This window comes from Trachurus japonicus, chromosome 14, assembly GCF_045865225.1.
Source record: "Trachurus japonicus isolate A0001 chromosome 14, Traja_1.0".
Classification (NCBI taxonomy): Eukaryota; Metazoa; Chordata; class Actinopteri; order Carangiformes; family Carangidae; genus Trachurus; species Trachurus japonicus.
Window position 1 is genome coordinate 1,000,600 of NC_140920.1, and position 144,179 is coordinate 1,144,778.

The window sequence follows — 144,179 nt, forward strand, 5'->3', positions numbered from 1 at the left end:
TTCTTTGTAATATGTAAAAACCTTAAATAAATATATAGGTAGGAAAGAAGGAAGAAGGGAAGGAAAGAAGAACGGAAGGAGGAAAGAAGGAAGAGAGGAAGGAAGAAAGGAAGGAAGAAGGGGGAAAGGAAAAAGGGGAGAAAGAAAGAAAGAAATGAAGGAAAGAAGGAAGGAAAGAAGAACGGAAGGAAAGAAGGGAAGGAAAGAAGAACGGAAGGAGGAAGGAAGGAAGGAAGAAGGGGGGGAAGGAAAAAGGGAAGAAAGAAAGAAAGAAAGAAAGAAATGAAGGAAGGAAGGAAGGAAGGAAGGAAAGAAGGAAGAAGGGAAGGAAAGAAGAAAGGAAGGAAGGAAGAATGGAAGGAAGAAGGGGGAAAGAAAGAAAGAAAGAAAGAAATGAAAGAAGGAAAAAAAGAAGGAAAAAAAAAGAAATGAAGGAAAGAAGGTGGGAAAGAAAGAAAGAAAGAAAAAAAGAAAGAAATGAAGGAAAGAAGGTGGGAAAGAAAGAAATAAAGAAGAATTCTTTCTTTTGTAACCCTGGTTAGATTTACAGCAATCAGAAATACCGGTTTCCTTGAATGCATCGTAGTAGTTTTCCCGTAGGCTACTATTGTTGTTTTCTCGTCTGGTAGGCTAGTTGAATTTCCGGAGCTAGCCCTGAACGCATCATCACCTGCAGCCTCGGTGTGATTGAAGGTGCACGACGACAGAGGAAAAAACAGGAGGAAAAGAGAGGCAGAAAAACTCCATGCTGCCGTGAAGCAGCTGTTTTCCAGTTAGCACATGAAAAGAGAGTTTTCCATGAACCTTGGTGAGAGATTAGCAGTTAGCGGTGAACCACGAGTGTTTTCCCCAACTTTCTGAACTGGTGAGTTAGCGTAACTGTTAGCTCAATTAGCACTAGCTATCATTGCTGCTCAACATGTGAAAAAAATGAATAACCAGTCAGAATAGTGGTAAATGTTGTTTAATGATGCTTGAGATATGTTTTCATAGTATTATGACGATGTGACGGTTTTATATTGATTGTTATGATGAGTGTAGGCTAAGTGGCTATGTGCAGCTCACATACAATTGCTGTAACTCCAACTGCCAGTGATGCAGAGTAGGCTAATGTCATTTAATGTATTTACCTTCAATGTGTTACAAAATGCTGTGTATTTCTCATGTTCACTGCAAAAACTCAAAATCTTACCAAGAATATTTGTCTTATTTCTAGTCAAAATGTCATTTCTAGTCAAAACAAATCTAATTCTACGACTCATCACATTAAAAGTAGCTTGTTTTTAGGCACTTTTTTTTTACTTCTTTCAAGCAGATTTTCACTTGAAATAAGTAGAAAAATCTGATAGTGGAGCAAGTTTTTCTTTCTTATTACAAACACAAAGAACTTGCTTTCACTGGCAGATTTTTCTACTTAACTCAATTGAAATTTTGTTTGAAACAAGTGAAAATGATCGAATGATGGAAAGAGCTTAGTTTTGACTAGAAATTAGACATTTTGACGAGAAATAAGACAAATATTCTTGGAAAGATGTAGAGTTTTTGCAGCTTAAAATTCATATGTTTAAAGCTAACACATGTTAATTCATCTGTTAAAAAAAGGGAATTATTTAGGCTAATTCATGTATGGGCTAACTAGTTAAAATGCAGATTTATTTTTTATTTTAAAACCAAGGACACTAGGGATAAAGACATTTAAGAAGTGTGAAAGTCTAACGCTTCTGTATTCTTGTGTGCAGGCTGTTTGTTTTTTTGAGGGACGATTCTGGCTGTGCCATGTGAGGAGCTGCTCCATCGTGGTCCAGGACTTCGTTGCTGTTCGTTGCTGCCGTCTGCGTGTCAGGACGTCGACATGTGGATGTTTGCTGCACCAGGAGGCCGGTAGGAACAAAAAACTAAAGGAAATCCACCTGAGAGCCACCTTATTAATTATTTTTCTACGCCCAAGATACACAAATAACTGAACTGACATAAAAAACTGAAGGTTGAAAACCAAGATAAACTGATAACTGAATAAAACTGACATCATAAGGAAACTGAAGGTCGACAACCAGTAAACACTGAAGTGGTACCACATTTCTTTTCTTTTTTTTCCTAAAATCTTTGGGGTATTGAAATATTTTATTTTTAAATATTTTTTTTTTTTAATTTTACATCCATTTTGGGTTGTTTAAATTATTTTTGTGGTATATTTGAGTTATTTATTTTTCTTAAAGATATTCCTACTTGAAACTGAACAAGCTATTTACATAAAAGATAGCCTGCTACTGCCAATCTCCAAACCTGTGATAATCCTGAACTGAACGGTCCTAGGTCTTAAGATTTTGTAGGTTTCAGATATTGTAGACATTATACTTAGGATCAGAGAGAGGGAAGAGAGAGGGACACACCTCCAGGTTACACTTTCTTCCTTATTAAAGATATTTGAAGAAAGAAAAAAGAAAGAAATTAAGAAAAAAGAAAAAGAATGAAAGAAAAAATGAAGAAAAATGAAATAAAGAAGAAAGAAAAAAAGAAAGAAGAAAGAAAGAAACTCTGAGTGAGTACATTTACATATTAATCTGATTAAGCCACTACCATATGAACAGTAGCCATTTTTCCATCCAAAGTGATTTGCATTACTGGGCAATATTGCGCATTAAAAGAAGTTCGAATCACGTGTGTTTCCATCAAAAGAACGGACTTTGGTGAAAAGTACAAACTCGCGCGAGTTTTCTAAGTAACGCGAGATTTTCCGCGGGTTGGCATGGCAACCAGCCTGTAAACATTCCGTCGTCTTCCTGCCGGTGTTTTGATGTGGTGTTTGGATGTTTTACAATGGAGAGAGGACTTCAGTCATTAATTACACTCGCTCAACTGGTGCTCGATCTTGCGGCGCAGTTGGTCCTGGCCATTAGAGGGGCTGTCAGGAGGAGAAGACAGCAAGCTGCCTTAATTAATGCCCTGGCCCAGCGAGAGAACCGTCTCCGCCGCCGACGGCCCTATGAGTGGGAAAGGAGGCGTCAGAGGGACTTTTGGAGTGTGGTGGTGGGCCAGCATTTCACACCTAACCTTTGGCTGTCACACTTTCGCATGTCCCGTGCCACCTTTGAGACGCTGTGCAGTAGAATTGGTCCTTTAGTTGCCCCCATCCCATGGCCAGGACGGCGTCCTATCCCAACAGATAAACGAATACCGAGTGGTGGGTGAGGTATAGAGGGATTATCTGTTTACCAACAAATCAGGATGCGTGCGCAACCTGACTGCAGAAAGAACCGGTTGTCATGGTTACCTCTATGGATCTAGTGTAGTCAAAGCGGTGTTAGCTAGCGATGTTGTCAGCCTACTACAACAGTTTATCACCCACTGATGTAGTGTGTGTTTTATACATAGACGGTTTTATAGTTTTATAACGGCAGGAAAAAAAAAAAAAACGTCAGGACGGAGGATCGAGTTTGTACCGCGGCAACGGCAACTCAGCCACGGGACAAGACACAGACACTCAGAGCACGGCGTCGGTCAGCGGTAAAAACAGCACTGTCACTGTGCATCCCTAACGTTACCTACAGTTATTTAACAGACAATAATGTTCAGGAAAATACTCACGATTACAAAACTCTGTGGCTGTGAGGACTGAGGTGCTGCTGGTCAGAGAGGGAAGAGGACGGACCTGTCTAACGTCTGGAACAACTGCATAACGTAACTGTAACGTTACCTGCATGACTGAGTATGTACCGGTAATGTAAAACAATATAGTTTAACGTTAATTCATCTCAGCTGGCTTTCCATTAGTATGTGACCTCGTCTTCAGTCACTGTCGTAGTAAACATTTCACAACTCATTCTCTGCAGTTCTCCAGCTGTGCCTGTGGGCATATCCAGCTTTATCACCATTCAAACCAACGTATCTAACATGTTATATTGCTCGAAATTAATCGCCAATGTACTATTTTCTCTCTTGTTTGCCTTGAAAGGGGTGCGAGTTGACACTATTCTGTAAATTTTGCGCGTTTTGTTATTTTTATCAAAACAATTAGTGCAACTAACAGCACAAAAAGACATGATCACGGCTCTTGCTGCTCTCTTTCTGCAGGCGACATGCGCAGTGGAACGTCAGTGACGTAGGCTGATAATCCCTCTATTCGGTGTAAGTAAGACCAGCGTCCATCGGTCCCTCTATGCCGGGCCATACAAGCCGAAAATGATGAAGGAGTTCATCAGACTCCCAGATGTGGCCGAGGCACAGCAAATTGCGCAGCGCAACGCGACAAGGCACCTTGTGCCACAAGTGTACGCATCGGTTGATGGCACCCATATCCCTGTACTCCCTCCATCCGACGGATACCGGGACTACGTAAACCGAAAGGGGTGGCCCTCCATAATCCTACAGGCGGTCGTGGATGATCGGTATCAGATCAGGGACATCTGCGTTGGAGCACCCGGCAGTGCGCACGACGCAGCTGTGCTCACCACGTCAGATTTGTACAGGTAGGGCTATTTCTATTTCTATCTATTTATTTATTTATTTATTTATTTAAAGAGGGACAGTATATCAATGAACATTTACATGTAAAAATGCTAGATCTTTCCATCTGTAGTCTGTTGGCAGGTTGATGTTTACATTAGGTATTTAAAACACAGTAAAATAGAATAAGAGAAAAGAAAAAAGGAACAAGATACAGTGGTCTGATCGATGGGGGGGGGGGGGGCTGCGCGCAAGACCGGATCGTCGACTAGTCGCTGATGACGTCATTCATATTTTTCCCAAAATCTCTCTCCGCGCCGGTCAAACATCGACCCGTCTGTAGGCTACTCGGTTTTCCACACACACAGGTCTGTCTCTAGCCTGTATGTAGCCTATGGATGTGTCTTGTGTGCAGACGCAACTGACAAATATTTATAGACGGACAAACTTAATCATCATTTATTTTATTTTGAAAATTGACCGGATTCTCTCGCCTTTTCTGTGCCCGACTTCCTGTCTGGTACGACCTCGTTCTATCCAGCTTGACGGCGCTCGTATTTTTTTTCATTCAGCCACTCAGCTGTTGTTTCAAGCCGCTACTCTTGTAGCCTACTGTTACATGATCCCTGCTTTACATTGTTTTAACATTAAAATAAAAAAAATAAAATAAAAAAATCATCATTCTGAAGGTGTGGCGGCTTTTATTTTGCCGTAGCGGTGCGCCACGATCAATTACATGTAGCGGAAACCCTGAGATATACACAACACAATTACACAGATCAGGCGACCATCTAGCTTCTGTGCAAAAGAGAAAAGCGCTTATTAAAGTGCTGGTGCATATAGATAAAATATAAATTGCACACATTTTAAAGTGCTAGTACATATTAGATAAAGTGCAGTAAATTCTACAAGTACTAAATGAAGATTGCACGTTGCTCTACTACTGCTGCATTGCTGATGAGACTGGGCTATGATCTCAAAGAAAGTTACTTTTGTAGAAGCCTAATCAAAATATCAAATAAATTTAAGTTACATTTAACTGTCTGTATTCGAATTAATGTAGAGCTAATATTCACTATTTCTGTTAAGTAGACTTTTTTGTTTTTGCAGTTTAATGAGAGCCAGCAACCAACATTTAATTTCACATTGTGCCTGTCTGATTGTGACTTTATTCAACAGATTCCCTGAAAGACATCCCCAAGCCAGTGCCGAGGTAGAGGGGGTCCAGGTGCCTCTGCTTATAGCCGGAGACCCGGCCTATCCATTGCTCCCTTGGCTGGTGAAAGGATTCTCTGGTCCCAACCTAACAGGGGAGCAAGAGGCCTTTAATATTCAGCTCAGTGCTATTCGTGTTAAGGTATGTGTTTACACCTAGGAACAGGAAATATCAAAAAGTTTTTCTCAGTTGCTTTTGGTGCATTTCTCTGATCCGATTTAAAATTCTCATAACAGTTCAAATTTTAGCTATTTGTGCACCGTAGCAATTTCTCATTCCTTCCAACAAATTGCAAATGCTTTTGGACATGAATCGATTGCTTTCATACAATTATCTGTTGTTTTATAACATTATCATTTGTTTGTCAGTCAAGATGAACTACACTTATGAATGATGAATAGTCATTCTCTATAGAACTAATAGTCCTTATTTCATTGCTTGAGTCATCATTACGTACAAAATTGTTTAACCAAAATCTGTCAAGCAATTTTTATTTTTTCCTCAAAATGTCTCCTTATGTATTATGTTATTAGGTTGAACACAGCTTTGGGCATTTGAAGAGCAGATTTCGCATCCTTTCCAAGCGGTCAGATGTTCACCACACCTTCATGCCCACAGTTGTGGTCGCATGTTGTGTGTCGCACAATCTGTGTGAGAGGGAGAAGCAGCAGCGTCCTCCTGACCAAGAGCCCCCTGGAAACCTCTTCCCTCAGCCACATAACCAGCACCACAATGTTCAGCCCCCCAGAGAAGCCCAGGAAATCAGGGATGCCCTCGTAGGTCATGTGGCGAATCTTCGCTAGGCAGCTTCCTAAAGCTGAAGACAAGGACAGATGACTCCTGTTGCATTGAGAATTTAAAAAAGAAGAATACAAAATGATTCTTTTTTTAAAGTGTGCTTTATTGTGGCTGCAAAACGCATAACCAACATACATAGGCTTGAACAGTACTTTAACCATTTCATGGCTCAGTTCAGCATAAAAAACTATAGTGCAACTGAACATTTTTTGTTTTTGTTCAACAGTGTAATAAACATTCTTTGTAAACATATGTACTGGAAAAAAGTTGTACATTTTTTCAAAACAAGTTTAAAAGGTAAAGCATGCAAACGTTGCATCAGGTCATGTGGCAGCGGCACCTAGCTGCGGCATCTCTGGTGGTGAGAGGGAGAGAAGAGGATTCTCTCTCTCTTCTCTCTCTCACACTCACGCACACACACACCCACGGATAGTGCAATCTTAAACATAACTGTCAACTACAATAAAATACTGTCAACTACAATAAAATACAACCATACCTTAAATTGGTAAGTAACAATTAAATGTGACCGAAGCCCTGAAAAAAAATAGCACAGAACTGGCTATGTGTTGAAAAAGTTATTTAAAAGGACACATCTTTGACTGGCAGCTCATTTCTACTCCTCTAATAATGATGAGAATGACAGCTCCCGAGTGTTGATGTATGAGCTGGGTGGATGTTGGTTGTAGGCAGAGTGCGAAATACGGGGGGTTTTGGGGGGGTCGGACCCCCCCGATTAACCCCTTGAGACCCCCTGAAAGACTCAAAAGCAAAATCTGAGGGGGGTCTCAATCTTGTCAAAAAATAAATAATATAATATAATATAATAATTTTATTGTGGTCAATGAAATGTGTTTAAGATCACCATGTCCAGTATTCATAATTCAAAACATTTATTCGTTTAACATTAAGCTGAACCGTGTCACCTGCGCATTATGCAAATTAGCCATGTGCGCCAGCCCAGCGCAGGAGTCGAGCCCACTCGCTATCAGAACAGAGGATCCCGTTCCTCTCCCACCCTCTGCCGAAGAAAGTGAAGTTGAGGCCGAGTGCTCTGAAGACGTAGCCGCAGCCCCTGCTGCTAGCACTGGTGATTGGCCGCTTTTCTTTTCTTTTTTTTTTACACCTAAGCAGGTGGGGTAATGGAAATACCGCAACCCTTGGCTTGACATTAAGGCAGGAAAATAACTTGAGGTAAGAGGCTAGCCTGCTTCAGCATACTATGGCCTGAACCCCCAGTGGTGTTGTTTGGCCAGGCGCCTGTTGTGAGCTATTTGTCTGTGCTTTTTCAATTTTCATGATGGCCCGTTATACGAATGTGATTTGTGGATGTGTTCAATGCTGCGTTTAAACGTATTTGCCAGATGGATGGTTAGATAAGGCTACATGATCGGTCATAGTTGCAGGCTGAGGATCTCGTGCACATAATTGCACGTCAGTCTCCGATCTCCAGATTTATACAGTTGGTTGTTATTTGAGTGCACGAGTTTGGTGTCTTTCATTCATTTTAATTGTTGTATTTTATTTATTGTCTATTCGTTTCTGCATTGCCCTGATCGCGCGCCAGTCTCCTATACCTGGCATTTATTCATTGTTCAAGTGCGCCAGTGTGGTGCCAATTATTGTCTTTTATTTATTTGAATTATCGTCTATTTATTGTCAATTACTTTCTGCATTGTAATGCACAACTTTGCCTCTTCTTTTTAGGCTGTAGGCTAATTTTCTTGGCTTATTGTAATGTTATAGTCCTACTTTATAAAAAGAAAAAAAAAAAACGGTATTGCGCAACAATCGCGAGTTAGGGACCCCCCCGAATATTGATGGGTATTTCGCACACTGGTTGTAGGGGGGGGTTTGTTGACTGTTGGAGGTAGACCAATGTGGGTAAGTGACAGATGGTGTGGCAAACAGGTGTGTATGATGGTTATTGCCTTGATGCCCTGAAAAGGCCATATGTTCAACAGCACGTGCCTGCCTTTCTGCAGCATCTGCACAACGCTGGAAGCATTGCATAGCCTGACCAAGAACAGTTGAAATTGAGCGAATGCTCTCTTGGTCCTTTTCTGCTTGTTCCTGCTGCTGCTGCAGAAGAGCTTCAAAGTAGGGCCCCATCTCCCTCTGTCTTGCAGTCGTTCTTGTGGACGAACGGGACCACGTTCTCCCACGTCTTGAATGGTGCTGGCCCCTCAAGATGGGATTCGTCACCGTCTGCTGCCGTTTCAGTCCTGTCTGGTGACTCTAAAATGTAATATGACAAAGTGGTATCAATAGCCTATATTTCTCTGGACTTTTCTCTACCGTCATCCCCAAGACAGATTTAAATAGAAAAGAATTAGCTCTTATTAGTCTCCCTTAAAAGAAATTTGTTCTGGGTTGGCAAGAGCTGTGGCATGTACAAGACAAAGTACTGTAGTGTGTATATAATGCAAGACATTCACTACACATGTTACATACACACGTACAGATCATCAAAAAAAAGTAGAATATCGTGGAAAAGTTAAACATATTTTGTTAGATATTTCTGGAAGTCTAAAATAAATAAAATATATACAAATGTTTTCAGACACCATGGAAAATAGTTATATATTTGTATTTGTCGTTTCACTTTCTGAAATAGGCTATCTAACAAAAAATATTGCACTTTCCCACGATATTCTGTTTTTTTTAGATGCACCTGTACATCAATACATAGCATACATTAATACATCACCTACATACACCCATCTATCCATCACATCCTTATTATAACAGCCTATAACTGGAACTCACATTTATAAACAGAGTGTTTTTCCGCAACAGAGCGTTACCTTCATTCCCATTGCTCTCCTCCTCGGCACTGCTATCTCGGTCTTCATTAGTCACTATTGACACACACAAATGGGAAATTCAGAATGAGAAGATGTTTGTGGTTTAACTAGGATAACCTGGATATAAAATAAAATAAAATAAATTACACATATCTGAGTAACGTTAACGCTAGTTTCATTTCTGATGGAAACGTTTGGTGGTCATTTAAAAAGTTAACTTAAATTGAATCATTTACAAAATCTGACGGTGCTTAATTGATGGGTTTTCCTCATAACGTTAACCTTACAGAAAAGCCAAGGGTAACGTGAAATGACCCACACAACTAGCTGGTGTTGGCTGAAGTAATGTTAGCAAGCTAACTAACCGTTGTTTAACGTTACACGTTAGCTAAACAGGGTAGCCTAAACCAGCGCCGTAACGTAACCGTGCGGGGCCCCCCCGCGGCCGTTCGCCGCGGATGACGGCAGTGACGGCGGTGACGGCGGCGGGGGGGGTGGGGGGGGGGTGGGGGGGTGCGGCGGCGAGGCGATGGCCGCGATGACGGGGGGGCGGGCCGGGGGTTGACGGCGGCGACAACACAGCAGAACAATCCTGCCTAGGAGCTGTCCATGGTTACTTAACCAAAAGTCTCTTGAAATATCAAACAAAGAAGAGAACTATGGACTGTGGAAGCTTGAATGGCCAAAATACAGAAGTTATCATGACGTGAACCATATGTTGTGGTGTAAAAAAAAAAAAAAAAAGAAGGACCGTTGATTCGGTGGAAACTCGGCTTAACGGGCGGGGGCGGGGCCCCCACGGCATGCGGGGCCCCCCCGCCTCGCGGGGGCTGCGGGGGTATACTTTACGGCCCAGGCCTAAACGTTAGCAGACCTTTAACTTACTGACCTTCGCTGCTGCCGTTTATCAACGTCGACAGAGATGTAACACTCGGCCTCTGCCCAAGGATGTCGTCCATCTCTTTGAAATATTTAAATTTTGTTTTCGACCCCGAGCCACTTCGGCTCAGCATCCGTTTTTCTGTCATGTACTTTTTTTTTAGGCTTTTCCACTTGTTTCTGCAGGCCGTCCATGGTTTATCGAACCCCAATTGAAGCATTTCCCCACACAGTTCTTGATATATGGTGGCGTTTCTTTGGTGTTTGCTGTCCAGGATCGCTATGATGTTTTTTTCTTTTACCAGTCTTAACAAACTTATAACCTCATCCTCCGTCCACAGAAATCTTAAACTGTCCGCCATGTTGTTGTCTTCTGAGTGACCCGCAAACACCGGAAGCAGTCGGGGTGAAAGTGCGCTACGTCACACTTGATTCGCATACAGCTGTTTCCATCCCATTCGAATCAACCAAAACCCGGCCATAGCGAGCGAATTTCATTTTGTGCGAATCAGGGAATTTTAATGCAAATCACGGTGTTTCCATCATCATTTTCCGATGCGATACATCTAGATGCATCTAAACAGCTGATGGAAACGCACCTAATGACTTCTTTGTTCCCACCTACTTCATAAAGAGCCACATGGATGTTCAGTAGTTAAAATGGATGTTTAGTAGTTCCATGCACCTTTTCAAAATTACTTTGTGTGAGTGTTTATTTTGCACAACTATGCGATACTAGTCCTATTTAATTTAATGCACTAGTGCAACATGAATGTTTAGTTTTGGCCCCTGAGCCTCCAGCTTGATTCACTGGCTCTTCACTGACAAGAACCTGGGCCTCCTGCTCTGTAACATGTAACAACAGGAACATGAAATATCCTAAAAGCAGAATATTGTGTTGTTCAGAATGAGGTCAGTCGTCAGATTCCTGCTGTTGCTCCATGTGAACACAGTCAGAGCTGCAGATTCCCTTAAAACAAACCGTCCTGGTCTCAGATCTGTTGTGTCTCTGCATAAAGAACATTAGAGTCTGGAACAGACAGGAAGTGACATCACTGTCTCCAGATGATTCAACACAAACACAGGGGCTGTCCCATTCCTCCACACTTGGCTCAGTGCGCTTGGTTACGCACACACTTTGGTGACGTTTTGCCGGTGGAACGTATATTTACATATAGTGTGCAGCATGGATTAAGTGGCCAAGCGTGTGGGGGGAGATTTAAAAGCAATCGGGACACACTTGACAAGTGCAGCCTGTGCCATTGCGCACACTAGCACAACTACGACACACACACACACACACACACACACACACAGCAACAGTTTTAATAACCAGTGCTGCTGGATCACAGTCTCATCTACTCCAAAAGTGTCTCTATGCGCAAGATTCAGATCATAAATGTGTAAGCCCAACTCTGTAAGTAAATAAAACAAACAAGAAAAACGAAAAAATAAAACCATGAACAGAGCATGATGAATATAAAATATGACATTAAAAAGTCATAATTATGAGATAGAAAGTTAATTTCATTTTATTGAGATTAATTCAATCGCATTTCCTAAACGTGGCTTGTGGCTGCCGGTGACGGCGGACTTCACCGTGGTGCATTGTGGGATTTATACTTGGCCAAACACCGCTCGGATGCGGTCTTACCATAAGTGTGGGTAAATTGCAAATCAAGCGGCTGCACTTTCTGTCGTTGGAGAAACGGGACACACTGAACACTGACACTAAGAACATGAACGCACACGCCAAGTCCCTAAGTGTGTAAGTGTGATCGAGTGTGCACATTGGGACAGGCCCAGTGACTGTGACTTCATCGCTCCTCCTCTTCCTCCTCCTCCTCCTTCTTGAGACACTTGAGTCTCCACCTTTTCCCGCTCATGATGATGAAGAGCTCGGCTCCTCGGTCCTGCTGCTGTTTGTTTGTCTGTTCTGCTCCTCTGAGACTGAGACTGAGAGTCGCTCCTCTTCGTTTCCCTCGGGACGACGGCAGAAATAGTCCCAGCACAATAAAAAATAAAGTGAGTTTCACCTTCTTTCTGCTCCTCTCCTCTCCTATTTCCTCTCCTCTCCTCTCCTATTTCCTCTCCTCTCCTCCCCTCTCCTCCCCTCTCCTCTCCTCCTCTCCTCTCCTCTCCTCCCCTCCCCTCTCCTCTCCCCACTCCTCTCCTCCTCTCCTCCTCTTCCTCTCTACAACCACAGAAAAAGATCTTTATGCTGTTCTTTTTTTCTCTAAAGCTCCTCTCTTCTCCTCCGGCTGCTCTCAAACCTCTGGGACAGAAAAATAAATAAAAATAGTAATCAAACATGCACGTGCTCCTCTAAACACAAAACGACTGCAATAATGAACATGCACTGATGCAGGAGGAGGAGGAGGAAGAGGAGGGGGGGTGTATCTGCAGATTGTTGGAGGCATAAACAAACTGGGAGCGTTGTTATCTCACTGCCACGCGCACCGGGCCGAGACGCAACAGCAGCAGCAGATTAGAAAAGATTCAGAGAGGAGCGGCCGACATCCATCACCCCTGATGATACCTGAGATCGAGGTTCGATTCCAATTTAAACGACCGTTAACAGCTACAGTTTCCATTTAGGTTTGAATCTGGGGCTCAATGAGCCGTGTCCTGCTGCACGCCGGCCGCTAAAGCTGCTTCATCTCCACCACAGTAAAAAAAAAAAAAAAAAGCAACTACAGAAACTAAACTAATATTTCAAGTTTCGATCTGCAGTTTGAGATGAAGACGTCGAGCTGCACTTCTCTGTTGTGTTGTGCAACAGGAGCTCATCCTGCAGATTAGCCTATATATATATATATTTGTGAGATAATGGAGATTAGATTAGATTAGAAAACTTTATTGATCCCCAAGGGGACTCCCCAATAAAAACACATACAGTACATCCACTTAACAAACAATACAAACATTTCCATACCATTGCACAAAACTTATCAACATGATTGGATACTTCATACGACAGAGTAGGCTGCTCAAAGCAAGTGATTTAAATTGATATTAATATAGGCAAGGATAAATAAATAAATATACACCTCCAGAAGATAAAAAAACAACAACAACAGACAACCGCTATTTGTGGTTAAAATATCTGACTGCTGCAGGAACAAAGGAGCGTCTAAGTCGTTCAGTAGAACACTGAGGCATCACTAACCGCTCACTAAAGGAGCTTTTAAGATCCTTAAATACATTGTGGAGTGGGTGGTTATCATAGAGAAGGACTGTTTTCAACTTGGTCCTTGTTCTCTTCTCCACCATCCACTCCACTGCCTGGAGGTTTGTGTGTAAGGAACTGTCTTGTTGCCCTGTCCAGTCACTCACCTCACCTTCCCATCGTGATCACCAACGAGTCTGACCAGAAAATCACACTTCAGCCACTGAGCACCATTGCTGAACTCTCTGCATCACTTCAGATTCTGACTCACAATGTCTCCACTACCAATGCACAGAACACAGAAGGAAGCCATCTGGAATTTGATTTTGGAAATTCCCCAATTCCCCCAGATTGGAAGGAACGAGTCATCTCCAAGCTCATGAGGATCCCAGAGGTATTTTCACACCATGATCTCGACTTTGGACGTACCGACCGTGTAAGGCATCACATTCGCCTCCAAGATGGGACGCCATTTAAACATCGGGCTTGGCCCAATCATCCTTGCGACATTGAGGCAGTACGAGACCATCTGCGGGACCTGTTGGAGACAGGAGTGATAAGAGAATCCGAGTAACCTTTCTCTTCTCCCATTGTAGTCGTACGAAAGAAGAATGGAGACGTGAGGCTGTGCATTGATTACCACAAGTTACACCTCAATACTGTTAAAGATAACTACACTGAAGCACTAGCACTTACGAATTTGGAAGAGTCATTCACGGCACTTAACGGTTCGCGCTGGTTTAGCGTTCTCGACCTCAAATCTGGGTATTACCAAATTGAGATGGCAGAAGTTGACAAACCCAAGACTGCATTTGTAACTCCACTGGGCTTCTGGGAGTTGGATGCTGCAAGGCGTAACCAATGCGCCGAGCACCTTCCAGCGCCTGATGGAAAGGTGCATGGGTGACTTGCATCTCAAAGGAGGTTTTGGTTTTCCTGGATGACCTAATCATTTTTTCTGTTACCCTTGAAGAACACGAAAGTCGACTGTTGAGAGTACTCCACCGGTTCAAAGACTATGGCCTCAAGCTTTCACCCGAGAAGTGCAAGTTCTTCCAAGCATCTGTGCGTTATCTCGGGACATATTGTCTCGGAGCAAGGGGTGGAGACCGATCCAGAGAAAATAAGTGCCTTGAAGTCCTGGCTGGTTCCCAAGATACTAAAAGAGCTGAGGTCCTTCTTGGGATTTGCGGGATACTATCGCAGGTTTATTAAGGGATATGCTGCAATTGCAAAGCCGTTGAATGACCTGACGAAAGGATACACTCCCGGCCGTTCCAGGGGCCGCAAAGGAACATCCACTTCGGACCCTGAGGCCAGGCAGCTTTTTACTACTTTTAACTTTCACCTCAAAACAGTTTAATCTGTGCTCAAAACTGAACTATGTTGTCAAATCGTGATCATCGACTTCCGGAGGTCACAACACGTGCATGCCCCCTCTGCATCAACAACTCAACAGTAGAGAGGGTGGAAAACATCAAGTTCCTGGGAGTCCAGATCTGGCAGGACCTGAGGTGGAGCAAGAACACCTCTGGGATTGTGCTGAGGGGCCAGTGGAGACTGCACTTCCTGAAGAGGCTGAAACAAGCCTCCCTCCCCACCAACATCCTCAGGATCTTCTACAGAGGCGTGGTGGAGAGCGTACTGACCTACTGCATCTCAACTTGGTTCCCCAGCTGCAGTGTGTCAGACCAAAAAGCCCTACAGAGGATAGTCAGGGGAGCAGAGAGGGTCATCGGAGCTTCCCTCCCCTCTGTCCAGGAACTCTTCTACAGCCAGTGCAGGAGCAGAGCCCTGTCACTTGTCATGGACACCTCACACCCTCTACACAAGCACTTTGAGCTGCTGCCTTCAGGCAAACGGTTCAGAAGCATCAAGTGCAGAACCACCAGGTTGTCCAACAGCTTCCTACCACGAGCATTTATTTGCACTTAACTGTTTTCTCTTTTTTTTCCTCTTCTATTTATTTATCCAGATTCTTATTCTATTTTTATAGAATCTTTACTCTACATTTTACAAGTGAGTGGGTATGTGTGGGGGAAATGGAGGTGGGAGGGGGTGTGTGTTGTATTTCGAGTCTCTGAGAAACGACATCTCATTTTGTCTACACTACACTGTAATGTAGCAAACTGATAAATTAATGACCTTTGACCTTAAAAGGGCCCAAGACCATTAAGACATTTAGATAGATAGATAGATAGATAGATAGATAGATAGATAGATAGATAGATAGATAGATAGATAGATAGATAGATAACAAAAACAGGTTTGCAAGAAAGAGCTAAGACACAAACTTAGAAGAAGAAAATAATCATATCAATACAAGTTTCATAATTTTTAATCTGTCTTTTTTGCATAAGATCATACATGTTTCATATAAATGTGCATTTGTACACTACAATATGTTAGAAAATACCTGCAATGCTCCAAAAGCCATAGTACTAAAAAACGAGTACCAAATGATTATTACATTAAGTCGAGATCAGTCCTCTCTCTCTCTGGTCTGTAGAGAAGAAGCAGAAGTTTTAGGGAGGTGATGAGTCACAAACCCATTCAGTGATGTCATATATGATGTCATATCTTAACAGGTTCACCTGTTCACAAACATTTTCTCTTCACTGCTGCACTTTACATTTTATTTTACTTCCACAATCATCAGCTGTGGAAACAGCAACAGATCAAATTCACCACAGAGTCTCCAGTCGAAAGTCTGGACTCTTCACAAGGTCACGAAGCTGCTGCAGAGCTGAAGAGCTCAGGTCGTTTCCACCCAGGTTCAGGAGTCTCAGGTGGGAGGGGTTGGACTTCAGAGCTGAGACCAGAGAAGAACAGCTGGTCTCTGACAACCTGCAGTAGCTCAATCTGAATAAAGAATAAAATAAAATCAGATGTGTCCTGATCAATGATCAGTGAATAAAATGAGCAGACGGACTTTGTCCTTCTGCTGCCACATGAAGATGATCCTGTTGGTCTAAAACACCAACTACAACACTGAGATTCAGGACTTGATCAAAGTTTAAAGGTCCAGTCTTGGTCCTGGTCTCAGGAAACCGCACACACACACACACACACACACACACACACACACACACACACACACACACACACACCTGAAGTGATCAGACTATTGATTATCAATGAGGACTAAAGTGAAATGAGCGGAAAGTATCATTCTCAGTGTGAGAGAAGAACAAGTGGAAACATGAGACAACAACTATTTCGTCCTTCATCCATTAAATCAAAGTCAATAATCAAAGTTCTGAGTGAAGATCAATCAGGTTAAGTTGTGGATCAAAGATCTCAGATCTACAACAGTAACAGTCAGTGAACTCACTCCAGAGTCTCCAGTCTACAGTCTGGACTCTCCAGAAAACCACTCAGACCCTTCACTCCTGAATCCTGCAGGTAGTTGTAGCTCAGGTTCAGTTCTCTCAGGTGGGAGGGGTTGGACTTCAGAGCTGAGCCCAGAGAAGACCAGCTGATCTTTGACAACCTGCAGCCCATCAATCTGGAGAAAGAATAAAAGCAGTGAGTTGAGGACCTCAAGTGGCCTCCATCATTGATACATGGAGGCAGTTTAGGTCAGTTAGGGCCACTCTGCCATATAGGCCAGATTGGTGGAGGCTGCAGCAATGGTTAATCTTCTGAAACTTCTCCACTCTCCACACAGGATCTCTGAGCTCAGCCAGAGTGATATGTGGGTTCTTGGTCACTTCTCTGACCAAAGCTCTTCTCTGACAAATAGGATAATAGGTTACTACAATAACAAATGCTTTTATTTTGAAATAAGAATTACCACGTTTACATGATGTTTTTTAATTCTGAATTAATTATTCTGAATTAAAATATTCTCCTTAGAGTTTACATGGAAATAATAATTCCGAATTGGGGTTTACATGGAAAACACATTAAATCGCCTTTATTTAATTCCGCTCAACGTCTGGGGGTCGGGAAGGCTTCTGATTGGACAGGGGGTACACGTGTTTACGTATTTACGTCTACCGGAAGAAAACAAACTCCATTCTCAGTGTGTGAAGTGAGCAGAGCTGCTGCTAAGCGTAACAACTCAATAGAAGCAGAAAGTTTCTCCTCTGAACTGCCAGGATCGCCTTCCCTGGGTGTGTGAGCCAGGCCTGCTGCTCCGGCAGGGAAGGCGATCCTGGCAGTGAGCTTCACCTTCCTCGCCGGAGCAGCAGCGGCGGCCGGGCACCGGGGTCTGTGGAGCGGGTTCATGAAACCTGGTTGTCCCGACATGATTCACTCACAACACTGCGGCTGTAACGTTATGTTGTGTGTGTTGTAACCTACTTTTCACGGTTAAATTATCACCGCGACACACACACAGAGCGGCGAGTCAGTTAATACGCATGCGCAGAACGACTGGAATTATTTTTAAAAAGAATAAACGTTGATAGAGGAATTAATTAATTCCGCTTTAAAATAGGAATAAACCACCCACTTAATTCGGAATTAAGTTTAATTCCGAATTAAATTTTCACTCGGAATTAAGTGTTTACATGATCTTTTTAAAGCGGAAATTAACTTTAATTCAGTATTAAATGATTTTAATTCGGAATTAAAGCTCTCATGTAAACAGGGCAATTTAGAGGTTAGTTGCTACAAAAGAATGTTATTGTTGCTAAGTAACGGATCTGCTGTTTCCTCCTAGTACTTTTATGTCGCCGACGCCGTTGTTTGTTTTCCATGCCTTGTAACAGTGTTTCCATATTTAAATCAGTAAATCTGATCGGCTTGAATGAGAAACGGCAGTGATCGTCATTTTTTAAGAAGCTCCAACACTTTTGAAACAACACCCCCAACTGTTCAGTTTGGCTGGACGGCTGCAGCTCTAAGAAGAGTAGCCTACCTACTGGTTGACCTAAACTTCCTCCATGTAAGAATGATGGAGGCCACTTTGCTCTTCGAAACAATAAGTGCAGCAGATTTTTTAAGCCTTGTCCAGATCTACATTACCACAGTTCTGTCTCTGAGCTTTTGGGGCAGTTCCTTTGACCTCATGGATCTCATTTTGCTCAGATGCAAATGAGCCACAAGTTCTTATTTAGACAGGTGTGTACCTTTCCAAATCATGTCCAAACTATTTAACTCAACATAGCTAGGCTCAAATGTAGGTGCAGAACCACCTCAAAGAGGAATAAAAGAAATTGACAGCAGCTGAATGACCTACAGGAGTATCATATGGAGCTAAAACACTGCCGTCAAGCAAAACTGAAATAAAAAATGTTGAAAGCTTGAAACCCCGTGTTTGAAAGTGTACAAAAGATTTGAAAGGTTGAAATAAAAATTCAAATATCTGAAACCATTATTTTGTATTTGAATTTTCATTTCAAATCTCTGCAGCGTTTCTTTGTTTTTTTTCTTTCACTTCTTTACAACTAGCTACAGCACTGTTTTTACAGTGTTTCAACAACCCACTTTCAGGGTTCAAAATTTGGCACTATTCTCCCACAGTAGTTTTGAAACCTTGTAAATGGAGATCTGAAAACTGGTGAATATATTTAGAAAAAAGTGTTGACATGTTGAAACCTGAGTTTTGAAAAAGCGAATCTCTGATTTGAAAATTTTGAAGGCGTAAATAGTGTTTTGAAAGGCTGAAATAAAAATTCAAATCTCTGAGAACATTATTTTGTATTTGAATGTCCATTTTAAATCTCTGCGGCGTTTCTTTGTTTTTCTTTCTTTCATTTCTTTACAACTACAGCACTGTTTTTACAGTGTTTCAACAACACACTTTCAGAGTCCAAAAGTTGGCACTATTCTCCCACATTATAATTTTGTTATCCAGTTTTGAAACCTTGTAAATGTAGATTTGAAAACTGGTGTGAATATATTTAGAAAAAAGTGTTGACATGTTGAAACCTGAGTTTTGAAAGGGCGAATCTCTGATTTGAAAATTTTGAAGGTGTAAATAGTGTTTTGAAAGGCTGAAATAAAAATTCAAATCTCTCAAAGAATTATTTTGTATTTGAAAATTCATTCCAGATCTTTGTCTTTTTCTTTTACTTCTGTCGATCGGCCACACTGTCTTGTATATCAGCCCACTGTACATTAGTACATTAGCCGGCCGGCTAATAGTGTGTCCGTGTCCGTGTCCGCCACAGAGAAGCCCCCCTCTGTAGCGGGAAGAAGAAGAAAACAGACGTCACCATGACGACCTTCAGTGTGGATCAGTATAATCAGCCTCATGTCTGCAGCTCAGTGTCAACACAACTTTCACATCACATTCATCTGAATACTAGGGGTGTCACGATTCTCCAAATCCTCGATTCGATTTGATTTTCGATTTTAAGGTCACGATTCGATTCGATTCTCGATTTTTTTTCTTTTTCTTACAGCACAGACGCCTATGCTATTTTCAGACTAGTCTAGTCTACGATCATTGGTTTTATTCATCAAATTTTGTACAGTAAATCTTATTTCAAAAGATGGGATACATATAGGCTATGTGATGCAATTTCCATAATGTATCACATTAGGCACTAATGGTCACATTTAAATCATTTATTTACAATATAAAGGTAACATGCCCCCAAAAATCATGATCCAGGGGCCAAAATTGCCCCCAAGGTTTTGAAACAAATATATTTATATCTGTACATTATCATAATTTTATTTTCATTAATTTACCGTCTTGTCTCATTATTCTCCTGATGTCGGCTTAATGTAATGTAAACGAGATTGCGCTGATACGCGAGAGTCATGTGACAGTCAGCGGGGCAGAGCTGCAGCTGCTGTGCTGCCATGGACCTGATGATCAGGTCCTGATCAGACTGGCGGTGGCCCACAGTCAATCAGTCCCAGATCCTCCACCGTCACAGATCCCCCGAAAGCCCCCGCAAATAATACATCGACAAAAAGTGGCAAGTTGCACCTTTTCGTCGGCGGGTTTTTTAAAATGTTTTATTATCTTATAACGTATCTGCAACATGCGGCTCTCAGTGCTTGTCGGTGTTGTGTAGTTAGAGCTGTGTCTCCCTCCTGTTTCCCAGGTAGGAGGGGGACAATAGCCCACCAGGGCTGGGTGATAAAACGCTATAAATTGTGAAATAACTTTTCTTCGATAGAAATATGAGACGTGGTCGATAGTTTTCATTCATCCATGTTTTGGCAAATAGCCAATGATATTGAGAGTCGCGCTGCGCCGAACCAATCATGTGGCTGGAATAGAGCCAGTCAACATGTGCATTTGTTTGGGTTGCTGCAGACGTGCACATCTGACAAAAAAAAAAAAAAAAAAGAGAGAGCGGGAGAGAGAGAGAAAGAGAGAGAGAATGAGTGAGTGTTGTCTCGAAATAAAAGTAAAGGAAAACTCGGACCAGTGTAGCGGGGGGGGGGCGTCGATCCTCTCTTTGACTTCGATGCTCGAGATTGTGACGTAATTTCGATCGATTTCGATAAAAAATCAAAATCGTGACACCCCTACTGAACACAGAAATAAAACAGAGTCTGACCTCAGAGTCTCCAGTCTACAGTCTGGACTCTCCAGAAAACCACTCAGATCCTTCACTCCTGAATCCTGCAGGTTGTTGAAGCTCAGGTCCAGGTGTCTCAGGTGGGAGGGGTTGGACTTCAGAGCTGAGACTGGAGAAGAACAGCTGATCTCTGACAACCTGCAGTTGTACAATCTGAATAAAGAATAAAAGCAGTGAGTTGAGGACAAAGCTCCTTGTTGACAGCGTTCAGTGTCTCATCATCTGTTCAGAGCTCAAGAAGCTTCAGAAAGAACAAGTTTAGAAAGTGAAAGTCCAACAGCTGAAGAAACAGGAAGCAGGTTAAACAGTCACATACAACTTTTAATCCTGAATACCTAAGATTCAGCCACAATCCAGCTATGGTGGGTCACATGTTTTGGTTGTGCAGGGCTCTGAACAACTTCTGGACAGAAATCTTTGAAGCTCACATACATGGTGTCAATGTAGACCCTGATCCTGTATGTGGCAAGGTGAAGAGGGCCTGAGCGGGGATTGAACCCACACCTCCCGGGTAAGAGTCATGCGCGCTTGCCAGTCACCCAAAGGGACATCCCCTTGGCCAAGTAGCCAGGGCACATGATCAATTGGAGGCATAGTGACAGGAACCTCAACTGTCACATGTAGTTGCCATCTTTGCAACAACAACCTCAGAAGAACAATTTACTGTGTGTGTGTGTGTGTGTGTGTGTGTATGAGTTGGAGATGTTTTTATTTAGGGTATATCTATATATGTGAGTGTATAGATCTTTTTTCTATTTTCATTATTTTATTTATTTAATTATTTTCTGTCTTGTGAGGGGGGGTTGGGCATGGTTGATTTGCTGTAAAATGTTAGTTGTTCTGTAAAAAAGGCTATAACTAAAGTGCTTAAAAAACAAAACAGCCACATACAGAGAGAAAACAGCTCATTAATATTCATGAGAAGCTGCTGCTGCTTCAACGCAGACGTAGTGACTCCGCCTCTTAAACTCTGCCAGCTCCACCTGTAAGGACAAAGTGGAGACAAAAGTCCAACAGGTCCAGTCAGTGAACTGACCTCAGAGTCTCCAGTCTACAGTTTGGACTCTTCAGTCCAGTACACAGAGCCTTCACTGCTGAATCATCCAGGTCGTTCTCACTCAGGTCCAGTTGTGTCAGGTGGGAGGGGCTGGACTTCAGAGCTGAGGCCACGACTTCACAGTGACTCTCTGAGAGTTGACAACCAACAAGACTGTGAAGAGAGAAAATAAAATGTGTCAGAATTAAATCAGCTTTAGACTGTACAGTTGATGTATCTGATGACAGGATGTGATAAACATCTGAGGTTCAGGTCATCTTCTCTGTCTGAGTTTGACATGAAACATGGCTGGCATGTTCAGACCAAAACCCCCAAAATAGTTGGTTTTGGTGTGATATCAATAGTGGACTTGTCATATTCAAGGCTGTGAAGATGAGCAGGAAGGTGGAGAAGACAGCGACTGACAACATGGAGAAACATAATTTACAAACGAAATGTTTGGTGGTGATCTGGGCATCTACAGAATTTCAAGAAAAGCTAGAAAGCAGCTGCTTAAATCAGTTTCTGGAAAGTCAAAATAAAAGAACAAAATACAGTGGCAGGCAGCCCTGGTCAAAATTTCTGTTAATGTGAATGTAACCCAGGGTTTTTAGTGAGAAGTGAAATGTTGAATGTTATTAAATAATGATGATGTTGCATTGTATGGCCGCAATATATATATTTTTTGATGGGTTTATTATGGATGCAGCATGACTTGCGTGGGCGTAGGTCATGTGACAGAGGGGGACCAATGGGAGCAGCTGCAAAGTGCTCATGTGGGTATAATCAGGAAGTGAGACAGAGTGCGGCCAGGTGAATGAGGGGAAGCCGGGAGCGGAGCTGTTGCAGGTCGGTGGAAATTACAGTGTTGGTGTTTTTAAATCGTCTAAGTCTTTTTTGTTGGATTTATCATGTAAGTGCGTTGACTTGTGAACTTGCAGAGAGCCGCCGTACGGGCGTCACCTTTGAATGCTTGAGATTGGATAAGAATGTAATCTGTTAATCTAATCTAATCTGTTACGGTTGGGTGGTCGCTTTATTGGAATGAATGCCAGATTGTGCATGGACAAATTTCAGTGTTAATTTTCTCGGCTATTTTTCAATTTAGTTTTAGTCTTAGTCTTGTGTCAAATGCCCTTATAAGTTTTAGTCATATTTAGTCAGCTTGTATTCTTTTTTGTTTAGTCACATTTTAGTCGACGAAAAGTCTTGGCATTTTAGTCTAGTTTTAGTCAAAGACAATCCAAAGTATTTTAGTCTAGTTTTAGTCGACTAAAATCCAAAGCATTTTAGTGTAGTTTAAGTCATTAGTCTTTTTTTAGTCTTTGAAAGCAGATTGACAGTAATGTTAATCACAACTAATCTACTCAAACCAATAGATTCATTTTAGTCTTTTTCTCACTCATCTCACAAGATTTATGTCATTATTGACAGCTGTCAGATGAGCCAACTTTCCAGCTTGTGTGTGCGTTTATGTAGGCTATTTCTCAGTATCTTAACTCTTTGACTGCCAGCCATTCTCACAGCAGCTTCCTCCAGCTTGCCAGGCATTTTCCAGCTTTTTGACTGATTTTCATAGACCCACCATATATTATGTACTGTTACTACATACACATTCAACCCATCAAAGGAAAGATGAGGGTCTCTAGTTTCCAGCAAAAAAAACTGTTTGTTTCTATCTTGTTCCAGTCTTGTGGAATTGGCGGTTGAATATAGGTTACTTTAGCCCAAAATGCCATTTTGGCACCAAAATCTTGAGAAAAAGAGGTTTTTGTGTCAGCTGTCATTTTCAGGTGAACCAGTACAATTGGCTCCATTATATTTTGATTTAGTGACGCCTCAGCATCTGTACAGTTGTTCTCTTGTAAACAACAACTAAATCAACACTGACAAATGACTTTTGATGACAAAAGACAAGACATTTAGCTACTGACACACACTACTGCAGCCTTTTTTCTTTCTTTTCTTTGAGTTACAACTTTTTCTTTCCTTTTTTTAGTGTGTGTGCGTGACGTGTGCGTGTGCATGTACGTGTGTCTGTGCGTGCGCGTGCGTGTCTGTGTGTGTGTGTGCGTGTCTTCGGATCAGTTTGACAGGTTTTTGTAGCCGAAACACGGCACTTTAGATCAGATCCAGCTTCCTCTGGTCAGCAGGCAGCGGTCTCACTCACTCTCTGTCTCACACACACATCTACACACACATCTACACACACACATCTACACACAGCCTACAGCTCTGGCTGACGTGCCCCCTGAACCCACAGCCACAGACAGTACGCTGACGCTCACAACAGACACTCCCACCATCTTTAGCTCTCTCCTCGTCACGTTCGCCGGCGCCGTCCGCTCCTCATCCACACTAGATCGCAGGATTTTCAAGCTGCTATCTGAGTGATTTCTCGCAAAATCTGGCGACTTTCCAAACGCTCTTGACGACTAACGACGACCGATCAACGGGGTTGTTGTTACTAACGTTTGTGCTTTGTATCACGGAGCTTCAACGAGCTGCCGAGCCGCCATGAGCCCCGCCGCCGCCCCCTGAGCTCTCACCGGCGGCCAGAGTGTCACGGAGCGGCGCCGCTGCAGTCAGACACCCGCACCGCTCCGTGAGGGAGGAAAAACACGCTATATTTTTTATATCTCTCAATCCAAATGTGTTTTTCTGCACTTTATTTTGATGATACAAGTCTGATCTTCACAGAGGAGTAGGGCAAGACATTCAACATGGCGTTGCAATTAAAAAAACGCTACAACAAGTTATCTCGTCTTTGGCAGACTACGCTTGGATTCGCTAAGACGAGATAACTCGTCTTTGGCAGTGAAAGAGTTAACAGAGATGAACACACATACAGCGCAGAAGCGCTTGTTGACCGACCAGCGCAGAGACGTGTCTACGCCAGGGACACACCAGCCGCAGAAGCGCCGCCAGTAGCCGCGAAGCGCCAAGAAGCGGAGTTACAATAGTGTCGTTCACACCATATCCAGCCATATCGCTCTGGTTCACAGCAGTAGCGCCACAGCGCAGCCGCGTGTGTAACGGATGTGCACTCACTCCACCCATAAAAGACGTGCTAACCAACCTGCCAAGTGGTTGCCAACCTCTTGGCGAAGAGGTTAGCATCGTCGCCTCCGGTGTGGGAGGTCGTGGGATCGAACCCCACCTAGGACAGGCTGTGAGAAACACAACGCAGAGGGCCAGATTTGACATTGGCTACACGTGCAATCCTGTCAAGCTGGGCAGGAAGTCGCACAAAGAAACAGCGAGAGAATCCGGTTAATTTTCAAAAGAAAACACAGCGATTGACAAATGCAGTGATGTGAACAGGAGGGCTCCAGCTCGCACAGGATTTCCGTTGCCCGGAGCTTCGCAGAGATTCCGCTGCCGGTTTACAGCGCCCGCACAATGGCCATGCACCCCCCCCGCCCCCCCCTAGCCAGTTTGTAGCCTACTCGCCGCACTTAGCACAGACAGCACCGGTGTGTGTGTGTGCTCCTCACTCAGGCACACACACACACACACACACACCCCTGGCAGCAGCGCAGGAGGAGAAAAAACCTGACATGCATCCAGTGAAGGCACTTTTTGGATTGTAATTTTGTAATTTTTAAGTCTGTGACAAAAAAAGAAAAAGACATTTTAATACGTTTTTATTTGATTAAGTAGATTTCGGAGGATTTCTGGACTCATATTCGGAGCAGGCGTCATCGGGCCGCCACCGCGGTAGGCCACACTGCAGCCAAACCTCCACCCTCATTCACCTCTTTTCCCTCGGCCCTCACACACACACACACACTCTCCAGCACATTTTATTGACTGACGTAAAAGATGAAAAAAAATGATATGGTTTAAAACGTAAATGTGTCATCTATAACTTCATGTCTTTTGGAGATCATTTCATCTTCCACTTGCTCAACTGTTCAGATTAACAGATATTTTGACCAGGGATGCCCAAACTTTTGCATGACACTGTAACTGTTATGGTGATTAAACAGCAACAATCACAACCAGCTGAAGAATCAACATGTTGGAGCAAAGTTTTTCTTGTTCGTCTGTAAACTTGACATAGTTTCCAGAAATATCTGTGTACACACGGATCCACTGAAAATGACTAAAAACGCTGTAATACATCCACCAGGCCCGTGTGGAGCGTATGTGTCGCTGTAACTGCCACACATAAACACTTATAACAGAGAAGAAGAAGGAAAGCTTCTCCGCTCCATCTCCAAACACTATAAGTAGATTAATTAATTATGATTTTAAAATGATTAATTGAACAGGCCTCGTCTGGACTCACCGAGCCTTTCTGCAGTTCCTCACAGCGGGGATCAGTCTCAGTTGTCCCTGAGCTGATGTGTTGTACTTCTCCAGGTCCAACTCGTCAAGAACCTGCTCTGACATCTGCAGCATGTAGGCCAGAGCTGAACACTGGATCTCAGAGAGTTTCTTCTCTGATCTGTTCTCTGACTCCAGGAACTGTTGGATCTCCTGATGAACTGACTGGTCCTTCATCTCCGTCAGACAGTGGAAGATGTTGATGCTTCTGTCAGGAGAGATGTAATCAGTCTTCATCTCCTTGAGGTTGTTGATGGTTCTCTGGATGGTTTCTGGACTGTTGTCTGTCTGACCCATCAGACCTCCTAACAGCCTCTGGTTGGACTCCAGAGAGAGGCCATGAAGGAAGCGAACAAACAGGTCCAGGTGACCGTTTCTACTGCAGAGGGATTTCTGCATGGCTCTCTGCAGGAAGTCATCCAGGGTTAAACCATGATGCATCCACAGGAACTTCTTGAGGACCTGTGTGTTGCTCTTGGTGAAACAGTGGAACATGTAGACTGCAGCCAGAAACTCCTGAACACTCAGATGAACAAAGCAGTAGACTGTTTTCTGGAAGATCACACTCTCTCTTTTGAAGATCTCAGTACAGAGTCCTGAGTTGACCAAGGCCTCTGTGACATCCAGACCACACTGCTCCAGGTCTTCTTGGTAGAACATGATGTTTCCTTCCTCCAGCTGTTCCAACGCCAGCCTCCCCAGCTTCAGAAGAACTTCCCTGTCGGCCTCCGTCAGCTCCTGTGGACTCGTCTCTTGTCCTTCACTGTACTTGTTCTTCTTCCTCTTGGTCTGGACCAGCAGGAAGTGTGAGAACAGGTTCGTCGTGGTCTTGGGCAGCTCTCCTCTCTGGTCTGTGGTCAACATGTGCTCCAGAACTGTAGCACTGATCCAGCAGAAGACTGGGACTTGACACATGATGTGGAGGGTCCTGGACGTCTTGATGTGTGAGATGATTCTTCTGGACAGCTTTTTCTTACAGGACCTCCTCCTGAAGTACTCCTCCATCTGATCGTCAGTGAAGCCTCGGACCTCTGTTACCCTGTCAACACATGTAGGAGGGATCTGATTGGCTGCTGCAGGTCTGGAGGTGATCCAGACCAGAGCCGAGGGAAGCAGATTCCCCTGGATGAGGTTTGTCAGCAGCACGTTGACTGATGACGTCTGTGTGACGTCAGACACAACCTCCCTGTTGTTGAAGTCCAGTGACAGTCGGCTTTCATCCAGGCCGTCAAAGATGAAGAGAAGTTTACAGCCAGCCAGCTGCTCTGCTGTGACCTTCTGTAATGTTGGATGGAAAACATGGAGCAGCCTGAGAAGACTCAACCGCTGATCTCTGATCAGGTTCAGCTCCCTGAACGAAAGCAGAACCAGCAGACTGACATCTTGGTTCTCCAAGCCCTCGGCCCAGTCCAGAGTGAACTTCTGCACCGAGAAGGTTTTTCCAACGCCAGCGACGCCGTTGGTCAGAACCACTCTGATGGGTCTCTGTTGGACAGGTGAGACCGTAGAGACGTCCTCTCCCTGTTGGACAGGTGAGACCGTAGAGACGTCCTCTCCCTGTTGGACAGGTGAGACCGTAGAGACGTCCTCTCTCTGTTGGACAGGTGAGACCGTAGAGACGTCCTCTCTCTGTTGGACAGGTGAGACCGTAGAGACGTCCTCTCCCTGTTGGACAGGTGAGACCGTAGAGACATCCTCTCTCTGTTGGACAGGTGAGACCGTAGAGACGTCCTCTCTCTGTTGGACAGGTAAGTCTTTAAAGATGTCGTTGCACTTGATTGGAGTGTCATGGAGGGTCTTCTTCTTGGACGTTGTCTCCAGCTGTCTCACCTCATGTTGGGTATTAACCTCTTCACTCTGTCCCTCTGTGATGTAGAGCTCAGTGTAGATGCTGTTGAGGAGGGTTTCACTTCCTGTTCCCTCAGTTCCTTCAGTCACTCGTTCACATCTGCTCCTCAGACTGATCTTATGTTGATCTAAAACCTCCTGCAGACCACCATCTGCTGAGAGAGAAGAGACAGAGTCAGACTGAAGACATTTCATTACACACTGATGACTGATCTCTCATTCTATCCCTCACTCACATCCAGGATATTAATCTACAAATCTCAGCCTTCACCTAGACGCATGAAATTTGATGGGCTTATAGAACATGCCAACACACACAAAAAATCCTCTTAACGACATGACTTGTGTCCCAATTCAACGGCTGCAGCCTTCGGAGGCGACATTTGAAGGCCACTTACGTCACAGCGTCGCGACTAGGCCTGTCCCAATTCAATTTAATTTGAAGGCTCCTCCAAATGCGGCCGATGAATGCAGCCTTCCTTTGCCTGTTCTAGGAGGACGCACTGCACCTATCCTTCGTGGCCTCCAGTATCCCAAGATTCTTTACGCGCCGTTGTTGTTTTTAGCAACGTAGCATGCTATCGAACGTCAGTGGCTCTCCGCCGTTCCCCCCGCTCTGCAGCCGGCTTGGAGGAGTGCTCGCCTGCTGAGCCAGGCTCCGCTGGCCGCACAGGTGAGGAGCGGAGGAACGGACGAGCCGTTGCAAGTGCCACTTTTATGGCAAGCCGTTTGAGCATTTATTCCATATCCTTGATATCAGGCTTCAGTGTCATTCACTAGTTTGACTACTATCAGCACTAGTTGGATACCTGGCCACACTAGTTAGACATTTTGTCCAACTAGTTGAACAAAGAGTCTTACTAGTCACTCTTTTTCAGCAACTAGTGACACTTTTGTCAAGCTAGTAACAACATAAGCCTTACTAGTGAAGCCAGAAGCCACACTAGTGGCACCAAAATACAAACTATACAGCATTTTGACAGACTTGTGGCCCTCTGGGCTCAACTAGCAATGCTCAAAGTCTTACTAGTGAACTAGTGAGCTGCAAAAGTGCTGACTAGCTAACTAGTAGCGACAATTCACCTCACTAGTTTGCTAGTAAGCTCAAGTTATTTACACAAGTTACACTCGTAAGAGCTAAAATCATCACTAGTGTGACTAGATAGCGATTTGCCCCTTACTAGTTAAACTAGGAAAAGTCTCCTTGACCATACTAGTTAACTAGTGGGGCTTAAAATGTTTACTAGTTGAACTAGAGGAAGCTGAAATGCTCACTAGTTCAACTAGTAACACCTTATTGAGCTCACTAGTTAACTAGTGGGGCTTAAATGTTTACTAGTTGAACTAGTGACACTGACATGCGCACTAGTCACACATGTAACACATCTTTTGACCTCACTAGTTAACTAGCAGAGCTAGACTTATTTCTAGTTGAACTAGTGGAAGCAAAAATGTCAACTAGTCACACTAGTAACACCAAATGGTAATTAGGGGGCGGAATATGATTATAAATGGTTGAATCTTACTGGTTCTCCAACATGAATGCCACCTAGGGGAGCTTAACCCTTTAAAGCCTGAGGAACTTTTAATCCTCTGGTCCTGTTGCATATCTCCTGCTCCAGTTTTTAGCCGCAATTTTTAACATCACACCATGTCAAATTAAAAACAGGTATAATAGTTTTTTTTCTCTGTTACGTAGGGTTAGGTGTCTTCCAATGAATGATGTGTAATTGCATCAATATTTTTATTATCAAACCCTTTCATGGCCTATTTTAGTAAGGGGCTGCTATCTGTCATAAAAAATGTTGAAAAACGGCTTTCAATCAAAAAATGTAAAAATAATTAAATAAATAGTGTCATTTTTTCCAACTATCATGAAAAAAGGCATGTCTGCCTTTGAACAGTGCTGACATTGATTTGTTTGCTTATAGTTTGCTGGAGCATTTCTTTTCCATTTCATATGGCCATATAGCTACCGTTCCGTTTCTTGTGACATGTTGGTTAAAAGGCATGATCATGTGACTTTGTGCACAAAAACATGACATCATGATACATATGGCTAGAGAAGAGTTGAAAGACCATCATATGTTTTACCGGACCTCAATTGACCAAGGGAAAGTGGTAGACTAATCTGATATTTTAGTTGGAGTTTTGAAAAAAGCCAGGTAAACTAGTGTTACTAGTGCTACTAGTGGCACTAGTAACACTTGCAACTGCTAGACTACTGTTACTAGTGCTACTAGTGGCACTAGTAACACTTGCAACTAGTAAACTAGTGTTACTAGTGCTACTAGTGGCACTAGTAACACTTGCAACTAGTAAACTAGTGTTACTAGTGCTACTAGTGGCACTAGTAACATTTGCAACTAGTAAACTAGTGTTACTAGTGCTACTAGTGGCACTAGTAACACTTGCAACTGCTAGACTACTGTTACTAGTGCTACTAGTGGCACTAGTAACACTTGCAACTGCTAGACTACTGTTACTAGTGCTACTAGTGGCACTAGTAACATTTGCAACTAGTAAACTAGTGTTACTAGTGGCACTAGTAACACTTGCAACTGCTAGACTACTGTTACTAGTGCTACTAGTGGCACTAGTAACACTTGCAACTGCTAGACTACTGTTACTAGTGGCACTAGTAACACTTGCAACTGCTAAACTACTGTTACTAGTGCTACTAGTGGCACTAGTAACACTTGCAACTGCTAGACTACTGTTACTAGTGCTACTAGTGGCACTAGTAACACTTGCAACTGCTAAACTACTGTTACTAGTGCTACTAGTGGCACTAGTAACATTTGCAACTAGTAAACTAGTGTTACTAGTGCTACTAGTGGCACTAGTAACATTTGCAACTAGTAAACTAGTGTCTCTAGTGCTACTAGTGGCACTAGTAACACTTGCAACTGCTAGACTACTGTTACTAGTGCTACTAGTGGCACGAGTAACACTTGCAACTGCTAGACTACTGTTACTAGTGCTACTAGTGGCACTAGTAACACTTGCAACTGCTAGACTACTGTTACTAGTGCTACTAGTGGCACTAGTAACATTTGCAACTAGTAAACTAGTGTTACTAGTGCTACTAGTGGCACTAGTAACACTTGAAACTGCTAGACTACTGTTACTAGTGCTACTAGTGGCACTAGTAACACTTGCAACTGCTAGACTACTGTTACTAGTGCTACTAGTGGCACTAGTAACACTTGCAACTGCTAAACTAGTGTTACTAGTGCTACTAGTGGCACTAGTAACACTTGCAACTGCTAGACTAGTGTTACTAGTGCTACTAGTGGCACTAGTAACACTTGCAACTGCTAAACTACTGTTACTAGTGCTACTAGTGGCACTAGTAACATTTGCAACTAGTAAACTAGTGTTACTAGTGCTACTAGTGGCACTAGTAACATTTGCAACTAGTAAACTAGTGTCTCTAGTGCTACTAGTGGCACTAGTAACACTTGCAACTGCTAGACTACTGTTACTAGTGCTACTAGTGGCACTAGTAACACTTGCAACTGCTAGACTACTGTTACTAGTGCTACTAGTGGCACTAGTAACACTTGCAACTGCTAGACTACTGTTACTAGTGCTACTAGTGGCACTAGTAACACTTGCAACTGCTAAACTACTGTTACTAGTGCTACTAGTGGCACTAGTAACATTTGCAACTAGTAAACTAGTGTTACTAGTGCTACTAGTGGCACTAGTAACACTTGAAACTGCTAGACTACTGTTACTAGTGCTACTAGTGGCACTAGTAACACAACTGCTAGACTACTGTTACTAGTGCTACTAGTGGCACTAGTAACACTTGCAACTGCTAAACTACTGTTACTAGTGCTACTAGTGGCACTAGTAACACTTGCAACTGCTAAACTACTGTTACTAGTGCTACTAGTGGCACTAGTAACACTTGCAACTGCTAGACTACTGTTACTAGTGCTACTAGTGGCACTAGTAACACTTGCAACTGCTAAACTACTGTTACTAGTGCTACTAGTGGCACTAGTAACATTTGCAACTAGTAAACTAGTGTTACTAGTGCTACTAGTGGCACTAGTAACACTTGCAACTGCTAGACTACTGTTACTAGTGCTACTAGTGGCACTAGTAACACTTGCAACTGCTAGACTACTGTTACTAGTGCTACTAGTGGCACTAGTAACACTTGCAACTGCTAAACTACTGTTACTAGTGCTACTAGTGGCACTAGTAACATTTGCAACTAGTAAACTAGTGTTACTAGTGCTACTAGTGGCACTAGTAACACTTGCAACTGCTAGACTACTGTTACTAGTGCTACTAGTGGCACTAGTAACACTTGCAACTGCTAGACTACTGTTACTAGTGCTACTAGTGGCACTAGTAACACTTGCAACTGCTAAACTACTGTTACTAGTGCTACTAGTGGCACTAGTAACACTTGCAACTGCTAAACTACTGTTACTAGTGCTACTAGTGGCACTAGTAACATTTGCAACTAGTAAACTAGTGCTACTAGTGGCACTAGTAACATTTGCAACTAGTAAACTAGTGTCTCTAGTGCTACTAGTGGCACTAGTAACACTTGCAACTGCTAAACTACTGTTACTAGTGCTACTAGTGGCACTAGTAACATTTGCAACTAGTAAACTAGTGCTACTAGTGGCACTAGTAACACTTGCAACTGCTAAACTACTGTTACTAGTGCTACTAGTGGCACTAGTAACACTTGCAACTGCTAAACTACTGTTACTAGTGCTACTAGTGGCACTAGTAACATTTGCAACTAGTAAACTAGTGCTACTAGTGGCACTAGTAACATTTGCAACTAGTAAACTAGTGCTACTAGTGGCACTAGTAACATTTGCAACTAGTAAACTAGTGTCTCTAGTGCTACTAGTGGCACTAGTAACACTTGCAACTGCTAAACTACTGTTACTAGTGCTACTAGTGGCACTAGTAACATTTGCAACTAGTAAACTAGTGCTACTAGTGGCACTAGTAACACTTGCAACTGCTAAACTACTGTTACTAGTGCTACTAGTGGCACCAGTAACACTTGCAACTGCTAAACTACTGTTACTAGTGCTACTAGTGGCACTAGTAACATTTGCAACTAGTAAACTAGTGCTACTAGTGGCACTAGTAACATTTGCAACTAGTAAACTAGTGTCTCTAGTGCTACTAGTGGCACTAGTAACACTTGCAACTGCTAGACTACTGTTACTAGTGCTACTAGTGGCACTAGTAACACTTGCAACTGCTAGACTACTGTTACTAGTGCTACTAGTGGCACTAGTAACACTTGCAACTGCTAAACTACTGTTACTAGTGCTACTAGTGGCACTAGTAACATTTGCAACTAGTAAACTAGTGTCTCTAGTGCTACTAGTGGCACTAGTAACACTTGCAACTGCTAAACTACTGTTACTAGTGCTACTAGTGGCACTAGTAACACTTGCAACTGCTAGACTACTGTTACTAGTGCTACTAGTGGCACTAGTAACACTTGCAACTGCTAGACTACTGTTACTACTGCTACTAGTGGCACTAGTAACACTTGCAACTGCTAAACTACTGTTATAGTGCTACTAGTGGCACTAGTAACATTTGCAACTAGTAAACTACTGTTACTAGTGCTACTAGTGGCACTAGTAACATTTGCAACTAGCAAACTATTGTCACTAGTGCTACTAGTGGCACTAGTAACACTTGCAACTGGTAAACTACTGTTACTAGTGCTACTAGTTGACCATTTGCAGTAATACGACTAGTGTCACCTCTAGTCGTAGGGGTCGTAGGTCTATGCCTGGAAACCTGAAAAGGCGGCACCTGTGCTGTTATTCTACTGAAGTCAAGCCAGCCCACACTTTGAAATCTTTGGTCAAGCCAGCCCACACGTTGTTCTACGGCACATTACGGCAAAAGCTAGAAAGTGTCCGTGAAATAAAAGCGATGACCCCGGCCCGCAACGACTGACGTCGTATTTCATAATAAAATCCAGCCTTTCAAAATAAAAGCCTTAAACAATGCATTTGTGTAGCCTACATTTAGACTACAGTATCATTTCGAAGAAAAAAAAACTGCTAGTTATTACTGTACCATTCCACTTCAGATTGATACTGCTCGACCTAAAGATGACATCCAAAAAAAATCAGACAAATCTGATGTGGAATTTCAGAATAAAAGCCCTCTGAAATATCATATTTTTGAAGTTTGTGTATATTTACAGTATTGTTCTAAAAAAAATGCTAGTTATTACTGTACCATTCCACTTCAGACTGATACTACTCGACCTGAAGAAGGCATCAATAAAAAATCAGACCAATTATATGTGGATTTCAGAATAAAAGCACTCTGAAATGTCATATTTTTGAAGTTTTTGTGTATAGTAGCATTGAAAAAAACTGCTAGTAATTACTGCACCATTCCACTTCAGACTGATACTACTCGACCTAAAGATGGCATCCTGAAAGAATCAGACCAGTCTGATGTGGAATTTCAGAATAAAATCTCTTTTAAATGGTCAATTTTTGAAGTGCTTTGTGTACATTTACACTAGTATTTAAAAAGAACTGCTACTTATTCTGAAATTCGGTAACCCTTTAATTTCCAGGCCGTTAATTACGTCATAATATCAAGAAATTACCCAGAAATAATGATTAATTGCGTAGTAATGTCAAGAAATAGCCTAGAAATAACAGTCAATTTCATAGTAATAATGAGAAATATAGCCAGGAAATAACTTTTAATTGTGTAGAAATAGCCCAGTAATAATGGTCAATTGTGTAGTAATGTTGAGAAATATAGCCCAGAAATAACAATTAATTGCATGGTAATGTCAAGAAATATAGCAAAGAAATGACACTCTAGACAAGTTGTAGTAGTAGAATTGCAGTGAATTACTGCTAAGTATTGGGTAATTACAGAGTAAATAGCCTGTCGTTTCCATGATACAGTCAAGTAGGTACTTTCAGTGTGATTAACCTGATGTAATTGTAATTTCCACAGTCTTACCTTATGGTTAGCTGCAATATCTGTTTCCCAAAAGCAAATGGTAGATCTGGCAACTGCTGGAAATGTCACCATAGTTAACCCATAATTACCTTTCTGCTGCCTGCAAAGTGTAGTGGACTTTGTTCCTTAGAAACGTATGGGTAGTTTCAGCATAACTAACATGGTTATGAGAACTTCCACTATAATAGTCTTGCCCAGTGGAAATGTCACCGTAGTTAACCCATAATTACCTTTCCACTGCCTGTAAAGTGTAGTGAGCTTTGTTCCTTAGAAACGTATGGGTAGTTTCAACATAACTAACATGGTTATGAGAACTTCCACTGTAATAGTCTTGCCCATAACCCATTTGGATGAAAGATGGTAGATGTGGCAACTGCTGGAAATGTCACCGTAGTTAACCCATAATTACCTTTCTGCTGCCTGCAAACTGTAGTGGGCTTTGTTCCTTAGAAACGTATGGGTAGTTTCAACATAACTAACACAGTAATAAGATCTTACACTGTAATAGTCTTTCCCAGTAACCCATTTGGATCAAATGTATAAATATTTTCCAACAAAGATAAGCTACGTACCATGAAATGTCACATGAACTCTTTTTAGGAACATAGAAGCCATTTCCAAATAATGGAGGAGATAATTACCTTCACATTTTATATCAAGTGTACAATATTCCTGCTATAACCTATCCACCTTTTTCTGAACTTCATAGAAGAGTAGATTAGAGTACATGAATGGATTGTTGTCCTGTTAAATCTCAAAACTCATATTCACATGTTCCCATGAAGAAAATACAATGAAGCTGTTTTCAGTTGTTTTTTAATAATTTCCCTGCTTATGTCAGCGTATTGGAACATTCCCAGTAGAGTTATTCCCTTATCCATAGATACCAGTATTGGAAATGCCTCCGATACCACCAAAAATGTTGGCATCGGTATCAGCAGTCGGCTACTGGAGTCCAGGTGTAGCCGGGACGGTCTGCAGGCCCCGACTACTGCGTTGTGTTCTGTGCACAATAACACGGGACGCAGGGCTGGGTTCACACTCAGGTTTATTCCTGTATGATGGCAACATAAAACAAAAAGGATGTGAATTAAATGGTCATCTTCTCCATAAAAGTCCTCTCTCAGTCAGGAACAGTGCAGACTGACAAATGCAGCACTATTTCTCCCAAAAAACTATCACATTTCTTCACATGGTAAAACACACAAGTAAACATCTCTAACATAACAATGGAGGCTGAGCAACCACACACATACCTGTATGATGGCGACATAAAACTAAATGGATGTGAATGAAATGGTCATCTTCTCCATAAAAGTCCTACCACACAAAAAATAAAATACATTTAGCATGTAGGCTAGTACATGGAGGACGCATTGACACACGCACACACGCACACACACACTCACTCACTCACGCACACACAGGAAGAAATCGCGGCAAAATAACTGTCTCTCTCTTGCTCAAAACAGCTCTTAAAACACACTACACGACAGAAAACACCATTCCAAACAGTTTTAGATTAACATTAAATTGGCAACAAAACTCAACAAATATAATTTTTCAGTCCCGGAGCCTCAACTACATACCTCTCTCAGTCAGGAACAGAGACTGACGAGAGAGAAGGAAGCGACGTGCGTCATATCCGCAGACTTTCAAAATAAAAGATCGGTTTTGTAAAAATGAAAGAAATACAAAAATAAAACCACAAAAATTTAATTATATTAACAATAATCCATATTTAAAGTAAAAAAGAACTTAAAACACATCATCAGATGGATTTTGGTGAAATTAATAACAATAAAATGTGTCGTTTCCTTTTTCTATCTGTTATAGGCACCGATCCGATACCACGTGTGTTTATCTGTGGGTTATAAATACAACATGCAGCTAGAATAGAATAATAATTATTATAATAATAATTAAAATGATGTTGTGGGCCACAGATAAACAGAAAAAGGAAACTACTACACATTTTGGTGTTTATTTTATTGTTATTAATTTCACCAAAATCCATCAGATGATGTGTTTTGGTTTCTTTTTACTTCAAATATGGATTATTGTTATTGTTAATACTGTATAATTCAAAATGTTGTGGTTTTATTTTTGTATTTCTTTCATCTTTACAAACCCGATCTTTTATTTTGAAAGTCTGCGGATATGACGCACGTCGCTTCCTTCTCTCTCGTCAGTCTGCGCTGTTCCTGACTGAGAGAGGTATGTAGTTGAGGCTCCAGGACCTAAAAGTTACATTTGTTGAGTTTTATTGCCAATTTAATGAACAAATGTTAATCTAAAACTGTTTGGAATGGTGTTTTCTGTCGTGTAGTGTGTTTTAAGAGCTGTTTTGAGCAAGAGAGAGAAAGTTATTTTGCCGCGATTTCTCCCTGTGTGTGTGCGTGTGTAGTGTGCGTGCGTGTGTGTGCGTGTGTGGTGTGCATGTGTCAATGCGTCCTCCATGTACTAGCCTACATGCTAAATGTATTTTATTTTTTGTGTGGTAGGACTTTTATGGAGAAGATGACCATTTCATTCACATCCATTTAGTTTTATGTCGCCATCATACAGGTATGTGTGTGGTTGCTCAGCCTCCATTGTTATGTTAGAGATGTTTACTTGTGTGTTTTACCATGTGAAGAAATGTGATAGTTTTTTGGGAGAAATAGTGCTGCATTTGTCAGTCTGCACTGTTCCTGACTGAGAGAGGACTTTTATGGAGAAGATGACCATTTAATTCACATCCTTTTTGTTTTATGTTGCCATCATACAGGAATAAACCTGAGTGTGAACCCAGCCCTGCGTCCCGTGTTATTGTGCACAGAACACAACGCAGTAGTCGGGGCCTGCAGACCGTCCCGGCTACACCTGGACTCCAGTAGCCGACTGCTGATACCGATGCCAACATTTTTGGTGGTATCGGAGGCATTTCCAATACTGGTATCTATGGATAAGGGAATAACTCTACTGGGAATGTTCCAATACGCTGACATAAGCAGGGAAATTATTAAAAAACAACTGAAAACAGCTTCATTGTATTTTCTTCATGGGAACATGTGAATATGAGTTTTGAGATTTAACAGGACAACAATCCATTCATGTACTCTAATCTACTCTTCTATGAAGTTCAGAAAAAGGTGGATAGGTTATAGCAGGAATATTGTACACTTGATATAAAATGTGAAGGTAATTATCTCCTCCATTATTTGGAAATGGCTTCTATGTTCCTAAAAAGAGTTCATGTGACATTTCATGGTACGTAGCTTATCTTTGTTGGAAAATATTTATACATTTGATCCAAATGGGTTACTGGGAAAGACTATTACAGTGTAAGATCTTATTACTGTGTTAGTTATGTTGAAACTACCCATACGTTTCTAAGGAACAAAGCCCACTACAGTTTGCAGGCAGCAGAAAGGTAATTATGGGTTAACTACGGTGACATTTCCAGCAGTTGCCACATCTACCATCTTTCATCCAAATGGGTTATGGGCAAGACTATTACAGTGGAAGTTCTCATAACCATGTTAGTTATGTTGAAACTACCCATACGTTTCTAAGGAACAAAGCTCACTACACTTTACAGGCAGTGGAAAGGTAATTATGGGTTAACTACGGTGACATTTCCACTGGGCAAGACTATTACAGTGGAAGTTCTCATAACCATGTTAGTTATGCTGAAACTACCCATACGTTTCTAAGGAACAAAGTCCACTACACTTTGCAGGCAGCAGAAAGGTAATTATGGGTTAACTATGGTGACATTTCCAGCAGTTGCCAGATCTACCATTTTTTTTTGGGAAACAGATATTGCAGCTAACCGTAAGGTAAGACTGTGGAAATTACAATTACATCAGGTTAATCACACTGAAAGTACCTACTTGACTGTATCATGGAAACGACAGGCTATTTACTCTGTAATTACCCAATACTTAGCAGTAATTCACTGCAATTCTACTACTACAACTTGTCTATATTACTAGAGTGTCATTTCTTTGCTATATTTCTTGACATTACCATGCAATTAATTGTTATTTCTGGGCTATATTTCTCAACATTACTACACAATTGACCATTATTACTGGGCTATTTCTACACAATTAAAAGTTATTTCCTGGCTATATTTCTCATTATTACTATGAAATTGACCATTATTTCTAGGCTATTTCTTGACATTACTACGCAATTAATCATTCTTTCTGAGTAATTTCTTGATATTATGACATAATTAACGGCCTGGAAATTAAAGGGTTACCGAATCGAATCGTACAGTAATAACTAGCAGTTTTTAAGATTTTAACATTTTTAACAATTTTAGCAGTAGCAGGCTGCCCTCTTGTGGACAAAAAATTAAACAGCAATCATTAAACAAAGTGATTTGCTACACATACATAACAGTATACTGACAAACACCAACTCAATCCACATCATATTTAGTAGGACAAGCTGCCAGAGAACTGGATGTAAGAAAGATGGCAAAACCTCTGTAACTCAATAGTTAATGTAATTTAATCATGTTAATCAGTTAATCATGAATGTTAATCATGAGATCACCTACACAAGCCCATTAAAGCCTGAACTAACGGAGGGCCATCTACTGATGGAAGTTGGAACAGTGGCTGGGGAGTTTCAACTTGAGGAAACAGGTGAGAGCCACAGGGTATGTTGAGGTGACAGCCTCAACTACAAGTTTTTTCATCAGCTGCTCCCACCTGCGCTAGTGACACTACTTTACCAGTTGCAGTAGTTCTACTAGTGTCACTAGTGCCACTAGTAGCGCTAGTGACACTAGTTTACCAGTTGCAGTAGTTCTACTAGTGTCACTAGTGCCACTAGTAGCGCTAGTGACACTAGTTTACCAGTTGCAGTAGTTCTACTAGTGTCACTAGTGCCACTAGCGCTAGTGACACTAGTTTACCAGTTGCAATAGTTCTACTAGTGTCACTAGTGCCACTAGTAGCGCTAGTGACACTAGTTTACCAGTTGCAGTAGTTCTACTAGTGTCACTAGTGCCACTAGTAGCGCTAGTGACACTAGTTTACCAGTTGCAGTAGTTCTACTAGTGTCACTAGTAGCGCTAGTGACACTAGTTTACCAGTTGCAATAGTTCTACTAGTGTCACTAGTAGCGCTAGTGACACTACCAGTTGCAATAGTTCTACTAGTGTCACTAGTGCCACTAGTAGCGCTAGTGACACTAGTTTACCAGTTGCAATAGTTCTACTAGTGTCACTAGTAGCGCTAGTGACACTAGTTTACCAGTTGCAGTAGTTCTACTAGTGTCACTAGTGCCACTAGTAGCGCTAGTGACACTAGTTTACCAGTTGCAATAGTTCTACTAGTGTCACTAGTGCCACTAGTAGCGCTAGTGACACTAGTTTACCAGTTGCAGTAGTTCTACTAGTGTCACTAGTGCCACTAGTAGCGCTAGTGACACTAGTTTACCAGTTGCAATAGTTCTACTAGTGTCACTAGTAGCGCTAGTGACACTAGTTTACCAGTTGCAGTAGTACTAGTGTCACTAGTAGCGCTAGTGACACTAGTTTACCAGTTGCAGTAGTTCTACTAGTGTCACTAGTGCCACTAGTAGCGCTAGTGACACTAGTTTACCAGTTGCAGTAGTTCTACTAGTGTCACTAGTGCCACTAGTAGCGCTAGTGACACTAGTTTACCAGTTGCAATAGTTCTACTAGTGTCACTAGTAGCGCTAGTGACACTAGTGTCACTAGTAGCGCTAGTGACACTAGTTTACCAGTTGCAGTAGTTCTACTAGTGTCACTAGTAGCGCTAGTGACACTAGTTTACCAGTTGCAATAGTTCTACTAGTGTCACTAGTGCCACTAGTAGCGCTAGTGACACTAGTTTACCAGTTGCAATAGTCCTACTAGTGTCACTAGTGTCACTAGTAGCGCTAGTGACACTAGTTTACCAGTTGCAGTAGTTCTACTAGTGTCACTAGTAGCGCTAGTGACACTAGTTTACCAGTTGCAGTAGTTCTACTAGTGTCACTAGTAGCGCTAGTGACACTAGTTTACCAGTTGCAGTAGTTCTACTAGTGTCACTAGTGTCACTAGTAGCGCTAGTGACACTAGTTTACCAGTTGCAATAGTTCTACTAGTGTCACTAGTGTCACTAGTAGCGCTAGTGACACTAGTTTACCAGTTGCAGTAGTTCTACTAGTGTCACTAGTAGCGCTAGTGACACTAGTTTACCAGTTGCAGTAGTTCTACTAGTGTCACTAGTGCCACTAGTAGCGCTAGTGACACTAGTTTACCAGTTGCAATAGTCCTACTAGTGTCACTAGTGTCACTAGTAGCGCTAGTGACACTAGTTTACCAGTTGCAGTAGTTCTACTAGTGTCACTAGTAGCGCTAGTGACACTAGTTTACCAGTTGCAGTAGTTCTACTAGTGTCACTAGTGCCACTAGTAGCGCTAGTGACACTAGTTTACCAGTTGCAGTAGTACTACTAGTGTCACTAGTGCTACTAGCATAAACCATTATGAACTTATGGACCAAAGTTATTTTACATTGAATTTTACAGTTTTTTGTTTAGAAAAAGGTAAAAATGCAACTTTGAGGCATAATCTCTCCAAAATGATACCAGAAATTTGCTTAATAATGACTGAGGAAGTAGTCTGGGTGGTCCTGAGGTTAATTGTAGCCTACCATTGTCTGAATTTATGGGCCAAAGTGATGTTACAATAGTATTAGAGCTTTTCTGGTTCAAAACAAACCAAAACAAGACAACTTCGAGGCTTAATTTCTCCAAAATGTATTTTGAAAATTGATTTATTTTGAAAACTGACTGTATTCTCTCGACTCGTGTTTCTTTGTGTGACTTCTTGTCAGGATTGAAGTGATCGCTCGCGGCTGTCAATGTTCTCATAGTGCAACACCTGCTTGGATTTATTTTTTAATCTCCACTATCGCTATGACTTTGAAGTTTATCATGATTGAAAACAGACCATATGCAGTGCACAGTAACTGAAGAAACCTAATAGTACCAGTTTAATAAATACTCATGGTATGTTAAATGATATCAGCTGCATATTAATGTTTTTCTTTTTTGATGTGTAATTTATTTATTTTAAATCAAACTGTTAGAGATCTGTTTGATTTTCATGTGCACTACATTTACAGCATGCCCTCTAAATTAATTGCATTGCAATTGCATTTTATAATAATAAAAAAAAACATCTCCTGCAACCGCTGCCGCTCAAAGTCAATATCCAGAGCTGTCACTTTAAGGCTTTTCAGCACTCATTTGAACACTGACCAATAAAAATCTTTATCCCGCCCATTCATTTGCATGCTGTTTACTAGTGGAACATGTTGCCTTCTAAGTGGCACTTGCAACTCTACTGGCTGTGTGTCTCATCTAGCATGTTAACTAGTGATGGGCACCAACTACAAGTAAGAGTCATGACAACATTTTTAACTTCACCTGCAAACTAGTAGGGTTCAAGAAGTTCCTCCAGTTAACTTGTAAGAGACATAATGTGTACTAGTTATACTAGTATGTGTTTTTTTCCTAACTTGTCAACTAGTGAGTTTCAAAACCTGCCACTAGTCGACTAGTAAGACCCAAATTGGCCACTAGTAACACTAGTTGTTGTCTTTTTGACGTTACTAGTCAACTAGTTACACATGTTCTCTTACTAGTTAACAAGTTAGGTCCAAAAAGATTCACTAGTTGACTAGTGACACTCTTTCCGTGGCTCACTAGTTAACTAGGCAATGCTATTTGTTGTCACTAGTCAGATTCTGCACTGAGCATGTAAAGACTTTGACCAAACCTGTTGTAAGTTTGTCTTACATGTAAAGCTATTCTTTGAACTAGTAAGGACTTGCTCAGCACTATTGGGCAACTGTGCACAGCAAGTGAGACATTTCTTTTGCATGTAGGACTTTTTGTTGCACTAGTTGACATCTTCACCAAACAAGTAGATATCCTCATCTTACTAGTACAACAAAGCTGCTTACTAGTCATCAAGTTCATCCTACTAGTACAACTAGTACTGTGATAAAATACCACTTGTTTAACATGTATGTCAGTAGCAGCATTCACTAGTTAACTAGTGACGTGCTAATGTTAACTACTAAGCAGCTTTGTTGTACTAGTAAGATGAGGATATCTTCTTGTTTGGTGAAGATGTCAACTAGTGCAACAAAAAGTCCTACATGCAAAAGAAATGTCTCACTTGCTGTGCACAGTTGCCCAATAGTGCTGAGCAAGTCCTTACTAGTTCAAAGAATAGCTTTACATGTAAGACAAACTTACAACAGGTTTGGTCAAAGTCTTTACATGCTCAGTTGGATTTAGTGAGCATTTCAGCTTCCTCTAGTTCAACTAGTAAACATTTTAAGCCCCACTAGTTAACTAGTATGGTCAAGGAGACTTTTCCTAGTTTAACTAGTAAGGGGCAAATCGCTATCTAGTCACACTAGTGATGATTTTGGCTCTTACAAGTGTAACTTGTGTAAATAACTTGAGCTTACTAGCAAACTAGTGAGGTGAATTGTCGCTACTAGTTAGCTAGTCAGCACTTTTGCAGCTCACTAGTTCACTAGTAAGACTTTGAGCATTGCTAGTTGAGCCCAGAGGGCCACAAGTCTGTCAAAATGCTGTATAGTTTGTATTTTGGTGCCACTAGTGTGGCTTCTGGCTTCACTAGTAAGGCTTATGTTGTTACTAGCTTGACAAAAGTGTCACTAGTTGCTGAAAAAGAGTGACTAGTAAGACTCTTTGTTCAACTAGTTGGACAAAATGTCTAACTAGTGTGGCCAGGTATCCAACTAGTGCTGATCGTAGTCAAACTAGTGAATGACACTGAAGCCTGATATCAAGGATATGGAATAAATGCTCAAACGGCTTGCCATACACTTTCAAATGTTTAACGTTAGGACGTTGTTTACATTCAGACGCAATCAGGAAAGACCATCTCATTTACCGAAGGTTGACTCAGCCTTCGAAGGAGCCTCCGAAGCCGTTGCCTCTGGAGACCACGTAGGCTGGGTCCTCCGAAGGCTGCAGCCGCTGAATTGAGACACAGCTATGGTGAAATCACAACAGTAAGTCGGCCATTTTGATTTGAACTTTTTACCTTTTTGAACGAACTCGAAAACAAAGTTTTGCCTGATTTACTTCAAATTCGCTACAGACCATCTAGATGCAACTCTGAAAAGTTATTAAAAGAATGTCTGTAGGTCAAAGGGCGTGGTTTCTAGGGCCTTACGGATTTTGGCGACCTTTGTTTGCTCACCATTTCACTTCGAACAGTTCTAACGCCCACATACTTTATCCGATCAACTTCAAACTTGCTGGACATGATGATGGCTCCGCCCTGAACGTCGTAACATATTATTATTATTATTTATTTATTATTTTCCTATAGTGCCCCCCTGGTGGTGACAGGAAGTGGCCACGTTTTCCTTTAATGTGTACTGATGGCTCAGGGTTTTTTTTAGGAGTTGGAACATGAAAATTGGTACACATGTGTAAGTTGTCACATAAAAGTCTCTTGCACCACTGGTCTACTCCAAACATTTTTAACTCGCCATTTTGGCGTGATTTCCACATGTTGTGTTTTAACGAACTTGTCCTAGGGATTTTGTCCAATTGACTTCAAATTGATCACAGATCATTGAGAGACCATGCTGATTAAAAGTTATTAAAAACTTTTCTCTGCGTCAAGGGGCGTGGCCGCTATGACGTCGCCATTTTTGATCCATCACCATGCATATTCAAGCAGCTCTCTCTCCTACATACTTCATCCAAATTGCTTCAAACTTTCTGTACATGATCAGAGCCCCGCCCTCAACGTCTCCATGTGCTCGTAGGCAATCTCACTCATGTTGTCCCCTTGTGGGAACAGGAAATGCCGTATTGTACATCAACATTGTCCGATCTGCTCGAAACTTCACATGTGTGATGTGGGTCACCCCCTGAACGCACGGCCCATGTTTTGTTACGCTCCTACTGCCCCCTGGTGGATGAACCATCAACTTGTCATAACTCGTTCATGCATTGTCCGATTTGCTCTAAGGTCCGCTTTTGAGCTCATCTGCCCACACCTGGTGAATGAATGAAACATTGCGTTTTTTCGCTCCTGCCAGGTTTTTTCTCGCCTGCCACAGTCCCGAGATGCCTCAGGTCCGCGGTGGCATGGGGTCATGAGGGCCCGATCATCACCGCTTGTGGCTTTAATTTTTCCATTGTATACTTTTGTATGCCTGTTGGGAAGCACAGTCTGCCTTGTACATGAAATGCGCTTTATAAATAAAGTTTGAACTGAATTGAATTGAAGACAGAGAGTCTGCCAATCTGATCTGATTATTTTCATCAGCTAAATTGCAACAAAGAGAAAGATTGAATGTTGTGCTGTTGATCATCATCAGTGCTCTGTGATGGAACAATAGGTGTGTTTCCATTGCAGGAACTTCGGGGTAATTTTACGGGGCCAGCCCCGTTGGTGCGTGTTTCCACTGCAGGAACCTCCCCCACAGGGCCATTTACAGGAACTTTTACAGTGGCCAACGGAGTACCTACTCCAGGGTAGGTACTCCGTTCGGCCCTGAAAAGCTCCTGGGTGGGGCTCGAGGTTAACCCGGCACTGATTGGCTAAAGCTAGAGCAGGCTCTGACGCTACCAGAAAGCACCAAAACAACTGGCATTTTTAAAAGGGGGAGCAGAAGGGGAGCATTAGCCTAGCAGACACCGCTGTAAACAACAAGAAAACAGCAGGAAGATGTACACAAATGGGCCGACGATGAGGTGCAGACATTGATGCAGTCTACGGGACCGAGGAGATTCAGAGGGGGTTTGAGTCATCGCGGCGAAATGAAAATATCAGCGCACCTCGACACACTGGGGATCCATCACGCCGTGAAACAATGCTGTGAAAAGTAAAAAAAAAATCTCAAGCAGGTTTACAATCAACCGCCATGTGCACAAACACACACACCAGAAACGCGCCTACCGCCTCAGCTCCTTCCGTCCTTCTTCGTTGTTGTTATGATTTTTGTGCATGTGCTTGTGACCTGCCTGGGTGACGTCACGGTCGAAACAGTCGCACAACGATTAAGCGGCGATGGAAACTCATGACCAGGGTTTGAAATTAACTTTTTGACCTACTAGCCCAAAAAAGTTACTCGCCAGACAGATTTTTTACTAGCCAAAACCAACAAGTTGCTTCACTATTGTATTTCGACGTCACTAGTTATATAGCAGTCATAGTAGTACCATATAACAGTCATCCTGTTCTTCTCAATCAATTGTGCTCTGTAGACGATGACCTTTCAACTTTTCTGGAATAACAGTAGTTTATGTGTGGCGGCCTGCCACAGGCTCTCACAGAAAAAAAAAAAGAAAAAAAAGAAAATATATATATATATATATATATATTTTTTTTGATGACTTTCTTTAATGGAAGCAATTTCACAGGTAGCAACATGACAGTACAACGTGACAGAGAAGACTTCCATTCTTCCGTTTTTTCCTCAGTTTTTTATCCCTCCCACAATCCCACCCCACTCAAAGAAGAACAGTATAATAATAATTTTTAAACAGCGCTTCACCAACTCTCATCTCTGCCAGTCAGTCCACCTGCCGTATCTCTCTCTCGCGCGCACGCACATACACACACACACACGCACGCGCACACGCACATACACACACAGACACGGGCGCATGGACAGTTGGCACTTTGCCGCTCGTAAATGCGCTATATCGCGCTGATTGTACAGTGTTCAAATACCACCCCCCACCACCCCGTCCGTCCGTCGGATAGTCCGACCACCGACCCCGGCGTGCTAACAGCTAACAGCTAACCGCTGTGCTACAGCAGCTGACTGAGCCTTTTGGAGCCGCGGCTCGGCTCACGTTAACCGGGCTCGGTGCGTTCCTCTCGGTCAGCTGTGAAGCAGCAGCGGTCTGATGAGCATGATGTCCGTCACGTGTCCCGTTATGCGCGACTAAATTGTGACGTTGTCAGGTGACTATAAGTTTATAATACACTGGGGGAAACCCTGGAAACAGATTGGGAGTCTCTTTTTTTCTAGTTCGCCAAGTGGCGAGACAGTTAAAAATCTGTCTCGCCACAGAGGAATCTGGGTCGCAAATGGCGCGTGGCGACCGCTAATTTCAAGCCCTGCTCATGACGTCGCCGCGGGGTCCGACTCTGCAGTGGAGACACGGCTGCTGAGAGGGCCGAGTGAGAGGACGGTTCCTGTAGAAGTTCCTACCCCGTCCCTTTACCAGGAACTCCTGCAGTGGAAACACGGCTCATGACTCTCTGAGATCAGATCCTGGTTTTAGAAATGACCACATCAGCAGACAGATGTTCGGTCTCCCTTTGTCCACAGCTGCTCTGATTGGCTGTCTGCAGCTCACCTCTGGTTCTGGGTCTTTTTCCACACTGGGGACAGGAGGGGGGTCCTGAAGAACCAGACTGGTCCCAGTCTGAGGTGAAGCATTGTCTGCAGAACCAGTGTCCACAGCTGGTGGAGACTGGATCCTTCAGGACGTCCTGACAGAGACCACAGCAGGACAGCTGCTGGTCCACAGAGACACTACTCCTCTTCCTCCTGTCAAGACATTTCTGTGTCACTAACATGTCATAGTCACAGCTCCACATCTGTGCTCTGATTGGTTAACCACCTTAAAGAGGGTGGGGTCAGTAAGCAGAGGGAAAACAAGAAAAGAGTGGAGAGAGGGCTGTACAATGTGTGCTTGCTCTGTCCTCGTAGTGGAATGATTTTTTTTATTGTCCCTAATAAGAGACAATAAAAGTCTAATGTCTAAAGATAACAGATTCATATGATACTGATAAAGAGGGAACTCTGGGTCACTTATGCCAGTGATTTTCAACCACTGTGCCGCGGCACACTAGTGTGCCGTGAGCTTTCGCCAGGTGTGCCGTGGAAAATTACCAAATTTACTTAATTGATCCAAACTAGCGATGCACATTTTGATTTTTTTTTTTCAGACCGATAACCGACGCTCATAGGCGGTTATAACCGTTAATGAGCACTCCACTGAGCCGACCGGCCAGTCTCATTTTGTTTGTTTTTTATATTAATAACACACGCGCGCTGCTCCCGCTGTGCTGCGTCTCATCCACGCCAGAACAGCAGAGCGCTCCTCTGCTCGTCTGTGCAGCTGCAGGTGAGTGACGGGGTAGCCGGCTGAGAGCCCCTCCTTTTTATTTTAGGGGCACCGTCCTTATTCGTATTCACTCGGTTTTCCACACACACACACACACACGTAAACATGTGTCTCGTGTGCATACGCAACGGTCAAATAGCCTATGTATAGATGGACGCGCAACAACTTATTAATCATCATTTAATTATTTTATTTTGAAAATTGACCGGATTCTCTCGCCTTTTCTGTGCCAGACTTCCTGTCTGGTACGACCTGGTCTACCCAGCTTGACGGCGCTCTCGCATGAAGAATAGAACTGAACCGATCTGAAGCGCTGCAGCTGCGCACACTGCGCTCCAGAGCGCGAGATGTGCGACCAGGCAGAGTTGCAGGTTGCACTCAGAGTTTGTTCTGACTTTCTATCACAGGGAGTGCACAACATAAGTTTAAGTCATCTCATGTTTGCTGTGAAATATGGCTGAAGGCACGAGTGGAAGTGTGCACGTGTTGACAAGCTCGCATGAGTTGATTGACAGCTAGAAAAAAAAAGGCTTTGTTGAGCATCTGTGTCTGCAATAGTGACTGTCTGGCAGAGTTGGCTAATAAAATAGGACTTTTTTTTAATGTCAATGAGTGTAGTGGCAGAAGCCTGCACAGTGACCATTACTGAGTCAGAACAAACTAACTACACTGTAAGAGACAAAATTTGTATTATATTTACTGTATTAGGCTGCACTGTGTCATTTTCTAACATTTTTGGTTAGTGGTGTGCCGCGGGATTTTTTTAATGAACAAAGTGTGCCGTGGCTCAAAAAAGGTTGAAAAACACTGACTTATGCATTGATCCTGTCAGTCATATTGTTCCACACCGCCTCTATTACCTTGTTCATGGCAGCAGTTTATCTTTTTCTAATTGTAAGTTCCTTATATACATCATAAATCTCCATAAGGAGTGCTTCTTGGTTTCTCCATTTCAATTCTCTCCGTTTCCTTCACATGAATCTAATGACTGAATCATCTTCAGCTCAGAAACGGTCTCTTACTCTGAAGGTCCAGGTTCATGTCCGAGGTCTGGAGGATATTCTCTAGACCAGTGACTCTTCACAGACAAACCGATGGATCCTGGAGACTCAGCTCTGTGATCCTCATCTCTGCAAAAACAACAAACTTTTTTTTTCAAATCAAAAACAAAATTGAGTAATGGACATGATTTGTTCATTTTGTGGATGTTAATTGAATCCGTATGTCATCACTGTGTCTAAATACTATCCCCTGAATTACATTGTTGTTGTTGTTGCAGTAACATTATCGTGCTTGTTGACTTCATTTGTGATTAGCAACTAAAACATATAGCCTTTTTGTTGCAGTGTAAATAGCACTTGACTCGAACATGGTCTAATATATTTACATTTTCAATAATAACTATAGTATGTCATTATTTCAATATTTGTATGTTCTACCATGTAAAAATAAGCTCATTGGCTCCTACTGAAGACGTGAATCTGTGAAAACTGTTATTTCCTGTTCTAGTCATGTTGACTGCAGCAGCTGCAGAGACAGTTTGGACGTTCATAGGTGTGTAGCAGCTCTCTTACTGTGACTCTGAGGGTCCAGGTTCATGTCCGAGGTCTGGAGGATCATCTTCGGAGCAGTGACTCTTCACAGACGGAGAGATGGATCTTGGAGACTCTGCCCCATCTTCCTCTTCCTCCACGTTAACACTCATATTCAGGACTTCTGAATCTGAGTCTGACTGTGAGAAAACACACACGCACACACATCTATTAAAACAAGTCAAGTTGACTGCAGCAGCTCCTATTTACACAACCCTCCCACACCCCCTGTCTTCTCAAAAAGAAAAAAAAACTCCACTTGGCTACTTTTCATGTGTATTATTGAATCTCACTTCCTGTTTTTTCCTCCTTTTCTCTCTGTGTCTCTGCGTCGACTAAAGCTCACTGTGACTATTATTCCCTCCAAAGTCCACAGGGACAAACTGACTCACACTTCAACAATGTGACTATTAAGAAATAATAATAATAATAATAATAATAATAATAATAAAGTAGTGTTAACACTCACCTGCCTCCAACTTCAGTTTCCCTCTTTCTGCTCCGACTGCTTTAAAATGGCGCCTGGACCCTCTGAATACCTGCAGACGTCCAGTATTGTATCTGGACTTTGACACCTGTGCTGCTCCAATAGCGGTTTGACTCGCCCTCCGCTCTTGGTACTTACAGTAATAAACCTGCGCTGTAATTGTGTTTGACTTTTGCCTCCTGTGCTCAGCATTATTCAACACAGGTGCATCACAATGAAAATGTGTTGTCAAGTTGTGTCTAAACAGGTGAAAAGAGACTGGTTTAATCAGTGGGTTCAGGCAACCGAGCATTTGGTCTAGACCAGGGGTTTTCAAAGTGTGATAGAGTGAGCCCCCCTTAATGAAAAATAAACAGCTGGGCCCCCCCCCCCCCCAAAAAAAAAGAGAAGAGAATTAAACATAGCCCATCTATTATCAGTTACTATGACCAAAACAATATTTGATTCATTAAACATAAATTGGTCTTTCCTGTAGGATTTGTTTGATTTACAAGCTTGTTTCTCAGCATATATTAATTATCATGACAACATAAAGCACTGACGAATAAACCTAAACATTGATACAGAACTCTGTAACACACTCATCACACAAGCAGCTTCATGCTCTCCCTGTGTGATCATCTGGGAAGCAGACAGTCTGAGGTTGAAGTTTATATCAATGCACAGGTGACACTGTGACAGGTCTGTACGTCTGTACCACCTGTCAGCTGGTCAGCTGCTCAGCTCCGCCGCCACGTGCATCTTTTTTTTTTTTTTAGAAGCGGTATATTGCGGCTTTATGCGGGAGGACACGCGGTGCTACTGCTGATCCAATGGATTTATCTGAGCTTGGTCACTGAGAGGCACCGGGTCGCTTTAAGCTGCGTTATGAAGTTATAGCTGACGCTGTGCAGCACCTGACGCTCTTCTGTTTCTAACCAGAATAGTTCCACAGCCGACGTGGTGCTACATTCAGCCGAGGCAGCTGAGCTCCGCTCTCCCTGACACAGTCTCTCTGATCACTTGAAAGGGCCCAAGCGTCAGTTTATGACGCGTCGGGAGTGTTGCTCCCTGACAGTCGAGCATAATGGCAGTCTGTGTGTTACAAGATCTTGTTTTATCATATCGCAGTATAATAATAATACATACAATATATATAATTGGAAACTATAGGCTACTGCAAAAACATTAATCATTTAGCCCTATGTGCAAGTGACATGTAACTCATCTTTTGTTTGAATGTTTTCAGTTTTTCTTTTTTTCTTATTCTCATGTCGCGCCCCCCCCTCAAACTCTCTGGCGCCCCCCAAGGGAGGCGCGCCTCACACTTTGAAAACCCCTGGTCTAGACAATAGCGTTTAGTGTTTTAGCAACTGAGAGAAACTGTAATGTAACATACATGTGGTAGTGATAATGTGGAGAGGAGGAGAGGACGGATTCTCAGGCTCCATCACTCAGACTGGAAGGAGCAAAGGAAAACCCGGCACATTAAACGATTCCTGCTCCTGATGCACCAAAACAATTTCTCGCCTGAGTGGTTGGAGTCGCTTGTTCTGCAATCTGATTAGAGCCACTGTTGGTCTCTCTTTCTCTGTCTTTATACCATCCACTCTCTCTCTCTCGGCCTAATAACAGTCGTCTGTAACGATAATTGTAAGATTGATCTGGACATGCATGACATTAACAGCGTCCATTTGTGAGATTAGTGTTTGTGAGATTAGTGTTTGTTCTATGAATCGGCTCCTAAAGACGCAGAGAGAGAAGAAAGAGTTTCCAAAACTGTGGAATACTGTAATAATTAAAGTGTGTGTGTGAATTTATAGATCTGAGGTTGTTGTATGAGGACGTTCCGGCCTGACGGCTGATCAGAGGCTTCAGCTTCAATAGATGTGATCACAATCTGGAGTTATTGTCTGAAGCGGCGGTGGCGGTGATAAAAAGATGTGAATGAATCAGAGCGCTGGCTTTAATAAGAATCTGACAGGACAATTGAGGAAACGACAAAGAGCTAAATTAGAGATGTGGAGGGAAACCCTATAATTAGACTGTAATTGCTTCATTTAGGATAAAGATAACACATCTACACCACTTCTTGTTTTTTTTTTAGTTTCCTGATAAGCTGCTTCACACTTTTCTCTTCATCAGTGAACAGTTTAGGAGCTCAGTGAAGTTTCCTCCTGGTCTCATCTCAGGGATTCACCTGACGTCCTGATATTAAACATTCATGGTCCATAATATTATATCATGGTGGAGTCGTTTCCATCTGTTCCTTTGGTTTTTTCTGAGCTGCTGCAGGAAGTTGTTGTCTTTGCAGCTAAATCCATGATGCCAATAGATGGTCATCGAGTAGAGAAATGAAGCTCCTCCAGATAAAACAGCTCAACTAGAATAGAATAGGTACTTTATTGTCATTCAAATACACAGTGTGCATAGAACGAAATTTTGTTTCTCAACTCAAGTGTCATTAACCCATAAATGATTGATTTCTTTACTGGTGGGCCACTGTGAGTTGTGAGGAGTTTTACACTTTTACCAGCATTACAGTGATGTCATTAAAAGAGGACCAATCAAACTAAAACAGTGGGAAACGGCGAGGAAACACTGATGAAACATGACGTATCTGTTAGTTTCATCCAGCTGTTTTTAAACAGATTAATGGAAATTTAACCTTTTTGCAAAATAATTGCAGTCAATTGAGCTGACTGATTTTAAGCCTAAACTGAGCTAAAATAAACTACATCAACCCAATGTAAACTAAGATAAGATAAGAAGAAGGCAGCTCCTGTTGGTGGGTGGGATATTCAGCAGCAGGTGAACATGTCCTCCTCGGGGTTAATGTGTTAGAAGCAGGAAAAATGGCTCAAGCTTCAGGATTTGAGCTTGGAGTTTGACAACAAGGTCCAAACTGTGATGTCTAGACAACCAGGTCCGAATGTCTCAACAGCTGAAGCTCTTGTGGGCTGTTTCCAGTCTGCACAGGTCAGGATCTATCACAAAAAGTTGGTCCAAGGAAGCAGCTCCAGAGTCCTAGTGCTGGTTAAATCAATGACTTGTAACTAGTCTGCACGTCTGCCCGTCCTGGGTGAGGGATCCCTCCTCTGTTGCTCACCCTGAGCTTTCTCCTGGTTTTCCCTGTTAACTCATTGAGTGCCAACCACGTAATTTCTCGTTTTTCGTTCCCATGCGTTGAGTGCCAAAAACTAAATTTTTCGTTTTTTGCTTTTTTTTTAAATTATGAAAATAGACACTTTAATACACATTATATGTAAATTTGGGGACTCTACGACGAGGAGAACTGAAATAGATGACGATCAAAGTCACATGACAGCTCATGATCTGGAAGTTTTTATCATAACTCAGCTTCTGCAAACGGAGTTCTGCATGTGGATGCAGCAGCTGCTCCGCTGCTGCTCCGCTCTCACCCGCGAGGCTGCAGCAGCTGGGAGCTGAACCAGGAAGCTCTCAGCCGACTGTCCCGCCCGGTCTTCATCTGGAGCAACACCGTGTCCTCCCCAAAGTCCTCCCGCGGTAAAATCTGATGGTCTCTGGGTCAAAGCAGACCGGCACCACCGACCCGTACCACAGACGGACCACGACCACCGGCGGGACCGGTGTTCGCGAGCCGCTGTGGCCGGCAGAGCCTCACGTTCCGCGGCGAGAGGCTGTGACACGGCACGGTGCGTCTGTGTTATTGTTGTTTAGTGGCGCCCCCCCCGCCCCCGATGGTGGTTTTGTGAATAGAACAACAATTGTTGTGTATATTTATCTTATACGAGCCCTTTGATCCAGAAATGCGAGTGTCAGAAGAGCGACAGACACAAACAGCGCACCTTTCATAAAAGACGCTCTATCTCCTTTTCTAGAAAAAAAGGAGGGATTTTGGTGAAACCCAGCCATGTTTAGCTTGACTTTTCTCAGGAACGGAGGCACGTAGAAACAAACGGTTTGTGGCCATTTGAAGGATAAAGTTAAACCTTTCAAATGAGCCACAGTATGTGTTGGTGGCAATAATATAGAATACACTATGGCTCTAAAATAAAAAGTCAAATATGGTCTAATTTGCCGGTACACTTGACTAAAACTTTGGAAAGGAGCGCGGCACTCAATGAGTTAAAAGGGTTTTCCATGGAGTTTTTCCTCAGTGGATGTGAGGGTCTAAGGACAGAGGATGTTGTTATGATGGGATGTAAAGCCCTTTGAGACAAACTGGTGGTAAAAATGGGCTATACAAATAAAATTGCCTTGCCTTGCCTAGTTCTAGAAATACACAAATATTTGTTCTGAGACTGAAGAACATTACTTTTATATAGCTATACGTTCAAATTAGGACCAATGGTGTGAATTTGTGAAAATGTTGTAGATGTTGTGATGACAGATAAGACTACACAGATATCACCATGGTAACATGGTAGATGATAAATAACCTTATCCACCGCTCCATGGATTGATTTCTCACCGGCTTCGTTGTTGGAAACAGATGATGCACATGGAGGAGAGGAGGGTTAGAGACACAGAGGAGGAGAGGAGGGTTAGAGACACAGAGGAGGAGAGGAGGGTTAGAGACACAGAGGAGGAGACACCAGACCTGGAGAGGATGAAGATCATCGTCAGCTGGTCTATGATCAGCTGAAATGGAGATGAAGCTGTGGAACCTGAGAAACGTGAACTATGGTCCTTTAATATCAGAGTGTTTAATGCAAAGAATCCGGTGACTGACGGTGAAACACAAACCTGTCTGTAAGGAGGAGGTGGAGGTGAGCAGACTCATAGTTAAACTGAGCTCATCTCATCTGTATTCAGGACAGGTTTTATTTATTTATGTCTAAATAATTCGCTGCAAATGTTTTTTTTTCCTTTAAAGTCGATAAAATGAATCCCATCTATTCTATGTTCTCAGCTGAATAATTGAACAGAGACATGGTTCACTTCAGGTCAGAGTGTGGACTCAGGAAACTTGAAGAAGCAGCAGCAGCAGCAGCAGCAGCAGCGTTGATATGAGTCTGTTTTATCTGCTGCTGTGTGAAAACCTTGTCTTTAGTCATTTTTATTGATTTATTTTTGCACAAACATAAAATGATAGAAACAATTTCTATGATTGGGACGTGTGAAGGAGACGTATGAAACCTGAGAGGGGTTAATATAAGAAACAATTAAATAATAAGAATGAATAGGAAACCGTGTGATTATACAGTGAATGTAAGAAGGAAAAGAAAAACACATACATGACTGAATAATGTAAAACAATGAAGATACAGTAAATGCATAAATGAAATAACAAGACAATAAATGAACAACACAACTATAGATTAATTATTATATTTGATAGCACATAGTTTAGCTGATGAAGTAGCTTTTGAGAGTTTTTTTTAAAGGTGTTCAGAAATGGCCGTTTGTCCTGTTTGTCGCGCCAAGTTTCAACACGCTGCTGCACGAGTTTACCCGAGTAAGGAAAACAAGTTTGATTGGTCGTTATCGAGTGGGCTCAAATTAGTTTTTCTTTTCTGAATACCTTTAAATGATGTTAAATAGATTTTTTTCAGATAGTCAGCAGCTGATTCCAGAGACGTGGACCTTGATAGCATATTGCAAATTGCCGAAGAGCGGTTCTAAAGAAGGTCGTGTGGAGATTAGAGGAGTTTTAGCTGTGGACTTGGTTGTTAGAGACAAAGATAGGACAGAAACTAAAGAAGGTAAAACATTCATTCTTTGCTGGAACACAAATAAGCAGATCTGATACACATTTGTATTGTATGTACGAGTATTTAACCAGTCTAACAAATCGTTTCTGTAAAGTAACAAAGGTGTTTGAGGTTTGTTCTTTAAGTGCTTGCCCATGCAAGATTGCAACAGGAAAGAAAATGATCTATTCAAGTAGTGATATAAGAGTCTCTCCAGGTTAGACACACTGCAAAAACTCAAAATATTTCCAAGAATATTTGTCTTATTTCTTGTCAAAATGTCTCATTTCTAGTCAAAACTAAACTCTTTCCACTTAAAATAAGACTCATCACCTAAAAATTAACTTGTTTTCAGATAATTTTCATTTGTTTCAAACTAATTTTCACTTGAAATAAGTAGAAAAATCTGCCAGTGAAAGCAGGTTTTTTGTGTTTGTAATAAGAAAGAAAAACTTGCTCCACTATCAGATTTTTCTACTTATTTCAAGTGAAAATCTGCTTGAAAGAAGTAAAAAGTGTCTAAAAACAAGCTACTTTAATGTGATTTTAGGTATAGGTATAATGAGATTAGTTTTGACTAGAAATAAGACAAATGTTCTTGGTGAGACGTTGAGTTTCTGCAGCGTGTCTCATCCTGCTGGTGACTGAGCCGCTCTGAGGTCAACGGTCGTTTCACTACGACACCGACACAACAACCAAACATCACGTTCACTTCTTCTCCTCAGCTCTCGGCTTCAGTCCAACGACAGGCGGTCGCACAAACACTCCACACAACTCCCACACTCTCCCTCTCTCTCTCTATCCCTCACACACACACACACACACACACACACACACACACACACACACACTCACACACACTTACACTCACACTCAGAGCTCCAACCTGCTTCTATTCTGGTGCTGGTTGATCATAATTATTTGATGCCGGTCGGTCGGAGCTTCTAGTTTCTCCACCAACCAACCGTCCCGTTGTAAACTCGATCTGCCCGTGAATAATTCAGCACCTGCAGAGAGCACAGTCAGGGAAGAGAGGAAAAGGTGCAGTCCCCTCAAAACAGCAGGTGCAGGCAGACTGGTGAGGAGCTCCACCATCCATCCATCTACTCATCCATCTACTCATCCATCCATCCATCCATCCATCCATCCATCCATCCATCCATCCATGTCCAGCTGATGTGAGGAAGCTCTCAGCAGCTCTGAGGCTCTCGCTCGGCTTCGTCTTCGTTTGTTCAGCCGCCGTCGTCGCCATGGAGGAGCTGCAGAGGAAACTGAACCAGCGCTATGAAGGCACCAAGCAAAGGAAGGTGAGTTATTTATAGGAGCACACACACACACACACACACACACACAGATACACACACACACACACACACACTCTCTCTGTCTCTGTTTGAAGTATTTTGAGTCAAAGACGTATCGAGGTCGTCTCTCCGTTACCAAGACTTCTGTTTAAACTGTGTTTAATGCGACTGTTTCAGTGACAGATGAGCTTCATAAGAGTAGTGTAAACAGAGACAGGATGTGTGTGTGTTAGTGTGTGTGTGTGTGTGTGTGTCTGATCAAACAGCATTTATTTTACTCCTTCCTCCGTGCCAAGACTCTGTGCTAATGAGTCCTACAGTAATACTAATAATAACTTTATTTATATAGCACCTTTAAAAACACAAGTTTACAAGGCAAGGCAATTTTATTTGTATAGCCCGTTTTTACCACCAGTTTGTCTCAAAGGGCTTTACATCCCATCATAACAACATCCTCTGCCCTTAGACCCTCACATCCACTGAGGAGAAACAAAGGTGCTTCACAAAACAACATTAAAGAGAAAAGTCACAAATGCCATAAAACCAGAAAAGTTGGACTGAAACACAGGGGATACGAGAACATAACAACACACTGAGACTAAGAACAAGAGAGACTCAATTTAAAGGGACAACGAGGAGTTTTGGAAAAGCAAAGCGTTTTCACACTACATTTATGAGCCTCCGCGCACACCGTACATTTCTTTGACCGGCGCAAGACGGACTCATGTTTTCACTCATCAAGAATTAAAGTCAGAGGTTCAAAGAGGTTCACATACCGTCGTAGTTCCCACCATAAATGGAGATTCTGCAGCGTTATTCTCATGACTCGCCACAAAGGAAACGCTGGTCGGCTCGCCCAGCATCTCCGCCACCACTAATAATAACAAATAACGATAGAGACAGAACGATATATTTATCGAAAATGGGCCCATTATCAAGTGTGGGTAGCGTAGATTCATCCACATTAACGTGAGACTTTTTTATAACCAATTAGAACACGGCTCTCTTGAATACTCGATTCTGATTGGTCAATCACCAATATTCTGCGGTGTTTATTTCTCGATAGACCACCGCTGAGCGGACCGTTGCTAGGGACTCCCTAGCAACGGCCGACCGGAGGAGCATCATTTATCTATCGGTGAATCCAAACAGTGACAAAAATGGACTTTTTTTCTGATATGCCTATAACATTTAATATATTTGGAGAAGACAAAACACTGAATACATGGCTGAAGAATGACATGTCCCCAGCAAAGAAGAAGAAAACAAAACAAAACAGCATAAAGAAGGCAAGACAGGCGAAAAGGCACAAACAACTGGAAGAGAGACAGATCGACCAAATTGAAGAGGACAGACACGAAACAAACACTAAGAAGAACACAGCATGGGCCATGAACGTGTTGAGAGACTGGTTAGAGGAGAAGAAAATGGCAAGAGATTTTGACAGCTATGATGCCCAGAGCTTAAATCAGGTACTGCGTTCATTTTATGCATCGGTACAAAATGCCACCGGCAAACAATATTCTGTATCCAGTTACATCGCTCTCCGGTCTGGGATATCCCGTCACTTTCCCAAGTTTGACATCATGAAAAGTTCCTCCTTCACATCCAGCAACGGGGTGTTCAAATCTGTCATCAAAACTCTCCGCAAAACCGGGCAAGATGTGAGCCAGCATCACCCCCCCATCTCAGCCACAGACCTGCAGCTCATCCGAGCATCAGAGGCGCTGTCACCACACACAGCGAGCGGACTGGTGAAAAAAGTTTGGTTTGAAGTCCAATTGCATCTGGCGAGACGTGGCAGAGAGGGGAACCGGGATCTAAAAAGGGATGCATTTGAATTTAAAAGGGATGAAAACGGAATCGAATATGTTACACTTGCCTTTAACCAAGAAACAAAAAACCACAAGGACGCCCGAGACCCCTGTAAAGAAAATTACAGGGGATGCATTTTCGCAGAGCCACAAAACACAAATTGCCCCGTTACTTGTTTAAAAAAATATTTATCTCTTTGCCCCCCTGACGCCAAGACATTTTACCTCCATCCTCTAAAAAAAGATCAGGCACTCCTTAACAGAGAGGCGGTGTGGTACTCCCGGGAGCCCATGGGCCATAATTGGCTCGGGCAAATGCTTCCTACCATCAGCCAGGCCGCCGGGCTCTCTCGCAGATACACCAATCACAGCCTGAGGAGCACAGCTGTGCAGCTGCTCTCCCGGGCTGGTCTGGAGACCAGGGAGATAATGTCAGTCACTGGCCACAGATGTGAGAGCAGCCTACGCAGCTACTGGTCTCCCAGCATCACGGACCGGGAGAAGTGGAGCAAAATCCTGTCCGCCGCTCCAGACAACAGCCGCAGTTCATCTGGTGAGCGCCTCCTTCATTACACTGCGCCAGGAGTTTAATAGTAACATTGTTATCGGTTGTAACATTTGAAACAATGTGTAACATTTCTTTCCAACCATGACAGACAGGCAAGCATTGAACCAGATCCCGCTGCCGAATCGAGACAACGGCGGAGAGCCTCTCGGTGAGAGCCTCTTCTCCGCCACATAACAGTAGCCTATAATAACGTTGCCAGTTGTAACATTTGTAACAATTGTGTTTCCAGATACAGAGCAAGGCAGAAACTTGACGGAAGAAGAGAAAGAGAAAACAGTCAACATCAACATCCCGAAAGAACTGCCATTCTCTCTATCTAATTTTACAATCAATGGAAATGTGCAATTCAACATCAACTATCATTAGGGGGGGATGTTGCCATGGATACGGCAGCTGCAGCCGCAAGTTCTGAGCGTCTCAAAGCACTTTTTTTTAATGTAGAACAGGCTAATTTTACATGAATAAAATATCTTTTAATCATTATTCTGTGTTACATTATTGAATGATTTAGTTGTAGGCCGTGTTCTAAGCGGGATAATGTATAGTTAGTCGGTTGTTATGGAGAAATAAACCCCTTCAGGTTGTATGGAACCCCTCCGCTTCGCGTCGGGGTTCCATACAACCTGTCGGGGTTTATTTCTCCATAACAACCTCCGAACTATACATTATCCCTTACATAGAAACTCCTCGTTGTCCCTTTAAAATGCAGGATGCAGTTAAAAATAATAATAAAAAAATAAAATATGTATATAATGAGATACAATAAGATAAGAAGGTTTGGGATGAAAGAGTTAAAACAGAAGAAGGTGTAAAGTGAAACAAAGTAGCCTGACTCTCGCCAGACCCTTGTAGTTCCACAAAGCTACGCTGAGCTCCACACAAGGGTCTGGGACTGCTCCATAGGCGATTCATTTCAGAAGGCGGGGGCTTGTAAAAAAATCTTGTATGTGATTGGATAAACCACTTGTCCGTTATCTTGTTGACGTGCTACTTCAGCCACTCACTGCGAGCCGCCATTGTTGTTTGACTCAAACAGTCGCTTCAGCGCTACGTCACACCTCAGAAAGTCCCGCCCGGCGATCCTGATTGGTTCATTATTTTTTGCTCCGGGGAAGAAGTTTGCATTGGCCTCGAGTCCAGACCCTTGTGCGAAGCTGAGCGTAGCGCCTCTGGCGTAGCTTTGCGGAACTACAAGGGTCTGGCGAGAGCCAGGCTAGAAACAAAGAGCATCCGAGTAAAACTGTGAGATAAAATAGATGATGATGATGATGAAAGAAGAGGATGTCATCACGTGAAAGTGGGTTTTAAGAAGTGATTTAAACTATTACTTTTATGTTTTTGTTTTTAAAAACAACGAAACAACTATTCTACTGTCTGTTTTATTTATTTTATTGCCTTTAATTGTTTTATGGCTCTATGTTCAGCACTTTGTCTTAAACTATGGTTGTTTTAAAGGGATAGTTCAACATTTTGTCAAACTGGCCCATTGCCATAATCCCTATAGTCATTATAGCAGTAGGTTCGTTACCTTTAAATGTCGGTGCAAGCTATTTTTAGAACGGCGGAGCAGAGCCGTGAGCTGCTCAGAGCTACGCTACGGAGGCTCATTATGGGATTTCTTGGTTTCCCTCATCAAACTCATCAAATACACAATCCAACAACTCCGGCCGGGTGAGATACGTAAGATACGTGAGATAATAACACAACGTTACCACACAGAGTTGTTTTAGAGGGAAATATAGAGACTGATGATGAAAAACTGTCCCTGAAGGCAACGTGCATCAGTGGTTTTGGTTGAATTTCCCTCTAAAACAACTCTGTGTGGTAACGTTGTGTTATTATCTCATAGCGTGGTGAATGTGCAGCTCACAACTTGTCCACCAGAGCGTTGTGGAGTTGTTGGATTGTGTATTTGATGAGTTTGATGAGGGAAACCAAGAAATCCCATAATGAGCCTCCGTAGCGTAGCTCTGAGCAGCTCACGGCTCTGCTCCACCGTTCTAAAAACAGCTTGCACCGACAATTAAAGGTAACGAACCTACTGACTATGACTATAGGGATTATGGTGATGGGCCAATTTGACTAAATGTTGAACTATTCTTTTAAAGTGCTATATAAATAAAATTGAGTTGACAGTTGAGTACTTTTACTTTCTACTACAGCAGTGAACATGTCAGAGCTTCTCCTCCTCCTCCTCCTCCTCTTCCTCTTCCTCCTCCTCCTCTTCCTCTCACCTGTCCTACATCAGGTGCGGTTCAAGCTGGCGTCGTCCTACAGCGGCCGGGTGCTGAAGCACGTGTACGAGGACGGCCAGGAGCTGGACAGTCCGGAGGAGAAGTATCCGCACAGCTTCGTCCACCGTAAGATCCCACCCAGCCACCTGGAGGTGGAGCAGCTCTGTGGCTTCCAGGAAGCTCCACCCGGGGACCAGCAGGGTGCGTTTGGTCTTGGTTTTTTGTTTTTTTACCTGCTATACTCTTCTCCACTGCAAAAACTCAAAATATTTCCAAGGATATTTGTCTTATTTCTTGTCAAAATGTCTCATTTCTAGTCAAAACTAATCTCTTTCCACTTAAAATAAGACTCATCACCTAAAAATGAACTTGTTTTTAGATCATTTTCACTTGTTTCAAACTAATTTTCACTTGAAATAAGTAGAAAAATCTGCCAGTGAAAGCAACGTTTTTTGTGCTCGTAATAAGAAAGAAAAACTTGATCCACTATCTCAAAGGAGGTTAAATCGAAAGCAACTTGACTTAGTTATTTGTGACGACAAATAACTAAGGCCAGTTGCTTTCGATTTAACCTCCTTTGAGATACTATGACCTGGACAAATGAGAATATGCACAGGCTTGATCCACTATCAGATTTATTTCAAGTGAAAATCTGCTTGAAAGAAGTAAAAAGTGTCAAAAACAACCTACTTTTTAATGTGATGAGTCTTGTTTTAAGTATAATTAGATTTGTTTTGACTAGAAATAAGACAGATATTCTTGGTAAGATATCTGAGTTTTTGCAGTGTTCTCCTGCACGCTGTCTTACTTTCTATGCACGATGCAGCGAGGTCTGAGTGGAATCTGAGAGCAGCACCGTGTGAATATTTCATCTGTGCGTGTGTGTGGTGCTCCAGTCTTCAGCGTGGAGTCACATCTGCATGAGATGAAATGAAATGAAATGATCGGTCCGTGTTTGCATGTTGCTGCTTTGATTGTAATGAGTCTGCACTAAGTGATGCTGCTGCTGCTGCTCAGTGGGAGTTTGTATTCACGTGTTCATCCACTGAGCTCTCAAACATCTTCAGCACCAAGTGTCACTGGAAATATCTGTGATGATGATGAATCAGTGGTCGACTGATCTGCACCATCACAGGCTAATCAACTGTAATAGCGACATTTTCTGTGAGTTCTGTCATTTTTAACTGAAGAAGAAGATAAGATAAGATAAGATAAGATAAGATAAGATAAGATAAGATAAGGTAAAATAAGATAAAATAAGAGATAAGATAAGATAAGATAAGATAAGGTAAAGTAAGGTAAGGTAAGGTAAGGTAAGGTAAGGTAAGGTAAGGTAAGGTAAGGTAAGGTAAGGTAAGGTAAGGTAAGATAAGATAAGATAAGGTAAAATAAGATAAAATAAGAGATAAGATAAGATAAGGTAAAATAAGATAAAATAAGAGATAAGATAAGATAAGATAAGATAAGGTAAAGTAAGGTAAGGTAAGATAAGATAAGATAAGGTAAAGTAAGGTAAGGTAAGGTAAGGTAAGGTAAGATAAGATAAAGTAAAATAAGATAAAATAAGAGATAAGATAAGATAAGATAAGGTAAAGTAAGGTAAGGTAAGATAAGATAAGATAAGGTAAAATAAGATAAAATAAGAGATAAGATAAGGTAAAGTAAGGTAAGGTAAGGTAAGATAAGATAAGATAAGATAAGATAAGATAAGGTAAAATAAGATAAGGTAAGATTAGATAAGATAAGGTAAATAAGATAAGATAAGATAAGATAAGATAAGATAAGGTAAAATAAGATAAGGTAAGATTAGATAAGATAAGGTAAATAAGATAAGATAAGATAAGATAAGGTAATATAAGGTAACCCTAGGAAATAATAAAATAAAAAGACAGTCTAAGATATAGGAATATAAGACACATATATATATACTGTAGATTTGAAATGAAAATAGCACATAGTGTTGCATAAATATAAGTACTATAATATATTAATATGTGAGAGTGTGCTGCAGGAGAAGTTGAACACTGAGTCACAACACGTCTGTGTGTTTGCAGCTCGACAGTAGAAACAGAGAGAACGAGCCTCTGAAAATAAACTGGGTCAAAGTGTGAGCTCATATCTCTACAGTAGATGTTGCACTCTATTGTACTCTAATGTTGTTGCTGTAGTGAGAATGCACCGCTTATTCAAAACATGATGTATTATATAATACTGTAGTTTGCACTAAAATGAAATAGTTCAACATTTAGGGGAGATACTGTATTTTCTTTTCTGCAGAGAATCAGACCTACATCTGATCTTATTTTGATATAGTACATTTGAGCTCAGACAGGAAATAAGAGGCAGCCAGGCTCTTTCCAAAGAAAAACTGTGTGAATAGGCCGGTCACAATCATTACATAATCACCTGGTTCATGTCCACTTGTCTCTGGTCTGAGCACGTGTTTTACTGTGTGTACTGTGTGTACTGTGTGTATTTCCAGATGTGTTCCCTCCAGCGGGGCTGATTGCCCAGAGGATCAACGTGTACAGAGGGATGGGCAGCTACAAGCCGCCTGCAGGTCAGACCGGAGACGCAGAGGGAGAGGCCGACGTGAGTCAAGCTCCTCAAACTCACCGGGTTTCATTCATTCATGACTTCTGAAGAACATTACTTTTATGTAGCTATACGTTCAAATTAGGGCCATTGGCTTGAAGAGAAAGAAGTGGATTAAAGACTTTTTTTGAAAAACGTGATAAAAATTTCCCTCCCAAAAAATTGTTTTTTTCAAAAAATTCTAAAAAAAAAAAAAAAAGTGGTCAAATTTCTCAAAAGTTAAATAAAAAATTCTGGGAAAAAAGTTACAAAATTCTAGAAAAAAGTGCTAAGATTTCAAGAAAATGTTGCGGACCCCCTTGAACCCTCTCAAGGACCCCTGGGGGTCCCCGGACCTCACTTTGAGAACCGTTGAAATCAATGAGTTGTAACTAGTTCCAGGGAGAATGGAGCGTCTCTTGGCTGAAAACCAACCTTGTAAGATCAGAGCCTCCGACCCGGTGTCCCAGCTCTCGTCTCCATGGCGACACCGCCACACAAACGTAACGCGCCCTGTACACAGATATACACATGGTAACATGGTAGATGAGAAATAACCTTATCCACCGCTCCATGGATACAACCATGGTAACGGCCGGTGTAGCATAGACCTACGGGTGTACCAACATAAAAAGAGGAGTAAAGCAATATATTAAGCGGTAATATATATATTTAAGCACCAAAGATGTTCAATCAAACCCACATAGTTTGAAACAACGTTCGCAACAACGTGTCACAACTAAGCATGAAGTCCGCTAGCTTAATGCTAACGTATAATGTAAAACACTATAGATGGGCTAACAGAAATTAGCCTCGCTATCCAGAGTCTGTGGTCAGTTTATAACTCTTGTTAGAAGCCGCGACCGGACAACTCTGGCAGCTGGACACATTTATTGAGGCTGCTGCACTACTTCATTTATTTGGTAGCTACACCGGTCACTACTGCATTTTCACTACTGCATTTATTTGGTAGCTACACCGGTCACTACTGCATTTTCACTACTGCATTTATTTGGTAGCTACACCGGTCACTACTGCATTTATTTGGTAGCTACACCGGTCACTACTGCATTTATTTGGTAGCTACACCTACAACTCCTCGTTGTCCCTTTAAAGTGGGACAGTGCAAGTTCATGAACGAAACAAAATCGTAAACAAGCCGGATTGTAGCCACATTTCCATCCGCTGTCCCATACATAGATGTTCCCTGGTACAAAAAATACAATAAATAAAAACAAAAGCATGTTGTAAAATAGCAGCATTCAGTTTACAGTACAATAGATAATAATACAGATTCAGACAGTTCACTACTGCATTTATTTGGTAGCCACACCGGTCACTACTGCATTTATTTGGTAGCCACACCGGTCACTACTGCATTTATTTGGTAGCTACACCGGTCGCTCTGGGTCGCTGTGGTAACGGCCATCCGTGACCGCAATGCATGATGGGATATCTTGCTCCGGTTAGTGACCATCGGATGTTCACTACATTTGGCGGTGAATTGTGGGATAGATTCAGTCACTATATAGTGAACATTACATTAATAATCACTAAACATTCAGACACCACTACAACATGGCCTGGTCACTAGATGGAGAGTAGGGGGGGTTAGGACACAGCCTAATCTTTCAGTTTATAACTAAGAGCTGATCCAGTCTGATCACGTCGTCTGCTCCTCTCATCATCACATCACACTGATGCACGATCATCACCGTCGTCATCTCACCTTGTTTACGAACGTCTTCAGATCTAAATGTCTCTGTTTCTCCGACCCCGACATGAACTCTCTTCTTTCCCAGTCGCTCAGATCTTTTCTCCTCTTGCCACCTTGATATAAATCACAACCAGTTGAACCTGCTCTGCATTTTTATTCAGACCACAGGAGCTCGATGGGACGTTGAGACGCTTTATTCTGAATCTGCATCTGTTATATTTCCCCTTTAATTCATCACAGTCCTCCTCCGTCCTTGTGTTTAGAGGACGGAGAGGCAGTTTGTCTGGTTTCCTCTGCACAGACTCAACACTCACACAAACACAGAATCACACAACATCAACACCACACTCAAAGTCAAACGCTCAGAGGAAACTTCCTGCAGCAGATTACTGACTGTTCAACAGAGGGAAACATCATCGACCTGATCTTTACCTTCATTGATTCTAAGTGGACATCACAGTTTAAAGGGATAGTTCACCCAAAATTCAAATTTCACTCATTATCTACTCACCCTCATGTGGACACTGCAAAAACTCAAACCCTTACCAAGAACATTTGTCTTATTTCTAGTCAAAACAAATCTCATTCTACTTAAAATAAGACTCATCAAATCAAAAGCAGCTTGTTTTTAGACACTTTTTACTTATTTCAAGTCTATTTTTACTTGAAATAAGCAGAAAAATCTGATAGTGGAGCAAGTTTTTCTTTCTTATTACAAACACAAAAAACTTGTTTTCACTGGCAGATTTTTCTACTTATTTCAAGTGAAAAATAGTTTGAAACAAGTGAAAATGATCTAAAAACAAGTTCATTTTTAGGCGATGAGTCTTATTTTAAGTGGAAAGAGGTTAGTATTGACTAGAAATTAGACATTTTGACAAGAAATAAGACAAATATTCTCGGAAAGATTTGGGGTTTTTGCAGTGGACTAAGAGCTGGGAGAAGTTTCAGAGTCCTCCGTGGCTTCTCTGAGTTACAGCGGGGCTCCGTGCAGCAGTGCATGTCCATATGACGGTTGAGAACGGAGCTCACTTTTCTTCGTCCAAAAAGACAAAAAGAAAAAAATTAAATAAGTCTATGTTTTAGGCTTGTTTTGTAGCGGAAGCTCCCAGTGTCTCAGTTCACTGCTCTTCCTGGTCCGTCCAAATCTTGCGTGATTTGCATTGACGCCCAGTTCACCGCTCCGCAAATCACGCGAGATTCCGGCAGAGCAACGCTGGGAGCTTCCACTACAAAACAAGCTTGAAATATAGACTTCTTTAATTTTTTTCGGAACAATTTCTCATGTTGGGGCTTCAATACAGAGGGACATTACAGACGAGCAGCATGGAGGTATTTGGATGTTTTTTGGTGTGTCTTTTTGGATGAAGAAAAGTGAGCTCCGTTCTCAACCGTCATATGGACATGCAGTGCTGCACGGAGAAATTAGAATTTTGGGTGAACTATCCCTTTAACTGAGGAAATATTGTGTATACTGTATTGATCGATGAGAATGTTTTTCTCCTATAGAGGAGAAACTCATGATTGGACTCCTCTGAGTGCTGAATGATGATGATGATGGTGTGGTCGTTGTCTTCTCTATATTCTATAGAAAGAAAGAGCAGCAGCTCCTCAAAGACTAACAGCAACAAGAAAAAGCCAAATAAACACAAAAACTATTATCCAGCCGTTTAATAACGACCTCATACATCTTGAGGAAACAGAACAAGCAGCTGAGGGTGGAAATAGAAAACAACAATCACAGGGTAATTAAAGTATCAGCTGTACCATAATTAAAGTGGAAGAAAAAATACAGCAACAAACAGAGAGAAGGAGGTTTTACTGAAACACAGAAACACTTTAGCACAGCGACCGAGGGCCGAGATTCATCCGGTTCATCAGTTTATCTTGTTACAGTGTTCACTGAGAGGAGAGAGTCTACTCTACATACTGGACATGGTCCTGTTGGACTTCGTATTTCTCTGTTTTATAAAGACAGACTCCAGGAATTCAGATCATTTTAAAGAGATCAAGCGAATAAAACAACCCAAATAATCACAACAATACGGCTCTGCACATATACGGTAGCCTATATAATAATACATAATAACAGTACATATTGTTTTAAAGCGCTTTTCAAGGAACTCAAAGACACTGAACAGGGAGCAATAAGAAAAATCAATGCAGAAGACTTAGACTTAGAAACAGTTAAACAGTGAATGCTAAAAAAAACCCCACTAAAACAATTAAGCATTAAAATAGGCAATATTAAACATTATGATGTAACGATATTAAATGTAATTATTTTTCCTGATTCATTCAACGCCAAATGACTCAAAGTGTGAGATAAGATAAGATGAAATGAGATGAGATGAGAGATAAGATAAGATATTTCCAGTATTAGCTACAGCAGAAAACAGAAATGAAAAACAAAACACTAAACTAATAAGATACGAAGCAATAAAATGACCTTGATCCTGTGTTTATTCTCATGTGTGACTGAGCAGCAGCAGCTGAGCCTCGAGGTCGTTGTTGTTGTTGTGTTGAGACTTTCATAAGGACATAAACTATAATAAATATAATTGATCATCAATATTAAACACTTTAAACTCTCTGTGATAAAACTAGAGACTGAAACTCAGCATCATGTTTCTATCCAGTCCTCCTCTCACCCACACATCCAACCGCAGCATTTACAGTTGAACTCAGGGAAATGTAGGAGCCTGGTTCATTCATTCTTACTTACTTACTTCTAGATGTTAAAGGGATAGTTCAACATTTTGGCAAATTGACCCATTGCCATAATCCAGCAGAGCAGAGCCGTGAGCTGCTCAGAGCTACGCTACGGAGGCTCATTATTGGATTTCTTGGTTTCCCTCATCATCAAACTCATCAAATACACAATCCAACAACTCCACAACGCTCTGGTGGACAAGTTGTGAGCTGCACATTCACCACGCTATGAGATAATAACACAACGTTACCACACAGAGTTGTTGTAGAGGGAAATACAGAGACTGTTGATGAAAAACTGTCCCTGAAGGCAACGTGCATCAGTGGTTTTGCATGAATTTCCCTCTAAAACAACTCTGTGTGGTAACGTTGTGTTATTATCTCATAGCGTGGTGAATGTGCAGCTCACAACTTGTCCACCAGAGCGTTGTGGAGTTGTTGGATTGTGTATTTTTGCCATAATTTGCCAGAACTATCCCTTTAATGATGTTTATTATATTCCCATCAGGCTCCAGTGTTGGACTTTGGGAAGATCATCATCTACACCAGTAACCTGCGCATCATCAGAGCTCCACCCAGGAAACCTGAGGCCGTGCGGCTGCACGCGGGGGGGTCGACCCTCGACCTCGACGGCTTCACGAAGAGCAGAGAGAGGGGGAGCAGGAGGAGGAGCAGACCCCCCCCACGGGGCGCAGAGGAGGAGAGGGAGAGGGAGAAGGAGAAGGAGAAGGAGGAGAAGGAGAAGGAGGAGAAGCAGCAGCTGAGCGACACAGAGACCAAGGTACCGGAGCTCCGTCTCCTCCTGCAGAGTCACACTGCAAAAACTCTACATCTTACCAAGAATATTTGTCTTATTTCTTGTCAAAATGTCTCATTTCTAGTCAAAACTAATTTCTTTCCACTTAAAATAAGACTCATCACCTAAAAATCAACTTGTTTTTAGATCATTTTCATTTGTTTCAAACAAATTTTCACTTGAAATAAGTAGAAAAATCTGCCAGTGAAAACAAGTTTTTTGTGCTTGTAATAAGAAAGAAAAACTTAATTAAAAAAAATAATCCGATTTTTCTACTTATTTCAAGTGAAAATCTGCTTGAAAGAAGTAAAAAGTGTCTAAAAACAAGCTGCTTTTTAATGTGATGAGTCTTATTTTAAGTAGAATGAGATTTATTTTGACTAGAAATAAGACAAATATTCTTGGTAAGATTTAGAGTTTTTGCAGTAAATCTTACCAAGAATATTTGTCTTATTTCTAGTCATAACAAATCTCATTATATGTAAAATCACATAAAAAGCAGCTTTTCACTTGAAATAAGTAGAAAAATCTGATAGTGGAGCAAGTTTTTCTTCCTTATTACAAACACAAAAAAAACTTGCTTTCACTGGCAGATTTTTCTACTTATTTCAAGTGAAAATTAGTTTGAAACAAATGAAAATGATCTAAAAACAAGTTCATTTTTAAGTGATGAGTCTTATTTTAAGTGGAAAGAGATTAGTTTTGACTAGAAATGAGACATTTTGACAAGAAATAAGACAAATATTCTTGGAAAGATTTTGACTTTTTGCAGTGCAGACTTCATCTTTTCCTTCTCATCTCTCCATCTCCTCCTCCTCTCTTCTCTTCTCCTCCTCCTCCCTTCTCCTGATTGGTCCGTGTGTTTTCTCCTGCAGCGATCCGTCAGCTGTGAACACAAACTGATGACTCCACGCTTTTACTCCATTTGCTTCTTATAACAGCTGGAGAGGAAACCTATCTCTCCCTCTTCCTCCTCCTCCTCCTCCTCCTCCTCCTCCTCGGGGGTGATTACTGCTGTCCTGTCCTGTCCTCTCCTCTCCTCTCCTCCCTCCCTTCATCCTTCTCTCACCTTTTTCTCGTTATTTTCTCATTTTCTCTGCCACTAGGAAAAAAAAATAGAAGTTCAGCCTCAGCTTTTTTTTCATTATTTGGCAATTCCACTTTTTTTTTCATCATCTGTCCTTTTTTTTTTATTATTTGCTGCCCAAACTCTGAGGCACTTCATTTTTATTCCCTCACACACACACACACACACACACAACACACACACACACTGTTAACACATGTTCTTTAACTACATGTTTCCCTACAAGTCACTTACCAGGCCAACACTATGAATAAGAGTTTTGGGTAACCCTTTAATTTACAGGCCACCAGTGTCTAGAAATAGCAACTAATAGTGTCATAATGTACAGAAATAGCCTAGAAATAACAATTAATTGTGTCTTTAATGTAAAGAAATAGCCTAGAAATAACAATTAATTGTCATAGTGTAAAGAAATAGCCTAGAAATAACGGTAGTTTCATAGTAATCTCATGTTTTTCATAAAGGCTAAAGATAAAATGCTTTTCATGCTTTGAATTTCTTAGGAAAGGTCAGCATTTTTCTCCACCAAGTCTTTGCAACAGACCGATATTTCTTTGCTATTTCTTGACATTATCACATAATTAACGGCCTGTAAATTACGTAAAGCGCTACCGCATTTTGTTCTTAATGTTTTGCCTGGTAAAATAAAGGTTAAATAACTAAAAATAAAATAAACTGACTGACGCTGCGTGATACTGAACCTACAGCTCTCACTCTTTTAGATTTAGGTTTTATTTTAAGCTCGGCCTCTTTACTCACACAAACGTTATTAGATTTTGGTCCAAGTGTTTGAATGTTAACAAACTCATTAAAGAGATGATGAGATTTACTCATTTACTCCTCAGATATTAAAACTTGGTGTTGAGTTACAGTCTTCAAAGACAAAGTGCTGCTGCAGTTTGAACTGACGTTGGTTTAGAAACTGGTTCTAATCTACAACATGAACTTTAGATGAATTCATATTTTCTCTGGTTTCAGCTGTAAACATGTGACTCGTCTGCAGAGCAACGTCCACAACATCTGTTCTCCAAACTCAATAACATCTCACTTACTTTCAGTTTCACCTTTGGAAAAAGAAAAAATATAGCCTAAACCAGAACTAAAAAGTTTCCCCCCCCCTCTACACCTCAGATTTTATATTTATAGAGCTTCTTCTTCTTCTGGAACTCAGCTGAGCATCAGTGGGACACCGACAGGGCCAGAGGTGTTCGCCCTTTGATTTGTGCCTCTTTAATATTTAAACACATGAAACCTCCAAAAAAAAAAAATCCACCCTGGCAGCTCAGAGAAAATTCAGAGATTTGAACAGATGGATGGACAGACGGATAGATAGATAGATAGATAGATAGATAGATAGATAGATAGATAGATAGATAGATAGATAGATAGATAGATAGATAGACTGCCAAAACCCCAAATCTTTCCAAGAATATTTGTCTTATTTCTTGTCAAATCTCTTTCCACTTAAAATAAGACTCATTACCTAAAAATTAACTTTTTTTTTAGACCATTTTCACTTGTTTCGAACAAATTTTCACTTAAAATAAGTAGAAAAATCTGCCAGTGAAAGCAAGTTTTTTTTGTGCTTGTAATAAGAAAGAAAAACTTGCCCCATTATCACATTATTTCTAGTGAAAATCTGCTTGAAAGAAGTAAAAAGTGTCTAAAAAACAAGCTACTTTTAATGTGATGAGTCTTATTTTACTGTAAGTAGAATGAGATTTGTTTTGACTAGAAATAGGACAAATGTTCTTGGTAAGATATTGAGTTTTTGCAGTGTAGATAGATAGATAGATAGATAGATAGATAGATAGATAGATAGATAGATAGATAGATAGATAGATAGATAGATAGATAGATAGATAGATAGATAGATAGATATAGTCAGACAGATGGATATATTTCTCAGTAAGGACCGTGTGCCGGCTGTGAAACTGACGAGCTTCGTTTCATTAGCGATAAAGAGACAGAATCCTCCATGTGGTTGTGTTGCTCAGTGTTTAGCAGCAGGTGGGACATTAAACTGCTTCACTGCTGTAATGTTGTAATGTTCACTGTTTACAAACCTGCTAAATGTCACAAGTGAATCAGGTTTTGAACAGATGCAGTGGGGAAAAAAAAAAGGAGTAAAAAAAACAACTTTAAAGGTTGAGTCTGGAGTTTTGTGCCCGAAAATAAACGTTAGACTTATACAAAGGAAACAAGCGAGTCGGTGTTTTCTCTCCAGCCAATGACGGAGCTCAGGTGAAGCTACACAGCTTTAGCCCCAGAGGAGGGGGGGCCCAGTTTCAATGTTTTGTTTATAAACTGCAATGAACAAAACTCCAGACTCTACCTTTAAAGGGATAGTTCGTTACCTTTAATTGTCGGTGCAAGCTATTTTTGATTTCCCTCTTCAAACTCATCAAATACACAATCCAACAACTCCACAACGCTCTGGTGGACAAGTTGTGAGCTGCACATTCACCACGCTATGAGATAATAACACAACGTTACCACACAGAGTTGTTTTAGAGGGAAATTCATGCAAAACCTCTGATGCGTGTTGCCTTCAGGGACAGTTTTTCATCAACAGTCTCTGTATTTCCCTCTAAAACAACTCTGTGTGGTAACGTTGTGTTATTATCTCATAGCGTGGTGAATGTGCAGCTCACAACTTGTCCACCAGAGCGTTGTGGAGTTGTTGGATTGTGTATTTGATGAGTTTGAAGAGGGAAACCAAAGAAATCCCATAATGAGCCTCCGTAGCGTAGCTCTGAGCAGCTCACAGCTCTGCTCCACCGTTCTAAAAACAGCTTGCACCGACAATTAAAGGTAACGAACCTACTGCTATGACTATAGGGATTATGGCAATGGGCCCAATGAACTATCCCTTTAAATGTAAAACAATGGTTTATTATAATCATCATTTAGAATAAAAGCACGATCGATCACCTCAGTCTCAGGTTGTTTCCTCCTCTTCCTCCTCTCTTTACCCTCTGTCTAACCTCCTAGCTCCTCCTCCTCCTCCTCTTCCTCCTCCTCCTCCTCCTCCTCCTCCTCCTCTAATGTGTTTCTTTCTTTCTTTCTTCTTCCTCCAGCGGGCCGCCAGCTGCCAGCATTGTGGCGGTTCGGGCTGCGCTCCGTGCTCTCTGTGCCACGGCAGCAAGCTGTCCATGCTGGCCAACCGCTTCAACGAGTCCATCAGCGACCTGCGCTGCCCGGCCTGCTTCCCCCACGGCCGCGAGGCCTGCCAGAGCTGCAGCGCCGCCGCCACCGGCAAATAGCAGCGCTCTGGCCCACACACACACACACACACACACACACACATGAGCCTGTTTCCTGGCAGACAGCGGCCGAATGCTGAATGTGATCGTGTGTCCGGTGTTTGTCAGGATTGTGTCTCAGTGGCTCAGTTTCTGTTCTGCTCTAATCTGGAGCTGTAGCCGAGCTGCTGCTGCACTGCAAAAACCAAACCAAAATCTTTCCAAGAATATTTGTCTTATTTCTTGTCAAAATGTCTCATTTCTAGTCAAAACTAAACTCTTTCCACTTAAAATAAGACTCATCACCTAAAAATCAACTTGTTTTTAGATAATTCTCACTAATTTTCACTTGAAATAAGTAGAAAAATCTGCCAGTGAAAGCAAGTTTTTTGTGCTTGTAATAAGAAAGAAAAACTTGCTCCACTATCAGATTTTTCTACTTATTTCAAGTAAAAATATGCTTGAAAGAAGTAAAAAGTGTCTAAAAACAAGCTGCTTTTTATGTGATTTTACATATAATGAGATTAGTTTTGACTAGAAATGACATCTTGACTAGAAATAAGACAAATATTCTTGGTAAGATATTTGAGTTTTTGCAGTGTGGCTCAGTTTCTGCTCTAATCCGGAGTTGTAGCTGCACTGCAAAAACTCAAAATCTTTCCAAGAATATTTGTCTTATTTCTTTTCAAAATGTCTAATTTCTAGTCAAAACTAATCTCTTTCCACTTAAAATAAGACTCATCACCTAAAAATTGGATCGTTTTTAGATCATTTTCACTTGTTGGAAACAAATTTTTCACTTGAAATCAGTAGAAAAATCTGCCAGTGAAAGCAAGTTTTTTGTGCTTGTAATAAGAAAGAAAAACTTGCTCCACTATCAGAATTGAAAAGTGTCTAAAAACAAGCTGCTTTTTATGTGATGAGTCTTATTTTTAGTATAAAGAGATTTGTCTTGACTAGAAATTACATTTTGACAAATATTCTTGGTAAGATATTTTTGCAGTGTGGTTGGTCGGTACCAGGAAACATAAGCCATGGATGGAGAGAGACAGAGAGAGAGAGAAAAGGAGGAAGTGGTGGTGGCACAGAAATCATAAAATACAATTACTGTGTGCAGTGAACATGGCTCGTGATAACACAAACACATAATCACTCTTTTGTTGTTGTCACGTTATGTTATTCTGCATCTGCAGCAGCTTCCCTCCTGATAAAACCCTGCTGCTTCCAGCTCAGAGTTTAGTTATCATTCTAATTAAAACCATCACGCAAACATTTAGCTTTTTATTTTTATCTGCAGCAGCGAAGGAAAGGAAAAGGAAAAGGGAAGGGAATGCAGCGTCGCTCCTATCTCATCTCCCTCTCTCTTCCTCTGTTCACTGCAGAGAATGAAACCTTTTTCATCCCAACATGATGTACTGCATGTCCATAATTGACACTTTCATTTTTTTTTTTTTTTTTCTGTTTCGGGAGGATAAAGAGTCTGAGATGGAAGAGAAGAGAAACACATACAGAGACAGAGAGACAGAGAGAGAGAGAGAGGAGATAGTTTCATTAATGCTAACGACATAAATCAGAGGTTTATGATTAAAGTGCCCTCCACTAAAAACATGGCCGCGCTGCCGAGAGATCTGGAGGTTACACACTCTCACACACTACAAAAACTCCAAATCTTACCAAGAATATTTGTCTTATTTCTAGTCAAAATGTCATTTCTAGTCAAAACTAATCTCATTCTACTTAAAATAAGACTCATCACATTACAAAGCAGCTTGTTTTTAGACACTTTTTACTTCTTTCAAGCAGATTTTTACTTGGAATAAGTAGAAAAATCTGACAGTGGAGCAAGTTTTTCTTTCTTATTACAAACATAAAAATCTTGCTTTCACTGGCAGATTTTTCTACTTATTTCAAGTGAAAATCTGTTTTAAACAAGTGAAAATGATCTAAAAACAAGTTCATTTTTAGGTGATGAGTCTTATTTTAAGTGGAAAGAGATTAGTTTTGACTAGAAATGAGACATTTTGACAAGAAAGAAGACAAATATTCTTGGAAAGATTTAGAGTTTTTGCAGTGCAACCAGCCGTTCAACACCAGAGGCTCTTTGTCTTTGAGTTATCGACTTTGGACCGAGCGTCGTTTTAAGTTCCTTTTGTTGTGAAAGAGACAAAGACAGAAAGACAGAAAGACGGAGCAGCTCTATTGTTCCCCTGCTCAGGTGCTGAAGGTTTCTTTCTTCCTTTCTTTCTTTCTTTCTTGTTTTTCTTAACAAACAGCCTCATTCTCAGGTTTTTAATCCACTCCAACTTGTTTCACAGCTTCATCCACAGTGTTCGTGAAATGATGAAATAAAACACCTGCTACATTTTCACTGCGTCTCTCCTCTTTTCTTTTCCTCCTCTGTGTCCAACAGCTGCTGCTTCAAACATCTGGCTCATTTTGTACTGAATGATTAAAGAGGAACTTTAACTCTGCTCCATTTGTACCTTAATGAAACTGCTTCAGAGTACTGGTTTAATGCTGGTTAAAGAAATGCATAGTTGAATAGAGTTCATCGTTAACACAGAGTTCAGACGCATCAACAGCAACATAACATCTACCAGTATTCATCATCATCATCAACAGCTGTTTGTTCATTACTCAGATTCAGACTCAGACTAGTTGTAATGTCTTTCATAACACTTTGCATGATAGGGACGTGTGTTCCTACTAAAAAATAAAACAAAATAGATAAATATGGTAATAAATACAATAAATACTAAGATGAAAACGTGGGTTACACTGCAAAAACTCAAAATCTTTCCAAGAATATTTGTCTTATTTCTTGTCAAAATGTCTCATTTCTAGTCAAAACTAATCTCTTTCCACTTAAAATAAGACTCATCACCTAAAAATCAACTTGTTTTTAGATCATTTTCACTTGTTTCAAAATAATTTTCACTTGAAATAAGTAGAAAAATCTGCCAGTGAAAGCAGGTTTTTTGTGTTTGTAATAAGAAGTAAAAACTTGCTCCACTATCAGATTTTTCTACTTATTTCAAGTGAAAATCTGCTTGAAAGAAGTAAAAAGTGTCTAAAAACAAGTTATTTTTTAATGTGATGAGTCTTATTTTAAGTAGAAGAGAGAGTTTAGTTTTGACTAGAAATGACATTTTGACTAGAAATAAGACAATTATTCTTGGTAAGATTTTGAGTTTTTGCAGTGCGTGTGCCAGTATTCATCATCATCATCAACAGCTGTTTGTTCATTACTCAGATTCAGACTCAGACTAGTTTTAATGTTATTCATAACACTTTGCATGATAGGAACGAAACAGTTTCCCAGGTCTCTGTGTGTTCCTACTAAAAAATAAGACAAAATAGATAAATATGATAATAAATACAATAAATATTTAGATAAAAACGTGGGTTGTCATGATATTTTCATGTGAATGTCTGTGATAAATGTGTGCTTCAAATGAAACGTAACCATAAGACAACTCACTGCTGATGCTGCGTTGGAGAAAACTTGGAACTGTGGTTTTTCCGACCTCGTACGCCACCTCATGTCGGAGCTCCTCCCACTCTGGGAAAGTCGGAGAAACAAATCTCCCCCCGACTTCTCTGAGAATCGTCACACAACAATCTGCAGCCACACAGAACCACGTCACCGTCAACGGTAAAACATTCATTAAAATGCATTTGAAATGCCAAAATACACTAAAACGTTATGAAATACTCAATATTTACTTTACAGATGATGTTGTGGAACAGGGTCAACACATGTTGGTATTTCTCTTAGATTTTGAATTATCTGTTTCATTACTTGACATCTATCTCTATAACACATTATAACTACTTATAATTAGGTATAATACAGTTATAGCACTGTATAACTATAGTTATAAACACTCATAAATGATCATAATGCTTTATAACAATAATCATAACACACTATAAAGCATTTTATCTTGACTTATAAGGTCAGGTATTATAATACGTTATAAATGTTAGTAACTCATTGACAATGCCCACATCGATAATTATAAATATAGTTATAATGTGTTATAATTAAGCTTGTAAATGTGCATAACTATCATTATAAACACTCATAAGTTATCATAATGCTTTATAACAATAATCATAACACATCATAGAGCGTTTTATAATGGCTTATAAGGTCAAGTATTATAATAGAGTTATAATGCTCTATAATGTGTTATGCTTATTGTTATAAAGTCTTATAATCATTTATGAGTGTTTAAAATGATAGTTACACACGTTTATAGGCCAATTATAACACATTATAACTATATTTATAATGTATTATCGATGTGGGCATTGTCAGCCAGTTACTAACAATTATAACGTATTATAATACCTGACCTTATAAGTCATGATAAAATGCTTTATAGTGTGTTATGATTATTGTTATAAAGCATTATGATCATTTATGAGTGTTTATAACTATTATACACTGCTATAACTGTATTATAACTCCGAGTTAGTTCTATAATGAGTCATTATAAGTGGTTATAATGTGTTATAGAGATAAGCATCAAATAAAATGTTACCCATTATTTTTTTAAATGCTTCTTTTTAAATAGTTTTTGTGTCCTATGTCATGTTTTAATATCTCGTGTCTCGGTCCAACATGTCTGTGGTTATTCTGGTCGTGGAGATTCAGAGTTACGAGTTGTCACGAACGCAGCATAACTCCCTGTCATTACATCACCGTCATTACACCTGAAGTCAGCTGCTAGTTGCTCCAGACCATAATATTCAGTGTTTTGTACCTGTAGCAGCAGCAGCAGCAGCAGCTCTGTGAAGGTGAAGTTAATGGTTTCCCTTTATAGAAACTAATATTCCAGCTGCTCCATAATCTGATCTGAACTCAGCCACACGACGGTTTTATATATTTTATTTCAGAGCTGCTGAAAAAGCAGTTTTTACCACCAGAGGCAGTGGAATCAGTCAGAGGGGTAGAGGGTTAGATCACCTCCTCTCCTCTTCCTCCTCTTCCTCTTCTCTCTCTCTCTGTCGCATCCTGACGTCAAAACTGAGATTTTTAACTTCGCAATTTCTGCAAGAGAGAAAAGCTTGAGTGCATCTGTAAAGTGGCTTCAACCTCCCAGGATGAACTGGAAATGTTTTTACAAACAGTTTGATATAGATAGATAGATAGATAGATAGATAGATAGATAGATAGATAGATAGATAGATAGATAGATAGATAGATAGATAGATAGATAGATAGATAGATAGATAGATAGATAGATAGATAGATAGATAGAAACTAAACATCTGCACAATGAATGATGCAAAGAAAACACTGAGATACTGGATGTTAATGAATGAATTTACTGTACAGTAATAGACAGATGCAGCATTAAAGGAAGAATCTGCACAGAAATGACGCAGAGCAGCAGATCACAACAATATTTTCTTACAAACAGCATCTAAAGTCCAGGAGATGAGCTCACACTGCAGTTGGAGAGAAAAAAAAAAAAACAGAATTGGATTTAAAATCCCGTCTGACCTCGACTATGAGACGGAGCGATGAGGAAATAAATCAGCAGAGTTCCACGTCGGCCTCCTCACCTCCGGTAGCTACAGCTCACACAGTCAACACCAACAACTCTCTGACCACGTGTTCCCCGGTCCCTCAGTCTCACGATCCAAAAGTTTCTTCTACTTGTCTATAAAACACCTGAAAATATAAATAAATTAACTTCATCCACTGCAAAAACTCTAAATCTTTCCAAGAATATTTGTCTTATTTCTTGTCAAAATGTCTCATTTCTAGTCAAAACTAATCTCTTTTCACTTAAAATAAGACTCATCACCTAAAAATGAACTTGTTTTTAGATCATTTTCACTTGTTTCAAACTAATTTTCACTTTAAAATAAGTACAAAAATCTGCCAGTGAAAGCAAGTTTTTTGTGCTTGTAATAAGAAAGAAAAACTTGCTCCACTATCAGATTTTTCTACTTATTTCAAGTGAAAATCTGCTTGAAAGAAGTAAAAAGTGTCTAAAAACAAGCTGCTTTTTATGTGATGAGTCTTATTTTTAGTAGAATGAGATTTGTTTTGACTAGAAATTAAATTTTCACTAGAAATAAGACAAATATTCTTGGTAAGATGTTGAGTTTTTGCAGTGTCCATCTTTTAGTAACTCTTACAGCTCTTCAAGGCATCGCAGCATTGATCTCTCTCCACTCATTAATGCACTGACTTGACTTGTGTTTCAGTGACTGAGTTGGACGCACATCCTCCTCCCACACACGTTATAAAGAATAAATATATATAAATACAAGTATAACAGCAGCCGCTCGTATGATAAACTGCATAAACATTACATCAAATAGTCATTTATTAGAGATTCCTGTTGTCAAACAACGTCGAAACACTTTCCTCAGCAGCAGCTTCATCATTTAAGTCTCTTTATAGATATAAGTCTAACAGCCCAGTTCCAGTACATGACACAGGGAGCAGACTGAGCACATTAATCATATGAGGAGGATGTTATTATTATTATTACACTGTGTAGGGAAGAGAGACGTATTTCATCTGCAGTCGTTCTGTCTTCTGTCTTTTTCCATCTAGACACAGATGAACTGTCTGTCTGTCATCGTGACAGATCAACCCTGAGTGTAAATCATCCACATAAATGAGCCTGTAACTTAATACACCAGCCTGGTATGAATCCCAGTTTTTAAAAGACCTCACACTCTGTCGAGGAAAAACAAAAAAACCCAGTGAGACAGAAACGTGCAGCGTCGTCTCAACTATCGACTGTATCCAGTCCCAGTCCTCATAATATAACCATATTTAATGTAAACACACTGCAAAAACTCAAAATCTTACCAAGAATATTTGTCTTATTTCTAGTCAAAAACAAATCTCATTATATGTAAAATCACATAAAAAGCAGCTTGTTTTTAGACACTTTTTACTTCTTTCAAGCAGATTTTCACTTGGAATAAGTCGAAAAATCTGATAGTGGAGCAAGTTTTTCTTTCTTATTACAAGCACAAAAAACTTGCTTTCACTGGCAGATTTTTCTACTTATTTCAAGTGAAAATATGTTTGAAACAAGTGAAATTATCTAATTTTTAGGTGATGAGTCTTATTTTAAGTGGAAAGAGTTTAGTTTTGACTAGAAATTAGACATTTTGACAAGAAATGAGACAAATATTCTTGGAAAGATGTTGAGTTTTTGCAGTGCAGAAACCAAAGTGAGACAGAGACACAGAGAAAAGATGTAACTGCAGCTGTGGACTGAGGACCGGTCTGGAGGACGACATCCAGTTCTCCAGTTCTACAACACGTCTCCTCCTCCGGCTGCAGCAGCAGGAGGACCTGGACCAATCAGACGGAGCGTCCTTCACCGGACGGATCAGCTGCTTCAGCCTCCATCAGAGGCAGCGCTGACCCTGCTGATGCTGCAAAAACACTCAACTCTTCCTCCTCCTCCTCTTCTTCCTCCTCCTCCTGCAGCTCCGTGACCTCGACCTCTGACCTCTGGGTGGAGGGAGGAGAGGACACTCTGATTATTTTTCTTCTTCAAACGAGCCTCCATCCCCCAAAATGTAATTAACTCCTAAATTATTCATTCATTGGTTTAGCTTCATTTAACCACCAGGTGAGTCCCGGCAGTGAGGGGCGTCTCAGATACAACACAACATTACAAACATTAGAAAACACAAAATATACAACGACACCAGTTCACAGAATCATAACAAATGATTAAAAACATCCTGTGCAACAGAGAAGATGAATATCAGGATGATTAATGTGTTATGAAATATGAAAGATGGAGATTCCTCCAGTTCTATGTCAGATTGTTGTGTTTTTATTATGTTCATTATTATTATTTTGTTTCACATTTGTCTTATTGACAAAAACAAAACAGAACACTTTTTTATTCTTCTGGTCAGTATTATTCATGTGCACAATATCTCTGTGTAGAATCAAAGATACTTTTCACCTGTTGTTGTTTTATTTTACCAAAACATAAAACTACATCAACAAGGAACAAAGTATATATATATATATATATACTGTTCCTATATATGTATATATATATCAATGCAAGAATGGAACTTGTTGCCAAGTTATATTAAACAACAAAATAGTATATATGCTTTTTAAAAAAGCTCTCAAAGAATATTATTTAAAAATGAACTTCCATTAATCGTGATTAGGTACTTGATATAAATATATGGGTTATCATAAATATACGGGTTAGTGTATTACACTGCAAAAACTCAAATATCTTACCAAGAATATTTGTCTTATTTCTAGTCAAAACAAATCTCATTCTACTTAAAATAAGACTCATCACATTAAAAAGCAGCTTGTTTTTAGACACTTTTTACTTCTTTCAAGCAGATTTTTACTTGAAATAAGTAGAAAAATCTGATAGTGGAGCAAGTTTTTCTTTCTTATTACAAACACAAAAAAACTTGCTATCATCAGATTTTTCTACTTATTTCCAGTGAAAATTTGTTTGAAACAAGTGAAAATGATCTAAAAACAAGTTCATTTTTAGGTGATGAGTTTTATTTCAAGTGGAAAGAGATTAGTTTTGACTAGAAATTAGACAAATATTCTTGGAAAGATTTTGAGTTTTTGCAGTGTATATATTATTATTATAGTATTATATAGATAGTGGTTATAGTAGAGTCAGTTATTTGTGGAGGGATTTTATTATATTATGGAAACCTGGTTGGAGCTCTTGTCTTGTTATGTTGTTAAGGTATACTGTATATTGTTTTGTATTTGTCTTTGTCTATGTGGTCTATATTGTTTGTATTTATTTGTTTGTGTTGTTTTATGTCTATGTCTATATTGTTTAGTGTGAATGTGTTCATTCTTTTATTGTCTCCATGTGTGTGTTTTGGACCCATAGGAAGAACAGCGGATGCTATGCAGATGCTAATGGAGATCTGAATAAACATAAATATAAACCTGTGATAAAACTCACGTCTAGTTTTCACATTTTACTTGTGAAAACATGAATTTCAGATGTGATGCTGACGATCATCCACAGAGGAAACTGTCTGGGTGTGAAGGGACACACAACCTCTTCTTCCTCCTCCTCCTCCTCCTCCTCGGGGGTGTTGTTGGGGTGTTGGGTTTTCTACCTTGAGCTGTAATAATGCTTCATGTATTATGGATGCCGGGGTTAAACCTTGTACCAGTGAATGAGACAACAACACTATTGGATGTCACCGTGTTTGCACAACACTGAGGCTCTAACACCGTGTGTACAGATGTAAGGTCATTAAAGCTTAAAGCGTTTTTTTTTTTTCAGCTACTGAAAGGAGTTTATTACTGTAAAGGGACATTGTGTAACTTCTCCTGTTATCTCTTCTGGAAAATTGATTATTTGGTTCAAAAGTCTGTTTTTCTGATGCTGCATTCACCTGCAGTCGGGCAGACGGCCGTCGATAACAAACCAGATGTCATTTTAGTCACAGAAGTCCAGAGAAAGACGGTAAAACATGGGTCAGGTAAACAATACCACATTGCCATGACAACATATTGTCCACGGACCACTTGTTTACACAGAGGCTTGTTTATGCCGTTACGTGCAGCGGCTGTCGTCCGTCTGCCGTCTGCCCAATTTCACGTGAATGCAGCATGAAAAATACGACTGAGTTGCTTGCGATATACAACCGCAACGCTAGATGGGAGGAATTCCTACACAATGTACCTTTAAAAAATCACATAAAAACTAAAAACTAGTGTCACGTGAAACTATAAAACTAAGTCAAACAGTCGGTGGTGTCACAGAGACACTAAAACTGTGACGAATCTCTCAAATTACCTCCTGGATCCTGGATCGCACCTCTGAGTTTGTAGAAACTTCTAATGAATCTCTTCATTCCCAGTCTGCACAGCCGCTCACGCTGAGAGAGAAGAGAGAGATTCAGGAAGTTAAAGAACAAATTAAAGTCTGCCCGTTGCTTCTTCTTTTTTCTTTTCTTTTTTTTCCAACCAGACTCAAAGATAACTCCTTTTACTGCAGTGGATCCACATTCTGGAGGCTCGACTGCTCTAACGTCTGCTGAGTTCATTTGCATAGCAGAATTAAAAAAGAAAGAAAAAAAAAATCCTATAAGACCACTAGAAGCAGGAAATGTGATAATATTTCAATTTATGGAGATGATTCATAAACTATCGACTGCACGGCTGCAGTGTGCAATTGTGTGACAGAAAAAGACATCGACATAAAAAAAGAGGAGGAAGATTTTAATAGGATCAGTCAAAGGAACTGTTTGTTACGCCAAAGATAAAACAGATCAAATACTAAGTGGTTTTCTCCCATTTTATGAAAATATCATCATCATCATCATTTAACCTCTCATTTCTCTGGATGTTGGTGCCACAGACGTGGACTGTGTGTTAAAGGGATAGTTCAACATTTTGTCAAATTGGCCCATCACCATAATCCCTATAGTCATAGCAGTAGGTTCGTTACCTTTAATTGTCGGTGCAAGCTATTTTTAGAACGGCGGAGCAGAGCCGTGAGCTGCTCAGAGCTACGCTACGGAGGCTCATTATGGGATTTCTTGGTTTCCCTCATCAAACACATCAAATACACAATCCAACAACTCCACAACGCTCTGGTGGACAAGTTGTGAGCTGCACATTCACCACGCTATGAGATAATAACACAACGTTACCACACAGAGTTGTTTTAGAGGGAAATACAGAGACTGTTGATGAAAAACTGTCCCTGAAGGCAACGTGCATCAGTGGTTTTGCATGAATTTCCCTCTAAAACAACTCTGTGTGGTAACGTTGTGTTATTATCTCATAGCGTGGTGAATGTGCAGCTCACAACTTGTCCACCAGAGCGTTGTGGAGTTGTTGGATTGTGTATTTGATGAGTTTGATGAGGGAAACCAAGAAATCCCATAATGAGCCTCCGTAGCGTAGCTCTGAGCAGCTCACGGCTCTGCTCCGCCGTTCTAAAAATAGCTTGCACCGACAATTAAAGGTAACAAACCTACTGCTATGACTATAGGGATTATGGCAATGGGCCAATTTGCCAAAATGTTGAACTATCCCTTTAACAGGAGACCGGCCGAGGAGGTAACATGATCTTTGACTGTTTATATTCTGGTCTTCAGCTGCGTCTCTGTAGAGAAACACATAATAAATAAAGAGAATGAAAAGAGAAACACAGCTCAGTTCAGCTCATCTGCATATCTTTTATCTCCTCTCTTTCTCTCTAAAGTGAATTTTCATTCCCACATCGTTGTGAGTTCGGCTGCTTTTGCTGTTCTGTCTGTTTGTTTGTTTGTTGTGCTCACGTCCAAGTCAAGTTCATAAATTCACAAAATATATCAAGTGGAAGCATGAAGCTGATCCCCCCGAGGCTGCAGCTCAGAACATCTACACAGTCCTACATTTGCATTTTCATATGTTACCAAGTAATTTCACAGCCATTATTTGATTTAGAAGAAAATGCGAGACAGCGTGTGTGTATATGTATGTGTGTGCATGTGTGTGTGTGTTTTATGGTGCAGGTGCAAAAAAAGGGAAAAGAGCAACTTGAACATGCAGAGTGTCTTGACTCCAAAGGGCAGGCAGGTTTAATCGTTTCAGTTTAAAGGCCAGATAGCAAAATGTCTCCCCTGAGCAAACACAGACTAATATAATCACAGTCTCAGACTCACAACCTGCTTCACTGCTGTTGCGTGAAGCAAATGCAAAAAAATATTTCATCACACGCTGAATATTTATCAGTCAAAACAGGTGTCTAAGCAAAACCAATCTCCGAGCTGAGAAGGAAAACGGCTCCTGCAGTAGCCGGCTGCAAGAATCTGGAAGAAACAAGAGTTACACTGCAAAAACCCCAAATCTTTCCAAGAATATTTGTCTTATTTCTTGTCAAAATGTCTCATTTCTACTCAATACTAACCTCTTTTCACTTAAAATAAGACTCATCACCTAAAAATTGGCTTGTTTTTAGATCATTTTCACTTGTTTCAAACACATTTTCACTTGAAATAAGTAGAAAAATCTGCCACTGAAAGCAAGTTTTTTGTGCTTGTAATAAGAAAGAAAAACTTGCTAAATATGCTTGAAATAAGTAAAAAGTGTCTAAAAACAAGCTGCTTTGGTAACACTACACAATAAGGGTCACTTAATTAATTAACGTTACTTAGTACATTATTAAGCATTAATTAACTGTTTACAGATATATTAACAATCATTATTATGGGTTACTTAGGGTTAGGAAACACATTAATTAGTGTAGCCTATTAGTAAGCAGTTAATTAATGTTTACTACTCAAAGTTAGTTAATAAATTTAAAAGTTGAATAATGTAATTAGTTATCATTATGTATGCATTACTCAGCATTAATTAACGCATTAGTTTATATATTAATGCTTAATAATGTACTAACTAACATTAATTTAGGGACCCTTATTGTAAAGTGTCTTATTTTTAGTAGAATGAGATTTGTTTTGACTAGAAATAAGACAAATGTTCTTGGTAAGAGTTTGAGTTTTTGCAGTGTAGGAGAAGAATTCCTCTGGATGCTGATAATGACTTGTAGATTGAAATCTGGTGAAACGTCTGTGTGTGTGTGTGTGTGTGTGTGTGTCCGTGCACTGCAGTGAGGAGGAAAACAGTCTCCTATACCTGCATATTTATTTGCTCTCCTGTCGTGGGTGCAGATCAGAGGGGGAAAAGGAGCTATTTATCTCCTAAACGGCTCCACACTTGTATTTGATGAAAGAGGCTGTGAACCCGGAGCTGCTCCCCAGTGAACCTGAGCTGCTGCTGCTGCTGCTGCTGCTGCGTTATGATGCAGCTCTGCACTGCACACAGCCACAAAAGACACATTACACTGAGGTATGAGATACACAAAATGCTCACAGTGAGATATTAGCAGTACGTGAGGTGGAAAGAGTTGGAGAGAGGGAGGGAAGGAGGGAGCAATGGGCTGTAGCAGCATCGAGGGAGGAAGTGAGAGCTGGTCAGATTACAGAGCCGAGCCCCGACCGGTGTTTTTTGCTTCATCTGAATCAGCTGGAGGTGTGTGTGTGTGTAGGCTATGTGTGTGGCTGTAGATGAGCTCTTCTACACTCGCTCCTTCATCCGTAGGTTTTTCTTGTCTTTTAGAAACTCTGCTGATACATCATGAGCTCCCACTGCCATCTGTCTTACACAGTGTGTGTGGATATAAAGGCTGCTGTTCCTTCAGCCGATCTGATGATGGCGATGATGATGATGATGATAATAATAAAGGTTTTAATCATTCACCCCTGATCTTGTGTTATAGTCTCTGTTTTCTGTCAGAGAGTAGAGAGAGAGAGAGGTTAGTGCTAAGTGCAAAGCAGATCTGACTGGTATATTCTCTACCAGCTTTGAATAAAATCAATCAAAACAGATATAAAAGGTGCATTTAAATGTATTTATAAAATGGAAAGGTGAAATCTGGCAATCTGAATGAGCAAATCCACAAGTTTCCGAACGTTTGGTGGAATTGTACGTTTACGTTTCCATGGTTTTCAGTCGTTGTCATAGTTGCGGTAAACGCATGGATCTTTTAACGCTGGCTTTTAACACGGATGTCAATTTGTGTGATATCCATTGTTAAAAGCTGCTGTGATGATCCATGCGTTTTACAGATTTTCATTGAAAAAAAAAGAAAAAAAGAAATCCATGCATTTACCGCGACTACCGAAACCATAAAATTCCACCGGAAGAGCAAAACCGGCAAAACAGGCTTACATTTTTGACGTTCGGAAAAAGGTGGATACCACGGCTACTATTCTAAAGCCTTATCACAGCGTAGGCTATCACTCCGCCTCAGGCACGTATGACTGGTATGAATGGAGGTTGTTGTCATGTATCCATGACAACGGACTGTTGCAGTCCATAGCAACAGACAGTTGATGTTTTTACGATGTTAAAAATGTACTAAAGTAGTGTAATTGACATGTTGAAGGTGAACTTTGACCTCCAGAGGGTTAACAATGGTAGAGGGGACTGAGCAGTGACAGAGCTACTTGGAGCTAACGTCTGGACAGCTGGGAACAGCTTTTTATTGGATAATATGTATTTCTGGTTGAATAAAACTACATGAAATTGATGCGTATCCCTCTTTCATATTGTCATTATTGGTAACCGTTTTATAAAAGCAATATATCACGACAGGCCGTAGTATATGCTCATTATACCACAGCTAAGGGGCGTTGTTCGGCCCGACGCAAAGCTCAATTATATCACCATGATGTATAGTGACCTTACCCGAGACTGAGATTGAAGACCAAGACCGGTCTCAAACACTACAAGACTAATGATGTATACTATAGGCTACTGTAGCCTATGCCTACATGCCCAAATGTAGGCTACAAGGTTTCTTAAATCCGTCTGTAACTGAGCATACCTGAGGTTGTTGCAGATGCAGCTTTAATTACTTCTTGGATTATATTTCATGATAATATTAACAGGTTTTGCAGGTAAACCCAGGCAGGTACTGTAATAGCTTCTAACTGTACTACAACAGACAGAATGAACCTCTGACCTCTAACAAGCAGCCACAGTTTAGGCTGAAAACCCACTCCCACTCCAGTAAATCATCTGATAGTTCCTGCAGACAGCAGGCCCAGGGTCAGTGTACACAGAGCTCCGTGTCCTAATCAATTAAACCTGGCAGCGCTGCAATTAAAAACTGTGGTAGCGTAGTCAGACAAGGACCAGGGTGAGGTCACTTATTTATTAGCTCCTGTTCTAGCCCATCTAAAATATATCTGAGACAATGAGGAAAATATAAGCTGAGTTAAACAGCAAATACTTTTAGGCTACTGATGAGAAGAATGTAAGTTTATTCCAACTGGATGAAATGTCTCTTTATGCCTCCACTGAAAGTCTGTAAATACGTTGGGTCCTTGAATTTGAGGGAATTGTGCCTGGAAAATCCTGAAAAAGAAAATGAAATGTTCTAAAGCCTATAAATAAAGTTTTGCTTGCTTGCTGTTTCAAATATGCGTGAAAGAAAAATGACACAAAAGTAGGCCTAATACTTGATAAAAGATAAATCAATCAAAAAAATACACACAACAAAAAGAACAAAGCAAAAAAATAAAATAAAATGAACAAATAAAATGAATACAAATAAATTAATTGTAATAGTAGCTAACTTGTTTAAACATATTCAAAATAGAATGGGAAGAAGAAAAACATATTTAATCCCAGAATCTAATTGTTTGTTAGCACCTAAACCAACTAAACCAAAGACGGTTTAGTATCTTTGACTAAACTGAACTCAGAAAATACAGAAGGCGCCTTTAGTTTACTCGTCAAGACTGTCCAAGACCGGTGATTGACGCCTGACGTGGTTGTTAGGGAAACCAGAGAGGGCGGGGCGATAATGAGCTAACTAGCTACAGCAGCAAAGAGAGGATGAAGAAAAGGAAACAACAACAAAAAAACTTCGATGAGAGTTGGAATAAACAGAGGGAAAATGAAAACCGTCGTGTAAAACACCACCTCAGACTGTTTCCTCAGATCATTTCAGTGATTTATTAAGTTAGTGGCTCGGTGGTGGCGGGTGAAGAGAAACTCCTTAGCAACGGGCCGTTAACGTCTTTGTCACTACAGGTGAATAATAGGGGTAAAAAAAAGTTTAAACTAACAGGTATCACCATGAAACTTCCCAAGTTTATTATTCAAATATGAAAACGAGGTAATATCTGTAGCCTACAATGGATAAAGCTACTTTCAAAATTCTGTATTTATTTTGTTGACATATTGGAGTCTGAAGTTTTTACAGAGGGGGATTTGGATGGGCTATCTCTATAGCCCTAAAAAAAAGAAAAAATAATCGAATTTGTCCATGTTTTTATGAATAAAACGTTGTATAAATTAGGCTGTGAATGATATATCAACAAACCCCTCTGTAAAAACCTTCAGAATATAGAACAGGATCAAACTGGAAGGTTTGGTGTCTGTAAGTGGAGATTTCTAGCTCAGAGTCTGAGGAAAAACTCATTCTGAGAAAATGACCTTTAAAGATTTGTATTGTAAAATTGCACAGATTGTTAATGTCAATCGTACTTTTACGATTTGTTGCTGATACAAAGGAAATGACAATTTTTGAAACCCACATCATTGCTCAAGAGAGAGAGCTTTACAGTGATACAATGATATTTTCTACCATTTCTTTCAACTTTCCGGATGGAAATTAGCATTGCTGTTATAATCCGGCACATTTACATGTTTTTATATGTTCATTAATGTGCACTGTCCCACCCAAATAAACAAATGAAGTAAAGTAAAGTAACTATACTGAAAGAAGACATGTTAGGGAAGAAGAATAGCCCAAAATCTCAATGATCAGTGCATGGAAAAATAATATTTTTGCCTGTAGTGTCTCGCTTTAATGTCCAAACAAATCTTGTTCATTGTCGTGAATGATACAGAAAAGCAGCAAAATCACCCGCTCAATGTTTTAATGTTTTTCATCTCATCTAAAGACTGTTCTAATAATTATTCATTTTTAAAAACGCTTGCCCATTAGCACTTTGTTGACTGACTAATTGTTAAATTGAGCCGTCCTCGCCCTCCATTGCTCCCTGAGTGAAGAGGAGGGTCGTGTACATATAGATGGTTTGGACGCATACGGGCAGAGAGGACAGAAAATGACCCGAGATGACTCAGAGCTTTATGAGAGGAGCGACATGAAAAGTTGATTATCCGTAAAATTAACGAGTGGGAAAATGTTCATTATCGCAGAAAAGGAGTCTCTGCCTGTCGGGCCAGATTGCAGAATTAGCAGTTGGCTCCAGTGATCTGGTCAGAGCCGTGGGTTTTATGAAGGGAAGGGGGTGGATGGTTTTTATTATGAACAGGTGAGACACACTCACAGTGTGTGTTTGTGTGTGTAAAGCTGTGTGATAATGGATGTAAGGCTCTGTGTAAGGCTCCGTGTGTTGTGAGTCTCGGTGTGGGAGCGGCTGACACCTGATAGAGGAGCAGACTGATGACTCTGGGAGGAAAACGTGTTTCTAATTCGCCACTGAAACAATGAGAAGAGCTGCTGCTGTAGTGGAGTCCCTGTATTGGCTCAGTTTGTCACGATGACTGAGGCTCTGCCTGTTTCCACTGTCATCTCTAATAGGAAGTTTTGTAATAATGTAATTCAGCTATGATACAGAGTCTGGTATGTTTTAGGAATGGAGCAGGATATCTATCTATCTATCTATCTATCTATCTATCTATCTATCTATCTATCTATCTATCTATCTATCTATCTATCTATCTATCTATCTATCTATCTATCTATCTATCTATCTATCTATCTATCTATCTATCTATCTATCTTATCTATCTATCTATCTATCTATCTATCTACAGGTGTATCTCAATAAATTAGAATATTATGGAAAAGTCCATTCCCAGTAGTTCAACTCAAAAAGCCCCAACCAGGTATTGAGTGAATATAAATGGACATATATTTCAGAAGGCCAACATTTACATATTAAAAATGTTTTTTTTTTCTTTTTCTCAGTCAATATCTAGCACTTTATTATGGGCATTATGCAGCACAACCCAGCACTTTATATTCTCATTGGAACATGTGGTTCATATTGGTTTTCTTTTTTTTTCTTTCTTTTTTTCCCATCTCACTAAGAGGGTAAAAATACTCTTTATAATTTAATTGTTCTTTAGTGGAGATACTAAAGTATAGGTCTTCATTAAATGTAAGCCATAATCATTACAATTACAATAAATTGAATAAATAAAGTCATGAAATGTTTTATTCTGTGTGTAATGGATCTATATAGCCTACTGTATTACGTAGTATATAGATCTATCTATCTATCTATCTATCTATCTATCTATCTATCTATCTATCTATCTATCTATCTATCTATCTATCTATCTATCTATCTATCTATCTATCTATCTATCTATCTATCTATCTATCTATCTATCTATCTATCTATCTATCTATCTATTTTGAATTGATTTACTGACATAAATCAACTTTTCGCATGATATTCTAATAATATATTGAGATGCACCTGTGCGTATAATGTATATACATTTATAATCACCAGAATAAGTGAGTTGACACTGTGGAACAGCAGGTAAGCAGCATGTAATGTTAATGACTATTTAATTCACATTGAAGTAGTTAGTGGTTTTATAATTTAGCCTCCTCCTCAGCCCACATTCATGGACACACCGGTGTACTTTACCTTCCCAGGCATACATTACCTTTAAAAGCCAAAGAATATTAAAGGGCAATTCCAGGCGAATTCAACTCTGGGGTGTATTTTCATATCATTTTAGGTCTAGAAGAAGGAATCTGAAGATTTTCAGTTTAATCGCTCCTGTTTTGCGGTAGTTGCATCTGTCCCCGCATCGCCACGGCAGCAATGAATGGGAGTGGATGTAAGTTCTGCTGTTTAGGCTGTTTCCAGCCCTCAAAGCCGCAATTTTTTTCCACAGACAGCATCAGATGGAGACTCAAACATGCACCGAGAAGTTTATTTACTTCAACAAGCCGACATGTTTGTAAAACTAGATTTAATTCAAAGTCTCCCGGAGTCTCGCGCGAGCCCGAAGTTGCAGTGCTGGTGTATTCAGGAGCAGTCGGAGCTACCGCTTGTGTCATAAACACAGGATTATCAACTCTTTACTTGCTTGAAGTGTACATTTTTTTCCACAGACAGCGTCAGGTGGCTACTCAAAGATGCGCCGAGAAGTTTTTTTTATTTGAAGCAAGTCAAGAGTTGATATTCCTGTGTTTATGACACAAACGGTAGCTTTTCCCACTGCGCCTGAACACACCGAGCACGGCAACTGGGTCTCGCGCGAGACTCCAGGAGACTTTGAATTAGATCTAGTTTTACAAACATGTCGGCTTGTTGAAGTAAATAAACTTCTGGGTGCATGTTTGAGTCTCCATCTGACGCTGTCTGTGGCTTTGAGGGCTGGAAACAGCCTAAACAGCAGAACTTACATCCACTCCCATTCATTGCTGCCGTGGCGACGCGGGAACAGACGCAACTACCGCAAAACAGGAGCAATTAAACTGAAAATCTTCAGATTCATTCTTTTAGACCTAAAATGATAGGAACATACACCCCTGAGTTGAATTCGCCTGGAATTGTCCTTTAACATGAGCTCATGCTTTTATGTGTAAATAAATATGCTGTAGGTTTGACTCGAGGCTCCGCGTCTCATGGTCTCGAGCTTCTCAAAGTTTTCTTATCGTCTTCTTCATCACAGATACTGTATCTCAAGTCTGGCCAGATGCTTCTTCGGCTCACTGTGGCGTTTCAAGTTTCTTTTTGCCCGTGTGGCTGACAGTCAGATTCCTCTCAGACCCTAGTGGAACCTATTTGCATAAAAATATTACACTTTTTCCCACTGGAATCTGTGCTGATCTGTCCATTACAGTTCTACAAATGTGCATATAAACTGAATCAGCAGCACTAGACACCAGACGTAAATCCTCAAGAGCTGCTCAACAGACTTCTTCATTTCATTTCTGTGTCTGGAAAACAGTTTCTTTGGAGCCTCAGAGTGAACGATGCTCACATTCACATTAATCAGCTGAAAACTGAATCTTTCAGTCCAACATTCACCAAAACATAATAATATTCACTGTGTGTGTGTGTGTGTGTGTGTGTGTGTGTGTGTCTGTGTGTGTGTGTGTGGAGGATCTTTTCATGCCTAGTGAAGTGTTTTATGCCAGAGTTCAGGTATAACAGTGATTTTAAAGGGACGACGAGGAGTTTGCTTCTGGTTATAAAAGAGTCTCATATTAATGTGGATGAATCTACGTTACCACTTGTTAATGGGTCCATTTTCATTAAATATATTGTTTTGTGTCTTGTTATTATTATTATTTAGCGGTCGGCCAGCATTTCCTGGTTTCCCGGACGCTGCCCAACGGGTCATGGGAATAACGCTGCCGGATCGCTGTTTATGGTCAGAACTATGACAGTATCTGATCGTCTTCAAACCTCAGACTTTCGTTCTTGATTTGAAAACATTCTTTTTGGTTTCGTCCGTCTTGCGCCGGTGGGCGGGAGTAGTAGCGTTGACAGACAACCCCATTCAGCCAATCAGCAAGTTGGTGTAGTGACGGGGCTTTGCACCAGTCGGTCCCTGATTGGCCAACGTGCTGTGTCAATCACAGCGGCGACGCTGATTGGCTCGGCCTTCTGAGGGTTTCAGGCCAAATGCTTACAACGGGGATGAGGCGGTTGGTTTACGAGGCTAGAGGCTCATGGGAAATGTAGTGTGAAAACACTTTGCTTTCCAAAACTCCTCGTTGTCCCTTTAAATACAGATATGTAAATCTTAGCTAAGAGATCACCATTAAAATTAATTCAGGTTTAAAATTTGAATGCAAACATGAATTGCAGACTGCTTGCTGCGCCACCTGACCAAATCCAACTGGGCCAAATAAGCCGTCCCACGCGTTTAGGTTTTTTTTGGTGGATACCACCGGGCCTGAAAAAGATTCTAGGGGAAACACTGGTGTGTGTATAAGTACTAACACATTCAACAATACCGCGATATTAATGATAACCGTGATAATTCTGGTCACAATAACCGTGATATGAAATTTTCATATCGTTGTATCTCTAGCACTCGGCCATCCCTAGTGTTATATTTTTATTTTGACGGTGACGATCTTCCAGAGTAACGTGTGGCCTGTTACAGCGTGGTGTCGGTCCGTGAGGCAGCAGCAGCAGCAGCTCCACCTGTATCCGCCGGCATCAGTCACCAGCCTGTGGCTCCGAGCCGGCATCATAATCCCAGCACAGCAGCTCCGGCCAAGCTGCTCACAAGGTGCTCATCTCTGAAGAGCTGCAGTCCAGTCAGCACAGGAGATGAGGGAGGGAGGGAAGGAGGGAGGGGGGAGGAGGGGAGGGAAGAGGGGGGGCGAGGCATCAATTTACACCCTGTTGGGCTGCTCTCCAACCTGTATTGGATTGAGACGGTGTGAGAGCGGCTGATGGAAACAGAGAGAGATGCTGTGATGGCACAGGCAGCTGCAGCAGTAGATTACATTATGAGAGGCCGGCTGATTGATACAGAAAGCTGGTTATAGTTGGGATGACAATGGACCGTTATTATAAGAATATAGTGTTTGAGAGCTGTGGGGGCACGAGTGTGTGTGGTGTGAATGTGTGTGGGTCTGTGTTATTCAGAATGTGATATTTTCACAGCTTTGGGACGATTAAAATTGTTTTTTTTCTTCTCCTCCTCCTGTGGGTTTAACAATAATTTTCCTGTTGCTGTTAAATGGTGAAATGTGGTTGTGTAACCTCTGTTGTGTAACCTCTCTAGCAGCATGTCACCTTCTAGACAAATTCAAATAGGAATTCAAAGAAGAAATATATTTTTTTTGATCTTGTTTTATTGCTCCTGGCGTTTTTATTATTATTATTATTATATTGGAGGCCCTGTGAAGCTGTGGTGTTATATCCATCAGTCCCAACAGCAAATATTTAACCCCTCCTGCAGCGTCTTGTGTTGTGTCTAAAACGAATCATCTGACTGTGAACAATTAGCCCGAGATGGAAAGTCCCTCGCCTGTCGCTGAGACAAAGAGATAAACCAAACGACGGAGCTCCGTTTCACTTTAACTCCTTCCAGTCTTTCTAAAATTTAGGAAAAATTAATCTCGGTGTCACTTGCCAATTCAGTTTGATCCCTCGGTCTGCTTCTTCTTTTCTCCGCTGGCTCCTTCGGTGCCACCTCTAAGTGATTTATTTGCTGCTAATTTGTCGGCTTGTTAACGAGCAGATGGAGCCGATGAGTCTTTTGTTTCGGTCTTAGTTGCCTTCTGGTTCTGCTTCCGATCCAAAACACTCTTGAAGAGGAGGCAGACGGATCACAATGGGTTCAAATAGACCTTCGACTCATTGTACAGGGGGATTAATTATGGTTTTTGTTTTGTGTCTCAATTTACAACTTCTGACTTTTATCTGTGAGCCATAAATATCAAAATTAAAGCTGTGTCGCATCAGTGGTCGGAACAATTTTGGACAGATTTAAGCAAATCTGAGTAAAAAGAGACAAAAAATAGGAAGACAACACGAATATCAGCATTACAGTGTCCATTCTGCTGCAGCTGGGGCTTTAACCCCTGAGAACCAGCTACTAACTCAGTGAGCTAATTGTCTGGAAGTGAAACCTGGTGTGTGGCTTCTCAAATAGACTCAGGGAGTCACCGGCCGGGCAGCAGCTGTCGAAGCAGATTTCAAATGTCAGAAATTCTGTTATCAAGACAAAAATCTGATAATACATAAATTGCATCTACAGCATGGAAATGTGGGTGATTTGTTTTTAACGATAAGTGTTTTGCTTCATTAGAGAGAATCTGATGTTTAAAAATGCCACTCTCACATTGACTCCAGTTGTTCCCATGAGAGCAGAATTCAAAATGTTCTCCCTAAAATTCTGATATTTGTCAAACTTCATCAACCACGACTCCAAAATATTGTCAGTTTCTTTTTTTCAGGAAGATTGAAAATATATCTATCAAGAATTGGCTGGTATATGTTTACAGTACAATTCAAAATCAAATATCAAATAGCCGGGTGGTAACTTTGTGGAGGACGGTCTGAAGATGCAGTCGCAGCAAATTTGGTGACAGTTGAGCAAAAATTGTGGGAGGAGATTAAGGTTTAATAAGTTTTAGTTATTGAAAACAACAGAGTGATGGACTTTATGATTTGTAGTGAGTTCAAATGGACAGAGGTTTCTAAAACATTGGGGCGACGTTTTGGTGGAAGTTGCAAAACTGTAGCTCCTACGGTTGGTTTGGTAGGAATATTCAACGTTTTTAAATCTAAACGCTTATTGTGGCCCCCCCATGAGGAATATTGATATGTCCTTGGAGTTGAGTAAATCTGGCATGGGACTGGAGCTCTGTGCAAAGTTTGGTGATTTTTCATGTGTGGGAAGTAGGATTTCCTAGGAAGAAGAAAACAATAGCTTCCTGCTGCCTGGCTCCTACTAATAGGTTGATATTCCTGCACAGCGCTCTGCCTGTAACCTTTTTCCTCTGCCCTATTCCCTAAAGGAGCTACTGTATACGTCGCTCTATATAAATATAACGTCACCTTTATTTTTTTTTTTATAACGTAGCGTTTAAGCCGCTCTTTGAAGACCTAATCTGATCTAGCAGCCGTGTGCCACTGCCAGATTAGATTAGATATCGAGGAAACACTTGATGTGACAGGAAGCCTGGTGGCGACCAACTGTGTGTGGAAGTTAATTTTTCCAATTTCACCTTGTGTGATGTTGGTTGGTGACTGTATATAGCCTCTCTGACAACACTAACATGGTTTGCCTTGGATAACAGCAGGAGGCGTTCAGTATATTGACTGTTCATTTCTTACAATAAACTCAAACTTTGAATGGATGCCAGATTTCTTTCTCTTTGTCTTTTCAAATATACTCTTTGTGTTTCGTATGGCTGTTGGCCCTTTTCCCTTCTTTCTCCTGTCTATTGGTCCAATTGAATCGAATCTAAGTGACTTTCAAGTTGTTGTAGCTCAGTAAGTTTATCGTAGCCCTACAGACTTTCTGTAGAGGACATCCTTTACAGAATTAAGTGAAATCTAAAGCAGAAGTGACAGTGACCTGTTTACACTGAAGAACCACTGGTTATCTGCAGGACTGCTGCCGACTTCATTATCTGGCTAACAACTCCTCTGGGAGGTAATGGAGTCGTGTGAGTGTGTGTTTGTGTGTGAGAGAGGTTGGGTAGGATATGGTCCGATGTCTGAAGGGACATAGGGCCATATTTCAAAGTAAACAACATTTTAGGTTAAACTGATTTGAATTAAGTTAGCTGGCATTAGCTACAACTGGTAATGTTATGTGATGGTGTTGAATCTTCCCACCCCGAGTGACGACGTAAGCAAAGATGGCGACGCTGTGAATAGGCGGCAAATTCAGTTCAATTCAATTCAATCAAGCTACTGCTATCTCTGTCAACATGGGAATCAAACCCACGATCTTAAGGTCAAAACAGAGCTGATCATGGACCCACAGACACATGATCATCTTTCACTGAGCTCTGATATGGAGGAGCTGTAACCACAGTCAGTCACCTGTGTGTGTGTGTTTATAAACATGTTAACGAGCTCCAGGTGGATTGTTTGTGAACCTTAACGAGCTCTGGCCTGAGGCTCAGAGGTTACCACGGCAACTTGAGGTGGTTGCCATGACGATAGGGGCCCCCCCCAGGCTGAGGCAGACAGAAACGTGGGGAAAGAGAGCGATTTTCTGCCTCTGCACTGGTCTCACATTTGGACTTATTCTGACCAAACGGTAACTCCTATCAGAACAAAACACAGACCATCAGCGCTGTAAGGACTTCCTGAAGGATTTGGTGTGATTCTGGTGTTTCTACAGTAAATATTTTGGAGAAACGTGCGAGTTTAAAACAGGAGTCCGTTCTGCTTCTCTCGGAAAATCTTTGTATTGGAGTCAATGAGGAGCAGAGACAGACGTGGCCGCATTTAAAGGCGGCCAATTCAAATTCTGTAAGTCTCTCTGATATTTTGAGCACATTGTTAGAGACAGAACAAGTTTGACTACAATTGTGGAAAAAAATCATGTGTGTAGAGTCTAAATTGTGGTCTAGAGCAGCGTGGAAAGAGAAAAGTTTCAGACAATTTCAGACAGCTTCATCACACTATTCAATCACATTAGAAATAAAACTTTGACTCCCGTTCACTTACATAGAGACTTTTTCCGAGTTGAGGTCCCATGGCGACGTTACTTCCTGCTTCCGCTTCGGCTCTCTATAGTGTTATTAGATGTTAGCTGGTGAAATATGACCACATGCTGTTTCAGATTAAAACCTCTCTGCAGAGTTGTACATGCATCTTCTTCCACATTTATATGAGGGAAACTATCTATAACTGGCAGCAGAGTGTATACTGCTTTACGTAACTGTTTCAAACAAGCCTGGTTGGCGTTAAAATAAAAAAGGCATGGTTTCATTAAGATTAGTGGCTTATCGAGGACACTAATTTAATTATGAAGCTGTTCTGCTTTCTTTTCCATTTCACACACCTCTTGCTAACTAAGAGCTGTTTTGGTCAAACTCTGTGTGAGATTCATCTGGAGTTTTTAAGTGTGAAATTGTGCATTATGAAAATTCTGCATAGCTCAAGGCTCGGTGTATGATACGATTGAGGGGGGGAAATGAAGTTGCCAAGTTGGTAATCTGTTTTTATAAACTTCAAAGAGCAGAGACAGGGGAGGGACACAGAGAGAGACTTCAGAAAGTTGGCTGGGATGTGTTGTCAGTGTTTGGGAGGTGAGAGCCGGTCGGACTTCCCTTCTCTTCGTCTGGAGACGCTGTGAACATGAACACTGTTACGACCCCAAACGACCACTATGTACATACACGGGAGGCAACATAAGTGTGGAGACAGGAGTTACAAATGCACGTAAAAAGGTTTATTGTTACAAGCAGGAGGGATAAAACAAGCTGAGCAACGGAGGCGGCTGGACTGGCAGGCAAACTGAAACAAAAGGAAAAAGGAAAGGACGGCCACCGCAGCCAACCCACACAGGGCCGTCGGACCAGGCACCGACCTTCTTCCCTATCCCCAACAGAACCGGAACCTAAACCCTGAACAGAAACAGAAACCGAATCAAAAGGTCTGCCAGCCAGCCGCGAGCACCACGCTCCCGGACCCACGAGAGGAAGCGTGGCCGAGGGTTGAGCGCAGGACCGGAGAGGGAGGAGAGAGAGAGCGCGCAGAACCTCCGCCTTTAAATACGCCCCGCAGCAATCACACACCTGGATGGAAAAAGAGCACAGGAGAGATTACGGCCAGGCCAGCAGAGGGGGACAATGTAACACCCCCACCATAAGTCACTGAACCATGGCCAAGATGACAACATTAGCAATAATAATAAAGCAACACAATAGCTACATGGTTCAGTAAATCAACATCATTGGCGTGACAACGCGTCGGCCAACACATTGTCACGACCCCGCACATGTTTGATATCAATATTGAAGGCTTGGAGGCGCAAACTCCAGCACATTAAGCGGCGATTCTTGTTGCGCATCCTACTCAAAAAAACAAGCGGATTGTGATCCGTGAACACCGTAAGTGGCCAGCACGTCGAACCGACATAGACCTCGAAATGCTCGAGCGCCAACACGAGGGCCAGGGTCTCTTTTTCGATGGTTGAATACCACTTTTGATGACAGTCCAGCTTCTTCGAAAAAAACGACACGGGATGGTCCACGCCATCAGGACCCTCCTGCAAGAGCACGCCGCCCACCCCGGTGTCACTGGCATCCACAGCCAGCTTAAAAGGACAGTCGAAGCGCGGTGCTGAAAGGACAGGAGCATTGGAAAGTAGACTTTTAGTGTGTTGAAACGCCGTCTGGCAGGCCTCGGTCCACGTAAAGCTGACCTTGGGACTCAACAAATCAGTTAGGGGAGAGGCAACAGATGAAAAATTCTTACAGAACCCCCGGTAATAACCCACCATCGCCAGGTAACGGCGCAGCTCAGTGCGGTTAGTTGGAGCCGGAAAGTTCACAATACTCTCCACCTTAGCATGGACAGGACGGACCTGTCCTCCCCCCACCACCTTTCCCAAGTATGTGACCTTCGCCTGCGCGAACTCACATTTCGTCAGGTTAACAGTCAACCCAGCCCCCTTCAGACGAGAAAACACACTCTCCAAATGTTCCACATGTTCAGCCCACGACTCCGAGCACACAACCAGATCATCAAGATACGCTTCACAACACGACAGACCAGACAAAGTGACGTTCATCAAGCGCTGGAACGTGGAGGGCGCGTTCCGCATCCCAAACGCCATAACCCTGTATTGGAGAAAGTCATCAGGGGTCACAAAGGCAGAGATCTCTTTAGCACGCTCAGTTAGCGGCACCTGCCAATACCCCTTCAGCAGGTCCAGCTTGGTCACGAACCGGGCCCCCCCCACACGATCAACGCAATCCTCCATGCGTGGAAGCGGGTAACAGTCAGGCTTCGTCACACTGTTTACTTTCCTGAAATCTGTACAGAAACGATCATCACCATTTGCCTTAACAACAAGCAAACACGGAGAGCTCCACGCACTACAACTAGGCTCAGCAATACCGTGCTGCAACATATAGCTCACCTGTTTTTTCAGACGCGCACGCTTCTCAGGACTGGCCCGATACGGATGCTGTTTAATAGGACCGGAACCCTCCACGTCAATGTCGTGAGCTATCAGGTGAGTCTGAGAAGGAACATCAGTGAACAACTCACTATACGAACCTATCAAAGCAACCACATCAGCACACTGCGTCTCTGTGAGGTGAGACAACCGGGCAGGCAGCTCCGCCAGCACCGCAGAGTTTGACAGCTTCCCCTCCGTCAACGCCACTGACAGCGAGCTGTCAGTTTCAGCACTGGAGAGCTCCCCACCCGTCGCGCCTGTCACCAGGCTGACGCGCGGCGACACAGCTTCAGCACCGGACAGCGACTCGGGAGACCTGTCAGTCTCAGGTACCTGCACCTCTTCTCTCTCACAATAAAGTTTCAGCATGTTAACGTGACAAAGGCGGTGCTTGCGCCGCCGATCTGGAGTAGCAACAATGTAATCTCTGTCACCCACCTTTTCTTTGATCAGGTAGGGACCACTGTACCGAGCCTGCAGGCTACACCCAGGAAGCGGCAACAACACCAGGACCCTGTCACCAGGACGAAACACTCTGTTTTTTGCATTTTTATCAAACCAACACTTCATTTTAGCTTGAGCAGACTCCAAGTTCCCCCTGGCAATCTCACAAGCCCGGCGCAGTCTCGTCCGAAAGTCACACACATAGTCAAGCAGATTTTTCTCAGTGTTCTCATCCAGCCACTTCTCTCGTAACAGCTTCAACGGCCCACGCACCGCGTGACCAAACACCAGCTCAGCCGGACTAAACCCCAGGGACTCCTGAACCACCTCCCTGATCGCAAACAGCTGCAAATGCACCCCCTCGTCCCACTCTTTCTGACAATCCAGACAGTAAGTGCGCAGCATGCTTTTCAGCGTCTGGTGAAAGCGTTCAAGAGCACCTTGACTCTCAGGGTGGTACGCACTGGAACACGAGTGTTTAATCTGGAGCTGCTTCAGGACCTGCGCGAACAGACGAGACATGAAGTTAGAGCCCTGGTCCGTCTGCACCACTTTAGGCAACCCAAACAGTGAAAAAAACTTGGTCAACGCTCTCACAACCACAGGAGCAGTAATTTTCCGCAGAGGGAACACCTCGGGAAAACGAGTTGATGCACACATCACTGTCAGCAGAAACTTGTTGCCGGATTTCGTACGGGGCAGCGGACCCACACAGTCAACCAACACTCTTTCAAATGGTTCACACATCACAGGTATCGGGTACAGGGGAGCCGGCGGAATGACTTGGTTCGGCTTCCCAGCCACCTGACACGTATGACAGGACTTACAAAAACGCGCCACATCACCCTTCAACCCAGGCCAAAAGAAATTACGCAGAATGCGGTCGTAGGTCTTTCTCACTCCTAAATGACCAGAAAGAGGATTCTCATGAGCCAGACTCAGAATCTCAGACCGGTACGGGCGGGGCACAACAACCTGAGTGGACACACACCAGTCATCGGCCGGAGACACTTTCGGCGGCGTAAACTTACGCATCAACACACCATCCTTCACACAGAAACCCGTGGACAGAGAGTCCACCGACTCCGCTGCCACGGCGGCTTCAAACAGCGAGGACAGTGACACGTCCGCCTTCTGGCTCCGGCCCAACTGTTCTCGAGACAGAGTCAAGTCCTTCAGCTCCGGAGAGACACCGGCCTCGGTGACCCCCTCAGACGGAGACAGGTCATCATTAACACAGAGGAAACTGTCACTCAGATCAACCTCCTCCTCACTTCTCTTGTACCTGGACCGGGTGACAGCACAGGCAGCAAACACAGTGGGAAACTTGCGCGCCAACTCGTCTGGAGACTGACTAACAGGGACTGGCGTCACCGCCGGGGTAACCAGCACTTTACCCCCGGCCAGATCGTTCCCCATCAAGAACGCCACCCCCTGCACTGGAAACGCAGGGCGCACCCCCACAGTTACCTCGCCTGACAGCAGGTCTGACCGGAGATGAACCCTGTGCAAAGGCACATCTAAGTCCTCCATGCCAAAACCCACCACTGGCACATCTGAGCCCAGCGCTGACAGCTGACCCAGCGGCAACACTCCCTCCAGAATAAACGACTGAGAGGCAGCAGTGTCACGCAGTATTTTAACCGGGACCTCACGGCCGCCACCAGACAACGAAACCCAGCCATCCATAATGAACGGAGCAAAATCAGCGAGGCCAGCAGACACCACAGGCACGTCCAAAGGCTTCTCCAACGAGTTGACCAAAGACACAGGCTTCACATTTCCTCTTCCCAACACGGGGCAATCAGCCACAATGTGCCCCCTTTCTTTACAGTAGAAACATTTCACACCCTCTTTAACAAACGGGCCGCCTCTATCAGGTTTAAAGGCAGGCCTATTAACCGAGGCAGGTTTCCTCTCACCTTCCGAGACCCCCACTGAGGCCCGACCGCCCTCAAAACTCCCACGGTTCAAACCCCAACAGGTTTATTACAGGGACGATCCACAAACACAGGTTTATGAGTCAATGTATACTCTTCCACCAACACTGCCGCTTTAAACACATCGTTAGCTTTGTGCTCATTTAAATATGTGGCCACTACTTCAGGGAGGCAGTTTTTAAAATCCTCCATCAGCACTAACTGCTTCAACTCATTGAATTCAGTCACCCCGCTGGAAGAACACCAACGGTCAAACAGGGCTTCTTTTTCACGGACAAACTCAACGAAAGTCTGGCCCCCTTGCTTCCTCAGCCTCCTGAACCTCTGCCGGTACGCCTCCGGAACCAGCTCATAAGCCCGAAGCACCGCCACTTTCACTTTATCAAAGTCCACACTATCCTCCGGGGGAAGCAACGAGCACACCTGCTGCGCTTTCCCCACCAAGACGCACTGTAACATCAATGTCCACACATTTCTCGGCCACTTTAACGTTGTAGCGACTCGTTCAAACAGCACAAAGTATTTGTCCACATCATCCTCATTAAACGGAGGCACCAAACGAATGTATTTTGCGACATCAAACTCTGCTGGTCTCACAATTGCCCCCAACTCCAACTCCTTCATACGAACCTCGAGCTTCCTCATCTCGAGCTCGTTCATGAGCCGCAACTCCCTCTCCCTGGTGGCTAAACGCTGCGACTCAACATCCAGCTCCTTAAGTCTCACCGACTCAGCACCAGACTGACGCGCCTGCCCAGGAGCCCTTTGCACAGCAGGCAGAACCCTTCCGCCAATCAGCGCTGCACTCACCTCCTGCAACAGCGCGGCCTTCTTAGCCTGCTTGTTCACTTCCACACCATAGTGGTCAGCAATCAAAAACAAATTATCCTTCGTGCAACACCAGACCGCCTCCCATGACGGATCGGCCACAAACTCCCGTAAGTTAAACTCCATCCCTACAGCCACAGCTGATACTTCTCCACACACTTCCTAGTGCAATCACAGCACTTCACTAAACCAATCCCGAAAGATCAAAAAGACGAGCCCCCAATTTATGTTACGACCCCAAACGACCACTATGTACATACACGGGAGGCAACATAAGTGTGGAGACAGGAGTTACAAATGCACGTAAAAAGGTTTATTGTTACAAGCAGGAGGGATAAAACAAGCTGAGCAACGGAGGCGGCTGGACTGGCAGGCAAACTGAAACAAAAGGAAAAAGGAAAGGACGGCCACCGCAGCCAACCCACACAGGGCCGTCGGACCAGGCACCGACCTTCTTCCCTATCCCCAACAGAACCGGAACCTAAACCCTGAACAGAAACAGAAACCGAATCAAAAGGTCTGCCAGCCAGCCGCGAGCACCACGCTCCCGGACCCACGAGAGGAAGCGTGGCCGAGGGTTGAGCGCAGGACCGGAGAGGGAGGAGAGAGAGAGCGCGCAGAACCTCCGCCTTTAAATACGCCCCGCAGCAATCACACACCTGGATGGAAAAAGAGCACAGGAGAGATTACGGCCAGGCCAGCAGAGGGGGACAATGTAACAAACACACTCTGTGATTTCTTCTTTTTTAAACTCGGGCTACAGCAGTAGGAACTTGCAAGGTGAAGCTGCAGTGACAGCAGGAGAGACTTTAGAGATTCAACCAGAGGAGCCAGGTGGTGCTGGTGACAGTCTCTGCTACGTTTCCACATTTTTATCGTTAATGCACATATGCTGCGAGTTGGTGGCGAGCAAGCAAAGGCCTTTTTATGTCCTGCCGTCTTCCTTCCATTAGCTCCTGCAGAGTAAAACATGTGGTGTCCTTTGACATGCAGATATCATGAAACCTGTGTTAGTCTTTCTGTATTTTCTGTCTTTTTTTTTTTATGGAAAAAGGGTGAAATAAAGAGCACATACCGTACGTACGCCCTTGAGATACAGCTTACCATATGAAATGAGGCGAGAGGGAGCAGAGGAAAATGAGAAAATTGCATTGCTTTTTTCCATTTGTGAAGGGGGCAGATCTGAGAAAAAACAACCTCGGTGTGCTTTCACAGACGTAGTGAGAAAGAGAAATGTGCAGAGGAATAAAAAAACATTCTTTTTTTCTTTTAAAGTGAGTCAACATTAATCTTCTTTCAGCGAGCGTGCTAAAAGGTGTCACCTGTAAACCAGCTGAAAGGCTGCAGGGAGAGAGTCGAGTCAAACGGAGAACATCTGTTTCTCAAAGTGGTCGTTTGACTGTGAACTGGTATCGTTGTCGGGTTTTCACAGAGCTGCTGTTCACCGAGGTGTGTGTGTGTGTGTGTGTGTGTGTGTGTGTGTGTCGCCCTGCAGCCGGCCAACAAGGGGCAGCATACATCAATCCGACTGCCCAAAAGTCCGACCGCCCATTTCTCTGACTACAATTAATCCGGGTTAAAGGGATAGTTATTGCCATAATCCCTATAGTCATAGCAGTAGGTTCGTTACCTTTAATTGTCGGTGCAAGCTATTTTTAGAACAGCGGAGCAGAGCCGTGAGCTGCTCAGAGCTACGCTACAGAGGAGGCTCATTATGGGATTTCTTGATTTCCCTCATCAAACTCATCAAATACACAATCCAACAACTCCACAACGCTCTGGTGGACAAGTTGTGAGCTGCACATTCACCACGCTATGAGATAATAACACAACGTTACCAGACAGAGTTGTTTTAGAGGGAAATTCATGCAAAACCGCTGATGCGTGTTGCCTTCAGGGACAGTTTTTCATCAAGCAGTCTCTGTATTTCCCTCCGTAGCGTTAGTGTTCATATAGAAATGTATGGTCGAGAAAGGGGAAGTCGGACAGACGCCATGCGCCGGCCAACAAGGACCTGGATGGATGGATCATTGTGCGTGTGTGTGGATTCACTTGCAGCAAAGCAAGGGAATTGGGGCTATGAAGGTGTGTGTGTGTGTGGTTCCATGTGCTGATGGTGCAGCCCTCACACCAGTTGGCGTGGATGCAGCTGGCAGCTCTGGGCTCTGCTGATGCTCTCACTGGGAATGAACTGGAGAGTTTCAGACAGCTGCACATATCCACTCACTTTCACTTTAACCCTCTCAGACATTGTGTAGGAATTCCTCCATCTAGCGTTGTGGTTGTAGATCACAAGCAGCTCAATCGTATTTTTCATGCTGCATTCAGGTGAAATTGGGCAGACGGACGACAGCCGCTGCACGTAACGGCATTTTTTATTTAACCTTTATTTAACCAGGCAGAATCAATTAAGAACAAGTTCTTATTTACAATGATGGCCTGACAAGAGGCATAAGCTTCTTGAGGGGGGGGGGTGTGAGGGAGAAAAGATAGGTTAAAAGACAATAGCATATGCACAACTATACAAACATTCAGCAGAAACAAGGCATAAAAGTTAATAACAAGGATATTCAAGCATAAAAGACAAGATTTTTACAAGCATAAAAAGAGTGAATGTCTGTTACAGATATTACAGGATTCATTAGCAAGCAGTGTGTCACAGAAAGTGACCTAGGCCGACGGCGGCAGGTATGGGCGTTCAACAAGCAGAAACTGAAGAAAAGGGTTAGATAGTTGAGTAGTTAAATAGTAGGGAAGTAGCTGCAAGAATCTGTAAAAAGGTGTGAGATGGCGTCTTTGAAGGCCGGGATGGAGATGAAGTTATCCAGTTGAAGGTGTTTTTGTAATGTAAACGCATTCCAGTCAGAGACAGCAGCTGACTGGAAAGATGCAAGGCCGGATGTAGATCTGGTTTTAGGAGTTGTTAACAGAATGAGATGAGAGGACCGAGTGTTGTATGTGACAGGAAGTCGGTGCAGCAAGCAAGACAGGTAGGTGGGGTGTACGTTGAAGAAGGGTCTTGTAAATGAGAGTGAGCCAGTGGATCTGACGGCGGGTGTGAAGTGATGGCCAGTTTACCAGGGAGTAAAGACTACAGTGGTGGGTATTGTAAGGGGCGTTAGTGGCAAAACGGATAGCAGAATGATAGAGTGTGTCCAGTTTAGCAAGAGTGCCTTTACAAGCTGTGCGATAGATGGTGTCACCGAAATCGAGTGTAGGGAGAATTGTCAGTTTAATGAGAGTCTGTTTAGCAGAGGAAGTGAAGGCGAGACGATGTCTATAAAGGAAACCGAGTTTAGCCCGGACCTTAGCCTGTAGTTGAGAAATGTGATGTGAGAAGCAGAGCGTGGAGTCTAACCAGATGCCGAGGTATTTGTAGGCAGAGACATGGTCCAGGATAGCTCCCTCGCAGGTAGAGATGATTAGTGGAGACGGAGAGGGAGTGCCCTTCCGGTGAAACCACATAGCTTTTGTTTTGGATGTGTTGAGTGAGAGTTTTAATAATGATAGAGCCTGCTGTACCTGGAGAAAGCTATCCTGGAGTGAGGCATAAACAAGCCTCTATGTAAACAAGTGGTCCGTCATATGTTGTCACGGCGATATGGTATTGTTTTACCGTCTTTCTCTGGACTTCTGTGACTAAAAATGACATCTGGTTTGTTAGCGACGGCCGTCTGCCCGACTGCAGGTGAATGCAGCATCAGTGTAACGCTCCATTCCTCCTCACTGCACCGAACCAAATAATCGATTTTCCTGAATAGATAACAGGAGTTAGTTACACAATGTCCCTTTAAAGATCTTGTATCAGATGAAGACATTGGGCCTCGTATTTAAGATTTATTCACAGCTAAGAACAAAATCATTTCAAACATTTAAGTAGAAAAGTAAGACATCATGAAGAGATAAATCTTTTTTTCACGTCCCTGTACTGCATGAGTCTCTGCAGTCAGTCAGCTCCTGTGAGTCCAGACTGTGTCTCTCCTCTTCCTCTGAGCCTTTTGTTTCCCTTTAAGATCGAAGCAGGGCCTCTTTGAAACTAGGCTTCCTAAAATTAGAGCTTTTTGTGTGGTGATGAAAGGATCGTCTGTTTGTCGGCTGGAACATGCTGCTCCTACTTTGTGATTTGTCATCTTACAACCAGCTGTCTCTGATGGATAACTAGTACAGATAGAAGAACAGCAGCAGCTATTATAATGTGATGGGCTGATTGGCAGCGTTGTGTTTTATGTTAAAGGGATAGTTCAACATTTTGGCAAATTGGCCCATTGCCATAATCCCTATAGTCATAGCAGTAGGTTCTTTACCTTTAATTGTTGGTGCAAGCTATTTTTAGAACGGCGGAGCAGAGCCGTGAGCTGCTCAGAGCTACGCTACGGAGGCTCATTATGGGATTTCTTGGTTTCCCTCATTGATAAAACTCATCAAATACACAATCCAACAACTCCACAACGCTCTGGTGGACAAGTTGTGAGCTGCACATTCACCACGCTATGAGATAATAACACAACGTTACCACACAGAGTTGTTTTAGAGGGAAATTCATGCAAAACCGCTGATGCACGTTGCCTTCAGGGACAGTTTTTCATCAACAGTCTCTGTATTTCCCTCTAAAACAACTCTGTGTGGTAACGTTGTGTTATTATCTCATAGCGTGGTGAATGTGCAGCTCACAACTTGTCCACCAGAGCGTTGTGGAGTTGTTGGATTGTGTATTTGATGAGTTTGATGAGGGAAACCAAGAAATCCCACAATGAGCCTCCGTAGCGTAGCTCTGAGCAGCTCACGGCTCTGCTCCGCCGTTCTAAAAACAGCTTGCACCGACAATTAAAGGTAAAGAACCTACTGCTATGACTATAGGGATTATGGCAATGGGCCAATTTGCCAAAATGTTGAACTATCCCTTTACAGGTGTGGCTGGGAGCTGGTCACCTGACCGACACCAGGACAGCCGGTGTGTGTTTAGAGTGAAATGTCCCAACAGGAGATGAGTTGCTGGAGATGTGAAGGGGTTTTTATTTCCTCTCTGAGTGCGTGTGCATATTGGGCAACGTTTCCCCGTCTTGAACTGATCCAATCTCTATTCCATCAGCGGCGAGGGCTCTTAAGTCCCCGGTTATCACAGTGTTATGGGCCCAGAGCAACAGGACGACACCAATATGTAATGATGTCACCCCTGTGCCCTGCTGCTCGCGGCTCTGGGAGGGGAAACCTCTTGAAGGAATACTCATCTTCACTTTGTAGCCGGATGGGAAATGATACATCTCTTCTATCGCTGCTGCTGCTGCTGCTGCTGCTGCTGCTGCTGCTGCTTGTATCGTTTCCAGTTTAATGACCTCATAAAACCAGAGTTTCCCTCGGACAAGTGTTGTCGTGCACGGAGCCTGTTTGTCTTTTTGCTTTAATGATTTTATTTCTTTTAGATGAAACAATCAAAAAAAAAAGGTTCAAGATGGACAAAGCTGAGGATTGGTTGTGTTGTTTCTGACAGAGTTGTTCCACAGACTTTTATGAAAGGACATAAAGGTGTAAACATTATTAGGGGTGGGAGAAAAAAATCGATTCACATAAATATCGCGATATCTCTTTTTAAATCGATTTTTTTTTCAAAAATCTATTTTTTTTTTGAATTTTTTTAAATATTGTGCAATGTGCATTTGTTCGCCTTTTTTACATACAGGGAGTCCGGGTTTTGAAAAGGGTTTAAGTTCACTTTATAATGGAGTATGTTAATTTATAGGCTCCTACAGTATTTGTGTGCAGATAAATGTTAAACATGCAGACTAAAAATCGAGAGAAATGGCAATATCGTAGAATCGTAATTTAAATCGAATCGCCATCCAAAAAATCGTAGAAGAATCGGCCCTATAACTCAGAATGTTTTTATGTGAGTTCACCTCGTTCTGGTTTTGAAAACATTTCTTATCTGGAATCAAACCATAGATATCGGGAACTAAATAAATAAAACAGACCTGATATCATGGTATTTTATTGTAGTTTCTCTGTGTCGTGGACTCAGCTGCCTCGTTACCGGTTCAGAGCTGCTGGATCGTCTGCTGAGCCACCTGCTGCTGGATCAGCTGGGTTTTAAAACATCTGAATGTGGATGTTTGGATGTTTGAGGTGACGTCTGTCTCTGGGTATAGGCGAGTAGCTACAACACTGGGTTGAAAGCTCTCGTTGCCCACACACTGAAACAAAACTCACACACTGAAACAAATCTCAGGGAGACTCTGACACAGGAGAGCATCCAGGCCTGGGGAGTAACTGATTACATGTAACAGTGTTATGTTATTAGGATGCAGATAAAAGGTAACTGTAATCCATTACAGTACGGAAAAAAATGTACCCTGCAAAAACTCAAAATCTTACCAAGAATATTTGTCTTATTTCTAGTCAAAACAAATCTCATTCTACTTACAACAAGACATAAAAAGCAGCTTGTTTTTAGACACTTTTTACTACTTTCAAGCAGATTTTCACTTGAAATAAGTAGAAAAATCTGATAGTGGAGCAAGTTTTTCTTTCTTATTACAAACACAAAAAACTTGCTTTAACTGGCAGATTTTTCTACTTATTTCAAGTGAAAATTAGTTTGAAACAAATGAAAATGATCTAAGAACAAGTTCATTTTTAGGTGATGAGTCTTATTTTAAGTGAAAAGAGATTAGTTTTGACTAGAAATGAGACATTTTGACAAGAAATAAGACAAAAATTTCTTGGAAAGATTTTGAGTTTTTGCAGTGTAACCACTGCCAGACTAATATTTTTAAAATCAAACATAGTCCAAAGCAGCAGACATAATGTGCAGGTGGCTAATGACTAATGTTGACAAAGTGATGGTTTTATAATCGGGCATTTATCCATTGTGTTTTATTTTGGAAGTGAAACGCACCAAGCATCAAAATTAAGTCTAGTGATCTAATGTACGTGGATTGATGCGTGATATTCTTAATTTGCATGTTTGGTATTGAAGAAATCCAAGGTACTTTAATTTTGTGATACTTAGAGTATCTAAAGTAAATAAGTAAGTAAAGTTACTGATTACATTTTTAAAGTAACCCTCCCAAAAGGGTTTCTATGGAGACAGAGGATGTTGTTATGATGGGATGTAAAGACCTTTGAGACAAACTGGTGGTAAAAACAGGCTATACTAATAAAACTGCCTTGCCTTGCCGACCCTGAGTGCATCAGTTAGGTAAATAACATAAATATTTCATCTTGTACAACACATTTCTTATTTCTCTCTCTGTGTTGTTGGCATGGAGCAGAGACTCTGCTGTGACTAGGGTTGCAAAGGGGCGGAAAATTTCCAGTAAATTTCCAGAAACTTTCCATGGAAAGTTAAGCTGGGGAATTTGGGAAATATTCCAAATTGGAAACTTGCCATGTGAATTATGGAAATTTATGGGAATTATCGGGAATTTATGGGAATTAACTGGAAATTGGGGGTAATTTAAACAAACTGTATCATGTCCAAACATAAATGTAAATATTTTGTTTTGTCATAAGCAGACATCCATGCAAAATAATACAATTAAAAAACGTGACATTTCAACAGATTTATTTGTGAGTAGAACTGTATCAAGGTTTAATTCTTGTATGAACAATAATTTCTTTTACTGAACAACAACAATCAAAAAGTAAAATGACATTTTCCCCAACTATATTTAAGTTCCCTGTTAAGGGCCAACCTTCAATTTTGATTTATTCCCATATATTCCTGTTAATTCCTGTTAATTCCCATATATTCCTGTTAATACCCATGAAAAGTTTCCAACTTTGAAAATTCCCGGAATTTTGCAACCCTAGCTGTGACACTGACCGGTGCAAATATGCATGAGGCCATAATCTGCCTTTGGCCTGATATGATCAGATCCTCATGTCCTGTCTCTCTGTCTTTCTGCAGACGAGTCGTCCACATGAAGCGAGCGCCGTCGGAGCATCAGAGCGTCGCTGCAGCTGATTAACGGCTGTTTGTGGAGTCGTGCTGAGAATACAGGGTGTGTGTTCCTGTGTGTGTACTGTGTGTATCTGCACACATACTGTAGTGTTAATGTGTTTCTATTATACTATCAGCTGTGTGTTTTGAACTAATCCATAAGTCCCAGCGACTGAAAGCTGTTTACAGTAGTGGAGGATGATGTATCACTTTGATCAGAGAGGAGATTAAGGCCGAGGCGACGACCAACACAGACTCACTCAGTCAGTCGCTCTGTGCATTTAGATTGAATCTTTAATAAAATCATTCAGTGTTAATTATGGTTTTATTGTCAGGAGATAATGAAGAATGACATAAAGTCAACACCGATCCCACCTGTGATTAGAAACGTGCAGAAGCTGAGACTGAGAAGTGAAGATTTGACCTTTTCTGACCCTTTTGTGTTTGAAATTGTGTTTTGTTAATTGTTAAAGGGATAGTTCACCCTAGAATGATATTTCGCTCATTATCTACTCACCCTCATGTTGACTAAGGGCTGGAAGAATTTTCAGAGTCCACCGTCCCTTCTCTGAGTTACAGGGGGTCTCGGCGTAGCAGTGCATTTCAATGCAACGGTAGCAAAGGGACACCAGAGCTCTTCATAAAAAAACACACACAAAAAAACATCCAAATACCTCCATGCTGCTCGTATGTAATGTCCGTCTTGCGCTGAAGCCCCAAATTGCGTAATTGTCCCGAAAAAAATTAAATAAGTCCACATTCCAAGCATGTTTGTAGCATTAGCTCCTAGTGTCTGTTGTCCGCTCTTCCGCTGCCAGCGCGCATGCGCAAGGTTCGCACTGAGACCGACTCGCTTCCTTGTTTACCCCGGCGAAGGACTAGAAGCAGTCCGTAATAGCCTGCCTTGCACCGGGACAACACTTTTTCGTGCAATTTTGGCCTCTTAAAACATATTTTAGCCATGGCTGAAGATTTTGATGTCGAGGACGAGCTGCATTTCTTTGCTGAGCCGTATTTGTACGAGCCAGAACCTTGCGCATGCGCGCTGGCAGCGGAAGAGCCCGGACAACAGACACTAGGAGCTAATGCTACAAACATGCTTGGAATCTGGACTTATTTAATTTTTTTCGGGACAATTACGCAATTTGGGGCTTCAGCACAAGACGGACATTACATACGAGCATCATGGAGGTATTTGGATGTTTTTTTGTGTGTGTTTTTTTACGAAGAGCTCTGGTGTCCCTTTGCAACCGTTGCATTGAAATGCACTGCTACGCCAAGACCCCCTGTAACTCAGAGAAGGGACGGTGGACTCTTTCTTCCAGCCCTTAGTCCACATGAGGGTGAGTAGATAATGAGCGAAATATCATTCTAGGGTGAACTATCCCTTTAATATCAACACTGGATACAATATTGAAATGGTCTTGGTCTTGGTCTCTGGTTCTTGGTCTTGACTACAACACTATAAGTTTCTATCTGTGAAGGTAACTTGATAAATCATTCATTTTTAATGATATTTGGACTGTCCCTATAGGAAGACAGATTTTACCTCCGTGTTCATGTTGCTGAAAGTACACAGAGTCTGAGAACTTTATCTTTTTTAAAGTTACACTCTGTTCATGGAGTTTCTGTAGTTTGTATGGTGAAACTGCTTGAAAAGGAAAATGTCAGTGCTTCAGCTCTGTTCCTCCACTCTGTGTGTGTGTGTGTGTGTGTGTGTGTGCTGCCTACGTCAGTAAAAAAAAGAAAGAAGATTTCTTATGAGGCCAGAGAGTTCAGGGCACATTGACTTTGATCAAGTCCACGGCTGTGTGTGTGTGGAAGGAGGTGTATTAGAGGATAAGAGTCTGTGGTCAGCACACTCCTCTTCTCCTCTGTTAACTCTGCAGCAGATGAGGCCGTAATCGATCAACTACCATCCTGTAGTGTTCACATTACACCGGAGACTCGCCTCTCCCAAATCCCTCCACCCCCGTCTCTCTCTTTGTTTTTATTCCCCACAAACTCTTTAATGATTAATTTATTCCATTAGTCACCAGACAGAAGAGCAGAGCTGCTGCTGCTGGTTGTTGTTGTAGTGAGACGAGGCAGATCAGAGATCAGCTCAGAGCGCAGCACCGTGTTCTCTAATGCTTTCAGACTCACATCAAGCAGAGCAGATTACACCACGAAGATTTACTCAATAACAGAGGAGTTCACATCCCAGCTGTGTGATTGGGAGAATACAAATAAACAGACTAATACACTGACTGACTGACTGATGTTTGACTGACAGCTGAGCTCACATTCATCCTCCACTTTTACATCGACAAGGATTCAAAAAAGTTTCATATTAATGTGGATGAATCTCCGTTACCACTTGTTAATGGTCCATTTTAGATAAATCTATGGTTTTGTCTCTATGGTTATTTTGTTATTATTAGTGGTGGTGGAAATGCTGGGCGAGCCGACCAGCGTTTCTTTACTTTCGGTTTCGTGGCGAGTCATGAGAATAACGCCGCCGAATCTCCGTTTATGGTGGGAACTACGACGGTATGTGATCGTCTTCCAACCTCTGACTTTAATTCAAGTCACCGCGGTAACGCAGTGAGGAGGAATGGAGCGTTACACTGATGCTGCATTCACCTGCAGTCGGGCAGACGGCCGTCGCTAACAAACCAGATGTCATTTTAGTCACAGAAGTCCAGAGAAAGCTGGTAAAACAATACCACATCGCCATGACAACATATTGTCACGTGTATTGTTTTGCCTCGTGCTGACGGACCACTTGTTTACATAGAGGCTTGTTTATGCCGTTACGTGCAGCAGCTGTCGTCCGTCTGCCGTCTGCCCGATTTCACCTGAATGCAACATCAAGAATACGTTCCAATATGCAACCGCACCACTAGATGGGGGGAATTCCTACATATTATACCTTTAAGACCGTTATGAATGAAACTCAAGACCCTTTATAACGACAACCACAAAACACACAAAATTACTTGCAAAGTAAATTTGCTGCAAAATATATATAGTTGCATGTTGGGCTCTGTAGTTGTAGCATGTTAGCTTTGTAGTTGAAAATACATTCAATAAAGCACAATGAAATATATATATAAATAGAGGCTTGTTTATGCCGTTAGGTGCAACGGCTGTCGTCCGTCTGCCGTCTGCCCAATTTCATGTGAATGCAGCATGAAAAATACGACTGAGTTGCTTGTGATATACAACCGCAGCGCTAGATGGGAGGAATTCCTACACAATGTCCCTTTAATCGTGATTAATTGGTAATCGTGACATCCCTATACAAGATTCACTTGATAGTTCTTGTCCTGTTGAAGCTTGTGACTCCCTCAGGTTGCACTGAGGTTTCATCGTTGCATCGTTGTCTTGGCTGGTTTGCAGCTCTGCACCTTCACAAACTGCTGCTGCTGCTGCTGCTCATCTATTTACTCTAATTGTGACTTAATTCCTTGAAGTGGCTGAGTTGTTTCTTCTTTCTTCTTTTGGTTGGTCAGAGTGTAAATTAGATGCAGTGGTGTGTTGATTGAAACCGGCTGTGAAATGGAGTTTATCAGCAGCATCATGAGCGTTATGGGCTGAATTAAATAACTCTCTGGGGACGGCCGTCCTTCATGTATATATCTCATTTTCTGCCACTTCATCTCAGAGCATGCTTAATTAGTTTTTCTCAAGACTGGAGACTTGAACCCTAATCAGTTTTAATTTCTTAATAACTCTCTGCAGTTGACAGATTTCTATACCAAAATGGTAATGCGCTGATAATTTTTCGCCGTCTGACAGTATTTTACTTATTATAATAAAAAGCTGGAAGAAGCAGAATGCTGATATTCCAGACGATGATTAGTGAAGCTGCTTCTCTTCATACGGTTAAATTATTAAAGGCTCTTTCCTGTAAGAAAAGCTGTTTTTTCTTTAACTTAGTTTTTATTTCAGTTTCATTCTTAATCATGCATACAGAATCACATTCATCACATTATCTGCCGTTTCCTCATATTTTCAATATAGTGCTTAGGGACATGATAACAATTATGACACAACAAAGGAAACAGAGACTGTAATAAAATATAAAAATAAAACAAAATAAGATAAAACAAAATAGAATAAAAAAGAAAAAATGATTAAGAAAGGATTCAAAATGTACATAGAGGCTCCTCACTGTAATAGCATACATGGCAGGGCTCCACCTTTTAATGAACATCTTTTTAAAGTCTCAGGGAGTGTGTTATTTGTTCCTTTTGATATATTTCCTTTAGTTTTTCAGTCCACATATTGTATGTCAGAGGGTCGGGCTTTAACCACTTTGTTGTAATACATTTAATTACCGCTGCTGGTCCTATTTGTAGACGGTATTTCTAACTCTTCCTTCTTCTGATGCCTTTTACAGGGTTCCCACGGGGTCTTAAAAAGTCTTAAAAGCATTGAATTTTCATTTGTCAACCACGATTATTTTTGATCAATGTTCTTCTTGTTGACTTATGGATAGTGGAATAAGTCTTGTACTGTGGAGCTTATATGGTATTATCTATCATACAGTGAGATTAAAATAAATACCATGGGCTTGTTATTGAGGTGTTGTAATATTGTGAGATTTTGATATTGTTACATCCCTAGCAGAGCACAAAGAGCAGAAAAATAGTGGGATGATACAGTTAATTTACAGTAAACGCTCTGAAATTTGAGGATTTCACTTTTCTTTGCCGGTAGGGCCGTGAAATAGGTATTACATTTTTATATAAATGGTCTTAAAAAGGTCTTAAAAAGACTTGAATTTAACCTGAAGGAACCTGTAGGAACCCTGCTTTTAATGAAAGACCTAGTGGAGACACCGTTGGGTCCATTTTAATATTTCTACCAAATACTTAACTAAGTGTTTCCACCACTTCTTCCAAGAATGTTTTTCCAGTTTCGTGCAAAACCAAAACTATGTGAGTCTGCAAAGCTGTTTTTTTAAACAACTTTTTACGACTTTTAGCAAATCTCAAGCATGTGATGAACCTGAGATATTCTTCTTTTGCTTCTTTTGCTTCCTCCTCCTCTTCACCCTCCATGACATTTTTCTGTCAGAAGTACTTTCACTTTCTTTCTGTCAAAGTTGTGTCCTAGCAAGTTTCAGTTGGCTGGAGACATTAATACAGTTCTTAAGAGTCTGGTTGAGACTTTGAGGCTTTTATTAGAGGAATTACATGACATTGTTTGCATTAGATTTAGGTGAGCTTCTCTCCTCTGATACATGAGCACAGTTTCACAATATCAGACCTCGTTCTTTGTTTGACTGTGAGGATGTTTGTCAGTATTTATTCACACTTTGACATCACGTCCTTGAACACCTTGTGCTGTCAGGAAATAAAGACTTGCTTCTGTTCCCTGCTACAATATTAGTCTAAGATCTTAATGTGCTTGTTCAGACCTTGTGGACGTGCAAAGAGGAAACAGAGTAAAGTAAACATCTCTCTCCGTCTCAGCTCACCTTTCGGTCTCTCTAATCGGTCTGGTCTTGTAATAAGCTGCTCCTCTGTTGTTTACCTAATTATAACAGGGAGCGCACAGTGATTGAACGTCTGATATAAAAGGTTCCATCATGTCAGAGGGGATTGATCTGCGTTTAATCAATAAATGATTAATAATGAGACAGGTGTTAAATGATTTAGCTTCCCTGGCTTTGTGAGGATTGTATGTTGATTTCAGAAGCTGCTTCTTTTCTTCTTTTTTTTGGCTGGCCCTAATACTCCTTTGTACAATAAACTGAATATGTTTTGGTTTGTGGACAAAACAAGACATTTGAGGACGTCATCTTGTGGTTTGGGAAACACTGATTGACATTTTTCAACATTTTTTAACATTTTATTGACCAAACAACTAATCGTTTAAATAATAAGATTAAGTTAGTTGCAGCCCTACCTTGGTGCACATCCTCATCTATCTCAGAAAGATAGATAGTTCACTCAGAGGGGGGTAAAAAGTCTCTGTTTTATGTATTTTTTTGTTCCTTGCAGACTGAATTGCACTCTGTATGACCGATGACCTTCTTTGCAAATAATAAAACCCTTAAAAGACAAAAAAAAAGAAGAAAAAAAGAAGCTGCTTCTTGGAAACAAAAGGATTTATTTGTAGGATAAACAAGAAGAAAAAGAAGAAGAGCAGCAGCTGACTCTGGCCGTCAGTGAGAGTATAGGTCGGGTTCACCTCGACTTGTGTGCGACTACACATCGGTTGTTGTCAGCCTGTGTGTGTCAGTAGCTGTCAGTGGCTGCAGGCAGCTGGATGCTGAGACGGCTGCTGCTGTTTTACTGCTGCATGAAGGAATTGATTTCTGTGAAAACCTGCTGTTTGTGTCTCTGGCTCTGAAACCATAAAATTGCATCAATATGTTATCGTGGCGTCAGATTGGATTCATATTGTGAGTTTAACCAAGTCCCAGTCCAGTAGCCTACTTCAGTCGGTACAGAATATTAACAACTTGAGGGTCAGTGATGAGGAGAAGGACACTCACAGTTATCTGACTCAATATCTCAGTCTGGATGATGAAGCAGACAGTTTTATGAACTTACACTGACGATGTTCTGTCATGTTAAAGAGTTAACTCAGCTCCATGTGCCCCCTTGTCTCTAGTTCTGGTTAAATCAATGACTAGTAACTAGTTCCAGGGAGAATGGAGCGTCTCTTGGCTGAAAACCAACCTTCTAAGATCAGAGCCTCCGACCCGGTGTCCCAGCTCTCGTCTCCATGGCGACACCGCCACAAATATTTGTTCTTTCTTAGTCAATGTTTATGTTCAAATTAGGGCCAATGGTGTGAATTTGTGGAAATTTTATTAAGAAAATTCTGGAAAAAATACTTTGAGTGATACAAATTTTCCACAAAAAAAAAGTTTTTAAAAAAAACAGGAAAAATATTTTCTCAAAGATTTCTCAAAAAAAGTGGTAACATTTTCAAAGAGGTTTAAAAAGATTCTAGAAAAAAACTGGTAACATTTCTCCAAAAAAGTTTAAAGAAGATTTTAGAAAAAGTGGTTAAATTTCTATTAAAAAAAAGTAAAATATTTTCTCGAAAAACGTGGTAAAATTTCTCCAAAAAAAGAAAGTTGAAAGAAAAATCTAGAATGGTGGTTACATTTTTTTTTTTTAAAGTAAAGAAACTAATAAAATAAAAGAAGTGGTAAACATTTTTCAAAAAACAGTTGGGGACCCCCTTGAACCCTCTCAAGGGTCCCCGGACCTCACTTTGAGAACCATTGAAACCAGTGACTAGTAACTAGTTCCAGGGAGAATGGAGCGTCTCTTGGCTGAAAACCAACCTTGTAAGATCAGAACCTCCGACCCGGTGTCCCAGCTCTCGTCTCCATGGCGACACCGCCACACAAACGTAACGCGCTAACCCGTAACCCGTAATCTCTTGTTGATGACAGATAAGACTACACAGATATACACATGGTAACATAGATGATAAATAACCTTATCCACCGCTCCATGGATTGATTTCTCACCGGCTTCGTTGTTGGAAACAATTAGGGTTATGGCTAAGACTAACCCCAAGATATTTTAGAGTTGAGACGATGGCCTTGGATCCTTTGGAAGAAAGGTAAATGTGTTCATGACAAATGTTAAAGTAAGTGAGTATAATCCTGTTTTTAAAGGCGGGGCAGATTGGTGGTATTAATAGAAGAATGGAATTGCTGAGTGATTTTAGGGGAGATGGATTTTGCTCCATATTTGCTTTGTAGTAGAAGTACCAGTACTCTTTCTTTACGTATAACATACACTTGTGTTGTCTGTAGTTTCAAATCCATGGATCTTGTGATGGATGCTGTTATAGTTCAAGGACAAGTAAACAACTTACTCAGCAGTGTGTGAGTTGAAATCTTCTCCAAATCTTTTAATCTCCAATATCTACTTTATTGCACATTTATGTTTATCTTCTTGTTTTTCGATAACAGAATTGAACTGGATGTAAATGATTCAAATCCATCGGACAGTGATTTCGTGTCACGTAGCTGTGTATGGTAGCTAGCCTACTGTATGTATCTCTCTGTAGTAAATCCTACAATAATCTGTTTCCTCAAGCTTTGGGGGGTTGAATCAGTCCTGTTGGTATATAGTTTAATCTGTAACACATATAGATGTCAATCAATATTGTTATCGAATTATCATCCAGGTCTAATGTATAGGCTCCTATACCACATTTTCTTCTTCCTGTCTGAGCTAAAGACTGCTAGCATCACACAGAGCTACAGGAGCCATGATTGAGCTAAACAGCAGAAAAGTGACTTGCATTGTTCCCCTTCAAGGGACAAAATGCTGCTTTTATATTCAAGACTCGAAATTTACATCTGTACTGCTAGAAAAGAAAGAAAAACAAATCTGTCAGTGGACAAGTGTTGAGTCCTACTGAAGGTCAAACTTTGTGTATGATGAGTAAGTTGTTTCTTTGTGATGCTGCTTGGTATTCAACCAGCCTAAAGTCTAAAGTCTCATCAACTTCCTGTGATGCATAATGAACACAAGGAGGGGAGAGAAAAAGAAAAAAAAGAAAAAAAGCTGTGAGCTCATCTGAAATTGGACTGTAGTGGTACAGCTCGGTGAAATGGTAAATTCATTAGATGAGAAACTGTGGAGCAGAGCTGAGTTCCAAGTCAAAGAGCGATCAAAGCCAAAACTTTTTTAATCTGACGTGTTAGTGCAGCAGTTTTTAAGTGAGGGACAGTGTGGATGGAGGGAGAGAGGGAGGGAAGGAAGGAGGGAGGAAGTGAAGGAGAAGAACAAGTGGATCAAATATGCAGCAGAGCAAAGAAGCACATCAGCTCATGAAAGACATGGATGTATAGAATTTCATGCTCTTGTGCTTCAAATGCCAAAGTTGTATTTACCTAAATGTCTCAGAGCAACATCACCAACATTCCCACACCAGTAGAAAGGTAGAAAGTGGTTTTTCTTTTGTGAGAAAACCCACATTTATTTGCTCTCTCATCATGTGTTTTACTTTACTTCTTTTACTCGCCACACTCGGGGCGTCCTCGTCAAATCTGGCATCAATCGCGCTAAATCAACCTCTGGTGAGAACGCAAACCTGGATCAAATCAGGTCTAAACAAAGTATTCGAAATGCGTCACGGGTAGGGGTGTGACGATACACTCATCTCACGAGACGAGACACGATATTGGGTTCACGAGAACGAGACGAGATTTTAAGAAAACTACAATGACAAAATATCTGACTGGACCAACAGACGTTTATTTAACTGAGTTGCACATGCATTTTGAAATGTTTTATTATAACTCTTTACATGCATGATGTAAGGATGAGCTTTTAACTTAAGTTAAAATAAAATAAATACAATTAAATATTCCTTTCTTTTTTTTCAAGTGCAAACAATATTATGTGCAGTGTTTCCACTATGAAGAACAGAGTTATATCTGTGTAGTGGAAAGGGGTGCAAAGTAATGGTAACTGGAAAACCTGTTTTACATTTATTTTACATTAAAAAAAACGAGACAGATTTTTAACGTAGAGTTTAATCTCGCGAGATCTTGTGGCACGAGATCTCGTCACACCCCTAGTCACAGGTATTTCCTGTTTGTGGTAGACTAAAGATAGGCAAGTGAACATGCCACAAACGCCAACCATGGGCTAACCAAGAAGTCCAAGCTGACATCTGGTCGGATGAATATATTAATGAACAATTGTCATCAACCCACAAGAATAGTGAAATATGCTATATTTAGCAAACAGTGGAGGGAGAAAGCAATGCTGGATTAAGGTAGAAAAGCTTCTCAGAAGTATATCCAAGTCCACAACGCACTTCTCAAAATGGGAAGTGGCGTGAAAGAAAAGGACAAATTCATCTGGTTTGACCAAGTCGAACGAAGGAACTAAACCAGACCGAACGTCGTTCAGACCAGTTTTGGTTCATTTGCATGCGTGAACGCGAAGCAGACCGCAGTCTGTAGCTACGATGTAACAATTGACCTATGGCTAAGCCCCGCCCCCTCCACTCACTCGGACAAACAGTCAACTTCCGGTGACAGTTGCTATGGCAACAGCTGTCACAGTAGGAGACATTTCACAGGAGGCAGTTGATGGTTTTTGGAGACAGAAAGATTAAATATCATCTGGAAGTCACCAAAACTTCACTTAGCTTTCCTGCTATGGCTGTCGGTCGCCGTGAAACGCCGATAGCGACGGGCTAACTTCTGTTAGCCTGTCTATGGAGTTTTACATTACACGTTAGCATTAAGCTAGCAGACTTTATGCTTAGTTGTGATACTGGCTAACATCTAAACATCTCTGACAATATGTTGCCTCAAATACGTTGTTGACTTAACTTAGAACAGATGTAGACATCCTTGTTAAGTTTATCCAGGTTTAGTTGGTGTTGTGGTCTACTGCATAACTTTATCCAGAGCAGACACTTCTCTCGGTTGAGATGTGGCTTGGGAAAAGGTAAAAAAATCCCCCCGTGGCCTCTCAGGATACCTAGTGTCAGAGTTGCATGTACCCCATGAACACCGTTTGACCATTTTAAACTTAAAATGTCAAGAAAAAACATATAAAAACAAATGAAAACTGACTAACTGCAATGCATTTCAATGGACGTGGAAGCAGAGAATGTCCCAGTGTATGGGCTAGCTCATCGTGATTGGGGGCGTGGCTTAGCCATAGGTCAATTTTACTGCCTGGTGCGGAACAAATAATCAAAATATGCGTTGTGAAAGTGTAACGGAAGGTCTGCGGTGCACTTACTCATCCATTAAGGACGTGCAAACCAGACTGCCAAGCGGTCATTGACCTCTTGGCAAAACGGTTTGCATCGTCACCCGCAGTGCAGTCCATAGTCCGTACTGAACACAACGCAGAGGGCCAGACAACATCGGCTACAAACGCGCCCTAAGATAACGTCTGAGTCCTGTTAGACACCTTTTGATTCAAAAACCATTTTCCTTTGGATGCAGCTGTGAAGCTTTTTTTTAAAAACACATTTAGTTTTAAATGCTGAGGTTTTTGCTTTAACTCTGCATGTGTGTGTGTGTGTGAGCTGCACTGTGGGCTGTGCTGCTATGTGCTGCTATGTGCCAGCCGTAGATTAGCTCCAGCGTCGGCAGTTCATTACAGAACACCTAAAGTGAAAGTCCCAGATAACCATCCCTCAGCGAGGCTAATTTGCAGGAGATGAGTCTCCCATTCTCCGTGTCAACAGGAAGCTAATTGTTGTTTGTTTGCCTTCCCTTTCCACGGATGTGAATACTTCCCTCCAGCAGGGCAGTAGCGGTGGGGTGGGGGTATTTGGGTCCACGAGCAGCGAGACAGAGAGAGAATGAGAAAGAGAGGGAGGGAGGGAGGGAGGGAAGTAAGATTGGAAGATAGTCATTATTGCCTACACTAATGAGAAATTAATTACACCACAGCTGCCTGAGCAGACTGTGTTACTGGGGGCTGGACGTAGGGGGCAGTAGCAGTACGGCTTGGAGGCATTGGGGCGGTTTGGACCAAAGTTACTGTGGATAAAGAATCAACAGCTGACGGCAAAACAGATTTTATCCTTTTAGAGCCAGAAACAGGAAAACAGGAATATTTTAAAACTGATTAACCTCAACTGAGAAGCCATCAACATTAACACAAGCTTCTTTTTTATTCATATTTATATTTATACCACCGTGCTCTCACTGGCTAATAGCAGCCACTTTGTCGTTACAGTGGGCTAAAGTGCACTAATGCATATTGATGAGAATGTTTGACATTTAATACGTATGGACATCCAGAGATTTATTGAGACAATAATGTGTGAAGCTAAAACAACCTGTCAGTGGATGTCTTTAACATCAGTGGGACATTTGTTTGGTTGGTTGGTGGGACTGGATTAGGACGGTGAGGTCAACAACTAGATAATCACATTAAAGGGCATTTCCAGTGGTAATCAAAGTTCACAAAGCGGCTCACACAAAACCTAACATTATCTAAATTCTTCGTTGTCGTCTTCTTTGTGTGAAAAATTATCTTTAAATAACACAAACAACATGTGAAATCCAGGGCACAATTCAAACGGGACCAGAAAATATTTTTTATCTAACCACTGAATCTCAGTGATAATTTTTTGCTTTTGAGGACCCATGTACCGGAAATGGAGGGGCGGGACATCGTCACTCTATACATTGAATTTAAAGATTATTAAGCATACAAACTATGTTTTAATAAATTACCTTACTTTTAAACGATCTCATTCCACACAAAATTATGCTATGATATTTGCTGAAAATTACTTATGACGGTATTATAGTAATAACGCATTGAAAAACACATAAACACACCAAAAGGTTATTTATAATTATTGGCAGTAAAAAATCTGTCTGGCCAGTAGATTTTTAAAGCTTGTAGCCACCGAGTCAGCTGTGTGATGTTTTCAAAGCGAAATAATAATTGTGTTACACTTTTATATCGATACGTCTGAAAAAAAAAAGAGAACGTAAAAATGTTTTATCGACATTTGAGAGGTTTTTCCAAATGTAGGCGTTCCCATGACCAGTTTTTTATTGCGATATTTAGGTTGTTGCACATTTCTAGGGGAAATGGAAACACACCTACTGTGCTTGTTTGGATGCAGCGTGCAGCGGCGGCCATGACGCCTCTCGGCTACAAACACTTCCCTCCCCCTCCCCTTCCTGATGTTGGCGTCCGACCTGGTAGCAGCCATATGCGTCGCCCTCGGCAACACGCTCCACGCTGTTCGCTGTTCGCCACCACAGATCAGAGCATCAGGCAGCTGCAGACGACCACACACTGCATCGGTGTCAGATTTCAGATTTATTTATTATTTTTTTAAATGGGAACAGTAGGTACATATTCATGGACATTGACATGTAAATATGTGGGATTGTAGCCAAGTGGCTAATTTCCATCCTCAGTCCCATTGGCAGGTTGATGTTAGACATAAAAAACAATGAGGATAAAAAGTACAAAAGGTAAAAAGTACAAGAGGCAGGACTAGGACAACAAAACACCTTGACATCTTACACAAAACATATATGAGCGACATACACAAACCAGCAGTTAACTGACCAAAGACGGTTAAAAGAGTGGGTAAGGAGACCAACAGATTACTGAGAAGTTATAAAGAGCTACAGTGCTACTTAAAGTGCTGTTTGCTAAAGTGACAAGTGCATAAGTGCAAGATTGAAATTGCACAATGCCCCAATAAAGTGCAGGATCAACTTAAACTGCACTATCCCATAGCACACGATTGCACATGCAGATGTGTGTCCAATATTGCACAAAGTTTGTATACATAAATGTATTATGTACACACCATTGTATTGTATTGTACATATGTACGTATATGTATACACAATACAGAAAAGGAAGGGAAAAAATAAAAAAAGAATACAGAGTAGGGATGTCACCGTTACTTGTTTTCACAATTAATCGTGGTATTAAACGCCACAATTAATTCTTTTCTTTTTCTTTTTTTTCCTTTAACCTTTATTTAGATCTGGAAAGCCATTGAGGGTAAACAGTCATTTCCAATGATGTCGAGAGCACATCAAATCAAAACAACAATCACATAACAAATACAGTAATCATAAAAATACAGCAAACAGCAATACGATCACACATTATCAACAATTCTTTAGGATTTTTTGAAACAGTTGCATTCAAAAGTGTGCATATTTATGATCATGTTTTTAAACTGGCCTGGGGTAACAAATGAATTCATTTTCAGAGATCGTTGAAGAGAGTTCCAGGTGCAGCAGAAAAACTGAATGCAGTTCAGAAAGCTGAATCTGTCCGAGGAACCTGCAGTGTTAGATAATCATTTGAGCGAGTTGGATAAATTTGAGATGGCCAGTTCAATAAATTATTAAGATATGTTGGTGTGAAGCCAGTTAAAGGGATAGTTCACCCTAGAATGATATTTCGCTCATTATCTACTCACCCTCATGTTGACTAAGGGCTGGAAGAAGTTTCAGAGTCCACCGTCCCTTCTCTGAGTTACAGGGGGTCTCAGCGTAGCAGTGCATGTCCATATAACGGTTGCAAAGGGACACCAGAGCTCTTCGTAAAAAAACACACACAAAAAAAACATCCAAATACCTCCATGATGCTCGTATGTAATGTCCGTCTTGTGCTGAAGCCCCAAATTGCGTAATTGTCCCGAAAAAAATTTAAAAAGTCTATATTTTAAGCTTGTTTGTAGCGGAAGCTTCTCGAAGCTCCTCTTCCTGGTCCGTCCAAATCTCGCGTGATTCGCAGTAACCGCACTGACGCCGGCGCAAATCACGCGAGATTTGGACGGACCAGGAAGAGGAGCTTCGAGAAGCTTCCGCTACAAACAAGCTTAACATATAGACTTTTTAAATTTTTTTCGGGACAATTACGCAATTTGGGGCTTCAGCACAAGACGGACATTACATACGAGCATCATGGAGGTATTTGGATGTTTTTTTGTGTGTGTTTTTTTACGAAGAGCTCTGGTGTCCCTTTGCAACCGTTATATGGACATGCACTGCTACACCGAGACCCCCTGTAACTCAGAGAAGGGACGGTGGACTCTGAAGCTTCTTCCAGCCCTTAGTCAACATGAGGGTGAGTAGATAATGAGCGAAATATCATTCTAGGGTGAACTATCCCTTTAAGGCTTTATAGATAAAAAGGTAGTAATGTATTTAATTAATCATAAAGATTCCTAAATACCGTCACTTTCTGAAAAAGATGATGTTGGAAACGTATCTGCAGATGTGGCGCCAAAGTAAAGGTGTATGCACTGATACTGGTCCATTTATCTAAAGTAACACTGAATTAGAAGGAATTTAAATGTCAGCGTGTCATTTGTATTGTGAAAAAAAAAATTAAAATAATTTGATATAGATGACAATTAATGACTTAAATATTTCAAACACTTCCCTCAGTGAATTAATAACTGGTCCTATATTAAGATTAGTAATGTAATTATATTTTGACTATATTTGATTTTACACATTCATAGTGTTGTGAAATGTATTGATGCATAATAATCGTGATAATCGTGATACCGTGATTATTTCTCTGACAATAATTGTACCAAGAAAATCTATAATCGTGACATCACTAATACAGAGTGGTGCCCCATACAATCAACCAATCAGGCGGACATATACTTCTAGACTTCATGATCACAGGTCTGGTTTTGTGCTAGCCATGCCTTAAAGGGATAGTAGCATTTTTTTTAAAGTGGAGTTGTATGATCTACAAATAGCCCCTAAGTACTTTAATTGCAGTAGAAGACTCTCTGCACTCCTCCCGTTAGCAATGCCAGCCCATAATAGCCCTGCCCAGAGATTTACAACATACAGTGTTGTGAATGGACCCAAAGAAACGGCCTATTTTCACGGCCTAAAAGAGGTTTTACCTGAAAAAAAATACACAGTTCCATTTTTCGCTATAATATAATTTTTTCCAGCCCTTCAAAGTGCAGGAAAAACACAGTTTTTATTTGGACCTAACCAACTGCTGATCGGCGGGCGCTAACCCTGGGCGGAGGGATACGTGAGTTGGTTAGGTCCAAATAAAAACTGTGTTTTTCCTGCACTTTGAAGGGCTGGAAAAAAATATATTATAGTGAACAATGGAACTGTGTATTTTTTTTCAGGTAAAACCTCTTTTAGGCCGTGAAAATAGGCCGTTTCTTTGGGTCCATTCACAACAATGTATGTTGTAAATCTCTGGGCAGGGCTATTATGGGCTGGCGTTGCTAACGGGAGGAGTGCAGAGAGTCTTCTACTGCAATTAAAGTACTTAGGGGCTATTTGTAGATCATACAACCCCACTTTAAAAAAATGCTACTATCCCTTTAAGAGCTTTGGTAAAAGAGGTAAAAGAGTTGGAAGAACTGAAGAGATGTGTTGTGTATGTTTGCACAGATGCATCTACGTGTGCGGTTATGTGTGTGTCTGCAGAGGGGGGGTGTCGGTCAGTTATGAAGATGCCCTCGCCCCTCGGTAGAGTTGATATTCAATTACATGATGGAGTATTTGTGAGGCGAGACCGATGGCGCTGTAAAACGGCTGCATGCTCTGAAGCTACGCGCCATGGTTCATTTAGCTGTGGTAATGAGACGGCCGAGAGGAGAAGGAGACTATGAAACACTGCAAATGAATTGAGACGAAGGAAATGACTTTGATTTTTTGATTTTGAAGCCAGTTGCAGCAAAATTAAACATCTTAAACAAACTTTTGAGAAAATGTAATGCCAGAGAACTGATTTGAAAAATATGCAGAGAAGTGGGGAAAAGAAGAAAAAAAAAGAAGCAGGATGGAAGAGAAGAGGTGAGGGTGAGGTCAGCTTTAATAGATGAGGAGAGGAGGAAGCTGCTGCTGCTGCTGCTGTTAGAGAAGCAGATCAGTCCCTCAGGAATTCACCCATTTGTAGAATAAATGCACACATGCACGTCTGCCACACTGCAGCTGTGAAGCAGCTGTATTGATCTCAGTAAGCCACTCCTACTCCCTCCCCATTGAATAAGTGTCTTTTGTGTGGACTCATTGGTCTCTGAGGCGACTTACACTGCTTCTGATTGATCACATGAGAAATACAAACCAGCCAAACAGCTTAATAATGCCAAAGACAATGGATCCATAATTAGGCTCTTAGCTGGAGAGAGACACACAGAGTCCCTGAACCTTTATTAGCATAAAGTTAATCCCTCCTTTCTATACCGCCATCCCTCAACAATCATTACCCCACTCTTTGTTTTTACAGTGCTGTTTGTTTCCTCTGAACATAAAGGAGCAAAATCTCACCAGAATATTATTTTGTCTTGACTTTATTTTTCAAGTTTTTTTTGTACAAAACATGGGCAGCATCAATGCAATGAATACAAGTAGTTATGGTTACAGTATGATGTGACAAAATAATACAAACCATGTAGTGTCTTTATTAATACAAAATAAACAACAACTAAAAGGAAAGCAGAAAGAAAGTTGATTAAAGGGATAGTTCAACATTTTGGCAAATTGGCCCATCACCATAATCCCTATAGTCATACCAGTAGGTTCGTTACCTTTAATTGTCGGTGCAAGCTGTTTTTAGAACGGCGGAGCAGAGCCGTGAGCTGCTCAGAGCTACGCTACGGAGGCTCATTATGGGATTTCTTGGTTTCCCTCATCAAACTCATCAAATACACAATCCAACAACTCCACAACGCTCTGGTGGACAAGTTGTGAGCTGCACATTCACCACGCTATGAGATAATAACACAACGTTACCACACAGAGTTGTTTTAGAGGGAAATACAGAGACTGTTTGATGAAAAACTGTCCCTGAAGGCAACGCGCATCAGCGGTTTTGCATGAATTTCCCTCTAAAACAACTCTGTGTGGTAACGTTGTGTTATTATCTCATAGCGTGGTGAATGTGCAGCTCACAACTTGTCCACCAGAGCGTTGTGGAGTTGTTGGATTGTGTATTTGATGATTTTGATGAGGGAAACCAAGAAATCCCATAATGAGCCTCCGTAGCGTAGCTCTGTGCAGCTCACGGCTCTGCTCCGCCGTTCTAAAAATAGCTTGCACCGACAATTAAAGGTAACGAACCTACTGCTATGACTATAGGGATTATGGCAATAGGAACAATTAGACAAAATGTTGAACAATCCCTTTAATTGGGACTTCTGCCCTAAGTTCCTTTAATGTATCTGGGGAAACTGGCTCAAGTCTGTAGTTTTTATTCTCTACCTTGGAGCTATGAGCAGACTAAACCGTGCAGACGGAGTCGGAGCGTCTGGGCCGGTGGACTTCTCCCTCTGAACGTCACACAGGATTTGGAGAAGAGCCACGTTTGATTTTTCTCTGCCAGAACGAGAGCTGCCGTCTCTAAGAGAGATAGAGAAACAAAGTCGTGTTGTTCCCGACGGCGCTCATCAATCTGAATATAACGGTGACTTGTTTCATACGGGTAATTCTCTCCCACTATCTCTCTCTCTCTCTGTCTGTCACTACAGAGCTGCTGCTTGCTTCAGGGCAGCAGCAGCTCTAGTCTACCTATCTACATAACAACTATGTGCCAATTACCTGAGAGACACACACACACTATGCAAACATGCACACTCTAATGGATCCATGTGCAAACAGATGTTCTGTAAACTTGCTCACACACGTACATTCAAACACATTTACAGTCAGATGCACACACCTCCAGGCCGGAGCCTTTACAGTGGTTTTTCTATGGGATGTTTACTGAGTCGTGCAGACGTCGTCGACCGTATGTGAATTTCCATGACAGGGTCTCAGATTAATCTCTGTCCCAGATCTTTTTACACAAATAAAGCAAAGATGAATCTCTTCACAATCACACACAACTAGGGTTGCAAAATTCCAGGGAATTTTCAAAGTTGGAAACTTTCCATGGGAATTAATAATGGAAATATATGGGAATAAACGGGAATAAATCCGAAATTTACAAAACTGAAGGTTGGTTGGGGAAAATATATTGTAGCATAAACTTGGCTAAAACAACCGGATTTAATGCAAGTACACTTGAATATCCTTTCATTTAACATTTTGAATGGGACTTTTTTTTGGGGGGGGGTGTAATATTTTACTCAACATTCATGTTTTTGTTGTTCAGTAAAAGCATTGGTTGTTCATACAAGAATAAAAACTTAATAAAGTTCTACTCACAGATAAATCTGTTGAAATGTCATGTTTTTTAATTTAACAAAACAACATATTTACATTTATGTTTGGATATGATACAGTTTGTTTATATCACCCCCAATCTCCAGTTCATTCCCATAAATTCTCAATAATTCCCATAAATTTCCAATAATTCCCTTAAATTCCTAGAATTCCCTTTGAAAATTTCCAATTTGGAATATTTCCAAAATTCGCCAGCTTAACTTCCCATGGAAAGTTTCTGGAAATTTACCGGAAATTTACTGGAAATTTTTCACCCCTTTGCAACCCTACACACAACTGTTAATATTGAGTTGAATGTTTCCTGCTGTAAAAAACAGTCAGCTGCTGAATTACATAGTTTCGTTTTTTGTTTTGAATGTAATCTTTGACAATAAAAAAAAAAAACCCAAAAAACCGAATGTCCACACTTGAGAATAAATCCCCATAGTTTTTTTTTTTTAAGTTTTTGAATCCCTTTACTTTATTCATATAAAATAGTTTATTATTAAGCACAAACAACAGTTCAAAGTGAGTCTGCATGTTTCCTGCTGTTGTAGGAAACTTTAATTTGACTGAATAGACTATTAGCAGTTTTTATAAACACTGTTTTATCTCACCCTTGAATGTTAGACGATCCTCTAAACCGAAGTAGTTCATTTCTCTTTCATTCAAATCTTTTTTTCTCTCCTGATTTAACCAAGTAGTTTTATTATTATAGTCTTTTTTTTTTTAGTTTGTTTGTTCTCCTCGGGGAAGTCCAACTGGAGCTTTTTACGCTGTTGGACCAACTAATAATAATTGCTGCTGCTGTTCCCTTTTTGCTGATCTTGAGAGAATAATTGTTTGTGTGATCAAAAGAGAGATTTGAGGATACGTCTCCGTCTCCCACAGCAACAGTGATGATGATGATGATGATGATGATGATGATGATGATGCAGATGCAGACCAGGCTGGTGGATGGACAGACTCAGACTCAGCTATCTGAGCCCGGTGTGTGTAATCAATGAGTCTAATTAGGAGGTTGTTTACCAAACGGCTGATACGCTCCGGCCTTTTCACATTGTTTTTCTGGGGCAGGGCAGACCCATATGGGGATACACGCTGCATAATCTCACCTCGGAAAAAAGGAAGGGAAAGCATGCAGAACCAGCCAGCATCAAGAACTACACACACACATACACACACACACACACACATTTTCATTAACACCTAGCAACACCAATCAGACATAAATCAGATCTCTTTGAAGTCAGAATGCGGCCGCAAAACTGAAATTTTTGTTCCATCTCGCCAAAGCCTGTAAGAGACGAAAGGTTGAATAATCTGTCCCGGGGGTGATGATGAATGTGGCCACAACTTCAAACACACACACACACACACACACACACACACACACAGTCCATTTCTCAGAATGATCTCATTTTGAGAAATACACTGAATTTTATAACATTTTGAAGGTCTCGCTGCAGATCACACAGCCAGAGAGACGGAGCTCTGACTGGAGCTCTGACCTGGGACTTGAAAGGACGGATTTGCATCAGCACCCTGTTAAATTTCTACAATACATTCTCCTAGATATTAACAAGCTGTGTAACGGATGAGAAGGAACTATATTGATGCTTTCTCACTAAAATCAGCAGGTTGATGTAGGTTTTTTTTAACACGGGTCGACACGCTAACAATCAGCATATGGCTCCTTTTCTAGGGCTCTATAAAATCCGTTTGATTTTTTCCCAAATTCTGTTTTTCACGTTTTAATTTTTGGGAATTCCATATTTTACCTTTTATTCTTATTTTACTACCAAACCCTTACAGAAAAACCACATGAACTTGTGTGATTCACATGTGTGTGTTTTACACATGGGAATGTTATTTGCACATGTGATTCACATAAAATTGGGCCAAAACCATGGTTACAGGCTGGCATTCCGACATCCCACCGTTTAGACAGACCGCACCATTCCGACATAGCGCTATCACAACATGTGAACGTCCCACCATTCCGACAAGGCTTTCAATATAAGGAAATGTGTGTTACTCAATTAGAGGCCTATGTCAGACTGGTGGGATGTCGGAATGGCGGTTGCCCCCCTCATACGTTAGGCGCCATATCACACTGTCACTGTTCAATATTGCAATGACGATATGACTCATGAGTCCCCGTGTCTTTCTGAAAACCATTTAATTCACTGTAGTTCACACTCCAGGCCTGTGGTGGCACTGGAGCACTGACACACACACACACACACACACACCACAAACAGAAAGCTACAAACTCCAAACATTAAAGTCGACTAAACAGGAGAAGTCGTGTCAGAACAAATACGATGATCGATCGATGCAACTTGGACGCGTTTCAGGCATCTGAGAGACCGATGGACGTCTGCTGTTGTTGTTGTTGTTGTTGTTGTTGTTGTTGTGAGGTTACATGCAGCTCAGGTTACAGGTATGGGGTGTATGAGTGTGAAGGTGTGAAGCCTGTAAATAAAACTTCCTCGTCACATTTCAGGCGATCTTTTGCAATGTGTTCATTGTGCATGTTGACATCGCAAAGACGATGAAAAAAAGGCTAACCCTAACATACCTCATCGCTTAAATAAGGTTGAACATCAAGAATCGAGTGGAACTGGTTCTGACGTTTTCGATTCCTTCAGAATCGTTAAAAGGTTTCATTTCGGTTCCTAAACGATTCTTAAACAATTGTCATGTGCGTTGACTACCGGTAAAAAAAGAAATAAGTTCATATCTACCTGCGCAGACCACCCATGAACCGCAGCGTGTACAATCATAGACCGACACATTGATTCACTATTTTTGTTATTAATTTCAATCGATGCCCGACCCCACATGTAAATTAGCAGGTTGACCCGGGTGTAACGTTCCTCATCAGAGGTAGGCCGATAAAAACCCAGGTCGATTGTGGAGTTTCGTTTGACGCGGGTCGATGTGGGTCGGAGATCCTTCCCTCTGCCGTCAGAGGCCGGTTGCTAGCTGGTTTAAACAGTTTTTTTTTGTCCAGTGGAAAAGGAACAACACGTGACCTCCATGGAGAAGCAGCAGGTTTTATTTTGTATTTCTGGTTCAATCATGACGCGGCTCTCTGAGCTTCATGTGGCTCCACGTAGCTCTGGAGTTCATTTATTCATGCACTGCTCCCTCTGAAAATCACTCCTCTGGGTCCAAGTTCAGCTGAATGTGCTGATGATGTGATGGTGTCGGTGTCGGTGTTGGTGTGTTCAGTCGGTTCAGTCGGTTCAGTCGAGTCTTTATTGTCTTTATGTGAACACGGTTTCAACATCTGTCTTCAAGCTTCAGTTAGAAAAGAAAATGATCGGCATGTGATGGTGCAGAGACACGGGGATGAATCAGAGAGGAGGGATGGAGCGGTCCGGACTTCACGCTCCAAATGTGGGTTCGTTTAAAGGGATAGTTCACCCAAAATTGAAATTTCTCACTCATTATCTCCTCCCCCTCATGTGGACTAAGGGCTGGGAGAAGTTTCAGAGTCCTCCGTGGCTTCTCTGAGTTACAGGGGGTCTCGGCGTAGCAGTGCATGTCTATATGACGGTTGCAAATGGATACCAACTGTCTTCGTAACAAAAAGACACACCAAAAAACATCCAGATACCTCCATGCTGCTCCTATGTAATGTCTGTCTTGTATTGAACCCCCAAAATGCGAAATTGTCCAAATTTGACGAACCGGGAAGAGGAGTTTCGAGAAGCTTCCGCTACAAAACAAGCTTGAAATATAGACTTATTTAATTTTTTTCGGGAGAATTTTGCATTTCGGGGCTTCAATACAAGACGGACATCACATACGAGCAGCATAGAGGTATTTGGATGTTTTTTGGTGTGTCTTTTTGTTACGAAGACAGTTGGTATCCATTTGCAACCGTTATATGGACATGCACTGCTACGCCGAGACCCCCTGTAACTCAGAAATTTCAATTTTGGGTGAACTATCCCTTTAACACAAGTAGGGAACAGAGAGAGAGAGAGGAGGGTGAAGGAGGCAAACTGGTCTATTCCTCTGGGTTTGAACAAAAAGCCTGCAGCCGTTCTCATCATGGAGGAAGCTGGAGGTAACGGAGGGAAGTGTGCGTGTGTGTGTGTGTGCGTGTGCGTGTGCGTGTGCGTGTGTGTGTGTGTGTGTGTGTGTGTGTGTGTGTGTGTGTCCAGAGGAAAATGTTCTGGTTGACCACACAGACAGACATTGTGTGGGTCCAGAGCTGCTCTTGTCTCAACCTGCTGCTGCTGCTCCGCTCTGAAGGAACCAACCTCTGATTCTCTCTGTAGCTCTCCACTTCTCTCTCAGTTCCTCTCTGTAGATTTTATTTTACTGGGTTTGTTTTGATCTCACGTCACACACACACACACACACACACACCTCATCCTCCTTCCTCTCCCCCGTTCCCCTCCCTCTGTCCTCTTTACTCAGTCTCTCTCATGCTCCGGCTTTGAATCCATCTCAATCCGTCTTTTTCTGCCCTTTCTCTTTAATTAAATCCACTTTGGTGCAAAAAAAAAAGTTTGTTTCCTTCACCCAGATTCAGTTAAGCAGCCGGTGATCTCTGATAAAGACTCAGAGCCGGCCCTCCCTATAAGCGAACTAAGCAGCTGCTTAGGGCCCCGCAACCACTAGGGGGCCCCCAAACTTTGCTCAATCATTTGTCTAACCGTCTCTGACAACGGCAACGTGTAACCCTTGACCCAACTGGCAACTGGTTGTCCGGTAACGAGCGCACCACCCCTTCCCCTTCTCTCCCCCCTGGCCCCCTCCCTCCCTCACTCACTGAGATCGCGATTTGCGAGGAGGTGATTAGCTTTTGGACAGCGACGATGTCCAAAAGGATATATCCGTCAGATGCGGAAAATAGGAAAAAGAAGAAGGCCGAGGATGAAAAAAAAACAAGGACAAGGTAAGGCTAATTAATGTTATGTTTACCAGATGTACGTTTAGCCGAAAAACATGTCGGTGCTTGTGTTAGCTCACTTAGCTGGCTAGCTGCTACATGTACCAGCCTGCTGCAGTTCACATGTCCTGGCTGATTTTAAGGTCTGTTTACAGTGAAAAGATAACAGCTGTTTTCCTGTGAGGGGATAAAGGATCAATCACCCATTTATTAATGGCTGATTAGACATGTCATGTTGCCACAATATGTTTATCTCTGTTGGAAAATTAAATTGTGTGTACACAAGTGGCTGAAAAAAATCTACTAATCTTCTCCACAGCTCCAATGGTTACTGCTGATGATGCTGCTGACCAACCAACATCCTCTATCTTCTTCTCAACTGAAGTTTTGTTTTAAGGGCTCTAGAATTTAGCTGTACAGATAATTTAAAGAAAATAAATCTGTTCAAACTGTAATCGTTTGTAGAATCTTTTATCTTTCTGCTACATCAAAAGTAGTGATTTAATACTGCAGGTTTGGAGCCAGCTATTGCCATTCACAATATTAACATTAACATTCAGACAAAAACAAAGTAGAAGAAAAAATGACAAGTGCAATTAGACAGCTTGAAGTGTTTCAGTGACTCTAATTAGTAATAAAATATCTGCTCGCCATCATGTTGATAGAGGTACAATAAAATATGCAAGGGTTGCATACGGTAGCTGGTTTTATGAATATTTGATCGTACATATATACACTGTGAGGCAGGGCCCCCAATTTTATCCTGCTTAGGGCCCCCAGATGTACAGGGCCGGCCCTGTAAAGACTTAAAGGGATAGTTCACCCGGAATTCAAATTTCACTCATTATCTACTCCCCCTCATGTCGACTAAGGGCTGGGAGAATTTTGGTTGAGAACGGAGCTCACTTTTATTCGTCCAAAAAGACACAGCAAAAACCATCCAAATACCTCCATAGTGCTCGTCTGTAATGTCCCTCTTGTATTGAAGCCCCGACATGAGAAAGGAAGAGCAGTGAACTGAGACACTGGGAGCTTCCGCTACAAACAAGCTTAAAATATAGACTTATTTAATTTTTTTCGGAACAATTTCTCATGTTGGGGCTTCAATACAAGAGGGACATACAGACGAGCTGTGTGGAGGTATTTGGATGTTTTTATTGTGTCTTTTTGTCATCTTTGTCTAATATTAAAAGTTGTTTGATGATCTTAAAAGTTTAAAGTTTGTTTTAGAGATAGAGATAGAGATAGACAAACTCCTGATTGTAAAAATCATCACACGTCATCGGTCCTAAAGTTATGGACGAAGAAAAAATAATAGTGGAGGTGGAAAACTGCAACATTTTATGATTCAACATGTCTGTTTTACAAGAGAACAAACAGAAAGTAAAATAATCACAGAGTAATGTTTAACAGCACAACAACCACAGAAAGGCAAAGTGACCTGTTTGTTAAGTTTACGTCTCACTTCATACTCGGATGTTGTCACGATAGTTTGTAGTTCCCCGTGATCTTAAAAGTCACTGCTGTGTATTCCCTGGTTTGTATTACAATTAATAAAACATAAAAATAATACATTCTTGACTCGTAGTCGTCCATACTGTAATATAATCGTGATTCATCAATTATCATTCTGTTCACCGCCCTATCAGACAGGCCTCATGGACTTCAGGAATGCGTCTGGATTTCCTCAGTTCACGATGACATTTCAGACAGAGGAGATTCAAAGCAGTCTGATGTCTCTTTCAAAGCTTCACATCTGCTTTGTTGGCAGCAATTAGCTTCATTTTCTGATCCACAGACGGCCGCTTTGAGGAGCTCATGGTCGTACTGAAGTCTGAGAAGTCGGACAATGTAGCGGCTCTGTAAATGTCATCATCAGCTGTCGGCTCTTTAATGACCGGTCTTCACCTGCTTTACAAGGTCTGGTAGCTTCATCACAGCCCAATATCACAGTATTCCCAGTGTTTCACATCAGGAGAGTATGTGAGAATGAAATATCACCATGAATATGTTTTATTTATCAAATAACTTCATATAATCTACAGAAAAAACCCTTGAAGGAAGCAAATACTTGGTGTTACCACTGTTATTTTGAAGAATAATTTCCACCAGTCTGTGCACTTCTACTCAACTTCAAAATTTTGCCCGACTTCTTTATTTTTTGCCTGACTTTTTTTTTTCTTCTTTTGCCGGATTTTTTTTTCTTTTTTTTTTTTTGGGCTGGCCCTAAAGCCTAGGTTATACTTTCGCCTGGCTCCGTTGGCAGTTGGCGCGCGCACCTCGGCAGAGCGCACAGGCGTTTATACTTGCCGCATTCACCGTTGCAATATTCGTAGCAAAGACAGGGGGCGGTAGATAAAAAAATACAATAGGAAGTAGCAGAAGCAACTAAAAACAGAGAAGAAGTAAGCAGGATTTCTCCTATAGCTCTACTATTTACCTTAATTAAAAAGCTCCGGTGTAATTGTGATAGTTAACTACATGATTTGAAAACCAACCGTCCTTGCAACATCAGTGTAGTAGTTATATAACGTTATCGATCGCTCCATGTATTGATTTTTCGCCGGCTTGTTGTAAACAGATGCACATGGAGGAGAGGAGGGACCGGATTTGCATAGTTCCTCGAGTTCTGGGTCATTTGATGGTGTGAGTTGTACAAATGCTAGAGCGTACCAGCTCAGCCAGTCTTCCCTCAAATTCATCCATTTTGAACCGAGCGACACTCGCGCGGCGCGCGCCAAGTTTCAAAATCCTGGAGGTGCGCGACAGCGCGGCGCGCCAGCGCGCGACGCCGTCGCGAGGTGCGCGTTTACGTCATTTGTGGCGCGCGAGCCTCGCGCACTCGCGACTGCGTCGAGCATAAACCAGGCTTAATACTCCTTTGTATCAATCGCTGTTCGGACCTGGTCGGATTTTAATTCTCAGCCTTGTTGAGACCTCTCCTCCATCTTCTTGATTAATGGTATTGTACATTGTCCCGTAATAATAAACTAAACTAAAACCATGGACTTAAAAAAAAAAAAAATTCTGACCAATAAGAGAAGAGTTTGTTAGCGGAGGTGAGACAGGTAGTGTAAATAGAATACAAAGAGGAAATATATGATAAAATATATCCTACAATGTCTAAAACAATAAAAAATATACACGACAGGTGCAAAGGGAGCAACCAGACATAGTTAAAATACCGTGCTACATAATTTGAGTGCAATACATCATTTAAAAACAATATAAAACAGGTGCAGAAGGGCCACAGTCTGTCTCAGGTAACACATTGATGGCAGTGATGTGTTTGCAGTCAGAGGATGAAGGAGCCTCAGACACGGAGGAGAAGCTGTGGATGTCGAGCTGCAGCTGAACAAACAGAATTAGTGTAGACGTAACTGAATAATCACCTACTTACTATTAGTGGCAGCAGAAGTGGTCATAGAGGAGGGATGGGGGGGGGGGCAGAGCTACAGGTATACTTGGAGCTCCAGCTGAGAGTCTCTCTGCTCTGTGAGACTGATTAAACTGCTGAGTCACATTTGGTGGCTTCATTAGTTCTGGATATAGAAACACAGCCGTATCTCAACCAATAGAACCTGTGTAGCCTAGATATTATTATTATTATTATTATTAATATTATTATTATTATTATTATTATTAGACGTACCAGTTTCTTTTCTCTTCACATGTTCACTGCTACTGTAACTGTAGGTTTTTACAGTAGGGGAGCGCCGGGTCGATTGATACACTTTTCATTTAAACGTCTTTTTCAAAGATGACGTTATGTACACAAACATTTTTTTATCATGTGATCAACAACTCACATGTGTATTCTCTTAGTTACAAGTGTAATTTAACTCATATGTTGGATGATCGCGCTGTTTTATAACTTTGAACGTAAGTTGACATTTCGTCCCCTTGGAATTATAAGGTTCTATCTGACATTTTTGTCAAAATTGAGTTATTGACATATTCCAGTTCTGGTAGTACTTATTGTCATACTATGAGGTGTTTTTTCAAGTTTCATGCATTTTTGGTCATTTAATCTGGAAAACAAAAAGGTTCTATCTGCAAACTCAAACTCTATCTTGGTCTTATAAGGTTCTATCTGCGTGAACCAATCAACACTCGGAATACAAACACAAGGACCAATCATGTTCTGATTCTTTATTATGCCAATGCTGCCCAGTAAAGGCAGGGAAGCATAGAACAGTACTGTACATAACTGTACTGCCTACTGTACATAACAATGAATAAAAACTAAAAAATAAGTTTATGTTTTTCTTTACCCTCTCTGTCTTTGTAGATTTTGCCAAAGAGAAGCCTACTGGTAATCATTGAATCATTGTTAGCTAATTTACCTTGCTAGCTAGCACTAGCTTGCTATCATTACTTTAGTCTTTTGTAAACATTCGCAGGTAAACACTGTATGAAAGGGTTATGATTTTCAACAAGCTAGCTAGCTAGCTAGCTACAGTAGCTAGAAGGGTATAGTAGGACACAGTCATCGAGCTAGCTAGCTAGCTGATGAGACTGTCACCAGTAAACTAAAAATAATAGGCCTACAGGATGATGTTTAATGTTAGTAATTTTAAAAATAGCCTGTGCATAATGTGTCTACACCAGTGATATTGTTTGATTTACTACTGTCTCTTTAATGCTGTGTTGTTGTTGTTTTTTTCCTGAAATGCTAGAGAGGCAAAAACTAAGCTAAAAGAGGAGAAAAACACACAGCACCAGGCAAAGCGACAGAGGCAAGTTGATAGTAGAGCTAGGGTTACAGAAAGAAGCATTATGACAGAGGACAGAAGTTAAAAACAAGAGAGAAACTAAACATTAATGTAACATTGAGCTACAGAGAGAGATTAGCCTAGGCTAGCCTACTGCATTTTATGTCCACGCTATCAAATAAGGGAAATGGGGGAAAATAATAATAATAGACACAATTTCACTGCACCAGACAATTTATCTACACTACACAAGTGTTGTCTACAAGTAAATTATTAGTAATCTGTTAGTATTCTCTAGAAATCATTGTTTCCTTTCATGTTTAGTAAGATAGAACCTTATAATTCCAAGCCGATTTTGAGTTCTTTAGAGTTATAAGGTTCTATCTGCATTTAACCTGTTTGAAAAAACACCATTTCCAAATTTTCTAGGATTTTAATATTTTACATTTAGAATACACTTCAGGGGCCTCATTTATCATTGTGGATACACGCTTTTTTACACGCTCTTTCCCCCATTTTGTGCGTACGCACTTTTCTCCGCCTAATTTGGGATCTATCAAACCAAAACTTGTCGGGAGTAAGAGCAAAAATTTACGACCAGTCCGACCATGGCGTACCGGCATTTACACGCTTTTTGAAGAACAAGAGGAATTGGCGACACCGCTGCAGAGTCAGAGAACTGCAGTATGCGAGGAAGAGAGGAGCGCGGACACTGTTTGAAGTAGCAAGTGGTGGTGGTGATAATGACCCCCCCCCCCACCACCACCACCACCACCACCACCACCGCACACGTGTTGACTCGGCACTTTACATGAAAAGCACAGCGACTCAGATTTTTCCCCTGTGCATTTACACTAGTTTGCTCCTAAATACTGGCTTTATAAAACGAATTTCGTTTTCTTTTGATATCATATTGATATTTTTCCCCTGCATGTAGGCTACACCTCTTCCACAACCCGTCTGTCCAGTCTGGAAAATAATTTCTGCGACGTGCGTGTGTTACGTAGCCAGACTGGACACACACAAGCAAGCAGCAAGCCCAATAATGTCGGCACAAATCAAAGCAAATGAGAAAACATGATCCATATTTTTTGTGTGAATAATATTTATTGTATTTAACAAAACTGGGTGCTGCCCAACATCATTTTAGGAAAAGTCACAGACTGGTGGACTTCAATGTTTTTTTTTTTTTTTTAAATATATAGCTATGCACAAATGAAAATCAAAGTCTTCCAGTGAACGGAAGTTGGGGGTTAGTGGAAAGGGGTGCAAAGTACTGACTGGCAGTGGAAACCCTGCTTAAAATTATTATGACATAATCTAAAATAAGGGGCAGAATAAATATGATTCTTCTTCTTTCTGTTCTGTTTCATTTAGATTTGGGAGTTTTTTGTTTTTATTGAAGCCTTTCAATGCAAGATGATGTTTCTGACTGATATTGCCGTGTTACCGTGTATCTCGCTTTCAGAGAAATTCCGCTTCTTTCTCCGCTCTCCGTCCGTCTGTTGTCTTCACCGTCTTCCACTGACGTCATTCCACACGTTTCCAGAGTGCACATGGCTACTTAATATGCACGTAACTGATTTGCATTGACCACATATGGTTGTGTGGGGCCGTTTAGGGGGCTGGGTATGAGGCGTGTTCTCATCCACGCTTTTCTCAGGTCCGGTGTGATCTATCAAGGGAAATACCGTGCAGCCGTGTGTACGCGGAGTTTGATAGATCTGAAAAGAGTGTATATTTTTTGGTCGTACGCACATTTTGCCTTTCCGTCGTACTGAAAATTTAAGAGGACTTTTACACGCTCTTTGATAAATGAGGCCCCTGGTGTCTATGATTCCAGTACTATATAAAACAAACTTGTTCCACATATCAGTTTTGCTATTTAGTATGCAAAAACTTTAAACCTCTATATCTCAAATCTGGTCAGAGTGCAGATAGAACCTTATAATTCCAAGGGGACGATTGTCTCAAACGCCCCACCTATGCGGGTCGTTGGGACGGTTGAAACAGCATGTTTTAAACAGAAACTACTGAACTTACTGTCGTTTTTATGCAGCATATCAGACAACATACTAGTGTACTTGTTATTGCCAAAATGTCACATCATTTCTCACAATATAAATAGGTCAAACAAATATTTTTGTCCCGTGCGTAATTGTCAAGATCCGCATTTCGATTAAACTCACCTTTCTTCTTTTGTACGAGTTGCTGGACGACTGTATTTTCATTTCATTGACTTATTTCCCTGTCCTAAGTCATGTTTATGGAGACACAGTTGAACATATTGTCATTTTACCCTCGGCATTTTCCCCTCACTTTGCTGAATATCTGTTGATTCATGTCATAAACACGAACATTAAAAATATGTGGTGTTTATTAAAAATACATGTTGTTCATTCAAATCGGTTGTTGTTCATTGCAGAACAATAGGATATTAATTTGGTGATTTATATACAGATATTGATCGCGCAGTGTGACCACAATCACTACGCACGGTGGCGTGAGGGACATTTGAAACAGCTGCAGCGACTACTGACACTTCAACCTGTTTTGCCTCTAAACTTCAAAACTATGACATTGCATACATTAGGACCTGTTTATGTACAAATTCATCTGTTGTTAGGTCATATTATTATTGCATGAAACACACAATACAACTTTTGATCACAATAAAACTACCGCGCGTAACATTTTACTTTTCGTAGTTGGAAACCGGTTCGCGCTAATAACTTTTGAATGGCGTCACGTAATTTCACAAGCTTTCCCAGGATTGGTCGGTGTTGAGTGCTGAAGCTAGTGACGAAATCTGACGGCTCAAGCTTGTGTGGTTTTCGAGGAAATCGCTGTGTATCAATCGACCCGGCTCTCCCCTATCTATGCAAACCTGCAGCTTTGAGGAAAACACAATGATAACAACAGTAAAACAACAGAATGAGACAAAGCAACACCACACAGTTAACTTTAATGTAGCCTATGCATTTCCCACATTAATGTTCCCAAATGTGAAATCAAAGTAGATTAATTTGCATTTTAATGCACATGACACACACACAGACACACACACACACACACACACACACTGGATCTTCTCTTCCTCTCCGGTGCCGTATGGTTTCATCTGGGTAAAGGTAAATGATGCTGAGCTCCAGCCTCTGTTATCGGTCTGTAGGTGTTTCTGTTGTTTCCATCCTGATGCTCTTTGGCTACGGGAGGAAAATGCTAATGAACAATTGAGCGTAGCAGCGAGTGCTCTTCCTCCTCCTCCTCCTCCTCCTCCTCCTCCTCCTCCTCCTCCTCCTCCTCTCTGTCTTCGCACAAATGATGTGATGTTATTTACCGCCAGAAGAGTGGATAATGGAATTTCTCTTTTCCCTCCTCCCTCCTCCCGTTTGTCCTGTTCTTGTGCCGTGGTTTGGAGGATGTTTATTAGCTATCAAGTTCAAATTCATACATATTTCCTGCTTCATAACAGGCCCAGTGGACAATTCATTTGAGAAAAGAGCATGAATATGTGAGGATATGAAGATGAGGCAGAGAGAATGGGCTCAGCCTGTCTGTCAGAGGGAGATGTTGAATTCCT

General features: G+C 41.4%; 2 protein-coding genes across 2 annotated transcripts; one reads left to right on the top strand and one right to left on the bottom strand.

The window, feature by feature from the left end:
• Positions 1 to 15,691: 15,691 nt before the first annotated feature.
• Positions 15,692 to 50,308, bottom strand: LOC146973986 (NLR family CARD domain-containing protein 3-like). Its single transcript, XM_085796959.1, has 8 exons — positions 50,251 to 50,308; positions 49,764 to 49,917; positions 47,416 to 47,609; positions 26,136 to 28,176; positions 21,842 to 22,015; positions 20,785 to 20,958; positions 16,647 to 16,820; positions 15,692 to 16,174 (listed from the first exon to the last, which is right to left on the bottom strand). The coding sequence occupies exons 2-8, from the start codon at positions 49,892 to 49,894 to the stop codon at positions 15,997 to 15,999; spliced, it is 3,066 nt and encodes a 1,021-aa protein (XP_085653085.1). The 5' UTR covers positions 49,895 to 49,917; positions 50,251 to 50,308; the 3' UTR covers positions 15,692 to 15,996.
• Positions 50,309 to 57,025: 6,717 nt separating this feature from the next.
• grxcr2 (glutaredoxin and cysteine rich domain containing 2) lies at positions 57,026 to 74,158 on the top strand. The gene is made up of 6 exons (XM_085796761.1): positions 57,026 to 57,232; positions 61,860 to 62,046; positions 64,328 to 64,437; positions 69,357 to 69,604; positions 73,492 to 73,513; positions 73,812 to 74,158. The coding sequence occupies exons 1-6, from the start codon at positions 57,176 to 57,178 to the stop codon at positions 73,995 to 73,997; spliced, it is 810 nt and encodes a 269-aa protein (XP_085652887.1). The 5' UTR covers positions 57,026 to 57,175; the 3' UTR covers positions 73,998 to 74,158.
• The last annotated feature ends 70,021 nt before the right edge of the window (positions 74,159 to 144,179 follow it).

Coding starts and splice junctions, on each gene's coding strand:
- LOC146973986 (XM_085796959.1), bottom strand. CDS start 49,894: ATGAGTGTTAACGTGGAGGAAGAGGAAGATGGGGCAGAGTCTCCAAGA. Junction 20,959..21,841: donor TGTAGACTGGAGACTCTGAG/GTCAGTTCACTG, acceptor TTCTTTATTCAG/ATTGTACAACTGCAGGTTGT. Junction 16,821..20,784: donor TGTAGACTGGAGACTCTGAG/GTCAGACTCTGT, acceptor TTCTTTCTCCAG/ATTGATGGGCTGCAGGTTGT.
- grxcr2 (XM_085796761.1), top strand. CDS start 57,176: ATGGAGGAGCTGCAGAGGAAACTGAACCAGCGCTATGAAGGCACCAAG. Junction 62,047..64,327: donor TCCACCCGGGGACCAGCAGG/GTGCGTTTGGTC, acceptor GTGTATTTCCAG/ATGTGTTCCCTCCAGCGGGG. Junction 73,514..73,811: donor GCTCACAGCTCTGCTCCACC/GTTCTAAAAACA, acceptor TTCTTCCTCCAG/CGGGCCGCCAGCTGCCAGCA.